We start from the raw sequence: 128,006 nt of genomic DNA on the forward strand, positions 1-128,006 counted from the left end.
GAACACCGTTTATCCTCTGCTCTTTTAAAAATGAACAAAAGAAAGTCATGGCGGACGCTCAAACAAATTCCTTATAAAAAAAGAGCAGGGGACTAATAGCCAACGCCCTGAATAAAAGGAAGATTAGTGTATTTCGTCAGGATTACCTAGTAAATGCTTCTCGTATTTAGCGATACAAAAAGCTCTTAGGAATACTGCTTTTCATATTACGACAGTAACAATCAAAAAAGTAAATGTTTACTTATTTAAAACATGCAGGCGCTTAACCCTAAATCTCCCGGGGTATTTTGATACACATAAAACACTTAGATGCTAAAATTTCAATAGATAAAAATAATTTACTTTCTCTCATTGTGACGAACAGTAATCGGTAGCATGGTTATTTTGGAGGGAAAAGGGAGATAGAAAAATGAAACGTAGAACGAGACGAGGAGAGCGTTGGGAGGTATGATTTCAGATTTGAGTCACATTTATCCCCTTCGCTCTTTGAAATTGCAACAGGAAAACAAATCGAACACTGGTATGCAATCTTCAGCAACAAAATTATTTTTTTATTACAAACTGTAATTTATGAAAAGAAGAAACCAAAGGCGATTTTTAGTGAAACATTGATGCCACCGTCTTGAAGCCCAGAAGCCAAAAATCACAAAATAGTTTCGGACTTTCGTTGCGCAGCATCATCATCGTACTTGCAAGGGAATATATTCACCCTTTTTTATTCATTCTGGAAAATAAAGGTATTTGGTATGCTGTGATTTCACCCAAAATGGATTATCGTCGTAATTATACACTTTGCAAATGACCTGAATACAAGGGGGTAAAGAGACCATTCATGAGTAGCGTTACAATAGGCAATGAAGAAAGCACTGGAGCAGACAACAAATTGGTATCGATCGAACCCGACTTGTCCGCGCGTGCTGATTGCCCTTACGCATTTTTGTACACAGTGCCTATTGACTTGGGAAAAAGCGAAGATTTGACAAAATAACACGACTTTTTCCTCGTAAATTTCTTAACTATTCAGTTGATTTGAGAAGCGAGACCTTTAATTCTAGAAAGAAAAATGTCTGATCTTTCATCTTTACATTTACTAAAAATCCTGAAAATACTTCAGTTTGGCGCAATTAGCAATAGATTAGGAAAACACCGCCACAGATCCAAAAACCAGCAATGTACAAAAACGGCTCCGCCGCAGGGAGAGGTATCCGGTTTCGCGGGCCCGCACGCAAAGGGTTATTATACCGGCGAATTACTGATTGTTTTGAAGTTGCGCCCCGATACAAAATGAAACACAAATGGATAAGATGAGTAAGATCCCCGGGGGGGGGGGGGGGCACTTCCATTGACGAGTGGATACCATGCGCGACCACGGGGTCTTGAAAAGCACCCTAAACACGTATTTTCCATATTCTGAAAATGCACCCCTTAACAAGTATTGGCGTGTGAAACCCTACCCTTAACAAGTATTGGAAACAAATACTATTGGCAAGTATTCCCAGAATTGAGCCCCTGAACAAGTACAGCGATGTATTTTCCATATTCTGAAAATGCATGCACCCCTTAACAAGTATTAGAAACAAAACGATACTCTTGGCAAGTATTTCCTGAAATGAACCCCTAAACCAGTACAGCGATATTTTATTGTTATGTCACGGGTCCGTCGGTCATCGGTTTTACCTTTACACACCATTATTTTGGTTTAGTACGGCCCCACCTTTCACACCTCGCACAAATCGGATTCTAAACACGTAGTGTTGGGGCAAAAAGGACATCCTTTATAAAACATTTTGATTTTGTTTTATCATCCCCGCATATTTGACCCTAAACACGTATATTTTCCGAGCGAAATAGATACCCTTTTTTCAATATTTTTGTGTTTTTGACACCCTTCTCACGTTACGTACGTAACGTGCCCTATCTTGAAAAAGACATCCTTTTTACGTGTTTTTTTGGTCGCGCATGGTATCCACTCGTCAATGTAAGTGGCCCCCCCCCCCCGGGGTAAGATCCAATATTTAGCTTACCGCCTTCCTCAGATACATTCTCGTCTAAAAGAGCTTTGAGAAATGCGACATCGACCTCGTTGTCACGTTCATTTTCAAGACCCGATGCGCTCATCATCACCCCGATAACGCTAAGGAGAAGGAAGAGGGCGATCATCTTGGATGCCATGATTAATTAATTGTGAAGATGAAAATGAAATGAGGTATGACAATTTTTTTTAAGTTCGGATGTTATATACTCATATAGGCCTCTGCATTGACGATGGTAAACGGTTCACAGGGCTTCTTGTGTGCTCACCACCACGCCTTTTGAAGTGAGGATTAAACCTACGCCCATTTTCAGATGAAACCCTTTATCCTTTTTCTTTTTTCCTTCTGAGCACAACATATGTCATGGGAAAATATAATTCACATGGCATATGTCAAATATGTAAAATAAAGGGGAAATTCTGAAAATTTGTGTACAAAACAAATGGAGATTTGTCCACAAAATCAGTCATTTTGAAGCACATTTGCCAATTTGAGGATCCCCATAGAAAGTACAACAAGACTTTTTAAACGTCCATAACTTGCTTATTTCATAACCGATTTTGATGAAACTTTTTTAAAATTGTTCCTCTTATTTTACTCTTTCCAATAAGAATGCTTCTCTTCTTGGGTTTTGGTTTCCTTTAATGGAATGATAACCCCTTTTTCCTGTTTGTACATTTTTTATGCCCGTCTCAAAATCTGATATCTTTGATTTGTTCCTGCGTAGGCCTATCAATGTTTGATCCCTTAATGTCCATCAATAATATATGCAATCTAAGCATTCATCAAGTTAAAGGTCAAGTCCACCCCAGAAAAATGTTGACTTGAATAAATAGAGAAAAATCAAACTAGCAAAACGCTGAAGATTTCATCAAAATCGGATGTAAACTAAAAAAGTTATGACATTTTAAAGTTTTCCTTATTTTTCACAAAACAGTGATATGCACAACTCAAATGAAACAGTCGATGATGTCCCTCACTCAATATTTTTTTTTTTTATTGTTTGAATTATACAATATTTCATTTTTTATAGATTTGACAATAAGGACCACCTTGACTGAATCATATAGTATTAAACAATACTCATTCCACATGTTCAGGGAGGAATTAATCGTTGTTTCACTTGACAATGAGGATAAATATAGAATATTCCCTATTTCATATAATAAATTACAAAAGAAATAGTGAGTGGATGACGTCATCAGTCTACTCATTTGCATAGCCACCAGGATGTGCATATAACTGTTTTGTGAAATTAAGCGAAACTTTGAAATGTCATAACTTTCTTATTATACATCCGATTTTGATGAAATTTTCAGTGTTGTGTTTGTTGGATTTTTCTCTTTTTATTCAAATCAACTTTTTTTGGGGGGTGGACTTGTCCTTTAAAGGGGTAATCCAGGTGAAACTACTTGTATGTAATTAAATAGAGTAAAAATTCACCGAGTATTATCCGAAAACAAATAACGAAGCTATAAGATTTTAAAGTTATTTTTTTTTGAAAAAAGTTATATGCACGTCATCATTAACATTTATTAGGTGGGCCGATGAAGTCACATCCACACTTTCCTTTTTCTTATATTATTAGTAAATTATGAAAATATAATTATTTCAATTTATTTCAACCATGTGTAATGTCTCACTTATTATAAAATAAATTGCAGCAGTGTGCATTAAATCATTTTTTTTTAGCTCTTAGAGGAAAAAATTGAATAAACATAATTTCATGTGATAAAATACAAAAGAACAAGCGGGGATATGACATCATCAGTTTGCTCATTGAATATTCATGAAGACATGAACTATTTCACCGAAATAATGCACATCTTTAAGATGCCATAGCTATGTAATTCTTTGTCCGATTTTGATCAAATTTTCAGCGTTTTGTTTGTCTGATTTTTCTTTATCTGTTCAAATCATATTATTTTCAGCCTGGAGTACCTCTTTAATGAATATTGTTTAAAGTATGCCTACACATTTAAAATGTTGGGCAACGTACTGTCCAATGTGTTTGGTAATGTATGTTGGTAAAACAATATATATATTCTGAGCAGTTATTATCCCATTCAGCAAATTTATTACCCACTTATTAGTTTTTATTATCCAATTTGGGCAGATTGAAACCAATAAATGTGTGGACAGTATGTTGCCCAGGGTTGGTTAAAAGTTTGGCATTTTTGCCCAATTATTTTACGAGTGTACATTACAAAGTTGTCCAAAATGAACTATGAATAATCTGCAAAACTGCTGTACACGTTGACGTTGCAAAATATTTCACAGCAAATATAATTATGGTTGAGTTTTAATCCTGGTATCTCTACATGCACCTTGTCTTGTACACTCTAAAAATTGAAGTGCTAATTAAGTATACAGAGCTTCTATAGTGACTACACCTAGGAGTGCTGATTTTTATATAGTTCAATTTTGAATTACTAAGTCAGCAATCCGAGCCTGAGGTGTAATCAATGTACAAGCTCCTTATGTGCTAAAATAGCACTTCATTTTGTTAAAGTGTGTCTTTTTTCCTATCATATATAAGCTCATCCCTTTTTTAATCCTCACTCTCAGTTATATAAGCACTTTTTATGTATATCTTTATTGCAGATCGATTTGTCTCATATTTCAATTTACAAATCATACTACAAGCGAAAGTGGAAACGAAATCAGTTGATCATGATCAAGAATTTGACGGTGAATTCATTTCATCCAAGATGAAAAAGCAAAAACAAAGTGAAGAATCATATAATGATCGAAAATATCATATATACTTTAAAAAAAAATGATGTATCCTTCACAAGTATACTTTACCTTTTGTAGGAATTCGCGATCTGTATCGTCGAGTAGAGGAGGTCTAGCCGTCTGTTGTACTGCTTTTTTTTTTTTTTTTAAACAAGTGCACACCTTGTTACCAATAATGCATATAGCATTTCCATTTATTTGAAAGCAGGATAAAAGAGCATTGGAGATTTAAATGCCTTGCTCACGGGCATAGGTGCCGCGGCCGGGGATCGAACCCCGGACTTTCCACGTATAGCCAGGCGCCTTAGACCACTCGGCCACGGCACCTCAGCTTGAATGTATTCAACGATCTTTCACAATATCGAACGATCCATTTCAATTTAAAAACGTTACACTGTTCCGTCAGTGGGAAGTATTTCTATATATCTAAATCTATTGTTTGTATCAAATCGCGAAATTATTTCAACCAAATATCAACCGAACAAACCACCTAATAAAAATTCTGCATACGATTTGTGTTCAACCGTGGATGTTACCGTATGCTCAATATTTTTATCAATTTTAACTTTACGAAATACATAATTCATTCAACTATCATAACTATATTCAACTATCATAACTATATATATTTCGTAAAGTTTAAGTTACTACTACTACTACTACTACTACTACTACTACTACTACTACTACTACTACTACTACTACTACTACTACTACTACTCTACTACTACTACTACTACTTCTACTACTACTACTATACTACTACTACTACTACTACTACTATACTACTACTACTACTACTACTACTCTACAACTACTACTACTACTACTACTACTACTACTACTACTACTACTACTACTACTACTACTACTACTTCTACTACTACTTCTACTTCTACTACTACTACTACTACTACTACTACTACTACTACTACTACTACTACTACTAATACTACAACTACTATTAATTTTACTACTAAAACTACTCATTCTACTACTACTACTGCTACTACTACTGCTGCTGCTGCTTCTTCTTCTCCTACTATACTACTACTACTACTACTACTACTACTACTACTACTACTACTACTACTATACTACTACTACTACTACTACTCTACAACTACTACTACTACTACTACTACTACTACTACTACTACTACTACTACTACTTCTACTACTACTTCTACTTCTATACTACTACTACTACTACTACTACTACTACTACTACTACTACTACTACTACTACTACTACTACTACTAATACTACAACTACTATTAATTTTACTACTAAAACTACTCATTCTACTACTACTACTGCTACTACTACTGCTGCTGCTGCTTCTTCTTCTCCTACTATACTACTACTACTACTACTACTACTACGACTACTACTATTACTACTACTACTACTACTTCTACTTCTTCTACTACTATTACTACTACTACTACTACTACTACTACTACTACTAATACTACTACTACTACAACTACTACTACTACTACTACTTTTACTACTACTTCTACTACTACTACTTTTATTACTACTACTACTAATACTACTACTACTACTCCTACAACTACTTCTACCACTTCTACTACTACTACTACTACTATACTACCGCGGCCAGTGTATATAGCTTGATCGACGACACCATCTCTATCATTTCAATCAAGCTCTGGATCCAGACGTGCCCATCTCACACTAAACAAAATCCCCGGGTCGGGACCACTGATCCGTATACGAGTTCGATTTGTCTGGTATCGCGCTTTCATGTTTTGTGTGACTGGTGCATGCACTACCACATCGTGTCAATCAAGACTCTAATGTCATCGATTAAAATACTTCTTTATCATTATGAATGCATAAACAAAGCAACCAGCAAATCTTAAAGATCATGCAGAGTTCAACGGTTCAGGTTATTATGAAAACACCTGATCAAATTGCAAATTAACCAGACAATGACCGGCGCCATGAAAGACGATCGCTTAATTCTCCCGATGACTGACTTAGGATGGTGCCATATCGGTAGACTCAAGTCCAATATTTCGTCTTCTTGTCTAAATATGAATATAATGTTCCATATCTTGTATAAACATCCGGGTATTTAATAGTACAAACTCATCACAAGTTCACATGGTCAATTTGTTTACAGCTAATCAGTGGCGTACCTGGGATTTTCCACAGGGGGGGCAAAACCGTCCGCCAAAAAATTTGACAAGCAAAAAAAAAAAAAAAAAAAAAAAAAAAAAAAAAAAAGGTCTTCAAGCTCGTCAGGGGGGCATTAAAGGTCTTAAAGCTCGTCAGGGGGGGGGGGGCAAAAAAGGTTTTTCAAGCCCGTCAGGGGGGGCAAAGATACGTTTTTGCATGGGTTGTGACTCGTCAGGGGGGGCAGAGTACCCCCCCTGCCCCCCCCGTAGGTACGCTAGTGCAGCTAATGAAAGGGAACGACATGATGTTATCGTTTTACAAGTTTCCAACCGATCGAGTTCCAATTCAGTTGGCTAAAATTATGGCACTAAATTGACTCTTTAATTGCAAAAATGTCTACTTTTTAAATAACTTCTTTGAAAAATGTTTGCCGTAATATAAGAAATAATTGGGGTTGGTCGATCGCTAGAAATGATTTAACTTTGTTATATTTTCATGAAAGCCCGTAGATCTATGTTTATTAATGAAATCGAGGGTCAGTCAGAACTGATGTCAGTGTCCTCTGCTCACGATATGAACGGCGTTCTATCACATCATTCGTTAGCTTTGTTAAAACAAAAAGGAAAATGCAAAAAAAGTTGATTGAAATTGGTGTCGTCGGTATATTTTGTTGTATGGAATTTGAATTAAAAAAAAAAATACTCGGTAGGCTTGATAGGGTCGGTCTAACAGCGAACAACGTTTTATTTCATCATGACAAACATTCAAGATACATTTTCTTTCTCGCAACAATAGGATGTCCTTCACCTGACGTAGTTCAAGGAGGAGTTAGACTCCCTGATGTCATGTAAATGTCTTATCTGCCAGTCACATATTTTCTGGGTACATTTCAAGGGCCTTGGGTAGCGATGGAATGCTTATTTTCAACCCAACTCCCTGTTTTCAAGCAACGAAAATATCGAGAGATGTGAATTTAACTCGTATCAGTCATAACGGCCGAGGGGGGGGGGGTTCAAAGCAGTATTAAAGGACTTCAAATTGATTGTGCAATGAACTAGGTGTGTTGATATATCAGTGCATAAATTTCTTTTGTCAGGCGAACTAGAAGCTCCCCCCCGGAGCTCCCCATTTAGACATTGCCATAAAATAGCACGCAAAACCGGATTGGTCTGTACACAAGGGAAGTTTTGGCCACAAGATTGTCTAATCATAAATAATGGGGCTAAATCAAAGGGACCCTCCCTCAAAAGAGTGTGGAAAGGCATGGAACAAAATGCGCTTTTTTCAGCTCTGGTATACATCTTTATATGAGAATGTGTAAATATGATACAAATGTTGATTTTGTAGTATTTCCTGTTTCTGTTCATAACATGAATCCAACAATCATAATCATCATCGTCATCATCATATCATATCTAGGGATGCCAGTTGGAATTGATCAGAGGGCCTAAAAATCGCCTAGAATACAATATTTTGTACACAAAAGTACTAAAACTATGGCCTGAATTGAAAACTGGCATCACTGCATATCATATCATCATCATCACCACCACCACCACCAAATATATTAATGCACTCATATTTCACAACGAACAATTGAATCAGGTCTCATAATCACAATTCTTTTCAATAAACCAAAAGAAAATTCCAATATTACATCAAAAATATAAATCTCATCAAACTCCAATCAAAAGAACCTTTCACAATTCAGTTTACACAACATGTCAATCAGCAATGGGTGATTTCAAGTCCGGTGTTGGCATTGGTGTTAGAATTTGGACTACTTCCCCTAGCTCCAAAATCTATTCTGAGTTTGTAAAACTGATCCAGATCACATTACTGACATCTCAAAAACTAGTTGGTAACTTTTCTGGACCATCTTCATTTCATGTTTGGTGTTATACTCGTGTAAAAATTGACCTAGCACCAACACCAATAGGTCAACACTCAACTTGAAATCACCCAATGTTATATCTATAACTGAAACAAATGAATAATATCAACGATAATTCAATCAAAACATTGCATGTCAGATTTACATATTTATTATCTTTAAAATTAATTTAATATTAAATCCATAATAAAAGGACACTGCATTGTCAGGTAATCATTACAGAAAACTGAGAATCATGATATGTTCTGCAGCTTCGTTGGGTAATAAAATGTCTTCTCAAAATATTAAAATATTAAATCATAAAAATTCATTACAAGCTTGTTAAATATCAGACACGTTTCACAGTTAAAAACTAACTTTAAAAAATCTCACTCTACTGCCACATGTAGAATACATACAGGGCGGATTTACATATGAACCACATTAGTCTTATGGATATTGGGGAATAATGACATTAGAACAAATTTTATTCACATTTTAAAAGCACTTCAGGTTATATTTGAAAGTTACTTGGTACTTATAAACTAATAAAGGGAAATATGACTTCATATCATAATTTACCCATATTGTTGTACTGTAAGTTGAATATGTACCCTGCATGATAAAATATTTAAATGCAATGACATTGGACGTGGTAGCATGAGCTACAGCCAGGCTGATGAAGATAGTGCACCTCAGAATAGGTTATATCTACTAGTATATAAAAGGAACTATGCCTATAATTATATTCAATATGATTATTAAATCTGTGAATGTTTTGTCTCAAGGGTGATGAGCTAAATTATTATTTAGTATGCAAATTTGATATGGGGGAACTGTTTTTTTTTTTTTTTTTTTTTAGGGGCAGGGATTCATAAATAGGGCCCTCCAAAACCCCACCTTAATGGAAATCAACGATTCTTGCAGTAATAGCCTTAGTAAGCGAAAGTTTGAAGCATGATAAGAACCATTATCAGAAGAAAAAAGGGTGTAAACTTAGGCCCCATTCTGGTCCATGGTCCCTCGAAAGTGATTTCAAACATTTATTATACAAGCACAGACTAATTGACAATTGTAAAAACATGATATGTAAACAGTACATCAAAGTCTAAAAGTATATTAAAACAATTCTAATAAATTTACATGAATTTCATTTACCAATCTGACAATGCAAGTATTTACAGGTGTTTTTTTAAGAATCTGAAAAAAATTGTTTGATGCAGATTTTAATCTTAAAAAGTAGATAAATGTACATTTCAGAAGAGGGCGAATTCTAGATCCATGACCATGACATTAATTTACTTAGATTTTTTTATATAAAAATGCACCAAATACCCATTACAATTATAATAATTAATATCCTTGAAATTTCTTTTATCAAAACTTTTTAAAAACTTTCCTATGATCCCCAGCAAATTGCCACTATAATCTGTTTTATACATTTCTTTGAATACTCTATCTTGACATGTTATTTTTCATGCTTTAAATGTGTTGTTTATTGAAGATGTGGAAATAAATTCCATTGAATTCAATAAAAAAAAATCTGCATTTGGTCCGGGTCACCACTAGATTCTAGTGGTGACCAAGTCTCATGTATGACCATTGTATTTTGCCGATTCTATATATCTTCATTTTATTTTTACCATTAATTTTTTGACCTGGATGGAGTTGGGGAGGAAGACCTGTGGGTTATGGCTATTAAGTTAGCCTTTTCCGTACCCAGACAGCCTCTCCAACTCTCACCCAGGTCTTGTTTTCTCTATCATGTAAAATTTTGATTGATCTTGTCTCTGATTGTTTGTAGTCTCTATGTTTTTTAAAATGCAAAATAAAATAATAAAATCATGATATCGGAAAAAAGTCACTAAATTTTTTACAAATAAAGAGATTGTTGGCATTTGTATCTAAAACTAAGGGGATTGGTAGCAGTTCAATGGCTCAATAATATACACATGGAAAATGAGGATAATAGTCTGGTAAATATACACGTCTTTCTTCTAGGTTTCCACTTGTTGAGAGGTTCGTTGTCTGCGAGATCTGGCAGGTGTCTTACCCTTAGGCTTGGTGGATTTCTTGACCGATCTTGATCTGGATGGTTTGATATTCTCCTCATCCCCATCCTCGCTATCAAGATTTATCTGAAATATGGATGCAAATTTATTTTTAAAAAAGGTGGTCAGAGGGCCATTTCGAGATTTGTCTGAGTCATTTTTAAAATAATAATTACTTTCTTATTCCTGGCCCCAATTTCATACAGGCTCAGGCATGATATTCCCCTCTGAAAAAAAAAAAAAATGTGAAAAAAAGTCAAGGGTCACCGCCAAAGTCTGAGGCGCCCCGTTCGGGGATACAAGCTCTTGCATAAAAAAAAAGTGATTTTTCAAGGTGAGTCTGCACAATAATTTTCTCATATCACTTTAAAAAGCAGTAAAAACGGTGAGAGAATGTTCTTGGGCAAAGGATTTCACATTTAAAAGAAAAAAACATTAAATCTGAAGAAAAAAATTATTAAAAAAATCGGAATTCCGATTTTAATCGAGAAAATATCATGCCTGTACAGGTCTCACCAATATCGCAAATTTGCCATTATGTTAATTACCATGGTAACAGGGCTCAGAACCAATCATATGAATGTTTCCATGGCGGTAACCATAATAACCAACTCTACCATGATTATAAGGCTTTATGAGATGGTCCCCTGGGGCCCGTAACACAAAGCTTAGCAATGATCGTAGAACATTTTTCTATGATTGATCGCACTGACAAAACGTACAATTATTCGTGAAAATCAAGTGTACAATTAATTGCCAACCTTTGCGTTACGGGACCATGGTCCTATTTTCTTCAATCTGTTTTTTTTCTTAATTTTGCTTTCCTCCTTCAACACAAATCTTCAATTACCAAGGTTGGATTCCCCTCTAAATTGACAGATTGTTATCTCAATTCTGGGCTCTGTAACACAAAAGTTTGCGATGGATTGCAACTATGAAAGAACCGCTCTGATTGGTCCCTTGTCAGTATTTTAAACCAAATGCGCGTGTAACATTGATAGTGATTGGTCAGTTTATTTAGCGATTCTTTGTGTTACGGAGCCCTAGTCATCTTAGAATTAATGGGGGAGGTCTACCCTGATGCAAAGTTTATTTTAATTAAATTAAAAGAAATTTATTTAAGGTTTGACAAAATCTGCAATAGCAGGGAATAATTTTCCTGGTATCGCATTGCAATTTGCTCCACATTTTTGAAAGACTGCATAAAGTCTTTTGTATAGCATACTTTTACATAAGACTGTCCATATTAATGTAATGCATTGAATACATAATTGAATACTAAGTATAGTTGAGAGCTTTTCTCTTATGACCAAAAATGCTATTCAAATTTGTAAAGCAAAATTATTCCCTGAAAAGAATACAATTTTATGACCCCAAAGTGAACAGCTCCCCAGTACATCATGTATTATGAATTCCATAAAATGCCCTTTGCTCATAAAATTGAAAGTAAAGTATTCATGTATTCAATGCATCATCAGACACATAATTTCATATCTCTTAGAATAAGAACTATATTTTTATTCATCATGAATCATTAGAAAATGGGAATTTATCTTTAAAAAAAATAAACATTTCTAAAATTCATAACTCTATTATAATTTGATGAATTTTCATCAAACTTTAAACAATATTTTGGGGGTACTTTTATGAAAATTTTGCCTTCAATTGACTGACAACTTTGATAAAACCTTGGAATGAGACAAAAAAAATTTACTTGTAATGTGCATGAGCTCAATGCGTTAGTATCATGTTACATTATCAATCTCACAACAAAATGGATTTCTCTTCATGGAAAGGATTTTATTAAACAAATAGTGATTTTAACTTTGCTCTGAGCCAATCAGATGCAGGAATTTCAGTAGCTTATAACAATTAGTCAGTGAAAAATCACTATTTATTTATTTTCATGAAATCCTACTACCATCATTATTTTTTTTGACAAAAGGCAGCAAGTGACATATTGGCCAAAATATGAGTTTTTAATGTACTTACATTTTTAGAAATTGATTTCTTTTTCCCAGTAAACATATCATTGAGTAACACCGGTGCTGATATAAGTCTGTTTAACCATCATATGAATGCATTGGTGTCTAAGTAAACAACAATCTTTGCTCTTTTACATGAAACTACACTTTTGTAACTTGCTTCCTTTTGTCACAGTAGACCAGCATATCCTCTCAATGATTTAGTTATGGAAATAGTTAGAAAAGCACCTGTCATGTGCAAAAAATATTTTTTTATTGTAGTGTAAATGACCTCTCATGATATAGTCTAAGGTGACATGAATACCATGATCAAACATTCACTCTCCACCCCATAAATCCCTCCAATGATTTAATCCAATCACGCTCATAAAACAGGTGCAGTACACTATTGTTTTATGGGATGTCTGAGGGGGTATGATTACCAAGGGCGATATATTGAGCAACATTATATATCTTCTTGCTCTATACGAGTTGGACTCATTACCAGATTGTGGAGCTGATATTGATAATGATTAATCACCAATTTGGTGCATTAATATTAATGAAATCTAATTAATGTTTGGTCAATAAACGCCTATTATCCACTTAACTCTTACTTTTGCCTAATGGTCAATGGTATCCCTGCCATTTCCTCATCTAAAATATCTATACCACCCTCAACTTAACTACTGTTCACGGGCATAAAATACATGTCGTGCTGTTCAAAAGGAGGGGGGGGGGGTGAAATAATAGAACACCCCTCCCCCTGAGCCTACGGAATAATAGGTTTGCTGCTTGAATAATACCATTGCCATTGACCATTTAATGAATTATCAGGGATTCTTTGCAAAACACATGTCCCAGGTAAGCATATCAGATTGGGTAAAAAGCAAGTTGCATTTGACTTTTTTTGAGCAGCTTTTGGTTGCATTTTTTTCTCCAAAGGGCCCTCGTAAATCCAGTTCCAAAGTTTTGTTCTTACCTTGGGTTTTGGAGGAGGAGCAAAGACATCATCACTGTCCTCATCGCTTGAGAAGGGTATAGGAGGGGGTACTTTCCTACGCCCCTTCCTGCTCACCCTCGGGGCAGAACCGGGATCAGGGAGCGAGGTATTGAGAGGATCCGGCTTGCGCCTGGTACGGACATCGTCTTCGATGTCGTCATCGTCTTCCTCGTTGCTATCGCGGTTCAGATCTTTCTCCTTCAGGGTCCGGGCAGGGGTCTGTCCCTTCTTGCCTCTTCTCTTGCCTGTCAATAGAGGGCAGTAGACAGATTTATAAGCAATATCACATGGACTGGATACATGAATAAAGGCAAAAGCGATCTTGGATATTAATGCAACTAAATGCCTCAGTTGAATCTCTTGGGGCCAACTGATAGTTCAATTAAGAAGAAAATTGACTTTAAATGTTAGATTTCATAATCTAGTCTAAAACTTGATTTAACTCAATTTTTTATGTTTTAAAAATCATTTTAAATAATATTCTTATACTAAAACTAACAGAAATTTTAGGGGGGAGGGGTCTTTGGCAATTTCTGGTGATATTTCCTTCTTCCCTGTTTATTTGTTTTTCTTTGATGATCAGTTTACCTGGTGTTTTGGTATTCTTTTTGTTGAGTGCTGCAGCAGCCGATGATGCCTTGGATGCTTTCTCGGCTGTAGCATTCTCATCGGCTCCCTTCAGATGGAACTCGTTTATCTTCTGTTCATAATCATCAACCTGGACCTGGTGAAAAATACAATGAACAGGTTAGAATCACTGAAAAACCATTGCTTTATTCTACCGCTTCCTTTCCATACATGTGAGTAAATACAAATAAATCTGCCTGAATTGATCTTCCATAAGTCGAATATTCACCTTTAGTCAAAGCAATTTTTAGACCAGGTTATTCAAAACATGTGTTATATGCCTCTTCTTAATAAAATATCTCCTAATTGAACAGATTTCTGTGGCCCCAAAAGATTTGACAAAATGCAGAGTTACCTGTACTTATAAAGCCATACATATTTCAAAAGATTTGGACTTTAAAAACTATGTGCATTTCTACAACATTTCCTATGTTTTTTTCTGATCAATTATAAAAAGGGAACCTCTAATAATTAATCATCCAAAGATGTCTGTACGAATGCTGATGGACAAATGCATTTTCTCTGAAGTATGAAGCATACAAAGCAATTAGATTGTTTGACCAAATTTGTCTTCATTTCATTTTATCTTCATATTTGTTTGGGCTTCTTAAATTATAAATTATTATATTCTTAATTATATTCCATTCTATTAGATATGCTTGTATTAATTTACTGGCCCGTATTCTGAAGTCGGGTTTAACTTAAACTCAGGTTTAAAGTTATGGTTTAAGTATGGGAAGCCAAAAGTATCAATTTTTTTATTAAGTTGTGCGTTTCTTATGTTTACTCTGCTCTTTCCTGATTCATTGATGGTGAAGACAATCATCTATTTATACTTCCTACACAATTATGAATGATTTGAGATCCGAATGAGCTGACGTATGATATCTCTACTGTTAGTGATTATGTAACAATTGGCTGTCCATACTTAAACCACAACTTTATACCTGAGTTTTAGTTAAACCCGACTTCAGAATACGGGCCACAGTGTTTATCTCCACATTGACAGATTAGATCAGAATAGTAATACAATACTCATCATCATTTTTTTTATTGCACCAGTCCATTTATTAATGACCGGTAGACTCTCTTTCTAATTATTATGTCAATCATTCTTCAGTTATATGTAAAACATCAATCAGCTTCTGCGTTTCATTTTTTTATTTAATAGAAATTTCGCTAAACATTGGGCTAGATTATATATTTTGTAATTTGTCTGTTTTCTAAGTTGATGTTTGTACGCAGTACTACATGTGGGGAGTGATATGCTTCCGAGCAACAGCTATTTGTTACGCTTTAATCACCACTGACCAGCATGTAGCACTGCTCCATTATGTATTATTTGTTTTTACCATGTATAATGTCATCTATGATTATACCATGATTTGGTCAAATTAATAATAATAATAATTATCTTCTCATATTAAAATTTCCATAGATGCTTGTACAAATGCAGGAAAACAAATGTAATTTTATCTACAGTAGGAACAGCCCTTTGGACCTATGAAATGATGGTTGTGCACGGAGGTCAAAGTAGACCCCATATTAAAGGGTTAAAGGGCAACCAACCCAAATAAAAACTTGTTTTTAGCGGGAAAAGACAAATCAGACAAGTTGATAGTTGAAAGTTGGTAAAATATTGGACAAACAATAAGAAAGTTATGAATTTTAAAAAGTTGTACAAATTGGTAATCACTATACCCATGGAGACTTCAAATTGGCTGCATACATAATGTCAGAGTGATGTAAGCCATAAATTTTCAGCCATAAAATGGCTGAAATGTCAGTTTTTCCAAAAGTTTTACTTCAAATTAATTGTTTCTTTCATGAGGACATAAAATAATATACTACCTGGGTTATATTTAGATTACTGCCCCAGGGAAATGGGTACTTAGGAGAAAACCACAAATCCCTAATTATTAGGTACATGGCCTATGAGAAAAATGTCCTTGCGCCTTGTCATAATTTACCTACCAAGTTGCCAATTTGAAATCTACATAGTCTTAGGGATCTCACTTTTAAAGCAGCCATAACTTTCTAATTGCTTGTCTGATTTCTTTCAAACTTTTACCATTCTTTTTTATTTATTATGTTTTCCTGTCCGACACAACATTTTATGACCAAGGCTGGATTCTCTATAACTCTTCAATAGTAACATAGTTTTGACCCTACTAACCTTTGTTTCTTGTTTGACAGCCTTCTTGGCTTTTGAAATGATGTTGGTGAAGTAACCATAGACCTCGGCATCAGCGAGTTTATCAGCATAGCAAGCAACGTTCTCCTGCAGCTTGCGGAATCCCTTCTCGTTGAAGTTCAGTAGGGATAGGCAGAAAGCTAGCTCACGTACTTGTGCCTCGGATCTTGAATGATGGGTAAAAAAGAACACTAGTTAGATCAATTCAAGTTACATGAACCCTGTTAACATACTACAATACTGTTAATCTGTAATATTAAGGCCGAATTACCCTAAAATTCACATTATAACGGTTCCTAATTATTGATCACTAATGTACAGACATTCTGCGACTTTTAGATCAATTTATCATAACTTGAGATTTTCATTTTTTTTTTAAATTTTAATTTGACCATTGCATCATATTGGATGTATTCCGATTTGTATATTATATTATCAATGTTTTTACGATCAATGAAATAAATGGGATCAATTCAATCAATGAAAAGAATGACATGGCATTAAAATGACAGATGCATAAAATCATAATGACCTTTAGTGAAGTGAACTACATTTAAAAGAGTGAGTTCAAAAGGTTGACTGACTGAGAAAGGAATGTTGTACATTACTGAAATCAACCTTCCTGTAATGAACATCATACTTCCTCCAACCCCACATTCCAAGTCAACAAAGAAGTTAATTACATCAGGCCACCTGTCAATCGTGTTGTAAATTTCACCATGTTGGAATGTTTGTAAACAATACCCATGTAGATATCTGTCAATCATTTCCTTCATTTTGTTTAATTACTATTTTAAATTAATCAAAATTTTAGTCTCTCCACCATGATCCAGAAATACAAATTTGAAATAAAAAATATGTGTTATGAGATCATCTATTTTACCATAATAAAGAGACATGGTGAGTTTCATGCAGCAGGAGATAATAAATTGAATCATTTTAAATTAAATTAAATTATGCAATAATAAAATGGACAAACATAACAACATAAAATATTCACACAGAAACATAAACAAGATTCCTTACCTGGTGGCTCTAAAACGATGACAGAGTTTCTCAACCAAGGATTCCGCTTGTTTGTCTTTCTGAATGAAGGACAGGAGGTACCTGGAAACAATACAAAAAGGTGCTTCGTTTCAACATTATTATTATCAATTATGAATGCTGGAAATCTTTGACAAATTTGTTCTTGCCCTATTTCAGTAGCTCATGACAATAGCTAGTGAGTTATCATCAATAATGAGTGATATGAAACATGTGTCTGGTTTAAAAAAAAAAATACAACAAAAGAAAAAAAAAACCTCAACTACATTTTGGCTAACAATGATTGATACACCAAGCATTCTATAATTTCCATATTTTACTCATCTTAAAATCGATTAATCCCTAGTTGCTTTAATCTGTATATCAAAGGGACTTATAATTACAATCAATTGAATTACTTATGTAACAGGACCTTATAATGGATAAGTGATCTTACCTGAGAATGGTCTTGAAGTCTTCTTCCGGTAAAGCTAGATCTGGATCAGACAGTCTACTGATCACGTCGGGAAGGATGTTATACACAGCATTACCCTAAATATACACATTAAAAAAAAAACCATGAATTAAAATAAATAGTGATCGATCATTATTGAGGTTTCGTTTGTTCTGCCTGGTTGAGACTATAAAAGAAATTGTAATATGTAGAAGGGACAAAAAGATGAAAATAATAAATTGAAGGACGTTAGAGTTTCCTACTGCTATTATTAAATGCTTAGTTAGCTGGTTGCACGAAAGCATCTATACCATCCAACAAGTACAAAAATTTGTTTTTTGCTTTCAATAATTCTTTCCTTATGTTCAAAGATTAATAGGAAAATAATTATTATCATCTGTATTTGTGTGAACTTCAAAGGCAGCCTTAAACACAAATAGCAAATATTATTAATCAAGCAATGGTACAAGATTCCTCATTTTGGTGAAAGAAAGATGCTCTATTCAACAAGGCGTAGCCAAGTTGAATAGAGCATCTTTCTTTCACATGATAAGAAATATTGAATTGAACCACTGAATTCATCCCCATAATTTGCAATAAGTGACGCTCAAGCATGAAACAGATTGTTCAAAGCATTTCAGTTCAATGATTGATAAAACCTTTGTTATGCAAGCAGAAGTGCTATGGATACTACATTAGTATGTTACCAAAAAAAGAAGCTATTGAATTTCCTAAAAACTTTAAGATCTGCATCTTTGCTTTTATTTATTAAAAGTACACAAGGTCATCAAGGGTGAAAAACATCATAGCATTTGAAGCAAATAATGTATAACTTTGAATGTCTTTTTGTGAATGGAGGACAATCCTCACTAATCAATGAATGTTTCCCATATCACGCAAATCAATTTCTTGAGAGCTTACCTTTTTCGACAGCTCAAAGAAGAAGAGTTTGGCCAGACTAGCAATGCGATCCTCGCAATCGATGATGCATGATGCCATCTCGCTGATTTGACCTTTGACCTTGACCATGTCGTTGAGAATCAGATGGGTCAGTACCATGAGGGTGTTCTTACGGACGTGGGCAGAGGGGTCACGAAGCCTGAAAGGAAAAATGAGGCATATACAGCGGTGCTCAAAAGTTAGTGAACCCCACCAGAAAATTAACATACTTAAAGTGTTCAAGTTCTGCCATGTTCTAGATATCTAATTGTGAAGTCAGATAATAAAATACTACATTCAATAAAGTTTGTTTCTCTGGGCTCGCCGAAAATTGTAATGTTGTTGTATACATTCAACACTCAACATGAAAGAGTGCATTTTGTGGTGGGTTTCACTTCATTTTTTTAGCACAACTGTATACTTTTTAAAAAAGAATTTCATGAGTTTTCATGACTCATTCATCAATAAAAAGGTTTGTTTACCCTATTATGTTTTTTTATTTCATTTGATGATAAACTATTGAATCCATAATCTATTGAGCCTACATGCATGGCCTATTGTAGGCAAGTCTGGTCTGGGGGTTCTGACTCTCCTTTTTCAAACAGAGGGGGACAGGTTTGAATCCCATCCATGGCGTAAATTCCCTCACTAAGAAATCGATCCACATTGTGCTGCACTCAGCCCAAGTGACAAATGAGTACCCGGCAAGATTAATTCCCTGAATGCACCGATCATTCGAAGCTATAGCCAGGGTAATTATAAGAGCATTTTCTTTGCTCAAAAGAATCTATCTTTATTATTATTATCATTGTCAATCAAACACTTACCTAGCATACATGTGGGCTGTCCACGGCTCAATGAGATTGGGGAAACGGAATGTAAGATCCCCGATGGCGATGATAATATTAGCTCGGATGATAGCTTCTGGCGCCTATCAATAACAAAAAAAGTTAACAATCAATAAATTATCCAATAATACATGTAGACAAGAAAAAATTTATTTCATAAAAACTACACCAAAATATTGAAAATGTTTATATTCTTGATAATTTATATGAACTTGCAATTAAGATGCATGAGACCCAGAAATAGAAAGACAAACTTACCATAATATCAGATATTAACATCTTACATATACTCCTGAATGAATATCTTATTGTACAAACCATCAATAGCTTCTTATAGACTAGAAGTTTTCCTTTACTTAAAAAAAGATATAAAAAAGAAACTTGAAGTCTCGAGAACAGACAGAGGATGAGGGGATCAGAAATGAGTGAGAAAATACCAAAAGGAGAGAAGAAAAGACAAATAAATAAAAAGGAGAAAAAAAGGTGGTCTAGTGGTTCTCACTCTTGTCTTTCAAACAGAGGATCATGGGTTCGAATCCTAGCCATGAAGTGTTTTCCTTCAGCAAGAAATTTATCCACACTGTGCTGCACTCGACCCAGGTGAGGTAAATGGGTACCGTCAGGAAATAATTCCTAAAAAAAGCTGTGCGCACCAGAATTGGTAGACTAGCTTAGCTGGGGTAATATAGGAGCACCTTGAGCACCTAGCAAGGTGGATACATGCGCTATACAAATCCTACATTATTATTATTATTATAAAAAAAAATAGAAAAGAATCAAGCATTCACAAAGTCACAAGTTTATAGTCTAATTATCTGCAACTGTATTAATTTTAATGCAATATCTATCATATTTGGGGTTTGAGCAAATCTTCTTGAAAAGTAGTTCTCACTTTCAACCTACCTTTTCTAGGACAGTGAAGAGCAGCTGGAGCTGTGCCTCGCAGAACTCTGCACTGACCAGCATGAACTTAGCCAGGGCCAGGCTCGCGGTCGCCCTGAGCTCTGGGCTGGAATACTTGACAGGGTTGCTACAGATCAGGACAACCAGGGGCTTAATAGCTCCAAGAAGATTGGGCCCTACAAATGATGATGGAGAATGATTACAGAGGTATAAAGAAAATAAGAACGAATACACAGAACCAGTGATTTTGTATCTATTTTTTTTTCTTCGGACATTTCATCAGTTGGTTATACATGCTTCTGGACAAAGAGCATTTAAATAGGCTGCACTCCTATTCTCAAAGCTCTATGGCCTTAATTGGATGATGGCCATAGTGATGATGATGAGGGTGACGATGACAAAGATGATGACGAAGATGGTGATGGCGATGATGATGACAATGATTGATGATGATGAAGATAATAATGGTGATGATGGTGCTGTTCCTGATATGGCAGCATTGCTGCTTCTAATTTCTGTACCTTCTATCAACATCTTGTCAAATATCCTGAGCATGCAACTCGGTGAATCCATTTTGTATAAAAGAGACTTCTACACAATTAGAGATATGAACACAAAGAACCACAAAAACGGGTCATGTGGTCCAGTGGTTAGAGCATTGGACTCATAATCGCAAGGTTGTGAATTCGAATCCCAACTCTGCCATTGTCTCCACTTTGATAAAAAGGCCAGAGAGTGATATCTGTCGTCTATAACGTCAGCCACTATGACTGATTAACCTAGACGTAAAATGTTTCCTAAGTAATTGGTTATATACCAGCTTGGCGTTTACCAGCAAGATGCTGTCCTGCCGAGTTCCTACGGGAGTTACCACAAACAGAAACAAAAAAGACGATGAAGAGGCACAAAGAGGACAAATATATTTGCACATAAGTAATATAAATCACTTACCTGTCACAATATTAGAATCACAGATCCTTTTGATAAACTCTCCTTCAGCATCTTCAGCTGTTGCTCCAGCCAAACCCATCTCATCTTCAATATTCGCGTTATCACCTTCACTCTGTAATCAAAGATAAATGTCAGTTGTAGTGACGTTTTCCAATAAAGTCCAATAGAATCCTATAAAATCACAATACAAGTGTCTGTTTGCATAAATAAGAAATATGTGCCTAAGAATTCTAGAAGATCATTGTTGTTGCTGAGAAATTAGCAAAATAAATATGGTATTCGAGTAACGTGAAGATGAGGATTAGAGTTATACAAGTAGTGAACAGATAGTGAGATGTTCAGGCTTAGGTATTGCATAACATGCAGATTCCAATGGGAGTACCTAACTAAAGCTGGCGCAAAGTCACTCGATTTGCCGACCTATCTGTGTTGGGTCATAAAAAGTAAAAACTGAGAGCTTACCTTTGCTTTCTTTTCCTTATCTTCCTTCTTCTTCTCTTGAACATTGTGCCTTCGCTTGAGCTCACATTGCACCATCACATCCAGGTGGATCAAATGCTGAAGGGCGATCTGACCAGAGACTGCCATCAGACGAGATAATAAACTAGCTGGGCAACCTGATGTTGGGACTAAGAAAAGACAGAGAGAGAGACCACATTACATTGGGTATACATATACTAACATAGGGCAATACAATAAAGAAAGTCGAGCAAACTGCTTGCAGTCTTTCCCTTTCATTCATTTAGGAAGCAAGAACCACACTTTACTTCACCCTTCAATCCTCATTGCAAAGCGTCTGACACATAGTCATACTCAATATTCTCATCACATTACCAACTACTAAGGATTTATGGTTCTGCAGTAATAATCAATAAATTGATACAAAATTTCATCTCCCTCCCAAATGTGCACGACCTCTTTGAATGACTAACAATAAGCATCCTTTACCCTTTATTTCTTCCTCTGTCGTCTCCTCGGAGGCTGTTTCTTGAGACTGTTCTCTGCTAGCGAGTAACACAGCAGCCAGGCGTTTGAGGATCTCACCAGCCAGGATATCAGGGTGTTCAGCCAGGCGGTAGATGGTCTTGACGGCCGTCTCTGCTAGCGGCACCCAGTACTTGTTCTCTTGCTCAGTCATACCTGAATGAGTGATGGGATAAAGTAATTGTAGGTTTGCAGATTTACTTGAAGTCATAGGCCTGTATTCTGAACTCAGGTTTAACATAGACCGTGGTTTAATTCTGTGCTAACATTATGGAAAGCCAAACATGTCAAACTTTGTTTACATGGTATGTTTCTTATGTTTATTGTGATCTTTTATAATTATTTGATGGTGGAGACAAATATCTTATTTATCCTTCTGAAACAGTTAAGAATGGTTTGAGAGAAAAATGAGCTGATACCATGAACCTCCACTGTTAGAGCTTTATATCACAATTGGCTATCCAGTTTTAAACCACAACTTTAGACCAGAGTTTAAATCAAACTTGACTTCAGAATATGGGCCATTGCAAACATATATAAGGGCTAGAAAGAAAGCATACAAAGTCAGGCTAATATTCTCATAATTACACTTGGGTTTATGTCAAACTAAACATGAATTTTAGTCCACCCTACTATGGAATGCTGTGTTTTATCTTTCTTTTTCCACATCCATGGAAAGACAATGTACCAAAGAATTGGGTCAAATTAATCATATATTTTTTTAATACCAATATTCAATATAAGGAAAACTTTTAAACAAAGAATCCATAATTTTTACTTGGTAAATAAGTTGTTAAATGGTACTCCATAAAAGTATGGTCTAAAAAGAACATGTGAAGTTAAAACCAATACACCTACTGAGTACAAAGGGAGTCAGGATATTTGGCAAAGGTGAAGGAATCACCATGGTTTGTGTGTGTATATGTGTAATGGGGAGGGGGGGGGGGAGGTGGGGAGTTACACATAGATTAAAGTTTTCTTGACTTACCCTGTACAAGGATATCACCCAGTTTGCTGAAAATCTCATGCGTGCTATCGAACCTGAACTGTTCTTTACCGCTCAAAACTTTGGGCTGTAAGAGAAATATTAAAAAGGGTGATCTTGCTTATTGAACTTTACCATATACAGTCAAACCTGCATTTTGTTTCCCGGGCATTTTCAACCCATCGAATGTATATTATAAGAACCTGTCCATAAAACCGCTTGTAAACACCACTTTTCCTGTCTACCTCGGGTGGTCTAATACAAGTTTCACTGTTCCCTTCATTGCTAATGCTGCAGTCACATTTCTCCTGCAGTGCCCGCACAGCTAGTAAAAAACAGCCGTTTTATTATCTTTCAAATCAAACCACCTATATCAGAGCTGCCAAGTTGTATTTTGCATTTTCAGTATTCTTATCCCCCAAAATCAGTATTTTGACAAAAAAATCAGTATTTTTACCGTATGAGATAAATATGCATGCATAATGGCAAAGTTCAATCACTTCTTAAATTTTTTTTATTTCAAGTGTGCTTGAATGTCATTCGCTCCTCCATGGCTCACGGAAAAATCACATTCACAAAGTGTGCATCTCGCACTGAACTGGTCCCTCTTTGACGCAATGATACACTTCAATCGTTTGCAATATTCCTCCTTGAAATGTTGTTTGCGTGGTTGAGCTGATTTAGAAGACATTTTGATGATTTCCACGATAAAATCTCAAATCAAACCACAAAACACCACTGGCACAGTGCACAGATGAAAACGATGCAATGCGCGATGCGACACACGTTCAATCAACGATGTCGATGTCCCATGCACACGTACACACATACACACACACACGTGTATATACATTGGCAAGTTGGAGCACCGATTTACTTCGGTCCCACACATAGACAATTGATGCTACAAGCACCGCACACATGCAGAAAACATACACACATGGATATACGAAGTCCGTTGCGAGTGATATAGTCCGGCAGCCCAGGAGATTTATTCAACCGAAAGCCGGACAAGCAAATGACCCCATAGCTGGATGGCATGGACCCTGAAGTTTACAAAAATGGATTGCTGCCGGGTTCTATCCGTGGTCTTCCCTCCGAAATGACGTAATATATGACGTCACTACAAAATGGCCCTATTTCACCATTTTTTTGACATTCTACATATAGCATGAAGTCAAGGGGAAATATCTCAGCCAAATCATGCCTGTTTTGTATGAAACTTTCAAAATATATTGTTCAAATAGTGCACAAGAGATATGCAAAATTTTTAGAACAAAAATTATTGTAAAAAAAAAGAAAATTACGTAATGAAATTTGCATATCATTAGTTTGGGAGATTTCTTGCATCAAAAATTGTCGAAAATCGATTCAGAAATTTATTTTCTTTTTTAATGTACTTTATTTAATATATTTCCTCTCAATCATAATATCATTCTCTTTATCTATATCTCTACTTTTAGAAAATATATGCCAGTAATTGGAAATAACATTATAGACTGTGATTTCAGCCCCCTTTTCAATATGATGCGCACATAGAAATCGTGCGTTTTTGGCCTATTTTCACCATATAACTGAGGTGTGCGAACGATATGCCTACTTTATTGATGTTTCCTGCATTTTGCATGATATTTAATCTTCCAAACAACATAATTTCATCTTCACTATGTCTCTGCTGATAAATAAATGATTTCAGCACAGATTGATTACCCACTGGGCAGTCTATAGGCTTCGTTTTCAGCCCAGTTTTCAACAATGAACCTATACCATGTATGACTGCATTATTGTAGTCGAGTCGGAAATGGGAGTTCCTTTGCACCATCATAATATATTTTCACTCAACGTTTTTGTATTTGCCTGAAGTGTTTAGTTAATGAATCTTGATGTTCCCTTTGCAAAATCGTGTCCAACGGGGTTCAATATTGATATCTTTGCCGGCCCTCTTGGTTTTTTAAAAATGAAAAGTAATTATTTTCATTTTTTTTGCACAGTGTGTGACAATGGGACAATCTTAAATGAATACGCATTTTACTATGATTCGGATAATATAAATCGATTGAATTCGTTTTCTGGACAGCTAATATATTTTGAAATAAAATTCATCCCGAAATTGCTATGATTTTGGTCAAAAATTTGCATGTGCATGCCATTGATATCTATCTGTTCAATCATTAACTTTAACAACTATTGCACAATATCAGCATTCGACACGAAAGAGGATATAATATACCGATAATACTGAAACGCTTCATGACAGTATGTATGTCTTAATTTGCTTAGTTTAAGGGCAAATACCATATATTACTCGATATTGCGATAAAATGACACCAAAAAGCAACCTCTGTGACAGTATATTTTTGTATATCAGCTACATTATAAAGGAATGAGGGCGCAGCAAAGCCTACCCTCCCCCCCCCCCTTATGGGACCGCCGGAGTCCCCCATCCTTTTTTTGTATTTTGCCCATTTCTTGGAAAATTCGACATTTTTGGAGCCCCATTGAAGGGAAAAGACGTTTCTGCTTTGCAGTAAAGTCACTTTTACTGTTGTTTAACCACTTAGGGATAAAAGAGTAGAGTTTTCTCTATCTGCTACATATAAAGAAGTGCTGGTACAGCATAGCCTATCCCCTCTGGGGACTGCCAAAGTTACCCACCCTTTTTTACGTATTTTACCCATTTATGGGAAAATATGCTAATTTGGAGCCCCGATTGAGGCAAAAAACGTTTCTGATATGGAATAAAGCTACTTTCATTCTTTTGAAACCCCATGGAAATAAAAGAGTAGAGTTTCCTCTATCTGCTACATATAAAAAGTGCTAGCATATTGAAGCATACCCCCTTAAGGGAGCGTCGAAATCACCCACCCCTTTTTCATATTTCACCTATTTATGGGAAAATGTGCTATTTTCGAGCCCCCATTGAGGCAAAAAGTGTTGCTGCTATGTAGTAAGGCCACCTTTATTGTTTTTTAAACTATATGGAGACAAAAGAGTAGAGTTTCCTCTATCTGCTACATATAAAGGAGTGCTGATACAGCAAAGTCTACCCCCTCTGGGGACTGCTGAAGTTACCCGCCCCTTTTACGTATTTTGCCCATTAATGGGAAAATATGCTATTTTCGAGCCCCCATTGAGGCAAAAAAGTGGTTCTGCTATATAGTAAAGCCACTTTTATTGCTTTTAAACTATGTGGATACAAAAGAGTCGACTTTTCTCTATCTGCTACATATAAAAAAAGTGCTGGCATATTAAAACATGCCCCCTAAGGGGGTCGTCGAAATCACCTACCCCTTTTTCATATTTTACATATTTATGAGAAAATGTGCTATTTTCGAGCCCCCATTGAGGCAAAAGGTGTTTCTGCTGTGTAGCAAAGCCACTTTTATTGGTTTGAAACTATATGGAGACGAAAGAGTAGAGTTTCTTCTATCTGCTACATATTAAGAAGTGCTGGTACAGCAAAGCCTACCCCCTCTGGGGACTGCCGAAGTTACCCGCCCTTTTTACGTATTTTGCCAATTTATGGGAAAATATGCTATATTCGAGCCCCCATTGAGGCAAAACGTGTTTCTGCTATGAAATAAAACCAATTTTACTGCTTTTAAACTATGTGGATACGAAAGAGTCGACTTTCCTCTATCTGCTACATATAAAGAAGTGCTGGCATTTTAAAGCATACCCTCTTAGGGGGTCGTTGAAATCACCTACCCCTTTTCCATGTTTTACCTATTTATGGGAAAATGCTATTTTCGAGCCCCCATTCAGGCAAAAAGTGTTGCTGCTATGTTGTAAGGCCAATTTTTTTTTGTTTTTAAACTATATGGAGACAAAAGAGTAGAGTTTCCTCTATCTGCTACATATAAAGAAGTGTTGGCATATTGGAGCATACCCCCTTAGGGGGTCGCCGAAATCCCCCACCCCTTTTCCATATTTCACCTATTTATGGGAAAGTATGCTATTTTCGAGCCCCCATTGAGGCAAAAAATGTTTCTGCTATATAGTAAAGCCAGTTTTATTATTTTGAAACAACGTGGAATTAAATGAGTAGGCTTTCTTCTATCTGCTGCTAATAAGTGGTTGCACAGCAAAGCCTATCCCCTCTGGGGGTTCCCAAAGTCACCCACCCCTTTTCCATATTTTTTTCCCAATATATGGGAAAATCTGCCAATCTTGGAGCCTCTGAAGAAGGAAGAAGTCGATATGCCAGCACTCTTTTTACATGTAGCTGATAGAAAAAAGCCTATTCTTTTATTTCCAAGTGGTTTCCAAAATCAAAACTAGCATAACCATATAGCAGAAATGCCCTTTTGCCTGAATGGGGGCTCAAACACTGCAATTTTTCCAATAAAGAGGGAAAATAGATCGACGTAAAAGTTGGAAGAGTTCGGCAGCCCCTGAAGGGGGAAGGCTTCATTGTGCTACCACATCGTTATATGTAACTGATAAAGAAGATCATACTTTGTCATCTTTATGTGCTTACAAAACAAAAACAAGGGCTTTACTGCAAGGCAGAAACACCTTTTGCCTCAATGGTTCTCCAAAATGACTAATTTTCCGAGAAATTGGCAAAATACGAAAAAAGGATTGGGCGACTTTGGCAGCCCCCTAAGGGGTAAGCTTGGCTATGCCCTAACTTCTTTATATGTAGCTGATAGAGAAAAGCCTACTTTTTTTTCTCTAAGTGATTTAAAAGAAAAAAATACATACCCAAACCAAAATTTTGCCACATTGGGGGCTCCGAAAAGCACGATATCACGATATCATAATAGCTACGGATAAGCGTGTGGTATGTAACCTTCTACTGGCTCTTGTGGGACTATGCTTTAAGGTGCCCGAAAGTAATTGCATGCAAAATGAAAATGCAGAGCAATGCCTCGATCCTCTATCTTTTTCAAGAGATTCCATTATTATAAAAGTTGCTTTGTGTAGAAAATGCCTTTTACCCTCATACACATGATACAAGTAATACATACCTTTCTATCGATCGCTAAGCACGTTACATGCATTTCTGCATGTTAGGCGATGCAAGATAAAACAGATAGATGTCAATGCACATGATTATTTTGGTTCAATGTTTTTAATGTATTCTTGTTTTGTTTTTTCAAAATATATTATTTCAGAAAACAATTTCAACCGATTTCTACTATCCAAATCATACTGAAATGCGTATTCATTTAAGATTGTCCCATTGTCAGACTCTGACAAATAATTGATTTTCATTTAAAAAAAGTCAAAGAGGGCCGCAAAAGATATCAATTTTGAAGCCCGTTGGACACGATTTTGCAAAGAGAACATCAAGATTCATTAACTCAACACTTCAGGCAAATACAAAAACGTTGAGTGAAAAATATTTTGATGGTAGACAGGAACCCCCTTTTCCGACTCGACTACAACGATGCAGTCATACATGGTATAGGTTCGTTGTTGAAAACTAGGCTGAAAACGTAGCCTATAGACTGCCCAGTGGGCAATCAATCTTTGCTGAAGTCATTTATTTATCAGCAGAGACATAATAAAGATGAAATAATGTTGTTTGGAAGATTAAATATCATGCAAAATGCAGGAAACATCAATAAAGTAGGCATATCGTTCGCACACCTCAGCTATATGGTAAAAATAGGCCCAAAACGCATGATTTCTATGTGCGCATCATATTGAAAAGGGGGCTGAAATCACAGTCTATAATGTCATTTTCAATTACTGGCATATATTTTCTAAAAGTAGAGATATAGATAAAGAGAATGATATTATGCTTGAGAGGAAATATATTAAATAAAGTACATTAAAAAAGAAAATAAATTTCTGAATCGATTTTCGACAATTTTTGATGCAAGAAATCTCCCAAACTGATGATATGCAAATATCATAACGTTATTTGCATATGTAAACATTAATTTTTGTTCGTAAAATTTTGCATATCTCTTGTGCACTATTTGAACAATATATTTTGAAAGTTTCATACAAAACAGGCATGATTTGGCCGAGATATTCCCCCTTGACTTCATGCTATGTGTAGAATGTCAAAAAAATGGTGAAATAGGGCCATTTTGTAGTGACGTCATATATTACGTCATTTCGGAGGGAAGACCACGGATAGAACCCGGCAGCAATGCGTTTTTGTAAACTTCAGGGTCCATGCCATCCAGCTATGGGGTCATTTGCTTGTCCGGCTTTCGGTTGAATAAACCTCCTGGGCTGCCGGACTAATATTGTATCCGCCCGAAAGCTCCCGGATGCGTAGTGGGGCGAACAATACCTTTTCTTCTCTAATTTGTTTTTTTCCCGTATTTTATCATGAAAAAGCGTACTGCCGTATTTTAAATTGATTTCCGTATGAAATACGGGAAAATCGTACTACTTGGCAGCTCTGCTATATGAATCTGGCTAAAACGGCTGTTGTCGACTCGCTGACGGCCACGGAAGGGGAAATGTGACTGCGCCATAAGTGGCAGGGCCTCCAAGAATTAAATTGTATATTTTTGTGCTAAAAAATCCCTGCATGACAATTATTGTTTACATGCAATCTTACCTGAATTTGAGACACCGTGTACTTCTTACAAATAAGTCTCCCCCCCCCCCCCCGTTCCCCCAAATACTCCTCAATGTTCCGTCTCAAATAAAATGAGAGGAACTAGACGGAGAGGGAGGCTCAGAATCAACTGGGAAGAGAACGTAAAAAATTGGAGTGGACTGAAACTGCACGGGCATACCAGGATGGCATACAATAGTGTTAAGTGGAGGGATGTTGCAATTACTTCTGGGACGCATTGCACTTATGTTACTGTTAACTTTGCCATCCAATGGTAACTACCATGGCAACAGTGCTCTACAGCCAATCAAAAGCAAGGATTTGTTGGAAAGTTAACATTGAATACCAAGTTTACCGAAATATAAACTGTCATGCAACAGAACAATGAAGCACAAGAATATAGATTGATAGATTCTAAACCTAAAAATCTGTTTCAGGGCTAAGGACATGCTGAAATGCAATATATGTATACATACCTTTTCACTACCGACCAGTTTGAGCAGAGCAATACAGGTGTCTTTGGCGAGCATGAAGTCTTTCATTCCTCGTTCTCCCAAGCCCTCGGACACCAGCACCTCAACGTTGCTATGGATGATACCAGGATCAGCACTGGGGAAAGAATTCAGTTTCAATTTATAACAGATCATTCATACAAACACTTATGTGTATTGGAGGAGTGAGAACATTCCTCTTGGATATCTTGATTAAAGATAAATACCAGTTATGGTAACGATCTGAAAATGAGTTCGAACAGAATCCAATAAAATTGCCACCCAAGTGTTTGTATGTATAAATTAAAAATATGTGCCAAATAGCTGTTGAAGAAAATGCGTAACTGCTGAGAAATGAGCAAAATAAGCACGGAATTCCATCAAATGTCTGGTATTTTTCGAAGCAGTATTAATAGACTGTCCCACATATGCTTTTCTGTGTTAGTGATCATCAGAATTCTCGATTTTGAGCTAAGATTTCATGATTTTACAAAGACAAGTTTACATTAATTTACCAGGTCTAGATGTATGATAATATTTTGATAATTAACCTTGATTTAAAAGACCTTCTCATGAAATGATTGTTTGCTGCAACTATGGTACTGACTTTACCCTTTAATTTGGATGACTTTGTAGTTACTTCCTATATGGAACAAATGCTTCCTAGAGCCCTGTTTCATAAAACTTGTTATAATGAAAAATTTGCAATAAGATTGATGATGAAAACTGATTGGCTGATGGTTATCTTGTGATAGAAATTGCGCATTTGTCATCACTAGAAGTTTTTTTGACCCTGGTCATGATAAATGAGATATCATGTCATGCCTGCTCTATTATTTTATTATTGTTTGATTTCAAGAGAATATTCTTGTGAAAAGCTTCTCTGAAAGTCAGCATCTTCTAATGAATGTGTTCATTTCAGTTGGATACTGTATGTAATTGAAGTTGCAACTTGGAATTGGGTTATCAAAAAATTATCATTATGCAGCTGCTATCATGATTATCCCTATTAATTCGGTCTGCCCGGGGAAAAGTAAAAAAAGGTTGGCTCATGGACATGAAGTTCCATGTGGTCAATCTTGCAATACAGAAGGAAATCAAATTTGGGACTCGGGATAAAGAGCCCACTCACTACTTTTAGATGCCAAGCTATTGGCAATCATCTTGTAATATCTACACCCAAGTTCGAAAGCAAGTTGGTGCTTTCATACACTTGACTAGGCATTAATCAATCTGCATTACCAATTTCCTTGGAAAAGTCATGAAGCCATAGGTCCCTAGGTAGCTGTAAAACTAGTACAGTAAAGCAAACCAGAAGCCCATTGCAAAAATAAGTTACTATTATTGTAACTTTGAGAAACTGACACCATACTATCACATTATTTTGAATGACACATCATGGCCCCGTCTTACAAACAGTTACGATTGCTCCGATTAATCTCAACTTTATGGAAATCCATCAATGTCATAATTTTTTCTACAGGAACTTTGCACAATGTCCTCTGTAAACAAAGAGAAGCACACTAAATTTTAAAGAAAACAATGAATGTAAGAATATTCAGTATATTCAGAAAATATTTTGAACAAAACATGCAACTTAGATGTAGACGTTGCTGGCTTTCCATAGTTGTTGATCAGATCAATCGTAACTCTATAGGGCCCATATGTTTGTTTGGTTGGTACAACTGTAGCATCGCAACTTAGACTACATTTACATACCATGCTGCCATTCCCAGCAACTGGAGTGCCGCCCTGCTCTCAGTGGGCGTGGTCTCTGGATGCTTCATGGTAAAGAACTCCCATAGGATCTGTGTAGTCTGGGAGGGGAATTCCCCATTCTTGGTAAACTCTGATACCATCTCCTCCAACGAGGTCAGCTCGCCGAGGCTTGCCCCACATGTCAGCTGGAGCAGGTTCCGGACGACCGCTAGACTCCTTGCTCTGTAATCAACAAGGGAATGGAAATGATTTTCAAAACAAAACTTGTTTAAATTAAAAATATTTCCTGAGAAATATGGAATGCTGAAAAAAAGCAATACTTTTGAAGATATTTATACTTTTAAACATCCTTACCTGACGATCTTTCCACTTGGGCTAAGGTACAGTCTTTTGTAAGCTGTTCCTAGACCAAATGGTTATAGAGCATGCAAGGGTGTACCAACCCTCTGTAGGATCCTTACCTGACAGACTTTCCACTCGGCTAAGGTAGAGCCTCTTGTAGGCCGTTACTACGGCATCCTTCATGGACCAAATGGCTATAAAACAATCTTATCATAGTCAAATTAAGAGTGCACCAACCCTCCCTAGGATACTTAACTGATTGTCTTTCCACTTGGGCTAATATTTGTAGGCCATCACTACAGCATCCTTGACAGACTCTACGTTGGACCAATTGGTTATAGACCAAGTAATCATAGACCAAGCCTCTAATAGTTCCTTACCTGACAGTCTTCCCATTTGGGCTGAAGTAAAGCCTCTTGTAATCTGTCATTTTAGCATCATTGACAGACTGTACCTTGGAACAAATGGTTATAAACAACAAGTGGAATGCCTCTGGCCGTCTCACCTGCATCACGCGATTCAATATAGCAGCAGTGCTGATTTTGAAAACTACTATAACTCGCACAAGATGTTCAGTGATACTTGGTTACTCTTATTTCCACGTTTTATGAACTAGACCAATACACTTATAGAGATATGATGGCAATTCAACAAATACCCCCAACGTGGCCAAAGTTCTTTGACCTTACATGACCTTTGACCTTGATCATGTGACCTGAAACTCGCACAGGATGTTCAGTGATACTTGATTACTATTATGTCCAAGTTTTATGAACTAGACCAACACACTTTCAAATTTATGGCTGTAATTCAACAAATACCCCAATTTGGCCAAAGTTCATTGACCCTAAATGACCTTTGACCTTGATCATGTGACCTGAAACTTGCACAGGATGTTCAGTAATACTTGATTACTATTATGTCCAAGTTTCATGAATCAGATCCATAAACTTTCAAAGTTATGATGGTAATTCAACAGATACCCCCAATTCGGCCAAAGTTCATTGACCCTAAATGACCTTTGACCTTGGTCATGTGATGTGAAACTCATGCAGGATGTTCAGTGATACTTGATTAACCTTATGTATAAGTTTCATGAACTAGGTCCATATATTTTCTAAGTTATGATGACATTTCAAAAACTTAACCTTAGGTTAAGATTTTGATGTTGATTCCCCCAACATGGTCTAAGTTCATTGACCCTAAATGACCTTTGACCTTGGTCATGTGACATGAAACTCAGGCAGGATGTTCAGTAATACTTGATTAACCTTATGGCCAAGTTTCATGAACTAGGTCCATATACTTTCTAAGTTATGCTGTCATTTCAAAAACTTAACCTCAGGTTAAGATTTGGTGTTGACGCCGCCGTCGCCGCCGCCGTCGGAAAAGCGGCGCCTATAGTCTCACTCTGCTATGCAGGTGAGACAAAAACCTTTCTTAGTTCCCTACCTGACTGTCTTTCCACTTGGGCTAAGGTAGAGCCTCTTGTAGGCCGTCACTACGGCATCTTTGACCGACTGTTCCTTGGACCAGATGAGTCCCATCATACGACGCACACCATCGGCGGCATTGGACACCCCAAACTCATGGGCGGTCACAAAGAAGGTCACTGCTTCAAGGATATCTGTGGTCTGCTTGGACGATAAGAGTTCGCAGACAGTCGGGACGCACATCTTCACCATGCCGGCGAACTTGACGCAATCCTGTACATAGAAAATGGGAGAGTAGAGATGAAAATTTGTGAAATTTTAGAGCAACTTCATCTTATATAATAAAAAAAAATCAATCATCTCTACACTGTCTACGTTCCTGAAACAAATCAATCAAACCTGATGCCATATCAAACATTAGCAACAATGTTATGCTCTCTATTTTTACATCATTTGATGAGTTCAAGAGGGGAATTATTAGTGGCTCTTTGCAGCAATCCTGAGTAAGTCTGACGATGCCATTTGCTTGCTCATTCACCCATTTTCTTCCTGTACAATGTGAGCCAACTGAAATACTGCATTTTGTCATCCCCCATTTACACCACAGCATAGAATACAAGAATTGCATTTTGGAATTACTGCAATACGTGTTGCATGAAGTTTCATGAAGTTTCTCGTCATCAGTTTTTCGGTGACAAATTTGATTGAGGTCTATCAGACACAAGGTTTCCTAATGGTCCCTTGTGTCCAATAACAAAAATATTGAATTAATCATATGCTTGATTTTCACAATTAACTGTACATTGTAGTCAATGCAATCAATTGTAAAAATAATGTTTTACAATGACTTTTAAGCTTTGTATTACGAGCCCCCAGAAGTCAACAGTTGACTTACAGATAAATATTGGACAAGGATCTGTTGCTTGCTGAGTTCATTGACCACTGGGTCATCATCCTGGACAGTGGTCATCTTGACCTCTGGTTCTCCATCCTCGCCCACCTTGACCAGGTCGGCAGGGTCATATCCGTCGGGAACAGGACTAGCTGGTGTTGACCCTAGAACAAATCAGACAATAAAACATCATACAACAGTGCCGCTGGGCTTATCAGAGAGCATCAGTGTTGTCTCTTTCATTGCCTATTTACAGACCACTATTTAACATTTTTAAATATACGATGGGCACATGTTTCTAAATGCTTAAAAAAATTAGCCTTTTAAATGACCATCAGAAAGATGCGACCATTGACTTGAACGACAGGTCATCATATCAGTTTTACAACGTCCAGTTGACCTTCCCACTCCTCTACACACCAATGAGCTACCCATTTCTTTTCCCTCATCTTGCAGAGTGGGAGTAAATTTGCTAGAATCCAAATCACTCTTAACCAATTTCAAGTCAGGCATGAGGCATAAAGATAAAGAGGAAAAGTGCCGCTTGTGACATGTTGGTTGTTTCATAAAGCTATTCATAAGTTACGAGCTACTTGGTAACCCGTTGAAATTTGGTGTGTATGATGATCACCAGTCATTAAAAAAAAAACTGATAGAAGCTGTGTAACATCCTTACCCAGGTAGATAGATTTGAGCATCTGAAGGAGATCTTTGCCATCAGAAGAAAGCTCTTCATCCTCATCATCAGAACTAAAGAGAGGGAGAGAAAAATCATGACGCAAAAAAAATATATAGTTCGATGCATAAGAACCTATGAGAATGAATCATTAGGGCAATTCCATAAATGTTATTCATTTGGTTACCATATTTTGTATGGGAAAGTAATATATATATCGTTCTCATATCATTTTCTTTGTCAGTGGGAAATTAGTGCTGGTCGGGCAGGTGCGATACTGCAACGAGTACCGGTCAGAAATTTTGAGTAGTGAACGGTTCCAAACATCGCCTACCATGGTAGTGACAACATAGATAACATCAGTCAGTGGTGGTTGACTTACCCAGTATCCTGTAGAGGGATGAAAGCTTGTTGATCCGGCCAGACGCTCTGGGCAGACTGCAGGAGTCTGATGGCCCTGGTGTGCTGGGACTTGTCGAGGAGTTCAATGATCTCATCAATAGTACTGAAAATACCATGAAAGAATAAAGATCATGAAAAATGATAAAACATAGAGCATAAAATGTTATATATCTAGAGTCCTATTCAAATATGCAATTTGAATTGCCTTGCTAGTTTTAGTTGCTGTTTCCAGCTCTTGGTGCATTCAAGGAATTAATCCTGCCGGATGAACAACACAAAACCACTGCTTCTGATATTAAACCACTCACAGTGGGTGGAGGAATAAAAGCTAGAATAACATTTCGAGAGTTCTAATAAGCACTACAAAGTTTCAAGCATTATTAGGGCTGAAGACGTTACAGTATGTTTCCTTTCCTGCAACAAACCATTGACAAAATCCTGAAGGAAAAAAAAGACATAGGCAATGCTATAAAGTTATCTACATTTATTGTATGTCCAACCACTTTTTTCGTTAACAGACTGCAAAAGCAATAATTTGAGAGCATTACAACCTCATGTATGATCTAGTAAAATGGGAGGAAATCCTTTTGGGTATGCAAAACATATAATGGGTCGGACAATAATACATGTATTTCATGGATACACAAAGTTGCTACAGACCTTAGGCACCGATGTCACCGCGCTGCCATCTTTGAGTCTGAAGTCATTGCCTTGCGTGCATTGGTGATTTGCAGCTGTCTCATCTCTGACAAAACGTATTCCTACATCTTCTGAGGGGGAGGGCGTTATGAGATTATGATCTCATATGCATAAAGTCTATAAAAAATATACCTCAGCGACTCTTTTTAGCATAAAAATAAAATAAGTTGCGATATGAGACTTACTCCATTGGAGATGCGTTATCTGGTATCTGTAGTAAACTCTCCTCGTCCTCAGATGACAAGATCTTGGCGATGGTAGTCTTGATCTCAGGCTCCATTGCTGTCCAATTCTTAACAGGATCGTGACTCACATCTACAATGAAAATAATTTTTACAAAATGCTTATCAAAGCTCCAAGTTTATTCCCACATTTTCATAAAAACACCAAAACAATTTACAGCTTAGGCATATCAAATAATAACAAAATATACAAAGGATAAAGTACAAAAATGGCTTAGAAGATAAGGGTTCTACAAACATAGAGAATACAAAATACATAATGTGGGATCAAAAGAAGGTAACTTACAAAATCAATCCCATTCTTCTGAAGATTTCTTCACCAAGTCTTTTAACTTAATTGTCACATGTAATCGTAGGTCTAGATAAAGCATTCATGTATCTTCACAACGGAATGATCGTGAAATTTAAGCAGAAAACAATCTCATAGAAGATGGCGAACATAAACAGATAACCATATGAGGGACAGTGCATTATCATTTAATGGGAAAAACACCTTATACCTGGCTAGAATGCCACGATTATTTTGTTAATTTGTCAACAATTACACATTCTCTTCCAGAAAAAGAGGTACATATTTTTTCATTTAAAACATACAAAAACATCCATGGACATTTCATTGGATTCTGAAGCAAATAAAAAACAGCGATCTAAATTTCAATTGGCATTTCCTTTTTTTTTTTTTAATTAGTTACCATTGGTGACTGCTTGTGGTTCATCAGGCATCATTGATTTCAGCTTCTCTTCTTCTTTCTCCAGGTTGGCCTGTAACTCTTCTGCAGAAAGCTTCAAAAACATAAATAACAATACAAATATATGTAATAAACAATTTAAAAACACTAATACTCTCAAGAAGAGTAAAATAAAATTTCGGTATTTTGAAAATGACAAGGATTGCTTTCCAAAAAGCACTTTTATGATTTCTAGAAGAAAGCATTGTATACAGTTATAAAAATGATTTCTCACCTCTAATAGAAATTCCTGCTGATATAAATAAATATACCTTTTTTGAGGGACTAAGTCTTACTATTGTTCATTCTATTAATCTTTTTGTGGGCATTAAAGAAATGAAGGGGGGAACAGACCTTTGCTGATTGACTTTTTTTGCTAGCCTGTAAGATAACATTACACCAATCAAAATACCAATTCTAAAACAACTGCGAATGCATTGCTGACCAGTAAGAAAGAGACCAGCTACATTTTGGGAAACTAACAGCCCTTTGCCGAATTACTTTTCTTGCTGGCCTGTATGAAAACATTAAACCAGTCAAATACTGATTTTCACTTGCCTTGGCTGCAAACAGATTGCTGGTAAGAAAGGCAGAAACCAGCTAAATTAAGTAGGGGGGGGGGAAGGGGCAAACACCCTTCGCCAAGTTTTCCTGCTTGCCTGTATAACAGTACACTCGTCAAAATGTTGATTCTCGCTTACCTTTGCTGCGAATGGATTGCTGGTGAGGAATGCAGACACCAGCTGGACGGCTCCCTTACGGACGATACTAGACTTGTCTCTGAGACGACCTACTGTCAGCTCCATGACTGTGTGCTGGCGAGATAGAGGGATAGCACGTTCACGGCACAGATGAAGCCAGACCTGCAGGGCTCGACTGCGGCTGAATGCATTCACATCATGAATGTGGTCCTGAGGAGGAGGAACATTGGGAGAGCGCATATCAGAATTCATAAAACCTTTTCCGTTTGAGACATTTCTTAGCGCACATCTTAATTTCAGAATAACGGAGTTGTGATTTTGTATTTGGTGGATTTTTGCCGGCCCTCACGGTTATGTCCCTTCTATTATGTCCACTTCTACCATGGCCAACTTTACGTCAGGGTGGACATCCCCTTTGCCTTTAAATGAATATCCCTGACATAGCATCTAGAACTGTTTACATGCTTGAATACCCAAAGTACGGTTGCAAGTGGCATCTTAATTCATGCAGTGGAACTGTGAAGTTACTCACCTCAAGTTTGTCAAGTAGTTGATCCCTTGCCGTCTTGGCCTTACTGTCAAGCTGTTCTTTGCTCAATACCTTGATGACGATCTCTCCTATCACTCCCAACACTCCATTACGCATGGTATAGGACTGCAATGAAAAGTTTGGTACATGGCATCAAAATTAATAGCAAAAGCTTATCATATCTATTAATGTAAATATGCAAATACTCAAAAGAAAGGTCAACATCTTATGCCTAAAAAAAAAAAGGGTCTGGAAGGGCCGATTTAGCCACTTTAAAACCCCATTTATTGATTTGAATGGGCTAATATTTTGTGTAAATACTCCTTGTAGCATACTAACAAATTGCATAACGTATGCATTTATTACTTACTATAAATCCCTATGTATTATTTTTTGTTTTTTCTATCTATGTACTTTCTTTTCTTTGCCGAAATTTGCCAACAATATTATCATGACCAGAAAGGCCAAGTAAACAAATTTATTTTGATCTGGAACAGAGAAAATTATCATATTGATTGAATTTCGGCTTAAAATTCAATTTATGTATGGATTTTCACATGAAATCACGTTTTGAACAATTTGTGGTTGGTCATTTAGGTAAAAACCAAGGTGTAGCAAATTTGGTCTTAAAAGATATGCACGGCTCTAAAGAAAAGTCATGAAAGTTGCAGCAAGAAATTCTTGCATTATTCATCACAAAATATCAACCTTATAAAGTTCCCTGACAAAATGCTATACTTATTTTTTATCAGAATCTTTTGGAACAAAATATCTATGTATACAAACATCTAGGCCCCTTAACACAAAGCTATCAGACACTTCAAACAGAAAGCTAGATTCTAGAAGAAGTAATTCTGCTTGTAACTACAGCTGAAAATCATCTACTTTTATTCAACTATGGGATAGTACCAATATTTTACATCTCCATCGAGATATGATAGAGGACTGATACAAGGCAGCACAGCTTCTGGAACCCTTTCAGCCATCTCGACCAGTAATAAAGATTCTATAAGAAATAATTTTGATTGTAACCACAATCTTACCTCTCCATCTAGATGAGATAGAATGAGACTGATACAAGGCAGCATAGCATCGGGAACCCTTTCAGCCATCTCAACCAGGAAGCTAGCGTAAGAACGGGTACCGCTGTTATCCCTTGTCAGGTCCTGTGAGTCTAAGCTTCCAATCTCCCTGAAGAAATATATAGAAAATGTATATTTTTAAAGATATAACTGAGCTTTAAGACATTATTGCTCCAACAACAATGTGTCATTTCAAGCCTTTTGTTGTCCTACTGGTGTTGGCAACTTTCAAAATGTGCAAGGCTCTGATCTTTGTTTTCTCCTTAAGAAACATTACCATATCTTCACAATACTGTCAGACATCACCCTTTAATAACATTTTTCGTTAGACGACTAGTTTTCAGATCTGACAGCTTTCTTTGATTATGATTGGCTGTTCATTTGGTAACTGTCAGATAAAACATCCAACATTCATGAAAACCTCATGAGCTCTTACATGTAAGTTAAACTCAACTTTTTTATATTCTAAAAATACTGTATTGACACAGAAATTTTCATTTGGAATATGATTATTTTTCTTTAAATAATGTAAACCTTTCCAGCTTGACATGGTATACAAGTATACAGAGCTGCCAACCTTAATTGTGACAAAAAAAATGTATTCTTCGTTTTTTTGTCCTATTTTTAAACCTAAAATCCTATTTTACTCTAAAATTTTGAGAAACATACGAAAAATCATCATTCTTACGAGTTTAGAAAAATTCCATTTCTAGGGGGGAAACATTTTACTAAGGTTTTGTTCCAAAAGGAGATAAATCCATGAAAAATGAATTTTCAAAAATGCTTTAAGGGGGCTTATGGCATTCAAAATGCTAAATTTTGAAAAAAAAATCAATTTGATTTTTTTTATTTTATTTGATTTATTAATATCTAGAGAAGCTAAATCCTGAGTTTGGGTATAAAAAATGCACTAGAAATACCCTTAATTACCCAATTTAATACCCCTAATTAATTTCTTTTGTATGCTCTATAAATAAAAAAATGCCATATTTACTTTCAATCTTTGAACTGTCATATTTTCTTTATTTGCCAATCAATTACAGTGAGTAAGGTATCATTTGAAAGAGCTTTTTCTGTTCTCAAAGAAACACTCAATGTTGCAGTGTTTGCTGCCATCTGTAGGTGAAGTTTGTCCAATATCAGCACATGTTGGAGCAGTGATTTGCCATCCTTGCGATCGTTCATACAATTTTCATCAATATGCCTAAAAAGGGACAGAAATACGTAAAAAAACGAAAAGGATTCAATGGAATCCCGTGGCAAGACATCAAAAAGGCCAGGAAAGAGGAAAACCAAGATCCACCACCCCAGACAGCTTCAGAAAGGAAGCTAAAGTTAAATAACTCTCCTGCTGCACTAAATTCCAAGCCCGGTCCCACTCATACCAATCCGCGTCAGGCTTTGGAGGGGAATTATATCATCAGTGGACCTCTTCTGGCAGCTGCCCTTCAAAAGGCTCATGTGTGTCCAGGAGGTGAGATATTTATAAATCAGGCATTATTTATGTGTTAAACATCTAATCTAAAGTAATATTCATTATTATTTATGAATTTTTTGTGTCTTATTGCAGCCAGGCAAAGCTAACTACTGCGCAGCGAGGTCTTATTTTTGTGGTCAATATTTTAGCATCAAAATTCAAATGTAAACAAGTTAAAACTGCATTGGAATTTGAAAGAGAACCATGAATGGATTGAAGTTGATAGATATTTTGTAAAAAACGGTATGGATTGTGATTTTTAATTTGTATTTCAAACTCAAGTGCATACTACTGCTCATGGCAAACAATGTGCCCGGCATGGCATCACGTCGCCATGGCATTGGTGCACATTCCATCACAAGAATGTGATAGATTACCAATTAGTACTTTGCATGATAGAACAAGGCTGAACATAATCTTTATGAAACTGTCATGCAATATTGACAAGGGATTATTGTAATATGAATAAACTCATGAACATGTGTTTGCATGGTGTTAATATTTCAGGATACCTCATCCCTCTCGAAGACGAGACTAAGCGACGTGGGCTGAATACCAACATCGTTCTCCGGTGTTCTGAGTGTGGTGCCGAGTTCTCGTTCATGACTTCAGAAAATGTCTTTAAAGGCCATCGAGCTGGCAAAAGTGCCAGTATTAATAGGAAGGCAGTCCTGGCAGCATCTGAAGTTGGACTGGGGAGAGTGGGCTTGGCGGATCTCTCCAGCATCATGGGACTGGCACCACCACCTGAACAGCGGAGCTATCAGCGGCACTTGAAATGTGTGGCAACAGCTTCTGATCAGGTGATTAGATAAGTTTGTTATAAGCTAATTTTCATATGTGATGCAGTGTTCATGTTAAGACAATAATCTCATACTGAGCCAGTCAAATATCTGAATAATTATAAAATCTAGATCTTATCTTACGGATAGAGTATAAAACATCAATCATGCAGTGTATAATGTATTTTTTGGCCAAAAAAATCTTTATGACCTGTGCTGATCAAATATCAATCTTGTAACTAATTCTTGGTGGGTTTTCTTCTTTTTTTATATTACAGGCATCTGAGGAGCAAATGAAGGAGGCTGCGAAGCGCCTGAGGGACAAGGCCAGAGAAGAAGACCCCTCAATTGGACCCGAGGATATTGTGGATGTGGCAGTTTCATATGACGGTACATGGCATAAGCGTGGGCACACGTCGAATCATGGGGTGGGGGTGGTGATATCATTAGATACTGGGGAGGTTTTGGATCGGGAGGTTTTATCAAAAGTATGTAAGGAATGTAATGCACGGAAGGGATGGGATAGGGAGGGGGATAGGTATAAGAAGTGGAAGAGTGAGCATGAGTGTTATGGGGGTCATAGTGGGTCTAGTGGGGCTATGGAAGCAGCAGGAGCTAAAATATTATGGAGTAGGGCAGTAACTAAACATAAATTAAGATATAAATACATGTTAGGTGATGGGGATAGTAGTGCTTTTAAGGGTGTAGAGGAGATCTATGGGGATGGGCATAAGGTACATAAGATAGAGTGTGTAGGGCATGTAGGGAAACGTATGTATAAGGCATTAGATAAGTATCGTAAGGATAAATCAGGTAAATTGTTAAGTGATGGTAAGAGGGTGGGGCATACTAAGGGCAGACTAAGGGGAACATCAGATACGCTATCAATAGGAAGATTAAGTAAATTATATAGGGCAACAATACGTAGTTATAGTAATAAGGGGGCAATAGATAACGAACAAGATAAGGTTAGGGCTGTAGAGAAGATGCGCAAGGCAATACTGGCAATCCTGTATCACTCAGTAAAAATGAGAAATAACAGGATACGTCACCAGTACTGTCCCAAAGATGGATGGTGTGAGTACAAAAAGACAGGCAAACAGGTCAACAAAGAGAATCACTTAGACAATGTGTTTCTCAAAGAGCTGTTGCCTACATTCACGCGACTCAGTAATCCAGATCTCCTTGAGAGATGCCTCCCAGGTATCACCCAGAACCAGAATGAGAGCTTCAATGCTCTCATCTGGAAAAGGTGTCCTAAACACCTGTGGAGAGGTCCACGTGTTGTTCGCACTGCAGTCAACCTTGCAGTCCTTGCGTTCAACTGTGGCGCAGAGAATGGTCGCAACAGATTATTTAGACACCTTCGACTCCCAATGGGGGCTCGCACCATTCATGAAGCGCGTAAAAGGGATTATTGTAGATTAAGTAATGCTAAACATAAATCAAGTAAATTAATAAAGAAAATTAGGGAATTGCGTAGGAAAGCTAGGAAAACTAGAGAGCAAGAGGAGGAAGAGAGGGATGGGGGGTCATATGAGACGGGTGCCTACTAATTACAATGGAGGTCAATTTCGTATACCTACAAATTATATGGTGTATCAATGAATCCATTCGAAATTGACTAAATAATAGCTCCAATAAATATGCCATGTATTGTCTTATTAGTAATTTAATTAATTTCCTGTTGTACATATTCCTTCTAGATTTTATCATATTTTCAATTTATCTTCCTGTTGTAAATATTCATTAATAGCTTTATCGAATTTTCAATTTTTTCTGGTGTGTATATATTCATTAATGTTTTTATCAAATTTTAAATTGCAATTTAATTTTTTTTTGTTTTTGTAAATATGTTCTTTTGTAAATATGTTAACTTGTAAATATGTTTGGATGACAGTATCAAATCTGCCATATCCTCACCAGCATCACTGCCCAAATCATAAACATGGTATTCAGGGAAGCCCGGCTACATTAAACAGATATAGACGCTGGTAGCTGGGCTTCCCCTCTTTTTTTTTTTTTTATTATTACAATTTTAATTGACTAATTAAATTTAATATAATATCAATTTTCATTGTGTATTTTATTTGTAAATAAAGTAATCTGTATATATTGGAAAAGAATTCTATCCTGACAGTCTTTTTAAAGTTTTTGGATGGTGTGTATGTTGGACGTAGTGCCTGTATGTAATTCGTGTATGCATGCAAATGTATATCTTTTTATTTTCATTGTTTTAACAGAAGTATGATTTCCAGGTGGTTGATGTAAGTTGGACAAAGATTAAGTGAGAATGGAGAGGTAGATTGAGTCCAAATTTGGAAGGATGATTTGTGAATGCCTACTCTAAAACTTGTATGGAGCATTTTCTTAAAACAACAAATTGTTTCTGCATAATTAGCTTTACGAATATTTAATTAGCAAGTCTGAAATATTATTAGTAAAAAAAATAATATAAAATATAAGGAATTGTTTTCTGACAAAATGGTCCATACAAGTTATTGAAATATCAATAATCAACATTTCCACCAAGTTTCAGGTGGATTCTATTACTAGTTTATGAATAAAGACCAGAAAGGGTATTTTTAATGTATTTCTTTATATGCTAATTAGCGCCCTCGGGGGTCGGATTTCAACATTTGAAAAAAAAGTAGACTATATGTTCTCAACATTCCAAAACATTTTTTCTTATGAAATGTTGTGATAAAAAAGTAATCAACATGACCCACTTAGTCTTCATACTGCCTTCAACCCCCTTAAAAATTGATAATGAATGCTAGATTTCTTAAATCATGATTTAATTTATAGTCAAGTACTATCATATATATCAAATTGCAACAGCAGTGGCTAAGGGAAAGTGGTGAATTAAAAAACCTTGATTTACAAAAAAATACCAAAAGTGGATTTAGCTCCTTTTGGAACAAAACTCTTCATATACATGTATGTATATGCATGTACCTCATGATCTCGCTGACAACACTCTTAACGCCATACTGAGTAGCAATGGTCTGTACTGATTGAGCTAGAGGTCCAGGAAGGTGCTCAAAGTGCTGCACCAGTTGTAAGATCTTCAAGGTCCCACCTGCATAATAAAGAGGGCAGAGGTCAGAGGTCAACAAACTCTGAAAAAAAAAGTCAGTGAACTTTGGCAGAGTTTGCTTTGCAATGCTACATTACATAAGTCATACCGGAAAAGGGGTTGCCATAAAATTGTGATGAATGCTAGGTAATCTAGGCCAATAATGGAAATATACTTTGAAAAGAAGAATTGTGGATGTCAGAATGAAATCTTTTTGATTTATTGGTTCACTTTTTGAAGAGACAACCTAATACAAGTAAGTTTCGGATTCAACCCTTTTGTATTTATACATGCTTTTATCTTATGAAGAGAGTGTAAGAACATATCCTTTTGAATTTATTCACCCATTCTTTGAAGAGAAGAACTAAGAAATGTCGGAATCTACCCTTTTGGATTTACTCATTCACTAAGTTGAATAACATAATTGTAACATGGTTGAAGAGATGAACTATTAAGTGCCAATATCTAACCTTTTAGATAATATAGACTCACCTAAGATTAATAACTTTTTAAGAAATTAATATATCAGTCATAATCCATCCTCCTTGTATTCATTAACTCTTTGAGAAGAACTAATAAGTGCCAGAATCAAGCTTTTTGTATTTACTTACCTAGTACATGGTTGTATCTTTTGAAGAGAAGACCCAAAATCTGTGTGATGACATCTCTGGTGCTAAGATTCCTTGTGATCAATGGGTTTTCTAACAGCTTGTAGCAAGTACCACTAACCAGACTGTAAGTTAGTAAACATACATCATAAATATGTAGGTGTTCGTTGATATTACCGATAATTCAGAAAGTGTAACACAAAATATCTCATTTACAGTCTAATTCTATTCAAATTTTGTCCAACATTCACCCACATATGGATGGAGTTCCCTTCAAAATTCGAAAGTACTTTAGAATAGTATACTCCCAAACAATATATCAATTTAAAATATGTCATTGTGAATCTGATGCAAGGAACTATAACTCCTACATTTACTCAAATTCACAAATTGACTACAATTTCATCCTTTCTAAAGTTTACTGAGATTGATGTTCTTCTATTTATGAGATCATAAAACATTGTAAAGGCCACTGGCATAAATCCCTGCATCACACCTATTGTTCGGGGGGGGGGGGGGGGGTAACTATTGTGCCATACCCCCCCCCCCCCCGAACAATAGGTGTGACACAAGCATTTACGCCAGTGGTAAAGGCATTGTGATCTAGTGATTTCCACTCTCGTCTTTCAATCAGAGGGACTTAGGTACGATTCTTGGTCATGGCATGTTCTCTTTCACCAAGAAATTTACCCACATTGTGCTGCACTCAACCCAGGTGAGGTAAATGGGTACCTGGCAGGATCAATTCGTTGAATCCACTGGATGACAGGGGTAAATAACAGAGTGCCTCGGAGTATAGATAGATGGCACTATTATTATTGATGTGGAAGAGGTTCGTTGTGGTGATGGATGAAGTAGAAGAAATAATCAGTTGTCTCACAACAGCGTTCGATCCATCGTGAGACAACTGATTATTTCTTCTACTTCACTATTATTATTATTAGTATGCTATCAGCAACAACGTACTTACTTGACAAATTCTCCTTCTACAACTGGAGGATCCCACAGTCTACATATATCAAGTTGGAGAGTCTGTATGATGCATTGAAGAGATTTCTCCTTTTCACTATCCCAGTCCCACGCACCCGCTTTCACCGTCTTCTTACGTCCCTGAAACACAAAGTAAAAACCCAATGTCCAACAAACACCATGCAAAAATTTCAATAGGTAACTAAATATAGAGATGAGGGGTGGGGGAGGATACTGCTTATAGCGGATATTTTGATGACTATTTCCTTGATTGGATACAATAGGAATAAAGTTTGGGTGATACAGCACTTCAAGGCAGATTTTATTGTCTAAAACATATCAAATCATAAGACATGGACCTGCCCCGGCTTACAAAGAGTTGCGATTGATCCGATCAATCGCAATTACGGACGACCAGCAATGTCAACATGTGCATGTTTGTTCAAAATATTTTCATGAATTGTTTTCTTAAAAAAATTTTAATTGTTTTCTTAAAAATTTTTTAATTGTTTTCTTAAATTTTTTTAAATTGTTTTCTTAAAAATTCACTGTGCTTCTCTTTGTTTACAAAGTACATTGTGCAAATTTCCTGTAGAATAATTAATGACGCTGATGGATTTCCATAGAGTTACGATTGATTGGAGCAATCGTAACTCTTTGTAAGACGGGCCCCAGAATTGCCAGATAACAAATGTTGATGAAATCTTAACAATCTCGTCTTCACTGTACCTTTCCCTTCATGGTAGCGGTGTCTGTCGAGGGTTTACACGCTTCCGTCTCAAAGGCTTCGGTCAGCTGGCATAGGATGAATGAAGTCATCTTGGTTGCATTGAGAAGGAGATGTCTGAACTTAGGATCACTGCTCGGACTGTCAATGAACTTGGTAAGGGCATCCACGTTCCTCGAACATGCTGTAGGATGGAATAGGGATATACACCTTTTCTAGGTTTAAATCATCTTCATCATCTTTAATATGACTTTTATTATTATATAATTATCAAAATTATTATAATTATTACTATTATTATTATTATTATCATCTTTTTAGCACTCCTCAAATAGGCAATAACTATTTTCAACAAATAAGGAATTACATAGTTTGAAAATGGAGAAAATTGATTCTGAATATAACATGAATTAAAATGAATGAAGATTGTTTGATTTAACTGAAACATTGCCAATTTGCATTTTAACAGTAATTTCATTGATTTCATTTCTCTTCAATCCGTCAGAAACTGAGCCTAAAACATATGCCGGCTGGGGTTTAAGGAAAGTGTAAGTTATAGCAAAATCAGACAGTCTCTAATGGGTTCACAAAAGCCTAGAATAGGCAATGCTTATTGTATTATATTCTGAATACAAATGCAATGTAAAATGAAATGAGATACTATCTGATGACAACATGGCCTCAGCGCAGAGGACTATCTTTTATTTAGGGGGGAATTCTATTGTTCAGTCCCGTCTCCCCCTCAAAAAAAAAAAAAAAAATTAAAGGAAGATAATCATCAGTGCTGACGGCCATGAATGACGAACCTGTCAGGATGATTTCCCATGCTTCCTCCTTGGCATCTTGATCCACACTTGAGAATTGTCTGTGAAAAAGGTCAAAGGTCACTTAATCAGTAGTCGCATACAGTAGATCCTGGACTTGGTAACTTCAATGCACATCACAATTGCTATATTTACAATGTCTACTTCCTACAAAGTATAATGGTCCTTTTGCAATTTGATCCAATGATAACTTGGTCTAATACCTGAAAGCTAATTACTTCATTTTATCTGAAGATTAAGATGTCACCTAGCTCAACACTTCCTCCCAAAGAGATGTTAAACGATACATACGGTATGTGTTGTACTGTCTACAGGAATTGAATATTATTACTATTGTCATTAGGGAGTTTACACCATTTGCTCTAATGACCTTTAGTCCGATACTCTACGATTTTGTCACATCAGGGAGGGGGTGTTGTTTAATAAAATCTGCTCTGGTAGTAAGTTTGGCATACATGTATCTTTATCATGAAATACGAAATTGAGAAGTTACAAACCAAGTGTAGACTATAGATTACATTCATTTCGAGTTAATCAAGAAAACCTTAAATGATTTTTGTGTATACATGCTCAATTAGGATTGTGGTGAGAATTCCTATTACTTTGGGGCACTTTCAGATATAGATTACACACACATACATGTAGGCTAATGTACCGGTTCATGTATAAATATAAGCAGCAATTCCCAATGTTTACTTAAATCTAGCCAAGTGACTATGTAGTATGGACTTGGGTCATTCTCACATACGTATAAATTACCGTACTGAATATACTCATTATCACTGGCATTGTAATCATTTTCACCTGAGAAGACTGTAGAAGCTATCAAAGTGATCCAGAATCATGAACGATCCATCGTGATGAAGGGATGATTTACAACCTGAAAAAAGGAACAAACATACTGTACATGTAAACTTTGCTTTGATCTCCAAATCGAATGCAATAATCAATGTAAAAATTGTTTAATTTGCAAGGGCTGCTCAGGGGACCGTTTCATGAAAGTTGTGAGCACTGACAAGTTGTCTTTCTCCGACAGTTACCATGGTAACATTCGGAGGCCAGTGATTTCACTGAAATTGTCAGCGCTGACAATTTAGTCAGTGCTGACAACCTTCATGAAACACCCACCAGAACTTCTAATGTGTACCACTTGGTGCATACATGTATGACATAAGAATTTGGTATTCATTGATGCAAAAGTCAAAACCAAAGACACAATACTTACTACTTACATACTCAAAGCAAAACACCCCTTCATCTATTTACAGAATTATGGAATTTAGGAAAGTGCTGATTGCTGGAAGAAGGATAGTACGGTACTAAGTAGATAGAATATATGTAGAAGTTCAATAGTACATCATTGAGGGAATTAGTTAGAATTAGACTGTACGTATGACGTTACTTTGGAACACACCAGAGGAATGGTAGAGCGTAGAGGGACGCACTCTCAAGGGTAACAGGTGTACAGTTGTATGTCATTATTCTAATGTCCAAGCAAAATGATGTACTGTACATTATATGCTTTAGACGGTGATGCGGATCCTTGTTAATTGATATACCATCCTTCCAATGTATCTCAATTTACCATGACATGTGGCACCTGCCATCAGAACAAGACATTAGACAATCTTCCTATTAGTGAGAATAAATGACACAGCATTGGACATCACGCATATTTTTACATTACCGGTACTGTATTTCCAACTCACCCACAATCTTATCTGCAATCTGTCTAAGGGGATACACCTCTTCCACAATGTACTGGTTAATCCCCGTGCCATGCTGAAGGTCCTTCAAATGAAGAGGAAGCACAAATTCCTTCAAGCTCATCTTCCTCTATTAAAACCTTAATTTTTTTTCTGCAGAATCAAAGAAAAATGAATTAATCAAATAAAATCTGATTTTTCTGACTTTAGCAAGCTCTTAATGCTCATCCCAACAGCACAATGAGCACAACATGTATCCCTTGTTTAGATCACCAATTCGCATAGATTTCAGTGACCAACTGAAAATAGTATAACCCAAACTTGACTGACTGGCGCATTCGCAAGCTCAAGCTGCAAAAAAACATGACGATCGATTGTTGGAACCGTACACCTGCTCTTTGGAATTTAATCTTTGGATATCAAATCACGTATTTCAAGAAACTGATAAGCTGTCTGCTGAGATTTAGTTTCAGTAATAATTTTGATTTAAACACTTTGTTTTTTCTGTCAAAAGGGGGAATTAAGGAGTTATCGATTGAGTGCGGTAGGCGGAAGCGCACCCGTTTCTCCATTGCATCATGTGCATAGACACTGTAGGCTATTACTTAACCATCGTGCGAATTGCAAAACACCTGGTGGGTGTTTCATAAAGCTGTTCGTAAGTTAAGAGCGACTTTAAGAACGACTGGTGACCCTTTCTTTTGGTAAATGGTATATTGAATTGGCGATGGTTTAGCGCGTAAGAAAGGATCACCAGTCGTTCTTAAAGTCGCTCTTAACTTACGAACAGCTTTATGAAACAGCCCCCAGGGGCGGTATTCTGAGGTCATTTTATCTTTAAAATATTTTATTTTATCTCTTAAAATGAAATTGGTATTCTGAGATGACAGACATTTTATCTCTCAGATAAAATTTAAAATTTTATCTTGCGTATAAATGTTATCTTGCGTATCTATGATGATACGCAACAGAGCAGTGGCTGCGTAGACATACCCATCACGTATCTGGCCATTGCAACGCGGGTGATGTGCTTGCGCCCAAGTTACTTTGAAGAAAAAATAAAATAAACTCAAAAGAGGGTAGGGGCTATTTCATCTCCGCGACGTTGATTTCGTCAATATTTCTAGGTGAATTAACTCCAAATGTTGGCATAAAAATTAAGAAAAATTATATATTCATTGAGAACAACACCTTAAAGTTATTCCTGTAAGATCAGGAAGCATTTCAGAAGACTTTTCTTGACTAATATTGTCTTTGAAATGATGCTTGAAAAGATGCGATATAGACTTCGAAAAAAGGATGAGAGTATTGCCATTTTTGTTAAAAAGAAATCTCTGTAAAGACGCGCAAGCGTATACCGGTAGTGCAAGCGTATTGAAGTCAATAAATTGACGCAATCTCACTCCTTCGTCACACCTCCTAGCGGAATGGATTTCCGTTGGTTGAATGATATAAAAGAGCTATAAAAGCGCGTTTCTAATTGGATATTGATTAAAAAATAGGTGTGTCTTACAGAGATAAAATGAAGATAGAATTGTTCTCAGAATACCAATTCGGAGAGATTTTATCTCACTGATTTTAACGGAGATAAAATATTTTATTTTATCTGAGATAAAATGGATCTCAGAATAATGTTGTAAATCGGATCAAAAATCAGACCGAAAATCGGATCGGCAGTTAAGCTTCTAAAATCGAAATCGAATCGAAAATCGAATCGGCGATGTTTAAAAACAAAGGAATAATGACATCAAAATGTTGTTCGCGGTCGCGCGCATCTTCCTGACAAAGTCACAAAGACGAATGCATTGGAATGGAAGTCGCCAACATGCGCGATCGTTTGGAACATGTTTTAAAGCCAGGGGTTTTGAGGTGTTATTGCTTTAAAATAAACCGAGTGATTTTTATTAGAAAGATAAACAAAAGACGCATCTTCCGAGCAAAGGCGCAAAGGAAAATAAAATGAAAATATTTCTCATAGATCACAGGTTAATGAACGATCGGCGAGACATCTTTTAGAAGTATTTTTAGGTGCTAGCGATTTAGAATTATTGGAATGATCTCTTACGACGCATCATCTTAAAGTCGCAAGTGCAATTAAAATGAAGTAGAAGACGCAAGCACGCACGATGATTTGAAATATGTTATTAAAATGTTTTGGGTAGCTAGCGTTTTCAAATCAATTTGAAGTTCACGGCGGGGTCCGCTATCACCACGAGGTTGAAGAGAAGATGTCTATCATCAAAAAAGGGGGTAAGAGAGTAGCGCAGTGAGCTCCGTCGGTAATACGACCTTTCAAAGTTCAAGGCGGCATCCGCTATCACCACGAGATTAAAAATAAAATGTATATCATCATAAACGATGTAAGAGAGTAACGCAATAAGCTCCGTCAATAGTACAGTCTTTAAAAGTTTATGGCGGGGTCCGCTATCACCACGAGGTTGAAGAGAAGATTTATATCATTATAAAGGGGGTAAGAGAATAGCGCAGCGAGCTCCGTCGGTAATACGACCTTTCAAAGTTCACGGCGGCATCCGCTATCACCACGAGGTTGAAAATAAAATGTATATCATCATAAACAATGTAAGAGAGTAACGCAGTGAGCTCCGTCGGTAATACGACCTTTCAAAGTTCACGGCGGCATCCGCTATCACCACGAGGTTGAAAATAAAATGTATATCATCATAAACGATGTAAGAGAGTAACGCAATAAGCTCCGTCAATAGTACAGTCTTTAAAAGTTTATGGCGGGGTCCGCTATCACCACGAGGTTGAAAATAAAATGTATATCATCATAAACGGGGTTAGAGAGTAGCGCAGTGAGCTCCGTCGGTAATACGACCTTTCAAAGTTCACGGCGGGGTCCGCTATCACCACGAGGTTGAAAATAAAATGTATATCATCATAAACGATGTAAGAGAGTAACGCAATAAGCTCCGTCAATAGTACAGTCTTTAAAAGTTTATGGCCGGGTCCGCTATCACCACGAGGTTGAAGAGAAGATTTATATCATTATAAACGGGGTTAGAGAGTAGCGCAGTGAGCTCCGTCGGTAATACGACCTTTAAAAGTTCACGGCGGGGTCCGCTATCACCACGAGGTTGAAAATAAAATGTATATCATCATAAACGATGTAAGAGAGTAACGCAATAAGCTCCGTCAATAGTACAGTCTTTAAAAGTTTATGGCGGGGTCCGCTATCACCACGAGGTTGAAAATAAAATGTATATCATCATAAACGGGGTTAGAGAGTAGCGCAGTGAGCTCCGTCGGTAATACGACCTTTCAAAGTTCACGGCGGGGTCCGCTATCACCACGAGGTTGAAAATAAAATGTATATCATCATAAACGATGTAAGAGAGTAACGCAATAAGCTCCGTCAATAGTACAGTCTTTAAAAGTTTATGGCCGGGTCCGCTATCACCACGAGGTTGAAGAGAAGATTTATATCATTATAAACGGGGTTAGAGAGTAGCGCAGTGAGCTCCGTCGGTAATACGACCTTTAAAAGTTCACGGCGGGGTCCGCTATCACCACGAGGTTGAAAATAAAATGTATATCATCATAAACGATGTAAGAGAGTAACGTAATAAGCTCCGTCAATAGTACAGTCTTTAAAAGTTTATGGCGGGGTCCGCTATCACCACGAGGTTGAAGAGAAGATTTATATCATTATAAAGGGGGTAAGAGAGTAGCGCAGTGAGCTCCGTCGGTAATACGACCTTTCAAAGTTCACGGCGGCATCCGCTATCACCATGAGTTGGAAGAGAAGATATTTATCCTCTTAAACATCGCCATAGATAATACCGCGTCTTTCTCCCTGAATAATGCGACCTCCAAATAGCTAGCACCTCAAAAACAATCTTGAAATATGTTCTGAGCGATCACGCACTGTAACCAGATCTACGCCAATTTTTTATTTTCGATTTTTTCCTTCAAGGGGCATGATCGAAGATCGGCAAGTGATTGCCGATTGTGGTGAAATCGAATGGAATCGGTTGCCGATTGCAAAATCGGTTACAAGCTTATCTCAGAATACCACCCCAGCACTATGAGTCCTATGGGATACTTCCAGTCTGTGTAGCAGGACGACTAAAAAGAAATCAGAAAATGTATAAAAACTCCTGCGAAACAGCAGATTTTTAAGTCTAGAACTTTCTACATCGCCAATCAAGCTGGCCTACGTATCCTACATGTATGGTAAGGTCCCCCTGGCCGTGTCTGCGCACACGTGTATCTGCGCGATTCTAAAAGAAGATATGCAACAACCACCATAGCTCGCCACAAACTTTACAATTACAGATGCAATTCATAGAATTTAGAAAGAAAGGTATTCATTAAAAAACCTGACTCAGTGGTGGAAAAAAATGAATTCTTAAGTTTAGCCATTTCCAGAAATTTTCAGCATTTCATGTGACGCCGACAGCCTCAATATGCAGTAGAGGCGCATGGCCAATATTGGAGACTGTCTCCAATGTGGGAGATTATCTCCAATATCAGAGACTTTTGTAAAGAATTTGGGTATCCAATTTCAGACACAGTCTCCAGTTTTGGAGATCAATTTCCTTTGTTTACATTTGCTGCAAAAGGATTACCTTGGCGGCAAATAAAAATGTGATAAGCAGATTCCTCATGAAAAATTACCCCTTTTCACCGTCTACTTTAAAAATTCACCGTCTACTTTTGTTTTGATAAGGATATTTGTTGTCAATCACACACAAAACAAATGGGCTTCTGACCTCAGCGAGACAAAATTTTGGGTGGAAAAAATCATGTTTTTGTTGGTGTTTCTTTTGTCCTTTTGCAAAGCAAGTCTCCAATGTGGGAAATTGTCTCCTCTATTGGAGTCTCCCATATTGCCTTGCGCCTCTAGTCTCTACTGATATGCAGCCTTTCTCATCAAAATCCCTGAGCTGAATCGTGTGTAAAGACTTTATTGTGCACAGACATCATGGGGCACAATTTTTTGTTCAATCTGAAACCAAAAAAAAGTGAATGACTGGCTCGGGCCTCGGCCTGGTTTTAACTTTAAGTTAACTTTTGAAATTTGAGTTTTGTTTCCCATGATAAATCATTAACTTAAGAAAATCTTGTTTTTTTCAAATTTTTATGAGATTTTTTGCACACTTACTCATAAGAATATAAGGAACATTATCAACTAAAAAGTTTTGTGAAGTAAATTGAAATCTATATTAAATCTGAGGTTAAATAATTAGGTGCGCAGACATGGGCCATGGCGGGGCCCACCTTCATACCCCCAACCTTGCCTCGCCGCCTCGCTCGGGGCGCGGCTGGCCTTCGAGGCTGCGTAGCCCTCCCAATCAAGCCAACATTAACTCGGTCAAATTCAAAGCCGGGCTGTAGAAGAAACGATCAGAAATAAAGCTACTTTCCATCAAAACCAGTCATTCACATTTGAAATTAAAGTTTAAGACAGAATACATATGATGAAAAGGTGAACAAAAATACGAACCAACACGAATGAAAACGGCAAAATGTTGTTCCCGTAGGCGAAGGATTCCGCATCAACGGCTTCAAAATCCGCGGAAAAATTGTATTGTAAAAAAATGAACGAGAACTGACCAATCAGAACGCTCGATTTGTGAACTATGGTATCGCACAATCAGCAAAAATTTATTTCGGTAAAAGTCGTTCACAAAACTCGAGAATTACAATGCAAGTAAACAATTACTGTACTATAAAGTTACTTTACAGTACAGTAATTGTTTACTAGCATATACTAGTAGTCAGTTTTGTCACTATACAGTCCGAGCATGGGTGGAATGATTGCAATATATTGACCTGAAATTTCAACATTTTGGGGACACCCAAAACACGGGGGTATATAAATTATAACGTACAATACCATCATTATCATGATTGTTTTTTCGATGGCTAGTATATTTGAGTTTTTTTGTGATATAAATTATCTAATGCAGTTTATATTGATATGCGAGTGAGCGAGCAAATTTTTAGTACTTGGAAGACAGAATGGTGTCCAAAACCCGGGGTCCAAAAACGTCTTTCAAGTGTGCAATAATTATACCACATCAAGAGCTATGTCCTTGTACATAGTATTACCATCTCTATTGGTGACAGTTACCTTGAGCTATTTCAATTATGACAATGGCTACTGTTGTTGTGATCGATATATACTTAATTACAGTAAATAGTAGTTGGAATGAAGTCAGGATGATTGAAAAACGTCTTTCAAGGGAAAATTGCGACGAGCAAACGTGATCGAGTGCCTTAAAAAAATTGCTTCAGTCGTTTTAATTGACAATGTGCAGAGGATATATAGCAGGGGTAATTTTTCAAAAACGAAAGGTAGAATAGATATAAAGTTGTTATATTATAAAAATAATGATCAAACAGTCGAGATTTATTCAATGAAAACTCATTTGCTCACTAGTTAAAATTAGTGAGTTGAGAATATAAAAAAATAGGATCATGATTATCGCGAATATAACGATTATAATGCCTTATGAAATGAATCTCATGGCAACTCATCCGATAAACTTCAAAAAATGCGGAAATGGCAATGATGCAAATGACAACGAAAATATCGCAGAAAGGAAAAATTTTGAATAATATTGAAAATTATATTGGGGGATGATGCAACGTTCAAATTTGGAGCAAAATTCACATTTGACATAGATTGTTGCGTCAATTATCAATTAATGCAATTAAAAGTATCCTATGAAGAACAAATACAATTCTTAGGATGATATGCTGTCGTAACAACATGAAGCCCTAGTGTTTCATTATTATAGTGATCAATATGTCATGCGTGTCTCATCTAACAAAAAACTTGAAATATAGGGTATATTTTGTACAGACTATCCCCGCTTCCACAATGATGTCAGGATATGACCCCCCACCCCTTCAAGTGTATTTAAGAAACGTTTTATTTGGTTTTGGTTTATGCCCGGAGGGCCACTTACATTGATGAGTGCATGGATACCATGCGCGACCAAAAAAAAACACCGTAAAAGAGATGTCTTTTTCAAGATAGGGCACGTTACGTAAGTAACGTAATAAGAGTGTCAAAAACACTAAGGGTATCTATTTTCGCTAGGAAAGCTACGTGTTTAGGGTCGAATTTGCGAGGGTGTAAAAATTTAAGACTAATATGTTTTATAAAGGATGTACTTTTTTGCCAGAAGAGTCAACACTACGTGTTAGTAGAGTACGATTTTGCGCGAGATGTGGGAGATGGGGCTGTACTATAGGGCCTACACAATCAGGTAAAGGTAAAACCGACGACAACAATAAAAATATCGTTGTACTTAATTGGGGGGTCAATTCAGGGAATACTTGCCAAGAGTATTGTTTTGTTTCCAATACTTGTTAAGGGGAGGGTTTCACACGCCAATACGTCTTAAGGGGTGCATTTTCAGAATATGGAAAATACGTGTTTAGGGTGCTTTTCGAGACCCCATGGTCGCGCATGGTACCCACTCGTCAATGGCAGTGGCCCCCGGGGTTTATGATAAAAATTGTAACCATTATATTTAAAAGTCATTTGAATTATTCAATTCATAAATGGATTCATATAACCATACTGCCATGATAGCGGAAAAAACCTTTGCAATAAAATGAGCTAAACATAAGGATTTGTTATCATGATGGCCTAACTCTTGTAAGATGATAAAGAGAAATTTTGCGTTTTTAGAATTCAAAATTAGGCAAATTGAAGCTATTTTTTTTTTTACTGCATTTTAAAGATGAATCCAACAATATAATTAGAAACTATCGTTATACTGTCTTAAAAGGTGTGGGGGCGGGACCGGTATACCACCCCCAGTGCTGGCAGCCCCCTATGGGATTTACGCCCATGCTAATACAGACAGGGATTATGGTCATCATGCAAATACAGGTAGTGCCGGGGAAGGGGAGGGGGCATCTGGCATATGAAAAAAAATGCATGCGTGTGTGAATTTTTTATTTTTGCTTTGTCAAATTTTTCTGGGGGAAATTGTTCAATTTATTTATTTTTCAGCAGATAAACGATATACAATATGTCCAGGAATGAAGAGAAAAACGGTAAGCTTAGAAAAAAAACCTTGTGAATTGTAATTTGTACATGTAAATGCCTAATCAAGTATATATAGGCCAATATATATACACTCACTTTTTTTTTTTCAATATGTTTTTATTAAGGATTTCATTCAAATGAATTACATAAACTGCAGATAAATACAAAAAAAAAATACAAATCTTCATTTCATATCAACAAGGATATGCAAAAAAGTACATATATATTTACCAAGAACTGAAGCAAATAAAGACGGAATGAAACTCCTTAAAATTATACTTTTATATCTGAAAAAAAAAAAAAACTCAACTGAGTCCCCAACCCTCTATGTATCTCAATAATAATTAATGTTAAATGGCTATATAAATGATTTGCAGGAAAACAGAAATCAACCTAAATGTATTATCATTGCATCCCATTTTAAATCAAGCTTCAACATAACTTTACATAATTATACACACACCCACCTTAACACCCTTACACACATGCACATACCACGCATACGTAAACAAACATAATATATACAAATCTGCATAATGAACGTTTAACATTTTGGCGCAATAGGATACAGAAAGAAAAAAAAACCTGCAAATCATATTGATACAAGAGAAGGGGAAATTGAAAAGAACTAGTAAAAAGAAAAAAAAAAACATCAACATTCACACCAGGATTCACACTCGCACCACACTAGACACATCCCACCTGTTCACATTCAAATCCCTTTTCACCTTCAGTTCATCCCATTTCTGCAAATGTAAACTTAACTTGCCTGACTTCGTTGCCAGGCGTCTTTCTTCTTCTATACAACCCGTTATATATTTGTGTATTTTAATAAATGACGGTACCCGGCCTTCAGCTCTTGAATCAAAAATTGCATATTTAATAAAAAGAATAACAGAATTGACACATTTAATTCTACAAGAATTTCCAGGCACACACACACCCTCGCACACCCACACACACATATAATATATACAGTGCGTCCCCAAAAAACTATACACTTTTGAAATGACTGCCAAATAAAAAATATATCACTTTGGGGGAAAAGACTTATATTACATAGAAGCCAATAAAGTCAACTTTCAAATGACACCAAAAAGTTGGAAAACTATTCATGCTTGAGCGAGCACTGCCCACTGAAACAAAGAGTATGAAAATTAGGCTGGGCCGGCATTAGCCTTCCGATTTCTTTCAGGTTTTTTTGTTTGGTACTTGCAAAGTTGAGGGTTTTGTGATGAATTAATGATCAGTTGTGATCAGTTTGTTCTTTGACAAATTTCATGCGTTATTAAATTGAAATTTAATGCATGAGTGATCATGAATTGCAATTTTTAGTACAGCATTTTGACTTTATTATGTGGATCTCAGCAATGTGTTCATGAGAGTCAGGAGAATATGGGGTAAGATAGGACTCAAATAGATGAAGTACGTTGATGGGATAAAGGTCAACAGAACATTTAGCAACCCCTCCCCCACTACTCTCCTCCTGAGAGACTAAGCTCGGCTAGGCTGGGCATGGATTAGCCTTACAATTCTTTGAGTGGTTAGTCCTTTGGAACTGGCAAAGCCAAGGGTGTTATGCTAAATTAATGAGTGAGATAAGTTTTGGTTTCTTATAGGCAAATTTCATGAGTTACTTAGTGTAGCATATTCATCTTGTGGACCTCAGCAGTGTGTTCGTGAGAGTCAGAGTAATGTGATGGTACTTGTTACAAGTTAGGGGGCGAGATATTGTAAGACTTGGTTAAAGGGGCATTCCTCTTCTTTCTGTCCTTTTACAAATTAAAAGTCATATACCCTCCCCCTCCACCCCCATTTCCCAGCCCCCCTCTCTCTGTTTCACTTCCTGGATTGTAGCCTATTCAAAACTTAACTGCCAAATGTCCGGTGGCTGATGGTCAGTTTTTTTTTTCATAGAATGATTGCCAAGAAATTTATCGATTATGATGATTTATGAAACAGTTTATTGAAAAAATCTGAATGTTTTATTGATCACATTGCACTTTGAATGAGCTAATTTACTGATAAATTGTTGATTTAATGATTGATAGGAAAAGGTTGATGCCCAAATTCAGAATTCATCATTAAATCAACATTCTGCTGTGGAATTCACGCGTACATGACAATAGCAATCAGTCTCCCAACAGGAGGGGAGGGGGCTAAATGTTCTGTTGATCCTTATTCCATCAACCTACTTCTCCCACTTAAGTCCTTTCTCACCCCCTATTCTCCCGACTCCCATGAACACATTGCTGGGATCCACATGATAAAATTGAAATGCTGCCCAAAAAGTGCAATTTGCGTTCACTCATACATTAAAGTTCAATTTAATAATTTATGAAATTTGCTTAAACAACTTAAACTGGTCACGGTTGATCATTAATTTATCACAACTCCCTTAACTTTGCAAGTTCCAAAAGGATTTGCCTCTCAAAAATTGACATAAATTGGAACGCTAATTCCGGCCCAGCCTAATTTCCATACCCTTTGTTTCAGTGGGCAGTGCTCGCTCAAGCATGAATAGTTTTCCAACTTTTTGGTATCATTTAAAAGTTGCCTTTATTGGTTTTCATATATGTGAGAGTTTTTCCCCAAAGTGCTACATTTTTTATTTGGCAGCCATTTCAAAAATGTATAGTTTTTTTTTGACGCACTGTATATGTACAGTATAATATACATTGCCATGCATGATTTTCATTGAAGTCACATTTATTTGGCATACTATTTTTCTTGAATCGATCAAAAATAAAAATATAGTGCCATTGACGATTGTTTAAGTTTTCACTGACAATAATAAAAACGTTTCAAAACAACCAAAAAAACAAACAATTCCTGTTTATGATGTAAATAAATTCACACTTGAAGTCTGTGCCGTATTGACTGTAAGCATGCCAAACTATATCAGGGGAGGCGCCATGGTATTTTCATAGGGGGAAATGATTTGAAAATGATATTTAAAAGATTGAATAGGTTATTTAAGAGTTCCATGACTCGGACGTCTGTTGTTGATAGCCTATTTCGCCCTCATTCCCTTTTCTTCCTGTCTTTTTTTTTCTTGTTTTTATCCTATTTCATTATTATTTTTTTACACGACTTGAAGAGGGGAGGGGGGGGAACACATCACTTCATGCGCCCTTCTATGAGTAAAATATTTTCAGTCGTCGTGAACCATCAACAAAGTTGGAATTCAGTGAATTTATGTTACACAACATATTGGGTAGCTAGTCGCAGATGAAATTACAAAATAAAAACCATGTAAGTATATAAATACATTGTATAACATTTTTGAATTGATATTTGGGGAAACCTAGGCTTCACTAACATTTTCTATAGTTGTTATGTTAATAAAACAAACTTATTGTTAGTGTGAACTTTCCCTTGAAAGCTTTAAAGCCATCGTAATAAGCATTAGAATAGAATTGCAGGTACCTGACTAAACAAGGTCGTGAACAAAAAATTGACGATGTCGGAGTAACTTTCTATTCCATTTTATTTACAAACAGTAACAGTAAATACGATCACAATCACATTATGCGGTATTACAGTATCTGAAGGATATTTTCACATTCCATCGACAAAAAAAAAAAATTGGAACAGGGGTCCGTTTCATAAAACTTTTTACAATAACAGTTATAAGCCACTGAAATCCTTCAATCTGATTGGCTGATAGTAAACTTGTTATAGAAATGTTGCATTTGTTATTATAACAAGTCTTTATGAAACGGGACCCTGGTTTTCAAGAAAAAATACGTACATAAATTTGTTGGAGTCCACTTTCAAATATACATGTATTTTGAAATGCAAATTTCAATTTTATAAAAATTGAGTGTTGATTGACCAAATCAATTCAAAAAGTGGCTCGAAAATTCAAATTTCAAGACTTATGAAAATTAAATGATTGTATTGCAATATCAGCACCAACTGGTGGAGTAAACAAATCAGTTTCCATGAGTGCCTCCAGAACTTACCCTATAACCAAACATGGAAGTTGTATTCAATTGAAAATTTAAGCAACAATTGGAAAACGAATAAAGAAGTATACAACAAGCATACATTCGTATTCCCACTTTCTTAGTTATGAAGTAAACACGAGTTCACTGTAATAGAATGCAGGAATTCTCTTTGCCGGGATCACAGATTTTTTCCACTTTAGAAGATTGAGAGAGCACAACACCTTTTGCAAGAAATGGTTTTCACAACACAAAGTTAAAGGGGAATCTGACCCAAATAAAAGATTGTTTTACGAGGAAAAGGAAAAATCAGACAAGTTGATAGGTGAAAGTTTGAACAATATCGGACAAATAATAAGAAAGTTATGAATTTTTGGAAGTTGTAAAATTGGTAATCACTACACCCATGGAGACTTCAAATTGGCTGCATATATGATGTCATAGTGATGTAAGGCAAGGACTCTCTTCCCTGTACGCCAATACATCAAATGGCTGAAATGTCTTTTTTTTCATAAGTTTTACTTCATATTATATTTTTCTTTAATGAAAACATAAAACAATATACTACCTGGGTTATGTTCAGATTACTGCCCCAGGGGAATGGGTACTTATGGGAAAGATGTCCTTGCCCCTTGTCATTATTTACTTTCCTAGTTATTTTTCTCCTTTACAAGACAACATTTCATGACCAAGGCTGGATTCCCCTTTAACCAATCAATGAGTGATCCAAATAAGTGATCAATTAAATCAATCCTATATCCATCCATAAGATCAATCCTCACAATTTGTGTCACATGACAGTGACCCATTTGTCTGAGAAACTGATTGATTTTAGGTGATTATTATCATTATTTAATACCGCTTTCAGTAACTCGCTGGTTCGGACCAGCTCCAGGCGGAGTAGTAAAAATTTCGAATTTATGAATGGTGCAGTCTAAAATAGCCTGCGCCAGGCAGGGGTTATAGTTCTGCTTTTATCAGCACCAGACTAGTACAATCCCTTATATGCCCGAGTATTTGAATGGTTGATCGTAAAAGTGGCGCGACTCTGCTATGTAGTTACCGAACACTTGTTGTGCAGACTATATTAGTACGGGCTTGGTGCAGACCAAAAAAATCATGAGTTACTGAAAACAGTATAAGATATTTGTACAATTCAAACTACATGTAGCTTTAGAATTTGCAAAGAACATGACTAAAAATAATAATTTTGTAATATTTGTCTGAATACCTCTGGCTTACAAGAGATTGAGTTACATAAAATTGGCTGTCTAGTACATGTAATAGAGTACTATTACTGATTAGAAACTGCATAATGTAAACAATGGTGCCAATAGATAGATACAAATTTCAATTTTCATATTCCTAAGGCCCCATATCACTAAAAGGAATATGAAAATAAACAGTTTCATTTAATAGTAATAGCAAGTAACTTCAATTTTATAATTGCAGACAGTACAGGTTACACAAATAACTGTTTACAGGGTTTTTGTCTAAGCACATATAATCATAAAGGAAAACAAGTATAAGATGATCAATGTTGTATTACTTGTATTGACTCATAACTGTTTCCAAAGATTACATAAGTAGGCAAAAAATGGGTACAACCAATGTAGTTTAAATAATTTTGGAATTACATTTGGAAGATAAATTGATTAAATTACAGAATACATGTACATCAGCAATGCTTCAATGCTATAATACATACATGTAATTCCCACATACAAAATCTACATAGAATGAAAAGTTCACCCTGATATAGTAATATATGCTTAACATACAATATAGTTTGGTTCATAAAAGTATAAAAAGTTGGGTTAGGGAAATAACATGATCTAAATAAGATGTAAAAGCTGAGAAATTTGAATAAATATTGATTTAATTTTATAAATTTTTAACATATCTATTTGTTACCAATATGTAAACCGATCAGGAATAATCATTAAAGGGGTACTTCAGGCTGAAAATAATATGATTTCAACAGATGAAGTGAAATCAGACAAACATAACACAGAAAATTTCATAAAAATCAGACAACGAATAACAAAGTTATGACATTTTAAAGCTTCGCATTATTTTGGTGAAACAGTTCTATGCACGTCTTCATGAATATGCAATGTATGAAGATCCGTTTCTGAATCATTCTAAGCCTGAGCAAAAATTCAACATCCATCAGTCAAATATTTGGGTGGAATGATCCAACCAGTGTGGGAGTGGTTAGTCTACATTTACCTGTCTCCACCAAGGTGTTAGATAGATACTCGACGATCATCACTGCTTCATTCTGATGGTCATAGTAATCAACCAAAAGTCCTAATTCCTACTTCTGTGACTTGATAATACATGTATCTAAACATACTAAAGGAAATCGACTTAGCTTCAAGCTCTGTCACATGTGACCAAGTAAATACCAAAGAGACAAAGCATATCTTTATTAACAATAATAATGTTTTATTTATCAATGTAAGCCACTTCAGTTATAAAATTGTTCTACCAACAGGACCTGCATTTATATTTTTACTACCCTTCTCCAATCTAAATGCTGAATGGATAGCTAAAATGCAGGAGGTCCCATTTTTAAAAGTCTTTGGTATGACTTTGCCGAGGATTGAACCCACGACCTCACATTGATGAGGTAGACCTCAACCACTGAGCCACAATCACTATGCTTCTGCATAGAGAATATCAATGCAGTAATGATAAAAAATCCTTGCTCACAAACATCAAAGATTGCTACGAGACCGACACATGTCCTGTCAAGTTTATGAACTTCCTTATCCAAAACAATTTGTCATATCATCAATGTGTAGTGAGATGTGCATCTATCTTTGGGAACAAAATGTCAAATGATCACTACAATGTCCAAAGAAATTGATAATTTGATTCCATAGAGAGCTGTGTCCTATTTCATCATCTATTAAGATTACTTTTCCATTTATATGATTCACTAAGTGTTTCATCTTCCAGCTCTACTTCGAACCTGACAATCCCTACAACGTCCACAGAAATGAAGAAGTTGATTCCAGAGATACCTGCCATTTCATAATAAATTTCTAACGTTCATTTTACAGAAATCATCAAACTGTCAATGTTCTCCATCACACTCTTCCAACTGTACTTCGTACCTGTCTGACAATCTGTACGATGTCCAATCAAATGAGAGGTTAATTCCAGAGAAAGCCATCTCCCATTTCATCATGTAATCAATTTTTTCAATGTTTCTTTACAGAGTTCAGTGTTGTCAGTGCTCACTATCACCTTCTTCCAGCTCTACTTCGTAACTGCCGAAGCCTATTTGCCCTTTTCTGGCTAGCGGCAGGGTTCGCCCCTCCAGACCCTATCGAGAAGCCCCCAGCAGCAGGTGCAGGAGCTGGGCTTGGGGATGCCCCAAAGGCTGGGGCAGGGGTGTTCCCGGCGCCTGGTGTTGGAGCCCCAAATCCACCTCCACCGCCGAAAGGACTGGCTGCGTTACCTGCAAAAGAGGGGTTAAATACAACAATGAGAACATACTGAGCGACTCCTGACTCCTATTAAATAATTTGAAGGAATAGTTTTTTGGACCTATTTAAGTCTTTGAAAGGTAGGGATTTTGTTTATTTAAAGAAGAGCTTTTAAATTCTAAAAGATAAATGGATGCAATCTAGTAATGGGCATCTAGCATTTCCCCAATGAGGAAGGATACAATTCTCAGTGCACACATCAATTTTTATTCCAATCAAGTGTTTGACATTTATGGGAGTAAAAATATTTCAAACTCTCAAGATTTTGAACATGCAATACCTTACTTGGCTTCTCACTTGTACATGTATGTGTATTTTGAACTTTTTCTCAGTTATAAAAAGACCACATTGTCTCACTATATAAGAGGGCATAGTACACAAATATTGCATGACATCAGCTCTGGGGACAACCGCTCCCAACGACGATCTCCAGATTAAGCCAACATCAAACCTTATGAAAAATATCTTAAACCCACACTAATTCATTAACCTCAATCCTTCTGAACCAAAACCATATCAAACTATTACTGTCCCCCAAGAGTACATTATCAGAGAAAATAAGACAAAATTACATTTGTCACAAGAACAATACAAAATTAGGTCACCCAGGCAGATGGAATGAAACCTCTAGACAAAAATGAACCTTTTCCCTCTCTTTTATATATAAAAAAAAAAATATAAACATGTATCCCTATTTGTATCAACACAATGGCCCAAAACCAGAAAACAAATTCTCGCAAATTTCGTTTGCACTGGAATTTCCTACCTGAGGCTCCGCCAAAGAAGTTGTTCTGCGGCGTAGCTCCACCGGAGGGTTGCCCCTGACCAAACTGAAAGCCACTATTTGGGGTTGGGGCTGGGGCTGAGCCACCTGTAAAAACGTACAAAATATGAATTCAGTCATTCACAATAAAGATCAGCTTTGAAAAATAGGATTTACACACACATGTCCACAGATTGCTTAATATGTGTATTCCATTGTTACATGCTCAAATTTTCATGAAGGGAAGACATGTTTTATACTTGTGTACAAATCTTTAATACTAGAAGTAATCTATAACTCAAATAGTAATTTGCATTAAAATTATATTGGAAGGTTAGGGGCAACAAAAAGAAACATAATTCAGTCCTGATAACAAATTAGTTGGGAATACTCTGTGTTAACCCTAAATAGACTGGGCTATTTTGATGCCTGAGGGGGGCTGATTGAGCCCCCCCCCCTTATGATCTCGGCCGTCGATCGCGCGATCGCAACGAAAATTGGCACGCGCCTTACCCATGGCATAATCTACAAAACTACAAGATCAAATTCTGCGAAAAATCTCATTGCTAATCAATTATACTAATTTATGCGTAAAATCAAAAGTTTGCTCGATTTAACTAAATAATGCCCCTAAATGCTAATCTTTGGTACACAGACACTGTATATGAATCTGATCAAATGTACTTTAAAAAAATTTGAAAATCATATATTTTTTTTCTGATGTATTTTATTGTTTTCTAAATATCTTATATATTTCTTTGTTTTTCGACTTTTTATTTTTCATTGTTTTTTCAATGGAAATTGTTGGGGACTTTATTTTGACCATATATAAGATGGAATTAATTGATTTTAATCAGTTAAAGGAAAAATAATGATACATTTATGAATTTTGGCTAAAAACACAATTTGCATTGGATTTGTACACAAATTCACGTTTTCGAGCAATTATGGGTCTGCATTCACTTACAAAATGTTGCGTAATTTTGGAATCGCGTACCTGGGGGTCGCAATTTTGGTCTCAAAAGTTGCGCGAGACTTGAATGTAGAAAGTCAGTGAGCGACGCGGTCAAAAAAATTCGCGCGGAGGATTTATCACGAAAAAATGTCTTCTTAGGGTTAAACTCACCAAAGTTGAAAGATTTCTGTGGCGTTGCTTGCCCACCAAAGTTGAATCCTCCAGTAGCAGTAGGAGGCTGTGTCGGCGCTTTTGGTTGCGAACTACCAAACTGGAATGGCGATGATGATGCGGCAGCTGGTGGCTGGCTTGTACCACTTCCAAACGGAGTAACTGTTGCGGTGGGATTTCCAAAGGCTGGCTTTGATGCAGGTGCGCCAGCAGAGTTTCCAAACATGCTGCTGTTGCTAGTAGCCCCAAAAGCAGGCTTTTGTGGGGTGGTCGTGGCCCCACTAAACATGGTGCTTGCGTTTGCAGGAGCACTGCCAAGGGGTGTCTGGTTTGTAGCAGGTGCTGCACCAAATATACTTGATCCAACACCACTGCCAGGCTTGCTAACACCAAAGGATGGTGCAGGAGCAGAGCCAAACATGCTTGAACTACTGGTTGAAGATGAAATCTGTGCAGCTGAGCTTCCACCAAAGTTAAAAGCTGGAGGAGGAGCTGTTGCAGGAGCTGAAATCACAGACTGTCCAAATTTAAAGCCTCCTGTTGGTGGTTGACTGGTTGCAGAACCAAAGGTAGGAGTACCTTGGCTTATTCCGGTCGGTCCTACAGATGGCTGGCTCGTTGTGGAACCAAAAGGAGTTCCTTGGCTTAGTATTCCAGTTGCTCCTACAGATGGTTTGCTTGTTGTTGAACTGAAAAGAGTCCCTTGACCTATTCCACTTGCTTTTGAGGTTGTAGCAGTAGTTTGCTGGCCAAAGATGGGCGGGAATTGTGGCCCTCCATTTTGTGTAGCACTCGGCGCAGTTGTATTCGGAGCAGACATAGAAAACATTGATTTATTCACAGTGGAAGCAGGGGCAGATGTTTGTGCAGCTGCCTGAAATGGTGTTGCTAATCCACTTGGGACAGAAGATGTTTTAGAATTACCAAAAGACAGTCCTCCAGAAGTAGTTGGGGTAGATCCAATTGTAGTCTGTCCAAACTGGTATCCACCTGCCGGTGCCTGAGAGCTTGGTTTTCCTGGGGTTGATCCAGCACTGCTCTGAGCTCCAGATGATGCACCTAGACCACCAAAGATGGATGGAAATTGTGGTTTCGTGGTTGAAGTGGAAGTAGACGTTGCAGGAGCTGAGGTTGTTGAAGGTCCTGAAAACATGGTAGCAGCACCACCAACTGTAAAACCTCCACTAACTGAAGCAGAGGTGGTCTGAGGTTGGGTTGTCTTCACATCACTTGGAGCAGCAACTGCATTGTTATTAGTGCTTAATGATGGAGCTTTAGCATCAACCTGAGTGCCTCCTAAAGCACTACTAAGACCCAAACGCACAGGATTAGCACCCAAGCTCAATGACGGCTGAGTCCCCAGAGAATTCCCTGCAGAAGTGGCACTTGGCAATTTGAAACCTACAGAGGCCTCACCAGACTTCTGCAAAGTTCCTGCCGAGGATGCTGAAGCACTGGATGACAAGTTCAGTTGTTGTGCAGTAGGATTCCCAAAACTGATAGTCTTCTCTGAACTTGTGGCTGTTAGTTTCTGTTTGTCACTAGTAGACAAAAGAGGATTGCTGCTTGTGTTCTGAGTAGATGTTGAGAGAATTCCAAGAGCAGAGGTTCCCCCAGAAGATGTAGAAGTAATTGTTGAGAGAGCAGCAGGTGCTGCACTTGTAGTTGAAGCTGTAGACTTGGTAAGAGAACCTATGGATAATGTTGGCAAGGGGTTAGAGGATGCTGCTGTTGCTGTTGTTCCCGTAAACAAAGTGTTTGTCTCTTGAGCTGAGCCAGTAGAATCAGCACCTGAAACAAATGGAAATCAAAATGAGATTTCGAATACTTAAATATAAATCAGACTATGTACATCATTGAGCAGTATCACACAAGATTCAATGAACAATTTCATATCATTACATATTGTTGCTTTATCTACATGTAGGTTTAAACCTGACAATATTGTCTGGCTATACTAAAAATACATGTACAAAGTGTGTGTAATATTCAATGTTTTGTAAGAATTTTCACAGGGGTGTGGGGGGGGGTGTGGGGGGGTGGGAGGCAAGGCAGCTTGGCATGTACTCTACCTTTTGAGGGGTTTTCTTCCGTCTCTTGCATAAGCATCTCTTTCAGATAGCTGCCCCTTTGCCTTGCCTGAGCTCTGTCCTCCTTGGTATCAGCAGCAGTGTACTCCCCTGGCGTGTCTACTCTCTGGTAAATAAAATAAAAAGAAGACAAGTATGATCACATTGCTTGAACACACTTTTATAGTAATAAATCAAGTATGTAGCCGAAGAGGAACATGATTTACATTTCAAATTGATAAAGTTGCCACTTGATTCATAAAAAACATTATTTCCTCAAAATTATGCAGTGATATAAAAACGAGAAAATGTTTATACCACTAAAATGGCAATATGATCAGTCAAACAAGAAAATGGAACAAAATATATTTGAATTATTAGAATCATGAGGGTGCCACAAGGTCTATCTAGTAAGTAAATGTTAGCCAGTGGCATAATCTAATTACCACTTTCATGAATTTGTGGGTATGAACTATTTCTATTCAAGAAAGGTCAAGGACCAGAAAAGGTGCACTCGATCTCATCTCAGAATTCATGAACAGGATTATCAAATAGACTGGACTCTGCGGTCAGTTTCCAATGTGCCGTGCAGCATCGTGGTTCACTCGAGCATCAAATTTCGCTGCCTTTTAATACAGAACAATAATCCAGACTATTTCCTTTATGCACTCATAAACACAGTGTGGGCTATTTTGATAATGAATGCAATTCATATTGCCAGGTCGGCACTAAATTGAGGGTGAATTCATGAAAGGAGCATAAAAACAGATATTCTCTCAACATGGTAACAAAGTGAACAACATCCTAGACTTACAGGAACAAATGAAGTCCTCTTGGGAGTGAACAGTTTCCCCTTCAGATTGGATTTCTGAGGAGTGGTTCCTGCGTCCTTACTGGGTGATCCTGACAGCCCAGTGTTCTTCTCCAGGAAGAGGGCTCTACTGCCAGATCTACTGGCCAACAGTCCAGGGGTTGATGGTGGGTTGATTCTCTTGGAGGGGCTCTGAAGACGAGGAGATTGCTGGGACGTCTGGGGATGGGCTTTCTTCTTGATGGGTGACACACCCTCTTCCTCTTCCACCTCTACCGATGACGTATCAATTCTTCTCTTCAACGTAGCCTGTATAGCGAGAATGTTTGAAGGACATATGTAAGCAAGTAGTGTGGATTCAGCAAAGATGTCTCTCCAAATCAGCTTGTCACAAAACTCTCTTTCGGCCTATTAACCTTAATTCCTCAACTGTGATTGTAAATTTCATGTACCTAGTATAACTCAAGATTGTATAGTACTTGACTATTTTGTATCTCAAACAATTTAGTTGTCTGTGTGATTATAGAGAAACTATGTGGTTATAGAGGAAGCAAGAATGATTTTAATAAGTAAAGCTTGAATTCTCTTTATTCTTCATTATGCGCTTCTGTTCAGAAATAGTGAGACAAATCATCCTCTTATGTTAATACACATACATTACAAGTAACACATCAATTCTTTAACAAAAAATTGTTAAAAGTTGCACCAAAAAAGCTCAAGACATCATATTTTGCACTGACTTCTTATTAATAAGCTAGGGCCCACAAGTCTTCCAGAGCCATTCTTGGTCACAATGTGACCGAAATTATGACAAATCTTAACTCTAATCACAGTAGTTATAACTCTAAAAACTGTCATTTGGAAATATTTTTTGCTGTCTCCAATATGCAAGTTCAAGGTCAGAGGTCAAAAGAAATGGGTCGTGTGTGACTTCACATACTGTAGAAGCATGATTTTGAAAGTTGAATTTCATTTTCAAATTCCGGTGAATGTAAAAATAAAATTAAACTTTCAAAATCATTATAATTAGTTATGAATCTCTAAAATTTTTAGGTTCATAACTAATTAAAGTCAAGATTTGTCATAATTTTGGTCACAAGTGTGACCAAGAATGGCCTTTAACAGGACTCTGCTTAATTCTTGTGCCTCTTTTGTTGCTTCTTTGTATTTACAAACATTGCTGCAAATCATTACTGAACTTAGTCCACACCATAGGAGCATTTCATGAAGCATCTTGTCAGTGAAAAATCCCTGACCAAATGTTCTAAGCCAATCAGAAGCAAGGATTTCAGTAGCTTATAACAAATGTCAGTGAAAATCACTGTTTCTGGAAATGCTCCCCTGAAAATGCCTGTAGATACCTGTGTCTTCTTGGATGAGCTGAAGGAGCTAACTATTGGGTTTCTGGGTGTGGGCGACGTGATTCCAAATCTTGAAGGTCTGAATATTCTGTCTGTCTGCTTTCGCCTTGGTAAAGGGTTAATATCTAAATCTATATCCATGTCGCTTCTTCCAGTATCTTTACTAGAGGTGCTATCCAATTTCCTGTGAATAAAGAAAAAAAAAGAATACATTCAGATTCAATCTATTAATAAATGGCAGTTCATTAACAAATATGTAATTAAAGCTTAAAAAGGAATCCAATATAAGATAACAAGTTGTTTAAAAAGGCAAAAGAATGATCAGATAGGTAGGTACATGTACATGCAGGCAAAAGTTTTAACTGGAAAAATAAATTCATGAATTCTTAAAATTTGTAAAAAGTATTGAAATAATCTCTATACTACAGAGATTGTAAATTGGCCACACAGATGTCACTAGGAATGATTCCCCCATATTCTGTAATCTGTACAATGACTCAAATGTCATTCTTTTCAAAAAAAAAATTCTTAGAATATTTTTCCTTTACATGTACGAGGATATACAAATGTACAATATATTTGTTATATTCGTATAACTGCCCCAAGGGTTAAGATAAATTAGTAGAAAATACATATTCCTAGTAATTATACAATGTACTATAAATATGACATGGAAAAATTGTCCTGGCTACTCATCACAATCTACTCACCAGATTCCAAATACGAGATTTATAAATTGCTTATTCTGTATTTAACTTCTTTCACACATTCACAATTCTTTGAAAAAGTTTTCTTCGCACAAATCATTTCATTTACCAAGGTTACAATGTAGATTCCCCTTTGAATTTGAATTCCTTTAAATATAAAAGAAAACCTTTGCTTACAAAGTCTTTCCTTAGAATACATTACACTGGACATCAATACATTTTCCTGAAAAAACAGCAAAATTAGCATCTCACCACATCTGCATTATGCTCAGACATGTTTCACGAATATCTGAACAAGATTTAACTCTATCCAGTGCTGATATAACAATTTTATATTTTCTTACCTCCTCTTTGATTCACTTCTGACATCAGAGGGCGCTATAGGACTATTGGTCTCTGAGTTTGCATCGTGAACTGTTCTCTTCTGTCTTTGCCTGATAGCCATTATGACCTTATCTGCACTGCTAGATTTCTGTTTGTCACTCTCTGATGCCAGTTTCCTAAATCTGCAACAGAACAACAAAATAATCAACAACAACAAAAAATCCACAACTCTATTTTCTTTTTTGGGGGAGATGAAACTCACTAGGGCAATTCTATTTTAAACAGGGGCGTTATTAGATTATTGCACTTCTTAGCGAAAATATCAATCCACAACAACCCTTTATTTGCATGTATTTAAAAAAATCAAACATTTCAGTACATGGGGGCTAATTTGCCCCCCCCCGTGCCCCCATGACCCATGGAAATCTCTATAAGTGCAACTAAAATTCTCATTGGTAATTAAATGTAGCAAATTTTGGAATTTTTTTGCCTGCTACATGTTCATGTACATGTATCTACAGACTACAGTACATCTATTTTCTATTTATTTATTTTATTATCACAGTTTTTTTTTTGGGGGGGTGCCTATTCAGGGTTCCCACAGAAATTTGAACACATAATTCCATGACAAAATTACTGCTTTTTGTGACGTCCCGGGAGTTATGTAGAATTTGGGGGAAAAATGGAAATCATGAACACCAATTATAATAGCAGAGTATGATCACAGTGTATGAGAGTTGCGAGACACAACAAACTGGAAAGCTGCCGCAGCCAAGAGATAAATGCAATTCCATGACTTTTTCATGACTTTTCACAAATTTTCCAAACTCCCTGACTTTCCATGACCACAAATTTATCCAGGATTTTAGAGGATTTTCCAAGACCGTGGGAACCCTGCTTTTCATGACAAACATACTTACTGTGACTGTACCCACCTTGGGCCCGTTGCATAAAACTTTTTACCTGAGAAAACTCTGGTAAAAACTGAAAACTAAGGTTAGTCTGATTTCTACCATTGACTTTAACACAGGGCAAAAACTCCGGTAAAAACAACCTGAGTTTTCTCAGGTAAAAAGTTTTATGCAACGGGCCCCTTATGTTCATGTTAATACCACAATATACCTGGCATTAAGTCACAATAAAGTTTATAACATTGTGACTGTCCATGTATTATTAAATCAAATAATTGTATGACTTACAAAGGACTAGCTGGGCGGTCTGGGAGTGGACAGGCAATCTTGACCATGACTGGAGTCTGGACTCTTGGTAACCCTTTCCTTTGACGAGGACTGGACATTCCTCCATCCTTCAACCAGTTGACCGAAGGAAGTAGTCCTGGAGAGGTCACAAGGTCGGGTTGGTGGGTCGGGTAGTGCATGCTGGGATGGAGAAGGGAATCCTGACCAGAATTGAAGCGCAGCATTGTTGTACTTGAATCCAACTCAGGACTGGAAAAAAAACATCCAATTAATATCAGTTTAATTTCTTCCTTCATACATTTTAAGCTCAGCTAAAGGACACAGAAAATAAAGCTGATCGAAAGAGGACCAACAGTCCAACAAACAGTCATTCAATGCCTAGAGGCATGTCAATGTCAAAATAAATGTACAAAGGAAATAATTGAGGCTGAGTGGCAATGCATATGGCATCAATTCTGGGAGTTGCCCTATAATCATAAGAGCAATTTATTGCTCGCCTAAGCGAAATGGATTTTTGTAACATACAAATTTTGATATGAAAATATGTGGAAAAACTAGAAATCAAGCAACGTCATACACTTTTGTAATGTTTTTACAACACTTTACTTCCATGTAGACGTGTCATTCAATGATCAAACTACATATTAGAGCCTACCTTGAAAACCTCATTCTCAGTCAAGGTTTTATAAATAACACAATTAAACTAGATTACATTTAAGCAATAACACACATTTCAAATGCTCAAGATAAATATTGCATTCAGGGCATCTGATTTTTTCGTCACTTTTGGTTATGGTTAAAGGGGAATGAAACCTTTGGGATAATTAGGCTTTTGTCTGTGCGCCTCTACTGTAGTACATGTACTAGTAGTACAGCGTTTTATGGATGACTAAGTCTAAGACTAAGCCTAGAAATTCTCTAGATCTATAGAGAGTATAGATACTAGATAGAGGGAGGCAGCGTAGAACAAGGTAGCTTGTGTGAAAACAGAAAAATAAAAAAAACAGATTAACGAAAGTTTGAGAAAAATCGGACAAACAATGAGAAAGTTATGAGCATTTGAATATTGCAATCACTAATACTATGGAGATCCTCCCATTGGTAATGCGACAAGGATGTGTGATGTCACTTGTGAACAACTTTCCCTTTGGACTATAAAATACCCCCAAAATGTATCTTTTTGCTTTTTCTTATGATGGTGATAAGTTCTGGTCTGCGTGGCATTATGTTCACGCATGGGAATAGTGCCTTTTTCATTCCAATACATTGGCACAGCACATTGCACAAATAGCACAGACTCAGTTTTCAAACTTATCCAAGCTAGGAAGACAACAAGATAGACCTGGAAACTTGACTGCAGGAACAACTGTATTTTTCCAGTAGATGCGGTATAAAGGTATACTGTAAAGGTATAAAGTGATACAAACTCTTTATCCATGATATATTCTTTAAAAATCTGTATTACATGCCCTCCTATAGAAAGAACACATGATCTACTGATAAATGTGATAAAAGAGGCAATTTAAGTGCAATATATACTAAAGTAATGGGGGGGAGTTGTTCACAGGTGACATCACACATCTTTGTCGCATTGCCCATGTGAGGATCTCCATAGCATTAGTGATCGCAATATTCAAATGCTCATAACCTTTTCATTATTTGTCAAGTTTTTCTCAAACTTTCGTTGATCTGTTTCTTTGATTTTTCTGTTTTCACACAAGCTACCTTGTTCTACGCTGCCTCCCTCTATCTAGTATCTATACTCTCTATCTAGAGAATTTCTAGGCTTAGTCTTAGACTTAGTCATCCATAAAACGCTGTACTACTAGTACATGTACTACAGTAGAGGCGCACAGCCAATATTGGAGACTGTCTCCAATGTGGGAGATTATCTCCAATATCAGAGACTTTTGTAAAGAATTTGGGTATCCAATTTCAGAGACAGTCTCCAGTTTTGGAGACCAATTTCCTTTGTTTACATTTGCTGCCAAAGGATTACCTTGGCAGCAAATAAAAATGTGATAAGCAGATTCCTCATAAAAAATTACCCCTTTTCACCGTCTACTTTAAAATTTCACCGTCTACTTTTGTTTTGATAAGGATTTTTGTTGTCAATCACACACAAAACAAATGGGCTTCTGACCTGTGACACAAAATTTTGGGTGGAAAAAATCATGCTTTTGTTGGTGTTGTTTCTTTTGTCGTTTTGCAAAGCAAGTCTCCAATGTGGGAGGTTGTCTCCCCTATTGGAGAGAGTCTCCCATATTGGCCGTGCGCCTCTACTGTACTAACGTAACTTACCTGTCTACTGATTTATTAGGGGGATAAATTGGTGACAATGGGAGCCTTGAGAATGAGAACTTGTCATCTGCGCTGTATCCTGTGGAAAAATTGAATCCTTCAGTAGCTTGCCTTGGACTCCATGTTGAAAAGTTTGCAGCTGCAGCTGTAGAATTTTTAAGAGGGACCCAATTTTGTTGAGTTTGATGTGGACTTTTCCCTTGAAATTCGCTTGTCTCCACAGCAGTTCTAAACCTTCTTGGCTTTAGTGTTGGTCTTACATAATTAACGATATTTTCCTTTCCTCTCTCTTTGATGCTGTCTGTGAGTTTCGGTTGATATGCTGGCGGCAAGGACTTCTCAGATGCCCTACTGGTGGTGGCCTCCTCTTCCGGTCGTGTCCGCCAGAACTTCGGGGCAGTCGTGCTCAAAGTCCGCACGTGGGTCAGGATCCGCGAGGCACAAGCCGGATTTTGTGACAAGTGAAACGCAATGAATGAACCAACAGTTATAACAAAAAATACAGTTAAAGTAAAAGGCAAAACAAGTAGAAAAAGATATAGAATTATCAATACTAAAGCTGCTATTCCAATAACCACACGCATCTTTGCATTAAATTGACCTTTCTTCCTCGTCTTGTAATTCGAAGTTCAAATTTCAACATTTTTCCGCTGCAGACAGAAGTGCACTGAAGAGTTAAAATTATTACGGTACGGTACGGTATTGGACAATTAAAAAAAGAAAACATAACGTGCTAACCATTAAAAAAAAGTAATTGACTGCTGGCTGCTCTCCTATGATTTTTTCAAGTACATGTAAGTGTAAAAGGAAAAAAAGAGGTGACAATGGGAAAACATACGAAATAAATGGGGGAAAGAGTAAAAACATACATAGAAATATACGAACATTCACCCAAATAATCTATACGGTACGGTACCTTTCAATACTTTGCTTGCTTGGATAATCAGGAGGTAGCCATATTCCTTTTTGTGATGTAGGCCTTATATTCGAGTTTTTAATGTGACGAAGCCTTTGACCCATGATTTCAATGGACTTGAACACAGATATCCAGGGGCTGCGGAACGGTTTTCAAAGTGGGGGGGGGGGGGGGCTGACCATGCAAAAAATCACAATCACTGCATGATGGTCATTTTTCGTTTTTGTACACGGTTTTGGAAAAAAAAGTGGGGGCTGAAGCCCCCAGCCCCCCCCCCGCTTCCGCGGCCCCTGATATCAATGATGTCATAATCCTACATGAGTATAATTGCAGTAAACTTATAGGCATAATTGCAAAATAATACGAGAAACGATACTAAAAAGTGTTTATCATATAAATCTTATCAATTGAAAATGTTCATTGAAAGGAAAAAAAAACTACCTGTCGATTTTGTATTTAGTGACCTTTTATTTTATTGCACGGAGAGAATGTGAGCAACCCGGTGAGCAATATCGAAAGTTCAAACATGTGCAAATAATTAAGGTAAACAAAACTGTAGGCCTATTTATTTCCGTCTGATTGGTAGATAAAACTAAAAAGTTAAAGCGGAATAATAATCATGAACAGATACTTCAGGATTTGGCACTGAAGAATCCCTTTACCACCTGTATATACATTTAGTCATGCATTGGGAGCAGAACCCCCCTTTCGTGCCTTATACGGGAATAAAGGCGACGCGAGGGGGGTCGCTTTGTGAAATTCGTCTTTCTCTCGTCAACTTAATTCAGAAAGATAAAGGATGTGAACGCGTCTTTCATTTTTTTTAAATTAAAATAACCCCTACATCGAAAACAGCCGTTTATGTATTACCAGCTACATGCAGGACTGGTAGTTTGAATGAATAAAACGGCTGTTTTCGACTCGCTGTATGTGACTGCAGCATGAAGCACGAAATGGATTTTGTTGATCTTTATCGTTTTGCAATGGACATGATGCATGCTGGGGCTCTGGACAACAAGGACTACGTCCATCAATCAATAGACAAATCAAAATGAAAAAGAATTGCACATATAACTGTTCTTATATAGTGGTAAATGAGAAAATTTCCTCATTCAAACGATGGAACAATCTACAACAGTTCTATTTTTGAAGCCCATTTAATAAGAGAGATAAATAAGTGAAAGGAACAATAGGAGATTCATGAGTGGGATCCACAGATATATGGCTCAACAGATTTGGCGCAACATAAATGCTGTGGGTCATCTTTTTTACTTTATCTTTCCCCCTTTCCTCCTCTTTCTCTTTAATTTTCTCTTCCCCCACCACACAGTCACTGCGGTAGGTTTACACATTAAAAATACTCTTCCATTACGTTTATCAAAAAAGGGGGCAATTTTCCCAATTAGCCCCCATCCTGGCTCACTCCTTTTGAAAAAGATTAAGGATTAAACGCGCTCTTCTCATCTTGTTTTTTTTCTTCAGAAAAATGGGACACTTTCCCCAAGTTTTCCTCATTTTGGCTCACCCTTTTTGAAAAGACCATGGATGAAATGCTCTCTTCCCATTTCTACAAATGGGAAAATGTGGGAACTTTTCCCAATTCCCCCCCCCCCCTCCTGACTCAACTCTTTTGAAAAAAAAAATATTACGGATTAAACGTGTTCTTCCCATTTCGTTAATTGAGAAAATGGGGGCACTTTCCCAAATGTGTACCCATCCTGGCTTCCAGGCGTAGGTATATATGAGCAAATTATAAAATGGGGGTGGGGGCGTGGTAGATATAGATTATTTTAATTGAAAAAATCTATTATTATGAAAGATTTCAAACTATAAATAACATATTTCAACCCTTTTCTTTTCTTTCCTTATCTTTCTCTTTCTCCCTCTTTCTTGATCGTAACTTTTTTCTTGGGGGGAGGGGTCCATGGCCACACCCCACCTATACGGTACTAAGTAATGTCTATGCCATTGTGGTTAATCAATACGTGATTAGTGTTAGAACATTCAACTGTCGTGGTAAGGTTAACAGGAAGAAGCGAGTGGGCGAATTTGATAACCGTATTCACGTCGAGGAAGGACGGTTTAAAAGGGGGATCACGGGGTTGCGACTCCCTTAAAAATAAATGGTGCATTAGCAATGAAAATGAGGGGGTATTATGAGAGTCTATCATGTCTATAATGATATCTCATTTTCGAAATAAAGTCCTTAATCGAATATTATTCTTTGTACTTTGCAGGCAAGGTTTTGCGATCCGCTTTCTAGCTAATCAATATATTTTGTAATGTTTATCTATTTAAATGAATAAATATGTAAGTTTAATTTGAATTCAAATTCAAATTTGAACATGATGCAGAGGCCTAGCCTATTATTGATTTCATATTCTGCTTTAGGTATCTAACTTAGTTTATACTAATCTGGAGCAAGAGAAAATAACATCAAACAACAAAAATACATGCAAAATATAAACATATGAGCATAACAAAAGAAGCTCCCCTGAACGGCCATGTTTAATTCATTCCAGGGTACACTAAGCAGCGATCCATCAATAACAAAATGGGGGGGGGGGGGGGCAAACCAGTCCCACTTTCGAAAGTGATCACAAACTGATAAAAGCGGAACCTCGCCCTATCCTTATGAAAGACCTGTATCTACCCGTGCCATTTTTATGACAGTATATTGCTCATCAACTTTTGCTATTCTTCGTCACTCTTGGTTTGAAACTCGTCGAGTTCATACTGACACGTTGCCGTTGGGTAGTTCTCTCGACTTTGGCTACTACTGAGAAGCAGAAACTCTTCAAATATGCGTGAAATAGTCCATGTTCAAGCAGGCCAGTGCGGTAACCAAATTGGAGCCAAGGTAATCATAATCATTTCCCCCTTTTCTCATTTGATTTTTAAGATTGTATTATCGTGCACTTCTGTTCATATTGACAATATATTTCTTCACCGAAATTTACTATGATATCAAATTAATTTTAATCTTTTTTTTTCAAACAATAGGCATTTTTTAAAAACAAATAATAGATACATTTTTATCTATCGTAATGAAATATTGATAGTTGTAAAAAAAAGTTATTTCCCAAAGTTTGATATCGACATTTTATACTATTTTAGAACGAGTTATATTTTTGAATTTTGATTGACTCATTGACAATAAATGAAATAAAGTGAATGAATTTGTGTGGAAAAGGGTTTAATTTTCATTTACAGAACTTTGTAATGTTTTACGATTTATATTGCTTGGTTATAGAAAATACTAGAACGAAAATTATAACTAAAAAAATAATAATTCGATGTAGGGGCAGACGTTATTAGAAAACTAGAAAAATAATATTTCTGCTTTCTCTAAATTTTATGCGGCAAGAATATGATAGACATGTACGTGACTAATCCAATATAATTTACAGTTTTGAACATTTACCAAATCTTTAGAGCGAATTTTAAAATGCAGTTGCATATGGAATAAAGCAGGAAAGAAACAAAAATAATACTTTCGGCAAAAGAATAACGTTCGCTCTCTTTAAAAGTTTGAAAAACAGAAGCTTGTAGAATAATTATTTATAAATATTCTTTTTTTCTAATTTCTAAAGTGATTACGGGATCACTTGAAGAATGCAAAGAGTGAATTTGGAGTGAATATTAGAGCGAATGTTAGAGTGAACAAGATATAATATTCTTAATGAGTGATTTCACCAATATTCACTCTTTGGAGAGTGAACCGTGCGATCACTCGGAGTAAATTATTATTCATTTCATCACTATTTACTCTAAATTGTTCATCAAAGGGTGATTCATACGGTCAATCGGAGTGGAAATATCAGATTTCAACATTATTCATTCTGCATCATTCTCAAAATAGTGACCCCCCCCTTTTTTCCCTCTGGAGACAGACATACATACGGGAATGACAAGCAGACTGCAGGCATATAGACAAAATAGTTAGGAAAACATTGATAGATTGATAGATAGACAGACTTGCAGATAGAGTAGATGAAAAAATAGTTAACCAGAAAGACAGACAATCACGCATCATGTGCAAAGGATTAGATGAAAAAATATATGATCGAATATCAGAATAAAGGTAAAAGGGCAGAAAAAACAGTTCAAAAATAAAATATACACCATCGATTATCATGATTATCGGAGTCTTCGGAGACTCATTTCGGTGGAAGAGAGGAGGAATAGGATAAGAATAAAAGGTTAATAATTAGAGGGAAAGAATAGCGTGCCAGAGAGAGAAAGAGAGAAGGGGGGGGGAGGAGGGGGCAGTACATGAGCTGAGGGTGGGCGCATCATCTATAGACAAAAAGGCAAACAAATTGGGGGCCCCTAAGCATTTTTTTCCGTGACTACTCTGAGCGGAAATAATCAATCTGAAACGAGACGGACAGACTCGTGTGGGTAACAAAATGAGCAAATGTGCGGATTGCCATCAGTTCATGGAATAGCTACCCCCATGCACAATAAAATCCACATTAACTTTTTTTCAAGTTATTATAATACGTAGAGTGAATTACATGTATGTGTGTTTGTCTTTTTTTTTTACTTTGAAATTTCTTTCTGATGAGGTTGGAATGGATTATGGGACAGGGATAGAACGGGATAAGATGATACATGTGGATTCTTAGAGTAAGCGAGAAGGTGCTATATAGAAGAGTTAATGAAATCACGAATACAAAAAGAACAATATATTACTTTATTCCGAAATCGAATTATATTTTACACAAGTTGAAGAAAATTGAGGCAATTTCCTTTAATCCTGCTAGTTCTGAAATGACGAAGAATATGACATTTTCTGATTATTGATTCATACAATGGACATAATGAAGAGGCTGCATTTGTAACCATTAGGATTTTTCGCAACGACTACGCAAACGTTTTCTGAAACGTATAGAACCTATTGTCAGAAGCCATTTATCATGACATAGCAGTCTTTGTCGAAAATCGGTGGATCAAAACAGCAGTTTCGTCCGCGACTCTGGACAAACGACATAATTCGCCAGCTCCGAATCTTAGGACGATCTGCTGCCCTGGTTCACCAATTTTCGAGAAAGACCTCTCGACTGTTCATGACAAGACGGGCATTCTCAATGCATTCACTATGTTCTAGAATTCGTCTCCGATGCAATTGCGAAAACTCGCTTATAATAGCATTAAATGACAGCAAGGTATAAATTCCGTGTTCTATCATTGCTTTTCAAGTTCTGGGAGGTTATTTCTGGTGAACATGGCATCGATCCTTCAGGCAGCTACAATGGCGATTCCCCGCAACAGCTTGAGCGCATCGACGTCTACTACAACGAGGCCAACGGTGGAAAGTACGTACCAAGGGCCGTGCTCGTCGACCTCGAGCCTGGCACCATGGACGCGGTCCGATCTGGGCCCTTTGGGTTCATCTTCAGACCAGACAACTTCGTCTTTGGTCAGAGTGGCGCTGGGAACAACTGGGCCAAGGGTCACTACACAGAGGGCGCTGAACTGGTTGACTCCGTGATGGATGTTGTTCGGAAGGAAGCTGAAACCTGTGACTGCCTTCAGGTAAAATGTCCAAAAAAACGTACATTCTGCCCAGGGACGGCATTAAAGGGGGGGGGGGGGGGGGTCTGGGGATAAACACCCGTATCATTGCCAACTAATGACTTGTAAAAATCATTACAAAAAGTTTAGTGAGATAAAGTATAAGAGAGAGAGAGAGAGAGAAGAGCAGAGCAGAGCAGAGCAGAGAAAATATAATTCTCCATTTGGGTCATCTTTGCACTTTTAAAATTACACTGGGGCCTAACTTGATCATCCCTGACATGTCTCTTAATCAACAAGGAAGTGTTTAATGGCTATCACATCATCAGAATTGAATGGTTACCCCATTTCCACTTTTCCTTATACAAATCCCTTTTTCGATTAACTATATGTTAGTTCGATTAAGTTCATGTGATACATGTTACATAAATCATTTCATTCTTAAATACAAAGCAATGAAGAGAATAGCAATTTCATATCACAGGCCAGATGATGCCATAATTTGATCCCAGTTGCACCGGTTCCTAGATAACGACCTTTCGTTCTCTGGACGTGAGCAAAATAACATATCACGATTATGAGGCTACCATTTTCCGCTCTGACGTGAATGTCCTTCCTTTCACTGAGGCCATTTAATAGTTTATCTGTTACCACGTTTCCTGGGGCACGTCTTACAAAGAGTTCCGATTGATCCGATCAATCGCAACTACGGAAAGCCAGCAAAGTCAACTTATAAAATGCATGTTTGTTCAAAAAATTATCTAGATATGAATTTATATCCATTAATTCATTGATTTCTTGACAAAAAAAAGGACATTTTGAAAATTTTCTGTAAAAAATTATGACACTGATGTATTTCCATAGAGTTACGATTGATTGGATCAATCGTAACTCTTTGTAAGACGGGGCCCAGATATAACCAAAGTTTACAGGGTAATGGTTCGTTTTTAAACTGTACGGTGACAGATTCAGTTACTTGTTTGATAGGGAGTTCCACATAGTAAGGAAAATGGTGATGCGAGACGCAACCAATGTGTCTTATGACATCATTCATTCAATATCATTCGTTGATTACTGTGTTATGTGGTTCGGAGTTTTTTTTTTGAAAGAGAAATATAATGAAATGAAATCGATTTAGATATTGAATATAGATATCAGCATAAACGATCATATCTCCATTGGTTTGGTCAATGATAAAGTTCCTTCACCAAACGTCTTAAATGATACTTACAGTTCAAAACAAAATCGATATGGTCATTAATGAAAAAGACCAGTTTGTCCCTGTAACGTACCTACTGCAAAGACTTACATCGTATATCCCTATTAGATATGTATTTGTAGACTTCCCCGTAATTTGCCTTAACGTTCTTTTGTGTGTTTTTAGGGATTCCAACTGACCCATTCCTTGGGAGGAGGAACAGGTTCCGGTATGGGTACACTTTTAATAAGCAAGATCCGGGAAGAGTTTCCAGATCGCGTCATGAATACCTTCAGTGTGACTCCCTCACCTAAGGTTTCTGATACTGTCGTCGAACCTTACAACGCTACACTATCCGTCCATCAGCTTGTCGAGAACACTGATGAGACGTTCTGCATCGACAACGAAGCCCTATACGACATCTGCTTCCGTACCCTAAAGCTCACCACACCCACGTATGGTGATCTAAACCACCTTGTGTCGGCAACCATGAGTGGCGTCACAACTTGTCTCAGGTTCCCTGGTCAGTTGAATGCAGATCTGCGGAAGCTAGCAGTCAACATGGTGCCATTCCCTCGTCTTCATTTCTTTATTCCTGGCTTTGCCCCTCTAACAAGCCGTGGTAGTCAACAGTATCGCGCCCTCACAGTTCCTGAGCTCACCCAGCAAATGTTCGATTCCAAGAACATGATGGCTGCATGCGATCCTCGGCATGGCCGCTACCTAACCGTCGCAGTTATCTTCCGTGGACGTATGTCCATGAAGGAGGTCGACGAACAGATGCTGAACATCCAGAACAAGAACAGCAGTTACTTCGTAGAATGGATCCCAAACAACGTCAAGTCTGCTGTTTGCGATATACCCCCACAAGGCTTGAAGATGTCTGGGACTTTCATCGGCAACAGCACCGCCATCCAGGAGCTCTTCAAGCGCATCTCTGAGCAGTTCACCGCTATGTTCAGACGAAAGGCCTTCCTTCATTGGTACACTGGTGAGGGTATGGATGAGATGGAGTTCACTGAAGCTGAGAGCAACATGAATGACTTGGTATCTGAGTATCAGCAGTACCAGGACGCCACGGCTGACGATGACGGGGATTTCGATAACGAAGAGCCAGAGGAAGAAGAGGAAGAATTCGACTCTTAAAGTCACTCGGCAACCATAACTTATCCATTAACCTCATATTAAGTATGATAAATATACAACTGGGGAGGGGGTCGGAATGCAAGATACTTGACCTACTTTTTCAGTTACACCAGCTATAAACTTAGCTCTACCCAAGAGCTACTTAACTATCTAAAAGAAAAAAACGTATATGAGCATTTATCTTTTTATTTCGGCGTTCATATAACAAATAAAGAGTTAAACAATGTTTTTTTTTACTATAGGCTAATTGCGTCTAAAGAAAACCCGCATAGACTTATAAAAATGTAATACAATAAACAATATAAACATTACAAAATCAATAAGAATTCTTACGTATAATCAATGAAATAATAAATACATGGAACACCTTATAAACAAGCGCGATTAAATAAGAGGTACAGTCTTTCATATTCGTTGAAACGACGCGCGTCGCGACGCTTTTTGGAAGACGAGGCCTGGGAGACGAGGACTTTAGTCTACTGGCCAGTGTGGTCTTCATTATTGCTCGCGAGGGCGTAGTGCAATAATGTGCAATGAAAGAATATGATCAAAGAAGTGGTATGATGGGCATCTCACAACACACATGTATTTTGATAGTCATAAGTCAATTTGGGTCTTAAATTTGATATGAAATAAAATCCAACAGATTGTGTATGATAGATCATGTAGGCAAGACGTTGTCTTGTGACCCGTTTCATAAAACTTATACTAACTTGTTATAGAAATTGTGCATTTTTTTATAAGAATAAGCCTTTCTGTGACCATGGTAACGGGATGGACCCTGTATTTCTCTCTGACGAGATGTTCGTCCGTTGACCATGCTCGATCACTCTATCTCAAAATTTTCTTTTGCTTATTAGAGTACACTCAGAAAACATTACTCAAATAAAATAAACCATGATTGTTTTTACATTATTTTGTTACTGAGTCGCACCATGTGGATAGAAATTTGATTCTTCAGCTGAGAAGCGAATACCAAAAATAATACAATATTTTGAAGTACAATGCAATACTAACGATTTTCAAGATTAAAGAATTTTCGATTTCATCATGTTATATCTTTCTTGCAGTTCAAAGTCTTGTCATTTTTAACATGTTTGAAACGGGGTACTAGTGAAAATGAAGAGTTTGACTGAACTATATGATGGTGACGACGACAATGCTTATGATGATGATGATGATGGTGGTGATGATGAAGATGATAACGGCGACGACGACGGAGATGATGATGACGATAATCATGATGACGACGATGATAATGGCGATGAGGATGATGACAATGATGATGGTGATAATGATGGAGATGAGGGTGATGATGACGACGATCAGGATGACGATGGTGGTGATGATGATAATGACACTGATGACGATAATGATGACGATGATGATAATGATGGAGATGATGATAATGATGGTGATGACGATAACGTTGATAAATGGTGATGGTGACGACGATGATGATGGTGACAATGATGATGATGATGAAGACGACAAAGTCGATGACGATGATGATGAAGGAGGAGGTGATTTTGGAAATGATTATGATAATACCAAGGAAGGGTAAAGAAGGAGTGTCGGAGGAAGAGGTTAAGTAGGGGAACTTAGCGGTGGTGATGGAGATGGTGGTTGTAAAACCATGGAAGAATTATTCTCCTAATGTTCGGGATGATGATAGGAGTGGTCTAATGATGTTGGTGACAAGGGGAACAATGGCAATTCAAAGTCTTGTCATTTTTAGCATGTTTGAGTCGGGGGTAATTGTGAAAATGAAGAGTTTGACTGAACTATGATGATGGTGACGACGACAATGTTTATGATGATGATGATGATGATGAGGTGGTGATGATGATATCGGCGACGACGATGACAACAATGGTGATGACGATGATGATAATGACAATGAGGATGATGAGGATGATGATGATGATGATAATGATGGTGATGACGATATGATGACGATAATGATGATGACGATAATAATGATGACGATGATGACATTGACGGTGATGACAATAACGTTGATAATGGTGATGGTGACGACGATGGTGATGATGATGACGACGACGATGGTAATGATGATGAAGACGACGACGATGATGATGATGAAGGAGAGGGTTATGGATATGATAATACCAAGGAAGTAGAAAGAGGGGGTGTCGGAGGAAGAGGTTAAGGAGGGAAACTTAGCGGTGATGATGGAGATGGTGGTAAAACCATGGAAGAATGATTCCCCTAATGTTCGGGATGATGATAGGAGTGGTCTAATGATGTTGGTGACAAGGGGAACAATGACCGATATGGAAGGCAGGTCAGTGTTGAAGCATAAATATACCTTAATCATTTTTTCCAGGCTTATAGCAGAATAACTGAAAAAGAAAGGTTTCAATCAAAGAACTGAAGCAAATCATCGAACATTGCAAACGAAACATGATGTACAATCAATCGTGAAAATAAAGCGTTTATCAATTGCTACACTTGCCATGCTCGTGTTGATGAACCCTGGGTCCCGTAACACAAAGGTTAGCGATTGATCGTACGCTTGATTTTTACGACTGATTGTACATTGTAGTCAATGGAATCAATCGTACAAAACTGATGTACGATGATTGCTAAGCTTTGTGTTACGGGCCCCTGGAATCCGTATTGACAAAGTGACCATGTAAAATGAAACATCAAATGCCACTATGTTTATTTTATCACCATGTAAACGAAGATATTTGGCTTATGACATAACCAGGATTTAATGTTTAACCAGATGAAGGAGCAGCCAGCCCAACACAATTCCCGCCCAAATATTGGTTGCTAACGGTCACTTGTCTCATTCATGTTCGAGCATTGCTGGTCTCAAGTTTTGCCGTTTTGCCTTTGTAGACGAGTAAAACCATCATCATGCGTGAGATTGTCCATTTGCAAGCTGGTCAGTGTGGAAACCAAATCGGTTCTAAGGTATGTAAATCAGACAGCCAATATTCGATCAAATTACTGTTTTATTTCCCTTTATATTCCCTCTGGGCAATTCCATATAATAATCTGTACCGTTTCGTATATCCGACACATATTTCTCTCCATTCTTAGTTCACTTCATGGGCTGCTCAAGCCATGATGATTTGAGAGCAACACAAATTTCCATATGAACTAGGAAACCTAGATAATTTATTTTAGGAAGGTGCCAGGGTTTGGACATATTTCAAGGCTGGGATGTCCCCCTTTATCATGAAGTTGAATTCTCAGTTTGTTTGAAAAATAAACTCATAAAACTGATGCTGATTAGATTGTTTTCTTGTCCTACATTGGGTCTGTAAGGTTGTCTCTGAATCATAAATTAACAACAAAAATGAACCTTTAAAACTATATTTTAAATGTCGAGAAATCTTTAAAAATTCCTGAATGTATAGAAAATTATATGGGTCCGTTACATAAAAGTTGCTATTTTGGTAACGATGTCATCCAGTGGTAACCACTATGGTAATAGTGCTCATCAGCCAGTCCAAATCAAGGACTCATTGAAAGTTATCATTGGATGGCAAAGTTACCATAATTGTAAATTTTATGCAACGTTGCCATGGTGGTTCTAAATACGGGACTGAAAAGTGTTTTTTTTGTAAGTGTGTATAAATATAGGCACATCTCAAAAAGTAAGTTCCACTCAATCTGTTAAATAAAAATGATGTTACTTTTCAACTGGAAGGTTTTGAGCAAAAGTTCTTGAGAGCTTTCTACTGATACAGTACCGTTAAGGTTAAACATGCCTTTGAGTCAATCCGCATTTATAAAGGTGAAGTTCACCCTGGAGAAAAGTTTATGGGTGAATGTTTGAGGAAGATCCATTAAAGATTAAAAAAAGTTAATAGAATGTGAAGTTTGGGATTTGTGACGTCATAAACGAGCAGCTGCCCCATATGTCATGTAATATGAAATGCATAAATTTCCATTTTCTAATGGTTAATGATGACTTATTTTTTGTTTTCTTTTTAGAAATGGATGTGAAATGATTTTTCTATTGTTATACTGAAGGTACAGTAAAAACCATTTTGAATTTTCTGAGAAAATGGCATTTCATTGATTTTTTTACCATACCATGTAGGAAAGCTGCTCGCATATGACGTCTCAAATCAAATAATTAAAAAAACTTTTTTATTCATTGATGGACTTTTCTCAAACCTCCGGCATTACTTTTTTATTTTTTTCTGCTATTTTTACAATAAACTTTTTGTCAGGGTAAACTTTCCCTTTAATACAGGATTTTCATGTTTCAAAAGTCACGAAAGTCATTATACGAAATTATTTGTCAATTATATTTCCAAGCAAAAATGTAATTGTAATTAATTAATTGTAATTACTTCATCGATTGATCCAGTCGCAATCTGTTTATGATGACACATATTATGTGTCGTGTTTTGTACTGTATATATAACGTCAATGAAATCTGTTTTTAATGGGAAATTACCAATTTTTCAGGCTTCCTTAATTTCAAATTGATGAATAATATGTCAATATTGTTTTTAAAAAGGTAGAAACGTTTGGTCAGTATAGCCATTGCAACGAAAGCCGCGTGATTTGAAATTCGTGGGTTAGTTATCATCCGCAAGTCATTAGCCAATCATTAACTAAATTATATTGATCTTTAGGATTAAAGTTTGTTGTCATATACAAAAAAAGAGATCTTAGTTCTATAACATCATTAACAATGACCCCACCGCCGCTGCCATGGATAGAAAAGGCTATTTCAATACGTTTCGGAATTTTATTTGAGAACAATATCATCTAGAAATATATAATGCGATGTAAGAACGACGAATTTTGTTAGACATATCACCTCCATAGGGATAACCTTGGAAGAAAATTAAAACGTCCAAAGTCTACACTGTTAGAAAATGTATCCTTAAGATAAAAGAAGTTCCTGAAGCAGAGTCTCGAGAACACCTGTAATCTTACCAGATTGCGTAATCTTACATTATATCATGTAAAATTACAGGAAATTGGTATTTGGTGTATGGAACCTGACAAATTTTCTTAAATAAAACACTCTTTTCCCCTTTTTAAACAGACCTGTTCTGTTAAATTGCAGAAAAAATCCTGTTTTATGAATTTACAGAATGATTCACGTTACTGCTTTCTGCAAAATCTTTTTTCCCCTGTAAAATCAGGTTTTTTTTCTCCAACTCCAATGTTAACATTTAATTCCCCGTGCAAAGGATTGCTAGCGGTGAGGTTCAACTTTACCAAGCCGCTATTGGTAGACCACAACCCTAATATTCAAATTAAAATTCACGTTATTCACTAATGAAAAATACCAAGAATATGTTTTAAAAGTAAGAATACATAATAATTATTTCATCACTAATTTCACGGCGTTCTTTAATTTAGATGTCTATCATCACATCACATCATCAGTCTCCCACTTTTAAGCGGTTGGTTGTGTGTATATTGGAAGGTATGTTGAAAGTAACATGTAGATGCTTTTTGGTTAAAATTTTCCAAGGATAATCATAAGCAACATATATTTCCCATGCTATAGAAATCAATCAAATAGCCATTATTTTTCTATGTTGATTTAGTTCTGGGAGGTAATATCTGATGAACACGGCATAGACCCCACCGGTACCTACCATGGCGACTCCGATCTCCAGCTCGAGCGCATCAACGTCTACTTCAATGAGGCCACCGGAGGAAAGTACGTACCACGAGCCGTGCTCGTCGATCTCGAACCAGGCACCATGGACTCGGTCCGATCAGGTCCGTTCGGTCAGATCTACAGACCAGACAACTTCGTCTTTGGTCAGAGTGGCGCTGGGAACAACTGGGCCAAGGGTCACTACACAGAGGGCGCTGAACTGGTGGATTCAGTTCTTGATGTTGCACGTAAAGAGTCAGAGAGTTGTGACTGCCTTCAGGTGGGTGTATAATTATGTTTAAATGTCATAACAAATACATATGTTTTCAGAAAACTCGTTCTTGATTAAGACACAGAAGGTCATTAAAATCTAACGAATAACTTTTAATTTTCTCCCCATTTACAGGGATTTCAACTTACCCATTCTCTGGGAGGCGGAACAGGATCTGGTATGGGAACTCTTCTGATCAGCAAGATTCGAGAAGAGTACCCGGACCGTGTCATGAACACATTCAGCGTGGTACCATCTCCTAAGGTGTCGGATACTGTTGTTGAACCTTACAACGCAACCCTGTCAGTCCACCAGCTGGTTGAAAACACAGATCAGACTTTTTGCATTGACAATGAAGCTTTGTACGACATCTGCTTCCGTACACTGAAACTGACGACCCCAACCTATGGTGACCTGAATCACCTTGTCTCTGCAACCATGAGTGGCGTCACAACTTGCCTAAGGTTTCCTGGACAGTTGAATGCAGATCTGCGTAAATTATCCGTCAACATGGTACCCTTTCCTCGACTTCATTTCTTTATGCCTGGCTTTACCCCTCTAACAAGCCGCGGTAGCCAGCAGTATCGCGCCCTCACTGTGCCAGAGCTGACTGCTCAGATGTTTGACGCCAAGAACATGATGGCTGCCTGTGATCCTCGTCACGGACGTTACCTGACTGTCGCCGCCATCTTCCGTGGTCGTATGTCCATGAAGGAGGTCGACGAACAGATGCTGAACATCCAGAACAAGAACAGCAGTTACTTCGTCGAATGGATCCCCAACAACGTGAAGATTGCTGTCTGTGACATTCCTCCCCGTGGTTTGAAGATGTCAGCTACCTTCATCGGTAACACCACCGCCATCCAGGAGCTTTTCAAGCGCATGTCTGAGCAGTTCACATCTATGTTCAGACGAAAGGCCTTCCTTCATTGGTATACTGGTGAGGGTATGGATGAGATGGAGTTCACTGAAGCTGAAAGCAACATGAATGACTTGGTGTCCGAGTATCAGCAGTACCAAGATGCAACTGCCGATGAAGAAGGAGAATTTGACGAAGAAGAAGATGAAGAAGAAGAGGCATAGTCAATAAGTCTCAAATCTTTAAGAATTTAAAAAAATTATAATTATCTGGGTATTATATACGAGGGTCAATGCAATCAAATTGATTCTTCTTGTAATCAAACAGAGACTTTTTACAAAATGTATTCATTATCATTGAGTTAATTCTTTTTGAGCGAAGTGATAACGTATAATCACTTGCGTTTACGAATCAAGAAGCCGAGAGGCACGTCTTATCTATATATGTGCTTATTTCTGCATTACAAATGTCTGTAACTGTTCTTGATTTTTTTACAATACTTTTGAACAACTTTACGAACACTGATAAACATTTAATTTCTATACGTACACGAGCATTCGCTACATATAGTGACATTCCGCACACTGACAGCATTACGATTCATGCAGAATAAAATATTTTATTAAATCATTAAATTATTTCAGTAATTGATGTTCAGAGGTTGATTTCATCCGACTATGATGCAATATCATTATGATCTATTGAAGACGACAGATGACAGTGATGATGATGATGATGATAACCATATTGTTGAGGTGGAAGTGATAATGTTCATGTTGATAGTGGTGATGATGATGGAAATAATCTGGGAGCGATGACACAGATTATGATGGTGGTGGCGATGATGATGATGATGGTAGTGATGATAATGTTGATAATGATGTTGATGGTGATGATGATGGTGATTATGATGATGGTGATGATGATGATGATGATACTGATACTGATGAAGTTGATAATAATGGTGATGATGATGATTGTGGAAATGGATAATGGTGACAGCGATAATGCTGGTGAAGATGACGACGAACAAGCTGAAGAAAATGATGATAACAAATAACTGACGAAGTGGATCATGGTGCCTATGATGAGTATTGATAATGGTGATGATAACGATGAGTACGATGATTGGTGATGATAATCATGAGGTGGTATTGATTATGAGAGTGTTGAAGGTGGTAGTGATGATCTTGGTGATGATGACGATGTACATGAAGAAGGAGATAATTGTAAGAATTACGCTGACGAAGAAAGTAGTGGTTATGATGATTTATGATAACGGTAACGACAATGATCGTTGATGGTGATGTTGAAGGTGATGATGATGATGACAATAATGACGAGATGATGCCATGGACCTATCCACGGAGGATTATCTATTGTTATGGGGGGTGCTGTGACAATGCTCAGCACCCCCAGTATCACATAATAATTATCCGTGGACAGGTCCCTGGTTGATGCAGATGATAATGCCCATGTGGTGATGATGGTGGTACTAGTCTGGTAGTAAATACGAAGATTATAATGTCGATGGCGGTGGTGATGATGCTGAAGACAAGAGAGATGATGATGAAATTGCTTTCGAATAAGATGTTGATGGTGACGACAACGATGGTTGATGGTGGTGGCGGTGATGGTGATGAGGACCGTGATGATAATTTATAATAAAGATTGCGATGAAGGAGATGATGATGAAACACTCTGCTAAAGACGATGGATGTGACGTTAATAATTGATGATGATTGTGATGGAGACGGCGTCGATAATTGATGGTGGTGGTGAGTGATGATAGAAGGTATCTATCCCAGGAATATCGAGGCATGGAAGGTTATCACCAGATTACTAAAATATTAAACAGTTGATGTAAGTAAAAAAAAAAACCGGCAGTCATGCTTCATCCCATTAATCCACTCCCCATTCAATGGCACCCCCTTTGTAAGTGAAGTCTACAATAAATGGAATGAGGCAAGAGCAGCGCTAGGATACTCTTATAAGGAACGGGGGCGGGGGGCAAAGATGACATAATTTGTCTTCACTTGGATAGTAAGCGCGTTAGAATGAAGCATACTGTTCTTTTATAATCCTTCTTTCTTTTTTATTTCCTTCTCTCTCTCTCTCTCTCTTCATAGTTGAACATTCGGTTAGACTCAAAGGATCGTTATTGGAATAGTCAAAAGAGAGGTTCATTAATTTGTCCGAACGTCGTTATTCCGGAAACGATTCGTAATTCGATATTCGGAATGTTCGATAGTCCCAAAACGAAATCAGATTCATATAGTGCGTTATATGTTCTAAATTTGGGGATCATCGCGAACACTCGGAATCAGAAATCCTATTTTCTTTTTGGATTAACAAACATCATGGATAGCAAATATTCTTGATAATGATGCAAACGATCGCACTAACTAACACCCCTTCTCATTTTTGAATTTGAACGGACTTCTTGATAGGTCTATGTAATTTGTGTGTTTAGGGAAAAAAACATGACGAGCATTCTAAAGATATGCCACGAATGTTTTGATTAACGAACCCCTTATCGTCCCCGAACTTACCATGTCTATGGACATATTGAGAGGATATGAAATTTGCGTGTTTAGAAATAACGATTGATACCCCTCCAAAATATTATATGGGGCGGCCACTCATCCCCTATCTGTGGCGCCGTTTCAGGGTTGAAAAGATAATAAAGATGCTTTCTGAGTTAACGGGACTATGACAGTGTCAATTAAAATGTTCTGTGTCAATACTGGAATCCAGAACTACTTGATAAGCAGAAAATGTCGAGGATTTAACCTTGGACCACAAAGCTTTGCAAAATAATATTATTTCACGGCATAAGGGACATTTTTAATCTTCGTAATTTCGTGACATTATAAGAAGTTTCGTATCACAAATCAAAAACTTATTTTGCATGATATCATAATTACATTTTTTTGTTATCACAAATAATGAAACTGAAGTTGATGGTAAAATGAAATTGGAATAAATTCATTTTGTACGGTTTTGCCATTGAAGCCAAAAATCTCTAAGTTTGAAATTTGAATTTTTCCCATTGCTCACTATCAGACTATTTTGAGTTGAATTGCTTAAATAGAATAATCACTTAAAATCAAAAGAAATGTTAATGGTTTTGTGATCGACCAAAACTTTTGATCAGCAGCTTCTAAATCAAAAAAGTTTATAAAATTTGACTTGATGAATACATACGGCTCGGAGCTATCATTCTTGATTGCGCAAATGGAATTGTTTATCCACGTTTTATATAATTCAGAACCAATAGCCATGACTTAATAGACGTGTTAATTAAGCTTGTTTACCTATAACGGTTAAAGCTCAGTCACACCAAGTTAGCAGACTCCAGGGTCCCGTCTTACAAAGAGTTATGATTGATCCAATCAACCTCAAATATATGGAAAGCCAGCAACGTAAACGTCGAAAATGTAAGTTTGTTCAAAATATTTTCTTGATATGATGTATATTAATACATTAATTGTTTTCGTGACAAGTATGCTGCTCTTTGTATTTCGGAGGACATTGTGCAAATTTCCTACAGAAAAATTATGACATTGATGGATTTCTATATAGTTGAGGTTGATCAGGGGCCCGTAAAGAGTTACGATTGATCCAATCAATCGCATCTCTATATGGAAATCCATCAGTGCCATAATTTTTTAAAAGGAAATTTGTAAAATGTCCTTTGAAAACACAGGAGAACACACCAAATTGTCATGAAATCGATGAATTTATGAATATACATCATATCTAGAATTTTTTTTAAACAAACATGCATTTTATATATTGACTTTGGCTGGCTTTCCATAGTTGCGATTGATCGGATCAATCGCAACCTTTGTAAGACGGCCCCCAGATCAATCGTAACTCTTTGTAAGACGGGGCCCAGACCGATTAATTGCATATCGTCAGTCAGTTTGGATTAGTTTTCGTTGGTGTAACAGTAACATCATAGTGTCTCTTTTTAGAACATTACAGGTTCCAATCTGTTGGAGCAAAGGTATCTAAAGAAATGACTAACGGTCATTCTGTTTGGTTTATCTCCATGCAAACGAAAGATCATTATCTCTGACGCAACGAATATTTGCTTTTGAATCTCATAACCTTTGAGAAGTTTGAAGCAACCGCCTTTAATAACCGTTGCTAACGGTCACTTGTCTCATTCGTGTTCGAGAATTCTGGGTCTAAAGTTGTGTCGTTCCGCTGTGTAAAAAAGATTTTTAAACCATCGTCATGCGTGAGATTGTACATCTTCAAGCTGGTCAGTGTGGAAACCAAATTGGTGCAAAGGTATGTGGTTGGCCGGGTTTCATTTTCCCCTTCATTTTTGACATTTTTGGAAATAATTGTTCGCCTTCTTTGGTAAGAAAAAAAATCTAGCCAGTATCCTCAGGCAAAAAGCGCTTAATAAATCCAGCCAATATTATTATTATTATCATGACCATTATTATCATTATTATTATTATTATTATCATTTATGTTATTATTATATAATTATTATGGGTAAAATGAATTAAGTTTGTTAATGAAGTGTCCTCCTTAAACTGTTAAAGGGGTTCGTGTTACGAATTAAATCTGCGGCCCATTTCATAAAGGACCTGCAACTGTTGTAACTTTATCATTATGGCAACTACCATGGAAACGTTAATTATGATTGGCTGCTGAGCCCTGTTACCATGGTAGTTGCCGTAATGGCAAAGTTACAACAGTTGCAAGTCTTTTATGAAATGGGCCTCATGTCTGTTAATAGTGATTGTATCGTTTCCTGGTTAAATGATATTGACAGTCGAAACGAAAATCCCGAATATCAATTGCAAAGAATCTAAAACTGAACCTTTTCCTAGCAGTTCGATTCCATTCTCTCTGTTATGATATTCTTTTTTCTTAAACCATTCTTACTTCTTAAACGACTTTAAGTTTACGGAATGAGGCTGTCCCCTTCGGTGAGCTCATTCATGTAAATGTTGTATAGCCGCGCCACTCGCCCTACTCAAATCGATTGTGGATTGGGAGTAAGGACTAAATGAAAGAATTAAGCATCATTTATATGATCATATTGATATACTTATTATCGTATTGTACATTTTTTCAAATTTAGTTCTGGGAGGTGATCTCCGATGAGCACGGAATCGACCCTACCGGTACCTACCATGGCGACTCTGATCTCCAACTCGAACGCATCAATGTCTACTTCAATGAGGCTACAGGCGGAAAGTACGTTCCAAGAGCCGTGCTCGTCGATCTCGAGCCAGGCACCATGGACTCGGTACGGTCAGGTCCCTTTGGTCAGATCTTCAGACCAGACAACTTCATCTTTGGTCAGAGTGGAGCAGGGAACAACTGGGCCAAAGGACATTACACAGAGGGCGCTGAACTGGTTGACTCTGTTCTGGATGTCGCGAGGAAAGAAGCTGAAAGCTGTGACTGTCTTCAGGTTAGTAAAAGATTCCAATAAAGACATTTGGGCGGTGCCAATAGAGAAACGGCCCATAAGAGGAAAATTTACTCGATCAACATTATTTTTTTTTTCTTTCCCCCTGTTTTGGCTTTGCTCCCCTGCCTACGATGCCACCGCCGTGCTAACAGGTATTGATATTTTTGCAACAGGATGATAGTGAACATTATTTTAATTCAAAATAATATATAAAAAATAAATGTTTATATATTTCTCACGCAAAGGCAGTCGTTTAAAATTCTTCATAAACATTTCACCGAAAATGTCCATTGAGTATTTTCCGTTTCAGAAAACTGATTGGCTATCGTACTTCAAGATTTAATACACATAATTCGAAATGTGGACTGAGGTCGGCCCGAAGGCGGTACTATGTGTATATGCTCACTATTTTGATTGCCGGACCGGACTGAGTCCACCTAAAAGGCGGCTTGACCAGTGAGCTAGAAATAGGTATCATAGCGAACAATAGTTATTGCTAACTAACAACAGAAAATGTTGTGAAAAGACAGGCACATGCGTCACTTGAATAGTCGTCATGGATAAAGAATCTCAAAGCAATTTCAGTCTACCTCTGGTGTATGTGTATACACACCAAATTATAGGCTTGAAACGGCTTCAAACCCGACGCATGTGTATCTTGGGCCTAAGACAAAATTTCTCTAACTTTACCTTTATTTTCATTTTGTTCTCAGGGTTTTCAGCTTACCCATTCTCTAGGAGGCGGTACAGGGTCAGGAATGGGAACACTCCTAATCAGCAAGATCCGGGAAGAATACCCAGATCGCATCATGACCACATTCAGCGTGGTGCCATCTCCTAAAGTATCTGACACAGTTGTTGAACCATACAACGCAACGCTATCGGTACATCAGCTGGTAGAAAACACAGATCAAACCTTCTGCATCGATAATGAGGCTCTGTACGATATCTGCTTCCGTACCCTGAAGCTCACCACCCCCACCTATGGCGACCTGAACCACCTTGTCTCTGCAACCATGAGTGGTGTCACCACCTGCCTCAGGTTCCCTGGACAGTTGAACGCAGACTTGAGAAAACTGTCGGTCAATATGGTTCCTTTCCCTCGTCTTCATTTCTTCATGCCTGGTTTTGCTCCTTTGACAAGCCGTGGTAGCCAGCAGTATCGCGCCCTCACAGTTCCGGAGCTGACTGCACAGATGTTCGATGCCAAGAACATGATGGCTGCCTGTGATCCTCGTCACGGACGCTACCTGACAGTTGCTGCCATGTTCCGTGGTCGTATGTCAATGAAGGAGGTTGACGAACAGATGCTCAATGTCCAGAACAAGAACAGCAGCTACTTCGTAGAATGGATCCCTAACAACGTCAAAATCGCTGTCTGTGACATCCCTCCCCGTGGTCTGAAGATGTCCGGCACTTTCATTGGCAACAGCACCGCCATTCAGGAACTTTTCAAGCGCATCTCTGAGCAATTCACATCTATGTTCAGACGAAAGGCCTTCCTTCATTGGTACACTGGTGAAGGTATGGACGAGATGGAGTTCACTGAAGCTGAGAGCAACATGAACGACTTGGTGTCTGAGTACCAGCAGTACCAAGACGCCACCGCAGAAGAAGAGGGCGAGTTTGAAGAAGAAGAAGAGGAAGAGGAAGAACCATAAATTTATTAGAAGTCCTTATATGTTATATTATATCACCCCATCTTTATACATCTCATATTTTATGTCCATAATACCTACTACAAATATTTCTGAGTACTTATTTCACAAGCAATTTTAATTGAATGTTGTACACCTCATGTTTACAGTAGACGATATTTTAAAAATTAATGAACATGCCTAAAAGGTTTGATCTCGTCACCCTTCTGTTTCAGAAATAGACAATGTAGTCAGGATTGCACTGCATTTGAAATGAATCCAATTAACATAAAATATAACCTTGTTGATTACCAAGATCTCTCCTCAATACAACTGTGATTGAGAATAAGCTAAACGCGAGTATGTTTTCGTCTGTTCAAAACATAAATGCTGGATTGCAGAATAGTTTTCGGTTGATGTAATGCAACATTGACGTAGAAATAACCCGCCATGGTTCCATACGCAGCATTGGCGATCCCTGAAAGAGAGGGGGATGGGGGGGGGGCGTGTTTCCCTTCGATTTCGAAATTTGTACTGGAGACTATGAGAGAGGGTCACCTCCCCCCCATGGACCAGACATTTTACGAAATCACCGGCTATGACAAGCAGTGTAGTCAAAAGACTTAATCAAGGGAATAATGTGAGTGTGTGAGTGCGTAGATGGGTGGGAATGTGTGAGGGTGTGTATGTGTTGGCGTATGGGTGAGGGTGTGTGTGTGAGAGTTTGTTCAGATAATACAAGGAAGGTGTGAATGTATGTGTGGGTGTCAAGTGTGAGAGTGTGGGTGTGCGCGTGGAAGTGTGAGTGAGTGAGGATGGAAGAGTGTGGACAAAACGACGACGACGATGATGATGATGAAGAAGAAGATGGAAGATCTTTTTGTTGATGATAATTATGATATCTCTATGAGATATAAGTCCTCCTAGAATTTAAAGTGCCTTCATTGATACACGGAGCAAAATCAAACGAAAATGAACAAGTAGATTCCGCAAATGACAGAACCGGAAAACAAAACAGAACGTTTTATTGTGTAAAGATGAATGAAGTGATGGGAATGACAAGTGACGGTGTACTAGTCGCGGTCTTTCCAGGATTGAACTCTAGATATTTTACTTGTAAGCTGGGCTATATTTAAAGTAAATCCAAAAATTGTAGTGCTTACTCCATAAGAATCCATAAGACAACGCTACCCCCAAATTCTAAGTTCTCTCACAAATCCCAAAACAAATCTTTAATTGGCAACATAATCAACAAGGAACATGACACAGGCCGGTAAAGGACTTGCTGAGCTGATTTAGATCTATCTCGAAGAATTTTTATTTCAAACAGCGCCCTCTTGTTCCTCACCAGATGAAAAAAAGCTATTTACCAGTCCCACCATGGCTATGATATAAGTCATAGTCTAGCCCGCTAACAAGTTGATTGGAATTATAAGGAGGGGGGGGGGGGGGGGACAACATGCACAACATTTGAAACTACGTCACACACTCAATATTTCTTTTGTAATATGACTGTAATATGAAAATGTTTCTATCTTTATCCTGCGTTGTAATTATTTGACTGCTCCCTTCATTTTGGGAATCATAACTATTGTAAATAATTATGGATCATTTAAAAGTAACTTCATCGTAAAAATAAAACTACAAATGAGGGATTTTGTATATCGTATGATCTACAAGGGAAAAAGTGGGTGTGATGTCATCAACTTGCCAATTTGCCTATCATCTGCGATGTTTATATAACTATTCTTTGAAATTAAGCAAAACTTGGAAAATTACATATCTTTCTCATCATAGTACACGTGATTTTTGATGAGATTTTCAGTGCTCCACTTGTTTGATTCTACTCTATTAATTTGAATAAGCTTTCTGCTTGGTGTGCTTGACCTTGAACAATTCACATTTATTTCCTTTATTTTTCTTAACGTTCAGATGGCTCTTATAACGTCCGATAGGATTCTTAAATATTTTTATTCTTTCAAGGATGGACATTTCAAAGCATATAGAATCCAAGCACGGTAACAGAATATAACTCATCATGTTGACAGTATGCATGAAACATTTGACTTATACATGTAGTAACTTCCCAACTATCTGCCTTCGTATCTTTATAACTACAAAACAATAAAACAAACTGATTAACCAGCAAATGAATAAAAAAAAATGAGAAATGAATAGCTGAATGATATAAGCAATTAAACGAAATTAAAGAATATATATTATAATTTGAAACTAACCATGATTTTCATATTGATATAAACTTGATATTCAAATTTCTGTGGGTGATTAACTATACAGAAAAAGAGGTACACAGTAAGAAATTTTTGAACCCTAAATGAAACACTTGTACCAACCTTTAGGGATGTAGTCTTGCACCCTAAGTGGAAAAAGGTGCAAATATGCACATTTTTATCATTATCTGCACCATTAAATGCTCGTTTGCATCCTAAAAGGTGCAAATTTGAACCTTTTAAGGTGTATAAAATACTTGACATGAAAAATGTTCAAATTTGAATCCTTGATACACGGTTCATTATTTTCTGCACCTTATAGGATGCTTAATATAGCATTGCACCCTTAAAGGTGCACAAATGAGCAAAACTGCACCCATTAGCATCCCTTGGGGTGCTGTTATTGTACCAACCCTGAGGGTTCAAATTTTAACCCTTATTTTTTAGTGTGTATATCACGCATTTAGCATGTTTAGTGACATGCACCTGTCCATCAAATAAAGCAGCTAGATATATATTCATGGTGGGGAAATATCAGGAGCTTGATATAACAATTTGATTCAGGAAGAAAAAAATAAATTTTCTGTGCTTTATATTGAACAAGCAAGGCATATATATATATACATGTATGTATATGAGGCGGTTGTAACATGAAGATAAAGTAGATCTAGGGTTGTTCCTCGTAGGAATTATTTTTGTTTGGCCGATAAGTTTTCCGTTCCTATGAGACGATAATCAATAAATTTTCACGTTTTGTAATCATGCCAACGAAAAAAAATAAACAAACATCATTAAACACAAACAAATAAACAAACAAGTAGTTTCTAGGCAATGATTCTAAGTCATTCTAACGATCCATCATGATGCATCAGTGAAGAACTGAAGGAAAATCTCAGTAACCCTATTGTCATGATTACAAGACGTATTGTTAAAAATCAGTAAGGACGTCTTGAAACCTTTTTAAATGATTTGTGATATTCTGTCCTTGCAGGATATTTTGACCCCTTAAATTAAAGTTGAACCGCTGTGAACTGAAATACAGTGCAATGTGAAGTTTCATCCAATTTGAGCAATAGTTGGGCTGCGTTTCATTAGATAACAGATAAACAATTTCTACTACAAATTTACTATAACGCCAATAGGATTTCAGTACTTTTAACTGTAGTACAAATTCGTTATTGTAACAAGTTTGATGAAACGGGCCCAGAATTTACCCATGATTGACATGCAAAGAATTTGGCCAAAACTCTTGTCTTCTTCATAGTTCAGGTTTATTTGCTTAATAAGGTAAAGTTCAAAAATATGCAGATAGATAAACAACATTATCATACCTACAGAATATTGACAAACCTTTCATTATGTGATATTTCGGATCTAGAAACAAACATTGATACCCTTCCAAATATCATGTCTGTAAATATCTAGGACTAAATTACTAACGATACTTATTCTTGTGTTGCGTCAAGCTATTAATCTGTTACCTTGTTATAATGGAGTCCTCGTCGGCCATTCAACACGGTCACTGTAGCGAGGAACAGTTTCATTGGTCGAAGTTCATTCAGATGTGACCAATGATATCCATGGAAATAAACCAAATAAAGCAAGTGGAATCATCATTTGAAAACGGTCACTCAACTTGAGAAGAACAGGGACAGTCTAAAAAGTTCAAACCGCACTCTAAAAAATATTGGGTAAAAATGCTCCATGATGGTTAGTATGTGTCCAACCAACATTTTACTCGGCCTCCTTTATGAATAAAATGGAGGAGAATGATCAGCTTCCCTGACAAAATTAATGTTAGTCTGCAGATCTAATTCTTTCATGATTATTAATTTTTTTCACGCTTTTCTATAACTTTTAAATTGTATAGAATCAACATGAATCGATATGGTCTATAACTTTCGTCTTTTTGTCGTCGCCAATAGTGTTATTTCTTTTCCGGGCTTCTTCTCAACTTTCGACTTTCATCGACTTTGTCTGAAGTAGAACCGCAAGCATACTAAAACAAGAAGTTTATTGATTAATGAGCACATAACTTCAGAACCTTTTGCAAAACAAATAAAAAAGTTTTTCCAATTCGTTTAATGCCAATTTTTCCAATTGCCAACTCGTCTACTATCATTGGTCTACCATCGGTTCGTCCACTATCCACGGGTCTAATTACCAATACGTCCAGTAACCATTTCGTCTAATAACCAGTTGGTCCAATAGCCATTTAGTCCATATACCATTTGGTCGATCTAATTGGGCTAGTGTTAATTGGGCGAAATGAATGAAAATAAATGGATATTAGACCACTGGTTATGAGACGAAGTGGTCATAGACGAACTGGAGATTATATAGACAAAGTGATGATTGGACCAAATGGTTGTTAGATGAACTTGACGGACGGAATGGCTTCAGACTAAATGAAAGTAGACCATGTGGTGAGTGGACGAGTTGGCAGTAGACGAATTGGCAATTACCTAAAGTAATATGGGCCTAATTAGAGAGTGGGGCTCGGGAATATATATTTTTCTGCTGCTTCCATGAGTCTATGAGTTTTTTTTTATAAAAAAAGAAAAAGAAAAAGAACACTCTTCTTGGAAGCTGGGTAAACAATTGAAATTATTTTGCAATGATCATTTAACTTTATTTACCTCGAATTGGAACAATCATTTTGAGCAACTCAAGAAGGTACATATTGAATATCGACCAAAACAAAAATGTACATGTGTACAACAAATCTCGAAAACTAATATATATATCTTTTGTGTATCTGTTTATATGCTTTATGTATAAACTTAAATTATATAAACAGATACACACAAGATTGAAAAGGGAAAAGAAAGTAGATGAATATAGCACTTTCTAGACCGTCCCTAACGGTCATCTCGCGCATTTGCATACTGTCCGTATTAATGCGGATATAAGAAATAACAATAATGAAAAAAGAGAAAAATGCGGGCGTGCCTTTTGAAATCTCTGTAACGGCAGTGCGGTTGCACAGCACACCCAGAATAAAATTACTTTCGCGCTAGTACATAAATTACTTCAAGACTTCCATCGTGCCATTTCCTGCTTCATTTTAGACCAAGGTGTGCGCAAACGTACACCACTCTGCATTGTGAATTGTTTTAGATTTGGTGTTTTACTGCAATATTAGTATCAATATGCGTGAGATTGTACATCTACAAGCTGGCCAGTGCGGCAACCAGATCGGAGCTAAGGTAAGTGTATTATTTTGAGTTATATTCATATTCTATTCTGATATTCTTCTATGTATGCGGAGGGGTTTTTTTCTGCACATACACACACATAGAATTTGTGTGGCTTCCAATGTGTCTGGCTGTGATTCACACACAGACACACTCGCGTACATATGAGTCACAGGTTCCAAATCGGGGCGTTGTCTGCCTTTCGTCAAAGCTCAGCAAGTATGCGCGAGTTGCGAAAAAAGCGGGAAATTAGAAAAGAAGTCTTTGTTCGCGAGGATCGTGGAGCTATAGTATTATTATTGCAAGGATATACTCTACTCCCTTATAACGTGTTTCCAGTCAGAAATTAACTATCTAAGACTCCTATGAATAATTTCACTAGACAGTAAAGATATATTGTTAAGGAATTTAATGTTGGAATTTTGAAATGCCTTTGTCGATCAGTAAAGGCCTGAATTTAATAGGCCTATATATTTTAATACAAGGATTGAAGGAACAATTTAGCATGAAAAGTATAATTTCTCTGGTTGGTGTTAAATCTTTAAGTTTAATCATGTTTGATGACTCGTAATGTATCATTTGCCATTTTGCCCTATATTAAGAGAATAGAGGGAGAGAAAAGGTAGAACAAATCAAGCTAACTTTTTTTTGTTATTAAATAGCCTAGTCACTAAAAAAAAAAATCTGGATTCTGTCAATATGAGAAATGGAAATTTAAAGTAAATGTTCCATGTAGATTATCCCTCTTGAAAATAACTCATCCATGTCTCTTCACAGATCAATTAAACGATCGAAGAAGAGGGAGGAGATTTAACAGATTTAACAAATAGAAAAAGGATATAGAGAAGGATGACGTCATTACACGCTTATATTATTGCGTATTCATGAGTAAAGAACTTTTTCACCGAAATAACGCAAAATATTTGAATTGTCATAACCTCGTTCCTTGGCTTGAATTTTGAAATTGAATCGCATCCTCGTCCATTTTTTTAAATGAAACTTTTATTGTTTGTCTGATTACTCTGTTTAAATCATGTGTTTTAGATCGGGATACATCTTTTAAAGGTCAAGTCCTCCATAGAAAAATGTTGATTTGAATCAATGGAGGAAATCAAACAATCACAATGCTGAAAATTTCATCAAAATCGGATGTAAAATAAGAAAGTTATGACATTTTGAAGTTTCACTTATTTTTCACGAAATATATGCACAATGTAGTCACATGCAAAATGAGAATCGACGATGATGTCCCTCACTATTTCTTTTTTTTTATTGTTTGAATTACACATTTCATTTTTTACAGATTTGACAATAAGGACCGACTTGACTGAACCATGAATTGTTAAACAATGGTTATTCCACATGTTCAGGGAAAAAAAGAAACTGTATCTCGGGACAATGAGGAGAAAATTAGGATATTTCATATAATAAAATACAAAAGAAATAGTGAGTGAGTGATGTCATCAGTTCCCTCATTTGCATACCGACCGGCATGCGCATATCTTTGTTTTGTGAAAGTAAGCGAAACTTTGAAATGTCATAACTTTCTTATTTTACATCCAATTTTGATGAAATTTTCAGTGTTTTGCGAGTTGGATTTTTCTCTTTTTATTCAAATCAACTTTTTGTCGGGGTGGACTTGTCCTTTAAAGGCACGTCCACCAAAACAAACTGCAGATGAATAAAAAGATAAATCGAACAAGCTAAACGCTGAAATTTCATTCAAATCGGATTAACTATATAAAAAAAACCCTGAAATTTTTATGTTTTGCATAATAAAAAAAACCCCAAAGCAGTAGGGTTATGCACATCGCGGTCGGTAGCAAAACGATGACGTCACCCACTCACTATTTCTTTTCCATTTTATTGTATGAAAATGAAATTTGAAATTATATTTGATTCCTCTCTGAAAATGTGGAATTGCTATTGTCGTTGAATATTGTGATTCGATAAAGTGTTTCCTTATTGTCAAATCACAATATTGAAATATTGTATAATCATACAATAAAATTCAAAATCAAGAGTGAGTTGCATCATCGACTCATTATTTTATTTGTACACAACTGTGTTGTCACTTTTGTGGATGACTGCTTTGTGGAATCCTGAGAAATTCTTGTGAATGTGTTGACTCTCTAATTTTACATCTGATTTTAATGAAATTTTCAGCATTACGCTTGTTTGAATTTTCAACTTTTATTCAAATCTTTTCAAGTTTTTGCTTTGTTACATATCCCCTTATTTTTAAAGTTCACTGTAACAGATGATAGAGCGACAAATATAGATGCTTATAGCAATATACCCAGACATTATTATTTGATATTAAACATTAAAATTAAAATGCTTGTGTACTCACACACCCGCCCATAAGAAGTCAGGCATACATTAATAGGCCTACATGGAGTGTTATCCTTATCAAATGATAAAAATATGATGGAAATTCAGAACGTTTGAACTCTTATTATTGTGATAATTAGAATTGTGAGGTGACATGGCATTAGCCTTTTAGGCCTACCCCGTGTAGGAGGCTATAACCTTTGCTAATTTATCGTTTGAAATTGTATACAAGTTTAAAGGACAAGTCCACCCCAACAAAAAGTTAATTTGAATAAAAAGAGAAAATACCAACAAGCATAACACTGAAAAGTTCATCAAAATCGGATGTGAAATAAGAAAGTTATAACATTTCAAAGTTTCGCTTAATTTCACAAACCAGTTATATGCACATCCTGGTTGGTATGCAAATGAGGGAACTGATGACGTCATCCACTCACTATTACTTTTGTATTTTATTACATGAAATATGAAACATTCTTATTCTCTCCCCATTGTCCTGTGAAACAAAGTTTTATTCCTCTCTGAACCTGTGTTATTACCATTGTTTCAACATTTTATGTTTCAGTCAATTTGGTCCTTTTTGTCAAATCTCAAAAAATTGAAATACTGTATGATTCAAACAATAAAAAACGAGGAATAGTGAGTGATGGACATAATCGACTCCCTCATTTGCATGTGACTAGATTTTTTGTTTTTTGTTTTTTGTGAAAAATAAGCGAAACTTTGAAATGTCATTACTTTCTTATTTTACCTCCGATTTTGATGAACTTTTCAGGGTTATTCTTGTTTAATTTTTCTCTATTCATTCAAATCTATATTTTTCTGGGATGGACTTGACCTTTAAGATCGAACTTCAACTTTCCAAACCCACTTATAACAATTACACTCTGTATAGCCTTCATCAAGGAATAATAGACTCTTATGAGTATACTTCACCTTGAAAATGACTGCCATTACTGTTAACTTGTTGCTGATAAGTAAATATGTTCTTGTCACCCCTTTCCTTATGAATGATAAAGGCAAGTTCATTTGTATTCTTACATCTTTATTATGTAGTTCTGGGAGGTGATCTCTGATGAACACGGCATCGACCCTACCGGTACCTACCATGGTGATTCCGATCTCCAGCTCGAGCGTGTCAACGTCTACTACAATGAGGCTACCGGTGGAAAGTACGTACCAAGGGCCGTACTCGTCGACCTCGAGCCAGGCACCATGGACTCGGTCCGATCAGGTCCATTCGGTCAGATCTTCAGACCAGATAACTTCGTCTTTGGTCAGAGTGGAGCAGGGAACAACTGGGCTAAGGGACATTACACAGAGGGCGCTGAACTGGTTGATTCGGTCTTAGACGTCGTGAGGAAAGAGGCTGAAAGCTGTGATTGTCTACAGGTACGAAAACATTTTCATCCTAGTATTAATCGTCGAAACTCGTAGAAATACAGTCATCTGTAATATTAATAAACATATATGCTGTTTGAAAGGTATTTGTACATTTAGAATAGAAATTAGAAAATGAAAGCATACCTAAGGCTATTGTATTAAACTTTTAAAGAGAAAACTAGGGGATGCTTGGTTTTTTTGTAGGTTACTGAACTTACTGATTTTATTCTAGTTGCACTATTCACGTTCTTTTACTTTGTTATTTTTCAGGGATTCCAACTGACCCATTCGCTTGGTGGAGGCACTGGTTCTGGCATGGGAACCCTTCTGATCAGCAAGATCCGTGAGGAATACCCAGACCGCATCATGAACACATTCAGCGTGGTACCATCTCCTAAGGTGTCAGATACTGTTGTAGAACCATACAATGCTACTCTCTCAGTTCATCAGCTAGTAGAAAACACAGATGAATCTTTCTGCATTGACAATGAAGCTCTGTATGACATTTGTTTCCGTACCCTTAAGCTCACCACACCCACCTATGGTGACCTGAATCACCTTGTCTCTGCAACCATGAGTGGTGTAACGACTTGCCTCAGATTCCCTGGACAGTTGAATGCAGATCTCCGTAAGCTAGCAGTCAACATGGTTCCCTTTCCTCGTCTCCACTTCTTCATGCCTGGCTTTGCACCTCTGACAAGCCGTGGTAGCCAGCAGTATCGCGCACTCACAGTTCCTGAACTGACCCAACAGATGTTCGATGCCAAGAACATGATGGCTGCCTGTGATCCTCGTCACGGACGCTACCTGACTGTTGCTGCCATCTTCCGTGGTCGTATGTCCATGAAGGAGGTTGACGAACAGATGCTCAACGTACAGAACAAGAACAGCAGTTACTTCGTAGAATGGATCCCCAACAACGTCAAGACCGCTGTCTGTGACATCCCTCCAAGAGGACTGAAGATGTCTGCCACCTTCATCGGCAACAGCACCGCCATCCAGGAGCTTTTCAAGCGTATATCTGAGCAGTTCACCGCTATGTTCAGACGAAAGGCCTTCCTTCATTGGTACACTGGTGAGGGTATGGATGAGATGGAATTCACTGAGGCTGAGAGCAACATGAATGACTTGGTGTCCGAGTATCAGCAGTACCAGGACGCCACGGCTGAAGAAGAGGGCGAGTTTGAGGAGGAGGAAGAAGATGATCTGGAAGCTGCATAGGCAATTATCCTCAAATCACTGTGATATAACTGTTAATGGAACAATACACCAATTCAAATAATTAAAGGGGAACAATACCACGGCAAACTGAATTAATTTAAGTCTATCTTCACTAATACTACCCTTATGCTGTATCAATCATGAACACGTATGGAGAACAAACATAAAAACAACAAATTTAAACCCCAAGACACCGCTCTTGCCTTAAAATCTATTTCACATTTTCTGCATGTGTATTGTCGAATGGTTCTCATCCAATACAGAACTATGACATCCACACTCGAATTGTAACAAAACAAAAGGCATTGTTCATCCATCCTTTCATGAAGGATCACGTCATCTCTTTAGATGAAGCAATACTATTACTAAACCTCACAAAACAACTCAGCATGAGCACAAAACTTTGCAATTATTCTTGAAGTAAACAGTAATGTAGAACGCTGAAGAGCTTTACTCTCATATTGTTTTCACTGAATTTGCAATATGTTTAAATATATAAAAAATTGTATGAAAAGTACTAATTATTATAATTTTATAGCAAATGGTGCGATCAACGACAAATAAATCCAAAACCCTTAATTGAAAGCTTGTATTCTGGTATGTACTGGATGTCTACTTACTTATATTGAAAGCTTCAGTACCCTCCTGAATTTAGTATTTAGTCTCGGAAAGGAAGAAAGAAATTTCATGATCAACCGCAGGTAGTTTGGCTTGTCAGAGGCTGTTTTTCTGTTTCTTTCATTGTTTATGTATACAATTTCATAATCCAAAAATTGTATTCAACTAGCCCGAAATTATCACGATTGATCGTAAAATTTTCATGTTCTCGATCCAGGAAGCTCAAATAGCTTCCTTTCCCAAATAGGAAAGGCCTCATTCCTGCGCAATACCGGTCCATACCCTCAAAAGTTTGCATGACTAACTCGAGCATGAATTATTATCGGACCTCTTGTACACCAAGTTTTATTTGTAGGAGTGGAGATGTGAATTGGAGACGAGGTGTGTGTGTGTGTGTGTTTGAGGATAACTAGGTGCGGGTGTGAATTGTGTTAGTGTGCGTGGGTGTGAGTGACCAGTCTGCATATGAATGTCCAAGTGTATGGTATAATCGTTGATGAGTAGTCCGAAGGGGGGGGGGGTGGGGGTGCAGCACGGGTGCTCACAATATACTGTGCTCCGGTGTTCCCCATGCACGCCATCACACATTAACCCTCATTAAACCGTGGAGGGGGGTCAAATTGACCCCCCCCCCAGTATATACTGGTCCGAAATAGCCCAGTTAAGATAGGGTTAAAGGGGATACTCTAGGCTGGAAGTAATGATCAGATATTAAAGTAAAATTAATGATCAGATATTTAAATAAAATTAGACTAACAACACACTGAAAATTTAATCAAAATTGGACAAGGAATAACAAAGTTATGACATTTTAAATCTATGTATTATTTTGGGAAAACGGTTCTCTGCATGTCGTCATTAATCACTGGCGTAAATCCCGGGGGGATGGGGGAATATATCTCCCCCACTTTTCGAGGAGGGGGAATGGCCTGTACAAACATCCCCCCCCCCAGTTTTTACGAAATAAATGAAAAAAAAATCACAAGAGATAATTGTTTTATTGGTGAAAATTCTTCCTAATATACCGCTTAACAAATAAAACAATATTATTGAATCATAAAATGCAAATAAGGAGCCAGTTCACCATTTCCAAACGAAATACTTATTTAACATTGAAGAGAAACCCCCGTTGGGAAGGGATTAAGATGGAATGTCAAAACATTTTGAATGTGATCTCTAATAAAACCATTAAACCATCATGGGGTAAAAAATATAATAATATTGGAGGGGTATTTGCCATATGGACATACAGTGGCGTAACTATGGGGGGCACATCCTCCCCATCGGCTGACCAAAAAAAAAAAAAAAAACGGGGAAAGGGGGAAAAGGAGAAAAGAGGGAGAAAGGAAGAGAAACGTAGTGGGAAAGAAAAAAATATTATTCATTCTAATGTTATATTATAATTATGTTATGTTACATTATACATAAACATTTTTATTATAACTTTGTGAAACATAATTTGCCCAGGGCCTACGTCTTCATTGTTCCTGGTGCTCGCATTGTCTGTTTAACGAGATATATAATCCTATTGTACTAAAACATCCCGTTTTCAAGTCAATATAAACCAAATATATTTCCTAGCACTTGAGTTATCATTGTTTTATGTAGTGACATGCATATGCTTTTTTTTCATGACTCAAAAAGTGATTGCCCTATGTTAAGGTCTTTGTATATATGAAACATTTCCTGTCCGTGATTACGTTCGCATTAGTGGATTTGTGAGATATGTCTGCTCTTCATGAATCGTTAAAATCAGTCCTTAAAATGTCCCTTCTTCTGATCTGAATATCAAAAAATTTCAGCTCGCGCTTCGCGCTCGCATCATTTGGTTAATGAAGTATGTATGGTCCTAGTTAATTCCTACAAAGAAACCTTAGAATGCCCCACTTCAGGTCTGAATTATCTAAGTTTTCAGCTCGCGCTTCGCGCTCGGTCTTTGTATATATGAAACATTTCCTGTCCGTGATTACGTTCGCATTAGTGGATTTGTGAGATATGTCTGCTCTTCATGAATCGTTAAAATCAGTCCTTAAAATGTCCCTTCTTCTGATCTGAATATCAAAAAATTTCAGCTCGCGCTTCGCGCTCGCATCATTTGGTTAATGAAGTATGTATGGTCCTAGTTAATTCCTACAAAGAAACCTTACAATGCCCCACTTCAGGTCTGAATTATCTAAGTTTTCAGCTCGCGCTTCGCGCTCGCATTGTTTATTAAGACAGGTACCTATCATGATTACACAAATTTGATTATAATGTCCCTTTTTAGGTCTGAATATAACAAAATTTCAGCTCGCGCTTCGTGCTCGCATTTTTTGATCAGTGAGATATATATCCGTTTAATGACATTGTCCTTAAAATGTCTCTATTAGGTCAGTATAACTGGCAACTGAGCGCGCTCACTAGCGCACTTACTCAGTGATTCAAAAATTTTGCTGGTGCCCCCCCCCCCCCATGCCGTGACCCATAGTACGCCACTGTGGACATATAAATGACAATTCCTTGCATATCTAAAAACATGATTGCAAAAAAATGCCAAAATATTTCAGTCATCCCCCACCCATCAACACGGATTTACGCCAGTGTCATTAATATACAATGAGCATATCCCCACTTATTCTTTTGTATTCTATAATGTGAAATGATGTTTATTCAAATTTTACCCACCAAAAATATTGGATTGACGACTGATTTAAATTCATAACATTCATTACTGCAACTTGTCTTGTTACAAAAGGATTAAAATATCAAATAATTGTGATTTCATGTAATGAAAGGAAAATGGGGATATGACATCGACCCGTCTAATGTTCATGACGGCGTGACGGTGCATATATTTATTTCACAAACTAAAGCTGAAATCTTAGTCAATAAGTTTTTAATTTTTATCAATTTTGATTAAATTTTCGGCGTTTTGGTGAGTGAATTTTACTCTTTTTATCTAGGAATGATTTTTTTCCCAGCATGCAGTACCCCTTCAAATATGGACTCCCAATGGCGTATCACGTCGGAGTAAAATTTGTCCTCTTACATCGGAAAACAAACCGTCATTGGCGTCGAATAATTGTATCTTAGTCGCAAAACTGCTTATTTTTTATATCTAAAAGCACAAGTATCTTAACAGTCGAACCGGCAGTCGAATAGAATGTCCTTTGTATTTAGCCACTACTGCACAGAGACTAACAAAATCCTCATTCCCTTCCCAATAATCACAAATGTTTAAAATCCAATTTTATCATGGCGCATTCACAATGGAGTTCACTTCTCGCATATGTCTGAAATTGTCGATTCCAAAACATGATTGTGCTACTGCTAGACATTCGTTACTGAGGCACTCCCCGGCCTCTTCTAACACAATATGCCTACAATATGTACTCCAGTTACGCATTCGGTTCCTTGAAGGAATAAATTTACATTTATTGGTTTTTAAAGGTTTCTCCATGGCTACACGGTGCAGATAGTCCATTGAAGAGACGATATTTTCTTCTCCCCGGGCCTGGGTCAGACACAAACAAAGGAAACAAAAACCACCAACCCTTGAATCCAACCTGCCAACGTGTAGTCCAATACGTGGAGATTTCCTTTTTAATATGGACTCTAATGATTGAGTGGGTGGTTTTGTTACAAAGGAAATCCTCAATTCTAGGAAAAAATGAATAGCAGAGGATAATCAGAAATCACTGGGTGCGAAACAACGTGTTCAGGAAGAAAACAATTCCATATTTTTTCCTCGTACATAACCGATTTGTCCTTCGCCTAACGAGTTTTCTACTTATGATACAGGAAGGTATAGAAGACGATTTAGCCATATGTATATTCATATACGCAGCATAGCTATTTTCGATAGAATGAAATGCCCGATTAAAGAGCACTGCTCTGAAATACACAAGGAAAATAAATATACACAAGAAAGGCAATTTAGAATGTTTTACAACCCAAAAGTATTTATAGGTGATAATAAAAACTAAAGAATGACCATTCCAAAATTGACGCCCCATAAGAAATTCCATATTTTCTTTCAGAATGAACAGTCCTAAGCCACTGTGCTTCAATATATTTGACGGTGAAGATTAGTTATCCTTATACCTTGGTCACATTTGCTCTACGGCGGCCGTACGGCGAGTCGAAAACAGCCGTTTTAACATTTTTTATCCAACTACATTATATGTGGTTTGAATCAAAATTAATAAAACGGCTGTTTTCGACTCGCCGTACGGCCGCCGTAGAGCAAATGTGACCAAGGTATTACTTGGGTGTTTTAGGGGTGGTTTTTCTTCATCGAAATGGAAAAGAAATTTTCGAGGTGTATTATTGATAAAGAAAGAAAAAGAAAAAACGCACACACTAATTAGAGGTGTGATAAGTTTTGTTCAGGGCTGCCATAAGTATTAAAACAAGACTTGACATGAATTATGACTATGTTTTGGGGGTTTTGGGGTTAGGGTCCAAGTAGTACCCTTCCTGTTTGCCGTCTTCTTTGTAATGTATTTCCAAAGGCCATTATCTTCGGTTTCATGTACCCATATTGACAAGTAAAAGAATATTTAAAAAAATAAGATAACAAAACTGGCAAGGCTGTTACTAGATAACCGATACATTTCTACCCAGCAGAAATTCAAGGAGATCCCTGGTAAACTGCATCCCTAGACTGAAAATAACATAATGCAATTCATGGCAAATGCAATTTCGAGACAGCAGAGCATGAGAGAGAGTGCACTGAATGAGGAAATACTTCACGCAATGCCGTCACCGTCTTCTGATACATGGATGCTACAATATTCGTATGTATGCATAGGCCTACTATGCCAAGTTTATAGTTCATACCGGCAATGACAGAAGGGAACAAGTAACAAAAGATGGAATCACAAACCAATTAATATTAGAATAATTAATCAATTTATACATCTGCAATTGTACTTTTTTCTATTATATTTGAAATAACGTATACGGCATTTTGTTTGTGTATGTAATCCCACGGTATTGTAAGTCTATTTCATTCTGTCTATGTGCATATGTATTTGTAATTTTGTAAACCCGATGTGAAATGAATTTCCTACACAGGACGATAATACATTCAATTCAATTCAAAAGTGATGTAAACGGGTAACGCTGCAACTGCAGACAGCACTGATATAACGCTGATAAGATTCCTTCTTGCGTGGTATATATCATGGCAGAAGAATGCTCGTGCAAATCTGACGCAGATGAGAACACTCAGTAAAAATCACTGGCGTACACAAGGGGGAGGGGGCGGGGGCAGGGGACTGGTTCCTGACTTGTACGTTCCCCAAAGGTTCCACGCTAAAAAAAAGGGGGAGGAAATAATTAAGGTAGAAAGAGTGAAAAAATATCATCTTTTGAAAGATTTAGCCTAAATAACATTTTGATTTTAAGGCGGCCGAATTTTTCGCTCACTCGCAACTTTTTATAAATTTTGCCCATATGTGCCCCCTCAAAATCTTGGTTCATTCAATGGCACAAAATGATGTGAAAATACCGATCACTCAATGTACTAGTTGCCTATGTTACTTGCTGTCTTTTGCCATTGAAGCGCATTATTTCAACTGTAGGCCTGCATGACATGGCCGTGCATGCAGTATGAAGACAGATGCATGGATACAATACATCTGGAATGTTGGCTCGTACACCAATAATTAATTGGTTTATGACCAATATATGACGAAGATATTCCATAAACAATGACAAATGATCCTTGAGTCACTGTGTACGTGTGTCTCCTGACCCCTGCTGAATATGTGACGATGTTCTGTGCTTTTGGCAGTGCAAGTTTAGGCCTATATAACTTGATGGTGTATATATTGATAAACACAACAATGCATCTCCATGAGGGGCTGCGGAAACAGAGATGGGGGGGGGGGGGGGGCTCGGCCCCTTCTTTTTCATTAACGTTTAGAAAACGTTAAAAACGACCTCATATTCTTTGCCTCCTGAAATTGACACGTAACTGTCCCTATATCCGTTTCTCGTTTATTATAGGGATATCATTGTCTTGTTTAATAACAAACCCAATTATTGAAGTAGGCCTATACTGATTGAAAACTGTATCTTTCATTCCTTAGACCGGATGTGGATGTTGATTTTCTTGTGATGAACCACATATCTTCCTACTCATAATTATGATAAATATAGCCTGATAAAGATCTTGTCCAAAGTTTATTTTGCCGATGGCGTATATAGAGGGGGGGGGGGGGATTGGTGCACTTGACCCCGAAGAGCTTTACGACTAAGAAAACAAAAGATAAAAAGAAGGAGAAAACTAGAAAAGGAAAGGAAAGGGTGAATATTATACTGTCTAATGATTATATAGGCCTAAATGTAAACACATTATAAATTGTCTAAATATGTCAAGAAGCTATCACAAAAATAATTTTCAATTTTAAAGGTTAATTTCATATTATATGCTTAATATTATGGCAAAATCTATCACAAAATTATTTTTCGTTAAAAAAGGTGAACTAGCTCAACGTTTAAAAATCTTACCCCATTCTCCACGGTACGTGCCCCTCAAAGGTGTTGACTAATAACGCTTCTGTACTTTGTCGAAAGTTGAAACGGATTAGGGTAATGATATATGATTCCTTCTCCCGTTGAAAGTGGCTTTAACCCGTTGGACACTGAGCCCTGAGCCCCTATGCGACAGACTGGTGTCTATGGAAAACGTGTGCTATATCGAAATCATTCGGTCTCCAACAGGTTAAGAAGTTAAAAAATTGCTATATACCAGGGGCTGCAGAAACAGGTTTGGAAGTGGGGAAGGGGGCTGACCACAGGAAATTACAACCAGATGGTAATTCGGTTTCATAGTTTCTTTACACGATTTAAAAAAAAAAGGTGTTTGTGTGTGTGTGTGTGTGTGTGTGTGGGGGGGGGGCTTCACTTCAGCCCCCCGTTCCGCGGCCCCTGTGTATAGGGTTCTTTCTAAATACAGTGCAGCGTTGGGATTCGGACCCCGGATCTCGTCGTCAACAGCATCGAACCGCAGCACCAAATAATACAACACCGCTGTTGATATTTAGTCTTCTGAAAATAATAAGACACATGTAATACAATTTATTGTGCCAGGTGCTTCTTTATTGGATAACGATTCAACACATAATACCACAATCACGATACCAGGTTCATATTCTTTACGATGTGATGAAATTCATTATATTCAATAATAAAACTACATTATCAGCTTCATAATGATTTAATCTGAGAAAAATATATAAATCTAATAACTGCGACAAAGGGGAGCAGGCAGGTGGATTTTTACGTAACCCTAGGTTACTGTAGCTGTTTACTCGACCTAATATTGAAGTTCTCTTTATGTATATGTCAATAAAACTGACCTAGCTATGTTTGCACGAATTAATTAGATGGACAGATTGATTCGTTATCGATAATAAGGGATCATCTGAAAACTTCAAAATGGAATTTCTGCAGTTACGAATAAAGTCAGGGTGTTTTTATAATATTTCGAGTCATATTTATCTTTTTACCCGTTTCGCTGCATAATAGTGCTATAGGTCCTCTTCCATGATATATATTTTTTAAATTCAGATTAAAACGTGGTTCACACATTTTGAATAACTGAAGATGCAGGGGGAGTTGTTTGATGCCTCATATGAAAATGTAAAATAAAATAGATTAATCCCGGGACAGCGCAAGCAATTAAGACCACTGTTTTCCCTCTTCTTCTGGAAACATTACAGACGACCGTCTGGTCGATTATTGTTCTCATATATAATTTCTTGTTTCCAAATTTATGATGTAATATATCAACTTTGTATGTATTTATATAGATTTGAGTCAAACGTTCGAACTATTAAAGGGGAAGTTCACCCTGACAAAAAGTTTCCGGAAAATATAGCAAAAAAAAGTAATAAAAAAATATGGGCGAAGGTTTGAGGAAAACCCATCAAAGAAAAAAAGAGTATTAGAATTTCAATTATTTGATGTGTGATGTCATATGCGAAAAGCTTTCCTACATGTACCGTATGATAAATATCAATGAAATGTAAAACTAAAAAATTTGTAATTTTTGATAACTTTCTCAATCTTTAATGGATTTTCCTCAAATCTTCACGTATATTATTTCTCTGCTATTTTTACAACAAAATTTTTCGTCAGGGTAAAATTCCCCTTTAATTCTGAATTGAAACAAAACTCCTGTCAGTCGAATATCTTTGTAGAAGGTCCCTTAGTAATTTGCATGGGTCTTGACACCTTTCTCAACGACGAGGGCGCACGCCGCAGAATCTTTTCGGAAAATTACGTGATAGCCAATTCCTCTGTAAATAAAAGGGCGTGTTCTCTCTCCATCTCTTGCAGAATAAATCACTGCAGTAGATACAGCCACAGCTGCATTGGAGAAATTCCTATCATTTCCAAATTGGTATAGGCCTAGGTTTCTGATTGAAACTAAAAAACAGTCCAACCATGCGTGAAATTGTGCATATCCAAGCTGGACAATGTGGCAACCAAATCGGGGCAAAGGTAAGAGGATTTTTGTGTTAATGTATTTTCCTTAACATAAAATCACCATGTCAAAAAATAAAACTGTCAAGACTGGCTTTATTGTTTTCATCACGAAACTGTCTTAATCTATTTTTTGATATTGGGAAAACGTGTAAAAGTTTAAAATAATTCCATTCAATAATTATTAAGACTCACAAATCTTGATAAAAACTGTCACTGTCAGTGTTTTTTTAATTATGTATACCTGAAATGGGCATCTCACCCCGCATGTGATCAGTCAGACCTTGGGTGCTTTAATTTTCTTTCACAAAGAAACATATTTTCACGTTTTCATTTTTTTTGTCAGGAATGCTACAAAATAAGCACTCACTTTGTGTATACCTTCTATAATGTATCTATTATGGATATAACTGATTTAGAAAATAAAATTAACTGACTCGGAAGGCCGTGCATGTTTTGCATATACCTTAATCAAGTTACTTTAAAATCCAATATTGTAATATGGTAGACTGGCATATAAATGAAGCCGCAATTATGGAGATCAATAAGATTAATCATTAAAGCCAACTGCTAAATGATATTATGTCGGCACTTAGGATTATATAACAGTAGCAGCTGTAGTCATATTTACTTAATTACTCAATTGTACTTCATGTCTCTGTGTGTATATCACTTATTAGCACATGGAGGACCTGGTAGTAAAGAGAGACTTCGATCATCATACGTATCACCCTCCTAAACCATAGCGCATTATATGGTGTCACATGTCACATGTGCATGATTACAGTTGGGCGATATTCAGCAATTGTGTCATATTCAAATCATAAAAATGGGTTCTTAACGAATATTTTAAAGATTCCAATTGGCATCACTATCCGGTCGGATTTTGAAATTTAATGGATGAAATGAATGGTGATGCTGAAAATTATCCATTTTGCTCATTAAGTCGGGTTACGTTAATAGCTTAGAGAATGGCAGATATGCCTGCATCACTTCTAAAACGATATGTGGGCTGTGATTGTCGAGAATACGTTAAAAATGCAGCTTGCCCAAAACATGCGACGATTTGCATCCTGAGCTGTAAGGAGATATACCTTCCTGATTATTCATGAACATCCTACATGCATGAAAAGTAATTACATGACGACCAATAAAATAAGGCTGCTGCCGTATATGCGGCTAAAGAGCTAGGCAGCGATTGTGTTTATCCATCACGAATCACACGTTTATTTCTGACTCATTTACTAGTGTGAATGATTCATGAATGCGATCCATTTCACTATCTATATTATAAATCTCCCCGCGAGCCGGCTTGTACGAATTCACGATGGTGCATGTGATCATGCAGGAATCGAATATATGTGCATTTTAAATGAGGCGGGAACGTTCATTAGATTACCCGAGGAGTGAGTTATGCGATGAGTCATCGTGCCCCCGTTGACTGGCAGGGCTCGCGTGACTCATCGCTCATGTAAACTGCGCATGCGCAGAGTGCAATAATGAAACTATTGCACTGTTTCGATAATACATGTCTCGCCGATATGCATGATACTTTCAGGTCTTTTTAGGGATTTTCAGGTCATTTTTTCTGAAATATTTCAGCTCGCGCTTCGTGCTCGCATAATTGATACAGTCCTTATTAGTGCCTAGTTTTGTAGAAATAAAGTTATATTATACCCCTCCCCCACTGGCATGCAGACGTGGGGTTCGGAGGCCATGCACCCCCCCCAAAAAAAAGACAGTTTCACGGCCAAAAAAGGAGAAAAGAAAGAAATGAGAGGACAATGGGTGAAATAAGATATTTTTTTAAATATTCATGTCAAAATCTATCACAAAATTATCAAAATGGTAAAATTCTTCGCTCGCTCGCAGCTTTTTTTAATGATAAATTTCACTTTATGCCATGTCTGGTCCCTAAAACGTTCGGTTATGTCACACCCCCCTCCCCCTTCAAACTAAAAGAAAAAAAAAATCCCTCACAGAGAACAATGTTTGTGTCGGTCATCTCCCCAACCTATGTAGGTCACAATTATTCTTGAGGAATACTTGAGAGGCTAATGAGTTGCAAATAACTGGACTCTTCGGCAATCATTTTGAGGTCATTCTACTTCCATATCGCTAGCATTTAAAGGGGAAGTTCATGCACCCTGACGAAAAGTTTGTTGTAAACATACCATAACAAGAATAAAAGATATTTAATGGAGGTTTGAGGAAAATCCGGCAAAGATTAGGAAAGTTATTAGATTTTTATTAAGTTTTTATTTCATTTGTGACGTTTTAAACGAGCAGCTGCTCCCTATGCTATGTCATATAAAATGCATTTAGTTTATTTTCTTTCAGGTGCTGGTGTGGAATAATTTGTCTATTGATTTGCTGAAGGTTCAATAAACCCCACTTTTAGATAATGTAATTCATTGATTTTTTTTCAAATTCATGATACATGGGAAGATGCTCGTAAAATATGACGTCGAATAAACAATTATTCCTTTGATTAAGCTACCATGACCGTGGTTGATGATTAAACTGCAAAACATATTTTGACGGGATCCCTCATACCAGTTGAGCAATGACTATGGCACGCCATGTGAGAATAAATTAAAATATCATTGCACTGCAGTAGATGATTTGTTTTTAAAAAATGTATTTTTTTGTGAAAAACGAATAACATTTTTCTTAAAAATGAAAAATATATTTCCAAAAGTGAACCGTAACGGTAAATATGTCTAAAAAATCATTCGTTAGAAATTTATTTCACTTAGAGAAAATGCATTTCGCTTTTCCCCCAAAACATATGTCTTTTTTCATAAAAGAAAAATGTATACACTTTCACAAAAATATACGCTTCTCACGAAAGTATATTTCACTTTTTCACAAAGATATATTTCGCTGGTCTCGAATATATATGTTTTTAAGAATATATTTGCCGTGTCTAGCAAGATCTTTGGAAATTCTTATATACATTCTTTATGTTTTATCTTTATAGTTCTGGGAAGTGATCTCTGATGAACACGGCATTGACCCTACCGGTACCTACCATGGCGACTCTGATCTCCAACTCGAGCGCATCAATGTCTATTACAATGAGGCTACCGGCGGCAAGTACGTTCCCCGAGCCGTGCTCGTCGATCTCGAGCCAGGCACCATGGACTCGGTCCGGTCAGGTCCATTTGGTCAGATCTTCAGACCAGATAACTTTGTCTTTGGCCAGAGCGGTGCAGGGAACAACTGGGCAAAGGGACATTACACAGAGGGTGCAGAACTTATCGATTCTGTGCTGGATGTTGTCAGAAAAGAAGCAGAAAGCTGTGACTGTCTTCAGGTATTTTCAACGATGACATTCTATACTCAAGTTCTTGTGCACATTTCACTCAGTTTTGGACATGTTAGATTGTGAACCATATTTTAATTTCAAGGTACCACATGATCCATTGTTTGTGGATGGCGATTTAAGCTCACAAAATACTTACAATGGCCCATCGCCTTCCGATGGCTCTGAGAAAGGGTCATAGTTTAAACATGAACCTACTAGTAGGTCCATGGTTTAAACATGGTAGTTATGAATATTGTGTAAATGAAGGAGATGAGAGGGCATGATTCATCATAAGAATTATTGGCAAGTCATTTTTTTAAACCAGGCATTCCCTAAGATTCACAATCATAAAAACATATTCACGTGACAGCTGTAATTGCTGAAATGTTTGTCCATAAAATACGTTGAACATGATTCATGGACGAAATAAATAAACTATATTACAATGTTGCTAAAATTGAATTGAAATTGCATACCAAGATAAAATTTCAAAAAATCATGCATAATGCAAAATTTCTGAAAGGGGTCGAGGTTTAAGGAAGCTCCTTGGGGTAAAAGATTTTTGAAGAATTCATATAGAACCTAATTCTTGACCGTTTCATTAAGACACGCTACTAGCTGTAAAATTGTCGTTTGCTTTTGTACAGGGATTCCAACTGACCCATTCGCTTGGTGGAGGCACTGGTTCTGGCATGGGAACGCTCCTGATCAGCAAGATCCGTGAGGAATACCCAGACCGCATCATGAACACATTCAGCGTGGTACCATCTCCTAAGGTGTCTGATACTGTTGTTGAACCTTACAACGCAACCCTATCCGTCCATCAGCTCGTTGAAAACACAGATGAATCATTCTGCATTGACAACGAGGCCCTCTACGACATCTGCTTCCGTACCCTAAAGCTCACCACACCCACCTATGGTGACCTGAACCATCTTGTCTCTGCCACCATGAGTGGTGTCACGACCTGCCTCCGATTCCCTGGCCAACTCAACGCTGATCTCCGCAAACTTGCCGTCAACATGGTTCCCTTCCCACGTCTTCACTTCTTCATGCCTGGCTTCGCTCCTCTCACTAGTCGTGGTAGTCAACAGTACCGTTCCCTCACCGTACCCGAGCTTACCCAACAGATGTTCGATGCCAAGAACATGATGGCTGCCTGTGATCCTCGACATGGACGCTACCTGACGGTTGCCGCAATTTTCCGTGGTCGTATGTCCATGAAGGAGGTCGATGAACAGATGCTCAACGTTCAGAACAAGAACAGCAGTTACTTCGTAGAATGGATCCCAAACAATGTCAAGACCGCTGTCTGTGACATCCCTCCCCGTGGTCTTAAGATGGCTGCCACTTTCATTGGCAATAGCACCGCCATTCAAGAACTTTTTAAGCGCATCTCTGAGCAGTTCACTGCTATGTTCAGACGAAAGGCCTTCCTTCATTGGTACACTGGTGAGGGTATGGACGAGATGGAGTTCACCGAGGCTGAGAGCAACATGAATGACTTGGTGTCTGAGTACCAACAGTACCAGGATGCCACCGCAGAGGAGGAGGGAGAGTTTGAAGAGGAAGAAGGAGAAGAAGAAGCATGAGCGCATGTATATTATAAAAGCATAGGAATGTAAAACTCAATATTTAATATCTATATAGTTTTTTTGTGTAAAACATTTTATTTAAATGAAAGTATTTAAGTATGCCCATCATGACTTTTTGGAGATCTTCTCTTTCTTCCATCAATAACGCTTTGTTTCAACGTGCCCGGAACGTAAACACGTAAACTGGTGATTGTCCTCGTTCAGTAATATTGTTCTTTTCCAATTCTCTCTTTCTCGAATTTTCTTCGCGATAATTCAATAATTTCATTATTTTATGATTCAATATTCATTATAATGTATAATGGGTGATTTCTCTTACAGTACTTGAGTGTGTAATGATTTTTTGAACAGATTATTCACTATTGATACATATATTAATATTTATTTTCAAACTGCCAGATCACGTCGATATATTGCTACTTATATAGTTATATCCATCGATGTTTAATTGCATGAGGTAATAAATTGTGATGTATATTGTTAACAATGTTTGCCCTGAGGTGGGAATAATGTTTTCTTCATATTGTATCGATAAAGTAAATGTGCAATACGTCTTTTTTTTTTATTAAATCAAAGTAAGACACATGGAGTTCATTCAATAGAACTATAATAATTATCATTAAAAGTTTATATAATGTCATTGATACCCACTCAAAGAAAAAACCAAAATAAAACAAAACAAACAAAACCATCGGAAAACCTAACTTGCGAAAATATTACAAAAGTAATGTTTAAGATGAAGCTTTGTATGACATAAGATTCGACTAATTACTATGAATATTAGCTCGATGGAAAAGGGTCTCTTTCGGCTCGAGAAAATAATTATCTTCAATCATTATGACCGTTACATCGTAAATGTCGATATTCTGCATTTCCAGTCCGTGCGGCTTCTGTCAAGTAAACATTGTGTAACTTGTGAAAATAAATGGCGATGCTTAAAACAAATAAGGTATTTATAAATGTTTATTCTTATTGGCTTTGTTGAATACGCTCAAATGAAATGGGATGCGGTAATGCAGATTATGGTACACTTTAAGAACTTTTTTAACCGACCCAAAAGTTGGTTAATAATGAAGAAACGACCAAACTGTTGGTTGAAAAAAATGCAATCCATTTTGAACGCATTTTTTTTTTTTTTTATATATATATATATATTTTTTTGGGGGGGGTTCAACCAGGAGTTTGTAGGTTATTTAAATCAACTGGATTGGTTAGAAGTCTATGTTTGTACCTTAGCTTTATCCTAAATTATTAAAAGTGAAGAAGTGGGTCACAAGTTCTGATCTATCTCTTTCTCTTTTTTTTCTTTATCATACTTTGTTTATATTGTAAAAGCCTAAATTTTTGCCCTTTTCTGTAGCATCATTGTTTAATTTCTTGATTTAAATGTTTTGTTGTTTAAATTTTTGTTTGGGAGTTTAATTAATTTATTGTTTTCATTTTCTCTTGGGGGTGTTAGTGCTTGGGGTATAACAGTCAACACTGGATATTCGTCTTCTTCCTTTTGCTCAATATTTCCATTTGCGTCATACATTTTATCACTTTTGATTCTTTTTTCCAAAATTATATGCCTATCTATAAATAAAAATTCTAATGTCTAGAGTGGAAAAGTGAGGGGCATATTTTCACTTTATGGGCGTGCCTGTATATGTGCGTGTGTGTCCCCCACATCTCCCTCTTACTGAAACTACTATTTTCTCTCTTTCTCATGCAGTTAATTCCCTTTTTCTTGCTATCGCTTTGTGAAACGTTGTGTAGGTGTGTGTGCACACCCCTCTACCATCACTCAAACCCTCCTCCTTACTTCATATCCCTCTGTTTGATTCTTGTTCTTGTTATCACTCTCGGTGATGATGTGCGTGTGTCTGTGTGTGTAAGAGAGAATGAATGTGGGTGTGTGATTACGTGGGCAGATGAGGAAGGGTGTGTAAGAGGGTATGTGCGAGTTTGTACTGGTGTTCTTCTTCCTGTATGATCTTTGGTCATCCGCCACTACAAAAAAAAACAATAACAAAGAAAACCATGAATTAAAAGTAGAGTCTGGATCATGAAAGGACTGTTTACAGAAATTCATAAAAAGCATACGTATCTCACCAGGGGCGCTAAGCGCGAACTGCAGATCTTTGATATTTAAACCTCAGAAGCGCGGGACAATCTAACTGATCATGAACAAGATATCTCACACATAATAAAAACATGATCCAAAAGGCGGGTAGTCGGATGGTCCGAATGTTCACCTATGGTCAGGTTTTATTATGGTCCGACCAAGTTTATGCAAAGTAACTGGGATGTCGAATCAGATATTGCTTAGAGTTTATCGTTGACGTGAAAATGACCAATGACCAACGTGGTAAACTGTTCTCTTAATCGGCCGTGATGGATGGAATGGGATAGCATCACTGTAACGATGGCGACTGTGGATCGTGAAATAAGCAATTGCAAAAGAAACCTTGAAGTTCATTACCAACTCGGTCATTGGGAATGCATCGTCGTATACATGGCAACTGCGATGCAGAAAGAGGGAATTCATCGGAGAGCTCTTTCTTTAGTAATTTGTAGTAATTTATATTTTATTCGTTGGTCCAGCAGAAAAAAACCTGTTTGATGGAAGTAATACCATTCATATTCGAAATATGTACCCTTTCAACGCAAATAGAATCGGAATGATATAAAAACATAAATAACATCATCGTCATCTAAGGCAATAGGCTACATTAATTGAAATTCCATTTTAATTGCGAGTGTAAATTCTCACGCCGCCCCAAACGTAAATCATTATTTATTTAGATATAAATATTTCAACCCGGAGCATCCTTTAACGAGTTGAATTGCATATGATACATTTGAATGTAACTAAACTACGTGCGTCGTGGTCTAGTGGTTAAGATTCTCGTCTTTCAATCTGAAGGATGTGGGTTCGATTCCAAGACATGGCGTGTTTTCCTTCAGAAAGAAATTTATCCAACACCAGAATCGGTAGACTAGCTTAGCCGGGGTAATATAGGAGCACCTTGAGCACCTATCAAGGTGGATACGTGCGCTATACAAATCCTATATTATTATTATTATTATCTTTATTCTAGCGCGGGTGATTATCCCTTTAATCGCACAAAATAGACTATATCAATCACAATACCAATAGAGAGAGAGAGAGATAGATTGTCATTGTCTTATGGGAGTTTACTCTCTATTTGTATCTATAGAAACGCGAGTTCCATAAATTATTTCAATATCAAGTATGTCCTTGCTTCTGCTTATGTCATTTCGGAATCAACCAGTCATTAATAAAGCAATGAGCTCTCGTTCTATCAATTTGCGAATAGACGATTGCTTATTCATTTGTATTCTACAGTACGCATACTCTAAGTGGTATACTGTTACATAAAATTATGGACAATTTGATAAATGTCGGATGTTTAATCCGCATTTGCTGGTTTTGATAATCATTTTTTACTCTTTTTCTTGCCTCAAGTATCATTTCGTTGATTATAAGTGGCATCGTATAATCCTAATATCTAAATATGTGCCCATTCATGAAACTACCGAAAACATTTATTTTACATCCTCGCTCACTACGCTCAATCGCATTGACATAAAAAAAATAGTTACATTCAAATGTATCCTATGCACTTCAACTCGTTAAACAACGATCCGGGTTTAATAAATATTAATATCTAAATTAATAGAATAAAATTCATCGAGCAAAATGCTAAAAAAAAAAATCAAAATCTGATAACATCAAAATCAAAATCTGATAACAAATAGCGAAGTTATTTAAAATTTTAAAGTTTAGCAATGTATTGTGAAAACAGTTATATGCTCGTCGTCATGAATATTCATTACGTGGACTGATGATGTCACATCTCCACTTTCCTTTTTCTTGTGTTATTACATGAAATCATAATTGTTTCATTTTTCATACATTACTTGTGTGAATGATATGTCTCACTTGTAATGAAATAAGTTGCACCAATGAATATCTTTTAATGCACTTAATTAGTTGTTATTCCAATATTTTTGGTTCTTGAAGGAAAAAACAAACAAACCTAATTTCATATAATAAAATACAAAAGAACAAATGGAGATTCGACACCATCAGTTTGCTCATTGAATATTCATAAAGACATGCCTAGAACTGTTTCACCGGAATAACGCAAATCTTTAAAATGCCATAATTGTTATTCCGAGTCCGATTTTGATCAATTTTTTCAGTGTTTTGTTTATCCTGTTTTTCTTAATCTGTTCAAATCATATTATTTTCAACATGGAGTAATCCTTTAAAGAGGCAAAATTGGACTTGGTGCCTTCCAGTAATATTTTTCATATTATTGCACGAAGGTAATAAATATTAAAACCATTTTATTTTATTCTCTCGCTTCTCTGATCCGCACATTGATATAATATGGGCCATCATACCTACAGGTGAATTGCCTATACACGCGATTCTATACGTGTTCACAACAAAACATAGTAAACAAATATAATTAATTACACATTTTAGGCACCGCCCCTACACATTTTTATTT

General features: G+C 37.0%; 8 protein-coding genes across 8 annotated transcripts; 6 read left to right on the forward strand and 2 right to left on the reverse strand.

The window, feature by feature from the left end:
- Positions 1-8,946: 8,946 nt before the first annotated feature.
- LOC129275843 (condensin complex subunit 1-like) lies at positions 8,947-55,937 on the reverse strand. The gene is made up of 32 exons (XM_064109823.1): positions 55,831-55,937; positions 50,364-50,513; positions 49,459-49,534; positions 48,637-48,695; positions 47,833-48,014; positions 47,105-47,244; positions 46,138-46,259; positions 45,406-45,529; positions 40,150-40,297; positions 39,110-39,232; positions 38,578-38,787; positions 37,841-37,931; positions 37,092-37,221; positions 36,188-36,310; positions 35,806-35,879; positions 35,133-35,293; positions 34,257-34,510; positions 32,463-32,684; positions 30,729-30,861; positions 23,727-23,811; positions 22,703-22,894; positions 22,217-22,383; positions 21,755-21,866; positions 20,804-20,979; positions 19,880-19,983; positions 19,035-19,212; positions 18,117-18,211; positions 17,663-17,743; positions 16,619-16,802; positions 14,404-14,539; positions 13,795-14,060; positions 8,947-10,935 (listed from the first exon to the last, which is right to left on the reverse strand). The coding sequence occupies exons 2-32, from the start codon at positions 50,482-50,484 to the stop codon at positions 10,795-10,797; spliced, it is 4,410 nt and encodes a 1,469-aa protein (XP_063965893.1). The 5' UTR covers positions 50,485-50,513; positions 55,831-55,937; the 3' UTR covers positions 8,947-10,794.
- Positions 41,299-44,096, forward strand: LOC135156738 (uncharacterized). Its single transcript, XM_064109824.1, has 3 exons — positions 41,299-41,662; positions 42,173-42,468; positions 42,726-44,096. The coding sequence occupies exons 1-3, from the start codon at positions 41,389-41,391 to the stop codon at positions 44,001-44,003; spliced, it is 1,848 nt and encodes a 615-aa protein (XP_063965894.1). The 5' UTR covers positions 41,299-41,388; the 3' UTR covers positions 44,004-44,096.
- Positions 55,938-61,867: 5,930 nt separating the features above from the next.
- LOC129276606 (mucin-5AC-like) lies at positions 61,868-77,202 on the reverse strand. Its single transcript, XM_054912993.2, has 9 exons — positions 76,507-77,202; positions 74,206-74,454; positions 73,027-73,188; positions 71,976-72,159; positions 70,618-70,923; positions 69,807-69,930; positions 67,735-69,525; positions 66,612-66,716; positions 61,868-65,817 (listed from the first exon to the last, which is right to left on the reverse strand). The coding sequence occupies exons 1-9, from the start codon at positions 77,088-77,090 to the stop codon at positions 65,600-65,602; spliced, it is 3,723 nt and encodes a 1,240-aa protein (XP_054768968.2). The 5' UTR covers positions 77,091-77,202; the 3' UTR covers positions 61,868-65,599.
- A 2,730-nt stretch (positions 77,203-79,932) lies between these two features.
- On the forward strand, positions 79,933-86,342 carry LOC129276605 (tubulin beta chain-like). The gene is made up of 3 exons (XM_054912992.2): positions 79,933-80,282; positions 82,628-82,963; positions 84,327-86,342. Exons 1-3 carry the CDS (start codon positions 80,226-80,228, stop codon positions 85,284-85,286), a joined length of 1,353 nt encoding a protein of 450 aa, XP_054768967.2. The 5' UTR covers positions 79,933-80,225; the 3' UTR covers positions 85,287-86,342.
- Positions 86,343-87,970: 1,628 nt separating this feature from the next.
- On the forward strand, positions 87,971-92,665 carry LOC129276604 (tubulin beta chain-like). The gene is made up of 3 exons (XM_054912991.2): positions 87,971-88,232; positions 90,845-91,180; positions 91,307-92,665. The coding sequence occupies exons 1-3, from the start codon at positions 88,176-88,178 to the stop codon at positions 92,252-92,254; spliced, it is 1,341 nt and encodes a 446-aa protein (XP_054768966.1). The 5' UTR covers positions 87,971-88,175; the 3' UTR covers positions 92,255-92,665.
- Positions 92,666-96,044: 3,379 nt separating this feature from the next.
- On the forward strand, positions 96,045-99,468 carry LOC129276603 (tubulin beta-4B chain-like). Its single transcript, XM_054912989.2, has 3 exons — positions 96,045-96,332; positions 97,141-97,476; positions 98,190-99,468. The coding sequence occupies exons 1-3, from the start codon at positions 96,276-96,278 to the stop codon at positions 99,135-99,137; spliced, it is 1,341 nt and encodes a 446-aa protein (XP_054768964.2). The 5' UTR covers positions 96,045-96,275; the 3' UTR covers positions 99,138-99,468.
- Positions 99,469-104,163: 4,695 nt separating this feature from the next.
- Positions 104,164-110,058, forward strand: LOC129276602 (tubulin beta chain-like). Its single transcript, XM_054912988.2, has 3 exons — positions 104,164-104,553; positions 107,932-108,267; positions 108,529-110,058. The coding sequence occupies exons 1-3, from the start codon at positions 104,497-104,499 to the stop codon at positions 109,477-109,479; spliced, it is 1,344 nt and encodes a 447-aa protein (XP_054768963.2). The 5' UTR covers positions 104,164-104,496; the 3' UTR covers positions 109,480-110,058.
- An 8,291-nt stretch (positions 110,059-118,349) lies between these two features.
- LOC129276601 (tubulin beta chain-like) lies at positions 118,350-125,474 on the forward strand. Its single transcript, XM_054912987.2, has 3 exons — positions 118,350-118,593; positions 121,559-121,894; positions 122,533-125,474. The coding sequence occupies exons 1-3, from the start codon at positions 118,537-118,539 to the stop codon at positions 123,475-123,477; spliced, it is 1,338 nt and encodes a 445-aa protein (XP_054768962.1). The 5' UTR covers positions 118,350-118,536; the 3' UTR covers positions 123,478-125,474.
- The last annotated feature ends 2,532 nt before the right edge of the window (positions 125,475-128,006 follow it).

Source organism: Lytechinus pictus, chromosome 14 (assembly GCF_037042905.1).
Source record: "Lytechinus pictus isolate F3 Inbred chromosome 14, Lp3.0, whole genome shotgun sequence".
In the NCBI taxonomy this organism is placed as follows: Eukaryota; Metazoa; Echinodermata; class Echinoidea; order Temnopleuroida; family Toxopneustidae; genus Lytechinus; species Lytechinus pictus.

Excerpts from the sequence above, each read along its gene's own strand:
- LOC135156738 (XM_064109824.1), top strand. The coding sequence starts at position 41,389 with ATGCCTAAAAAGGGACAGAAATACGTAAAAAAACGAAAAGGATTCAAT. Across the intron at positions 41,663-42,172 it reads GGCTCATGTGTGTCCAGGAG|GATACCTCATCCCTCTCGAA; the intron begins GTGAGATATTTA and ends TTAATATTTCAG. Across the intron at positions 42,469-42,725 it reads TGGCAACAGCTTCTGATCAG|GCATCTGAGGAGCAAATGAA; the intron begins GTGATTAGATAA and ends TTTATATTACAG.
- LOC129275843 (XM_064109823.1), bottom strand. The coding sequence starts at position 50,484 with ATGAGCTTGAAGGAATTTGTGCTTCCTCTTCATTTGAAGGACCTTCAG. Across the intron at positions 48,015-48,636 it reads ATGGGAAATCATCCTGACAG|CATGTTCGAGGAACGTGGAT; the intron begins GTTCGTCATTCA and ends TCCATCCTACAG. Across the intron at positions 37,932-38,577 it reads GCAATCCATTCGCAGCAAAG|CTTTCTGCAGAAGAGTTACA; the intron begins GTAAGCGAGAAT and ends ATGTTTTTGAAG.
- LOC129276606 (XM_054912993.2), bottom strand. The coding sequence starts at position 77,090 with ATGCGTGTGGTTATTGGAATAGCAGCTTTAGTATTGATAATTCTATAT. Across the intron at positions 69,931-70,617 it reads AGAGGACTTCATTTGTTCCT|AGAGTAGACACGCCAGGGGA; the intron begins GTAAGTCTAGGA and ends TTTATTTACCAG. Across the intron at positions 66,717-67,734 it reads ACAGAAATCTTTCAACTTTG|GTGGCTCAGCCCCAGCCCCA; the intron begins GTGAGTTTAACC and ends ACGTTTTTACAG.
- LOC129276605 (XM_054912992.2), top strand. The coding sequence starts at position 80,226 with ATGCGTGAAATAGTCCATGTTCAAGCAGGCCAGTGCGGTAACCAAATT. Across the intron at positions 80,283-82,627 it reads GTAACCAAATTGGAGCCAAG|TTCTGGGAGGTTATTTCTGG; the intron begins GTAATCATAATC and ends TTGCTTTTCAAG. Across the intron at positions 82,964-84,326 it reads AAACCTGTGACTGCCTTCAG|GGATTCCAACTGACCCATTC; the intron begins GTAAAATGTCCA and ends GTGTGTTTTTAG.
- LOC129276604 (XM_054912991.2), top strand. The coding sequence starts at position 88,176 with ATGCGTGAGATTGTCCATTTGCAAGCTGGTCAGTGTGGAAACCAAATC. Across the intron at positions 88,233-90,844 it reads GAAACCAAATCGGTTCTAAG|TTCTGGGAGGTAATATCTGA; the intron begins GTATGTAAATCA and ends ATGTTGATTTAG. Across the intron at positions 91,181-91,306 it reads AGAGTTGTGACTGCCTTCAG|GGATTTCAACTTACCCATTC; the intron begins GTGGGTGTATAA and ends CCCCATTTACAG.
- LOC129276603 (XM_054912989.2), top strand. The coding sequence starts at position 96,276 with ATGCGTGAGATTGTACATCTTCAAGCTGGTCAGTGTGGAAACCAAATT. Across the intron at positions 96,333-97,140 it reads GAAACCAAATTGGTGCAAAG|TTCTGGGAGGTGATCTCCGA; the intron begins GTATGTGGTTGG and ends TTTCAAATTTAG. Across the intron at positions 97,477-98,189 it reads AAAGCTGTGACTGTCTTCAG|GGTTTTCAGCTTACCCATTC; the intron begins GTTAGTAAAAGA and ends TTTTGTTCTCAG.
- LOC129276602 (XM_054912988.2), top strand. The coding sequence starts at position 104,497 with ATGCGTGAGATTGTACATCTACAAGCTGGCCAGTGCGGCAACCAGATC. Across the intron at positions 104,554-107,931 it reads GCAACCAGATCGGAGCTAAG|TTCTGGGAGGTGATCTCTGA; the intron begins GTAAGTGTATTA and ends TTTATTATGTAG. Across the intron at positions 108,268-108,528 it reads AAAGCTGTGATTGTCTACAG|GGATTCCAACTGACCCATTC; the intron begins GTACGAAAACAT and ends GTTATTTTTCAG.
- LOC129276601 (XM_054912987.2), top strand. The coding sequence starts at position 118,537 with ATGCGTGAAATTGTGCATATCCAAGCTGGACAATGTGGCAACCAAATC. Across the intron at positions 118,594-121,558 it reads GCAACCAAATCGGGGCAAAG|TTCTGGGAAGTGATCTCTGA; the intron begins GTAAGAGGATTT and ends TTATCTTTATAG. Across the intron at positions 121,895-122,532 it reads AAAGCTGTGACTGTCTTCAG|GGATTCCAACTGACCCATTC; the intron begins GTATTTTCAACG and ends GCTTTTGTACAG.